The sequence below is a fragment of the Oreochromis aureus genome, linkage group 3 (genome assembly GCF_013358895.1).
Source record: "Oreochromis aureus strain Israel breed Guangdong linkage group 3, ZZ_aureus, whole genome shotgun sequence".
Taxonomy (NCBI): domain Eukaryota; kingdom Metazoa; phylum Chordata; class Actinopteri; order Cichliformes; family Cichlidae; genus Oreochromis; species Oreochromis aureus.
The window spans coordinates 53,903,405-54,032,151 of record NC_052944.1 but is presented as its reverse complement, the minus strand read 5'-3'; the positions used below and the strand labels follow the sequence as shown (position 1 = coordinate 54,032,151).

General features: G+C 37.8%; 9 protein-coding genes, 2 long non-coding RNA genes and 1 pseudogene across 13 annotated transcripts; all 12 read right to left on the bottom strand.

Annotated features, from left to right (window-relative positions):
* Positions 1-13,860: 13,860 nt before the first annotated feature.
* Positions 13,861-17,456, bottom strand: LOC120436265 (low affinity immunoglobulin gamma Fc region receptor II-like). Its single transcript, XM_039606975.1, has 6 exons — positions 17,337-17,456; positions 16,186-16,340; positions 15,919-15,963; positions 15,492-15,752; positions 15,174-15,419; positions 13,861-14,565 (listed from the first exon to the last, which is right to left on the bottom strand). The coding sequence occupies exons 2-6, from the start codon at positions 16,214-16,216 to the stop codon at positions 14,405-14,407; spliced, it is 744 nt and encodes a 247-aa protein (XP_039462909.1). The 5' UTR covers positions 16,217-16,340; positions 17,337-17,456; the 3' UTR covers positions 13,861-14,404.
* Positions 17,457-21,614: 4,158 nt separating this feature from the next.
* LOC120436266 (low affinity immunoglobulin gamma Fc region receptor II-b-like) lies at positions 21,615-23,046 on the bottom strand. Its single transcript, XM_039606981.1, has 3 exons — positions 22,840-23,046; positions 22,510-22,755; positions 21,615-21,896 (listed from the first exon to the last, which is right to left on the bottom strand). Exons 1-3 carry the CDS (start codon positions 23,003-23,005, stop codon positions 21,703-21,705), a joined length of 606 nt encoding a protein of 201 aa, XP_039462915.1. The 5' UTR covers positions 23,006-23,046; the 3' UTR covers positions 21,615-21,702.
* A 1,695-nt stretch (positions 23,047-24,741) lies between these two features.
* LOC120436267 lies at positions 24,742-28,927 on the bottom strand. The gene is made up of 6 exons (XR_005610287.1): positions 28,528-28,927; positions 28,320-28,417; positions 27,838-27,992; positions 25,575-25,640; positions 25,371-25,406; positions 24,742-25,257 (listed from the first exon to the last, which is right to left on the bottom strand). It is a non-coding gene; the product is annotated as an uncharacterized LOC120436267 (long non-coding RNA).
* Positions 28,928-31,743: 2,816 nt separating this feature from the next.
* On the bottom strand, positions 31,744-35,658 carry LOC120436264 (low affinity immunoglobulin gamma Fc region receptor III-like). The gene is made up of 6 exons (XM_039606969.1): positions 35,522-35,658; positions 35,060-35,320; positions 34,736-34,981; positions 34,342-34,500; positions 33,148-33,213; positions 31,744-32,755 (listed from the first exon to the last, which is right to left on the bottom strand). The coding sequence occupies exons 1-6, from the start codon at positions 35,562-35,564 to the stop codon at positions 32,733-32,735; spliced, it is 798 nt and encodes a 265-aa protein (XP_039462903.1). The 5' UTR covers positions 35,565-35,658; the 3' UTR covers positions 31,744-32,732.
* A 4,024-nt stretch (positions 35,659-39,682) lies between these two features.
* LOC120436256 (low affinity immunoglobulin gamma Fc region receptor III-like) lies at positions 39,683-43,655 on the bottom strand. The gene is made up of 10 exons (XM_039606951.1): positions 43,471-43,655; positions 43,318-43,362; positions 42,864-43,124; positions 42,531-42,776; positions 42,113-42,265; positions 41,844-41,900; positions 41,579-41,653; positions 40,956-41,024; positions 40,416-40,504; positions 39,683-40,044 (listed from the first exon to the last, which is right to left on the bottom strand). The coding sequence occupies exons 1-10, from the start codon at positions 43,499-43,501 to the stop codon at positions 40,024-40,026; spliced, it is 1,047 nt and encodes a 348-aa protein (XP_039462885.1). The 5' UTR covers positions 43,502-43,655; the 3' UTR covers positions 39,683-40,023.
* Positions 43,656-53,197: 9,542 nt separating this feature from the next.
* LOC120436258 (low affinity immunoglobulin gamma Fc region receptor II-like) lies at positions 53,198-56,432 on the bottom strand. Of its 2 annotated transcripts, none has more exons than XM_039606961.1 (5): positions 55,728-56,432; positions 55,479-55,523; positions 54,935-55,189; positions 54,591-54,851; positions 53,198-54,050 (listed from the first exon to the last, which is right to left on the bottom strand). In XM_039606961.1, the coding sequence occupies exons 1-5, from the start codon at positions 55,801-55,803 to the stop codon at positions 53,971-53,973; spliced, it is 717 nt and encodes a 238-aa protein (XP_039462895.1). In that variant the 5' UTR covers positions 55,804-56,432; the 3' UTR covers positions 53,198-53,970. The 2 variants fall into 2 exon arrangements, with proteins under 2 accessions (XP_039462895.1, XP_039462891.1); XM_039606957.1 differs by having other exon boundaries at positions 53,198-54,007.
* Positions 56,433-60,295: 3,863 nt separating this feature from the next.
* On the bottom strand, positions 60,296-61,920 carry LOC120437692. The gene is made up of 3 exons (XR_005611346.1): positions 61,567-61,920; positions 60,792-60,946; positions 60,296-60,347 (listed from the first exon to the last, which is right to left on the bottom strand). It is a non-coding gene; the product is annotated as an uncharacterized LOC120437692 (long non-coding RNA).
* A 4,853-nt stretch (positions 61,921-66,773) lies between these two features.
* Positions 66,774-71,094, bottom strand: LOC120439294. Of its 2 annotated transcripts, none has more exons than XM_039610128.1 (10): positions 71,039-71,094; positions 70,878-70,910; positions 70,352-70,609; positions 70,020-70,265; positions 69,491-69,610; positions 69,144-69,200; positions 68,889-68,981; positions 68,660-68,710; positions 67,724-67,806; positions 66,774-67,216 (listed from the first exon to the last, which is right to left on the bottom strand). In XM_039610128.1, exons 1-9 carry the CDS (start codon positions 71,067-71,069, stop codon positions 67,724-67,726), a joined length of 972 nt encoding a protein of 323 aa, XP_039466062.1. In that variant the 5' UTR covers positions 71,070-71,094; the 3' UTR covers positions 66,774-67,216. The 2 variants fall into 2 exon arrangements, with proteins under 2 accessions (XP_039466062.1, XP_039466063.1); XM_039610129.1 differs by having other exon boundaries at positions 67,724-67,809; positions 68,889-68,954.
* Positions 71,095-74,813: 3,719 nt separating this feature from the next.
* On the bottom strand, positions 74,814-75,974 carry LOC120433937 (annotated as a pseudogene).
* A 12,896-nt stretch (positions 75,975-88,870) lies between these two features.
* Positions 88,871-94,627, bottom strand: LOC120434501 (low affinity immunoglobulin gamma Fc region receptor II-like). Its single transcript, XM_039602675.1, has 8 exons — positions 94,511-94,627; positions 94,247-94,291; positions 93,774-94,043; positions 93,429-93,689; positions 93,088-93,186; positions 92,917-92,964; positions 91,581-91,646; positions 88,871-90,311 (listed from the first exon to the last, which is right to left on the bottom strand). The coding sequence occupies exons 1-8, from the start codon at positions 94,554-94,556 to the stop codon at positions 90,205-90,207; spliced, it is 942 nt and encodes a 313-aa protein (XP_039458609.1). The 5' UTR covers positions 94,557-94,627; the 3' UTR covers positions 88,871-90,204.
* A 15,827-nt stretch (positions 94,628-110,454) lies between these two features.
* LOC120434510 (L-amino-acid oxidase-like) lies at positions 110,455-111,036 on the bottom strand. Its single transcript, XM_039602697.1, has one exon. The coding sequence runs from the start codon at positions 111,033-111,035 to the stop codon at positions 110,478-110,480; it is 558 nt and encodes a 185-aa protein (XP_039458631.1). The 5' UTR covers position 111,036; the 3' UTR covers positions 110,455-110,477.
* LOC116333564 (L-amino-acid oxidase-like) lies at positions 110,478-114,592 on the bottom strand. The gene is made up of 8 exons (XM_039602690.1): positions 114,546-114,592; positions 114,381-114,429; positions 113,878-114,098; positions 113,488-113,600; positions 113,158-113,362; positions 112,272-112,337; positions 112,053-112,189; positions 110,478-111,273 (listed from the first exon to the last, which is right to left on the bottom strand). The coding sequence occupies exons 2-8, from the start codon at positions 114,403-114,405 to the stop codon at positions 111,147-111,149; spliced, it is 894 nt and encodes a 297-aa protein (XP_039458624.1). The 5' UTR covers positions 114,406-114,429; positions 114,546-114,592; the 3' UTR covers positions 110,478-111,146.
* Positions 114,593-128,747: the final 14,155 nt, after the last annotated feature.

Sequence of the window (128,747 nt, the reverse complement as noted above, 5' to 3'; positions counted from 1 at the left end):
ACTTAAGAAGAAAACAGCAAATAGAAAAACTGTGCAAAACCACACAAAAGAAACACAAAAAAAGACAACGGAAATGGAAAAAAAATGTTACAAAAATAATAAACAAACAAACAAAAACTACTGAACATAGAATTCGCAAAATAAAACTCAAGTGTTTCCGGGGAAACAAAGACTTGACGTAACAGCGGCTTAACTGGCAAGCTAACGTTAAACAACTAATAGCAAACATTGATGTACATGTGTTATACACGTATAACATGTATAATATGAATCATGTGATTAAAACACACATTACCTTCCTCCTCACAAAACTAATGAATCCCCTGCTTCTTCTAAACTTGTCTCAGTGCAGTCCTTTCTATGTTTGGAAGATTGTAGAACATGATGGGTAAAATTTCAGAGTAATTGCTCTTTTCATACCCCTCCAACCCACTGCAATCTCAAGTATTAAATATTTAGATATGAATGTTTCTCCTAAGCTTTCAGATTTAACAAAATCAAACCATATTCCACCTTTTAAAAAAGTGCAAAATTTTCTGGCCCATATCAGTCATGGGATGGGTTGCTTCAAGAAAAATGATGGTCTTGCCAAGAATGAACTATTTATTTTCAATTATCCCAAGTAAACCATCACCAGACTGGTTTAGGTCTCTGGAATCATCAATTTCTGAATTACTTTGGAAAGATGAACCCAAATTAAATCAACAAATTTAATCTATATTAAAAAAGAAATTGAAACTTACTAAAGTCAATTTTCAAAGACCACCAAGGGTTGTACAATTCCGTCCTCCAGCTGCATGCAGCAGGGCTGTGTGGTCTGACTGTGCCAGCAGACATAGTTGTAGCTGCAACCTGGTAGCTGCGCTGCTCCTGGGTGGGTCTGGATTGGGCTTGGGGACTTGAGGTTCTTGACGGTTTGGGTCTGGTTGGTGTGCCCTGGCACGAGGCCTTTGGTGCATAAGTGGAACTGGGTGAAGCTTTAACTGGCAGGGAGGTTGTTACCATGTTACCATGTCATCTCTGCTCTTGAGGAGTCCACTCTACAAGTGGGTGGGTGCGGGGGTGGGGGGATCTAGCAAGGGTGCAGGATGAACTCAACCTGGATGTCTGGTGTCTTATGTAGTCTGGGAATTGACTGAATGTTGGAGTGGTTGCAGTTTTCCTTTGTGGTGGGGTCAGGCTGCCCTGAGCTCTGTGGGGTGTTGTAGTGCTGCTGCTGTGGACCCCAGTCTGGAGGGGCCTTGGTGGATTTCAGGGAAACGGAGAAGCCCATACCTAAATGCTTTCCTCCTCCCACTCCATCACACCACCCCACATGTAGGCCGTTGAGGTGCAGATGCTTCACTGAGGTGCAGGAGAGATATTCCTTTGTTTGACATTGTGTGCCACACTTTTATTCTGCAACTTATATACTCACATTACTTACACATACATATAGGGCCTTGGGGTTGGGCACACTGAACGGAGTCCAGACAGTCTGTTTATTTAGCCTCACCTGTAGTTCTGGTGCCCACCTCTCCATTTTACCATGTTGAAGGCTTTGCCCCTGCTGTTATCCTCCTGGTCTGGCAGGCCTCTGGATTTCTGGGGCCGGGGTCTCCTCCATGCCTACTTCATGTCCTGGGGGGCAGGACTGTGGCTCCCCACACCTACTATTAGATACTTAAAAGGAGAAACCTTATGAACACAAGCACGCTTAACACTCACATGTTCACACAGGTGTACAAACTGACATGCACAGAAACACTCTTGGACTTGATCTTGGTCGGCTGCTGAATCTAAACATATCATGTATTAATAATACTGTATTCTGCTCAATAACATTTAATATTTATTATTTACTGTTACTTATACATATGTTGGTTGTTTCTGTGGATTTCCTGCTGTGTTGCTTTTTTCGCACATTTTTTTTTTCAGCTGGAGGTCAAGCAAACAGTTTTTTTCTCTATCCCTCTCCTTCTGTTAACTTTCTCCCTGATTCTCTCTTCCTTCTCCCCATCTTGTGTGATTTTAATAACTCAAAAAAAAAAATCAAATTCAGTTCTAATAAAATATGGATAGTGGACAAGTATAGCAACAGCCAAAATTATCCACCTGTGAAATAAATCTGTTGGGCATTTCTTTGGCCTTCAGACAACAATTCTGATTGCTACACTGCTGGACAGGACTGGGAAAAAAGAAAACAACAAAGAAAATAAGAGGCAGAAATCTTAATTGCATCTTATTATTACTTTTAGTGAGATTTTCTTTTATTGGTTTGTGATGTATCTGAGGTGGAGCGACCATGTGTCATGCTTACCCAACAGTAATTTTAAGATGAGCTAGTAAACAAAAGTGAACTAATGTCCTTCATGAGAATAGAGACACATTTTGGTAATATAATCTAAATATAATATTTCCAACATTAAATTTATTTTATCATCCCAACTCTCTACAATATAGGCAACAGAGAATAAGATAATACAAGATAACTTTTATTGGTCCCAGGTGTGGGGAATTTGTTTTGTTACAGCTGAGGACAATGCAAAGTTGCCTAGAAAAATTACAGAAAAACACTGGAATAAGATATCAATATGATACTGTACACAACAGAATAGAATAGAATAAAATAAAATACTAGATACAATTGAGTATAAGACAATAATGCCAGAAAAGAGTAATGCACTTAGTGTTATTGCTATTGCACATGTGTGGATGTGTGTGGTTGATCAGTTGAAGTCTTTGTTGTGGAGTCTGACAGCAGTGGGGAGGAAAGACCTGCAAAAGCTCTCCATCCCAAATTGTGTGTGCCGCACTTTGCCACTGAAGGAGCTGCTTAGTGCTGTCAGAGCTATTTGTAAGTATTGCCCTATAGTAGCCGCCCAACTCTGCCATCTGCTGGTTGTCATGAAATATTGCAAGATATATTTTCAGTTACAAAAAGGTTCCAAGTTTAACAGCGTTTATATGTACCTGATACCATGTTTAAAACCATTAAAATGTCAGTGTATTGTGATTTCTGTCAATGTTTAAACTAATAATGCTTAGGAATTATTGTTTGGTATTTATTGGGCATTATTAAAGTCACTTATTTAACACTTGTTAAGTTGCTTGATAGAAGAGGAAACATTTAAATTAGTGTAAATGACACAGTATTGAACTAATTTGCAACAAATATGATCTGTGTGATCACATAGCGCAAGAGAGAGAAGACAGGAGGTATCATTAGAGTGAATTTTGTCTGATACCAATATTTTCTTAGATCATTGCTGTATTGCAGTGTATGAGCATGAGGGAGTGTGTGTTTATGTATGTTTCAGATTATATACAATCATTAATGGAGATTGAGTAAACATACAGTTACATTGGATGTCAGAACTCCAGAGTTGAGTGTGTGCCGGTGGTAAAGACAGAAGGCAAGGAAAATAAAATTTTGTCAAGCATCCCATATATAACTATTGTAACTCACAACCTTCAGCTAGAGTAGATCTCTAAAAGAGAAGCAGTTTGTATCTTTTGTGTTTAATATACACGTGAACATAAAATGAACTATTATCAAAATAAAACGGGAGGTTTAGGATAAAAGTTGAAAAATGTAGAATACCAATAAAATGATCAACACAAAACCAAAACACAAAGCCTTGAATATTTTTTTCCCAGATATTTTTATTTAATTTTCTGCATCCATTTTTACAAAAGACAAATTGAACAATATGCCATTTTCTTTTTGAAGAACATAAAACAATATGAAACATACACTCCCACCTCATACTTATAGGAGTACCAGTGGGTATACAAAAGGAGAAAAAGAAAAGGATCCAATCTAATAATCCAAATAGTAAACCCTGGAGTTGGCAGTTAGATAGCAGTTCCTGAATGTACAAGAGAGATGTGGAGAGTTTCAGAACCCACACCCCCACACCGACACAAAAAAGCAAAACAAACAAACCAAAAAAACACAAGCACAAACATAATGAGTGATCAGCTTAGTTTTAGAGATAAGTCAAATCCGTAAGAGAAAAGAAATATGTATACAGTAGATAAATAAATGCCATCATAAAGCGCAGGCACAATAGAGTCTGTATTTTAAGGCAAAATAAAATAGAATAAAGTCTGAGCTGGCTAATTGGGAGCGTTGCGGGACCGCAAAGTCTGAACATGGTCAAAAAAGGGTTGCCAGATCTTAAGAAATTTGGCCGTAGACCCACGCAGGGTAAATTTAATCTTTTCGAGTTTGCTAAAATGCAAAATATCTCTGATCCAGATTTCCCAGGATGGGGGAGAAGGGGATTTCCAACACAACAATATTCTGCGTCTTGCCAACAAGGTGAGAAATGCTACCAAATCCGCTTGGGGCGTCGGCAAGGCAACTGTATCAGGAAGAACCCCAAACAAAGCAGTTAAGGGCACAGGTTGGAGGGTTAGCTGGATGATCTTTGAAAAAGTCAGAAAAATATTAACTCAGTATTGTTTGAGGGATGGACATGACCAAAACATATGTATTAGAGAGGCAGGTGTTTGATGAAAGTAGTCGCAATCAGGGCTAACGCTGGGGTATATTTGAGCTAGTCTGGCTTTAGTCCAGTGTACGCAGTGCAAAATCTTACATTGAATCAACCCGTGTTTGGCACACAATGAGGAGCCATGGACCCGGTGAAGAATTTTATCCCAAAAGTCTTCCTGAATCACACATCCCAAGTCCTGCTCCCATGCCTTTTTAATAGCTGAAGTTGAAGAGTTGCCAAAGGAACATATTCTCCCTTACAGACAAGAGATCAGGCCCTGTGATGGAGGGGGAGGTGACAGAAGGTTGTCAAAGTCATGACAAGGAGGTCTAGATGGGAACTGGGAAGATTTCTCCTTAACAAAACTCCGGATTTGTAAGTAGCAAAAAAAGTGACTTTTTGGAAGGCCAAATATAAATGAGAGCTGTTCAAAGGAGGCAAATGTATTTTGAATATAACGGTCAGAAAAAGACTTTATACCCAAGGAGGCCTACAAATAAAAAGCACCATCAACTAACGAAGGCTGAAAAGAGGGATTTTTCAAAAAAAAAGGGTCAACTTAAAATAACAACGAAATTGATACCATATTTTCAAGGTAACTTTGACAATAGAGTTATTATAAAAGCCTGCACTCGGAGGCTCCTTTTGGGCATAAATCAGGGCTGGTAAAGAGGATAAGGCACAGGAAGAAATCTCCAAGCTCAGCCATGCCGGGGCATTATTCATGCCCCTGTAGCCAGTACCTGAGAATACGAATACTACATGCCCAATAGTAGAACATAAGGTTTGGTAAATATCTGAATAATGAGGATCCAAGCGGGACACAGAGGCTGCTGGTTTTAACACGCCAGAATGCAAATATTAATAAAAGCCTGACTATCCTGAGAGCCTAGCCGCAGTGAAACACCTTTCTTTCACACGGATTCCTGGATGTGCATTGGAGCCGACTTTGCTACCCACACAGAGCGTTTCTGACCTACGGGCGCTGCTTACACAATAGAGAAAAGCAACAATACAGCGTGTTTCTCTGCTCCAAGAAATCCGCGGTCCTTTCACACGGTAAGCATGTCTGTTATACCCAGCGCATAAATGTCTGTATGTTAGCGCTGATTATTCAAACCCTGTTTAAAATGTGACACATTTGCTATCCAAAAACAAATCCTCTAAATTTGCAAAGTTACTGATTTAAAAATGATATTTTTGAATTTTTAATTGCATGACAAACATACGATAGACTCTTGAGCATATTTACATAGCTAATTTCACAATGGTATAACCGTGCTAAATAATGCCACTATATGATGAACTGCAGATGATGAATTCCTCTTTATTGTAGAAACTGTCCCTAAGCTATTGTTGCTCATACTTACAGTTTTATACAGACGCTAGGACACATTTTGCAATACTTAGGTCACTTTTGCAAAACTCCTCACACAATGAGCACAACAGAAGTCTATGTGGGCTAAACTGAGGATCAGTTATCATTGTTTTGGCACAAAATGCATTCAATGACTACATCTCTCAAATTTCATGAATTATTTTCTCACTCAGACACAACAACTGCCAAAAATCTTTGTACATACAGGACATTTTGCATGTACTTACATACTGTTTTCAAAACTGTTAAACTTATGGTCAAAACAATAACATAATGCAAAACTGAATAAGACAGCAAAATTCAACAGCTATATTTTATTGAAACATATTTTAAATCTAAAAATTCAGTTTAACCAGCCACAGCTGATTCTCATTGTAGATGAACATCTACACAGGTGTTACTCCTTCAATTTCATTACAAAAGGAGACAACTGCTGAATAGGTTTGTTTTGTGATGTAAACATGGACCCAGCCAGAAATGGAGAAGTGGCTGAAAGAGGAAGAAGAGTGGCTGGGAGGGGGCGAGGAATACGTATGCGTGGTGGAAGAAGAAGAAGAGGAAGATCAAGAGCTGTAGTCTCAGATGAGATCAGAGCTACTGTAATTGATCATGTAGTAAATCATGGTCACTCAATGAGAGAGGCTGGTCAGAGAGTGCAGCCAAATCTGCAACGCTCTACAGTGGCCTCTATTGTTAGAGTTTTCCGGGAAACCAACAGGTAACTTGTATTCTGCAAGGGCATTTGCACATTTCAGAAGTAAATAAGCTTTTGTGTAATTATTGTTGTATTTCTGCTTAGGACTCAACGGTTACCTCTCACAGGAGGGAGAGGACGGATGTTCACTGATGTGCAGGAAACTGCCATTGTTGATATGGTCATCAGAAACAATGGGATAAAACTCACTGAAATTAGACACAGAGTCTTGGCAGACAACGTTACTTTCACAAATATTCACAGTGTAAGCATAACAACAATTTCTAGAGTCCTGAAAAAACATCAGGTCAGGATGAAACAGTTGTACACTGTGCCTTTTGAGAGGAACTCTGAACATGTCGAGCAACTCAGGAACCAGTATGTCCAGGTAAGATCACAATAAAATACAGATCTGTTTTTGAACAAAACCAAACACACCAAAGACAATTTTTACAGATTTACTGCTGTAACAGCTTATGTTGCCTTGTGGATTTATGTTAGAGAGTCATGGAGATTGAAGGCAGGCAAACACACCACATTTTCATCTTTGTGGATGAGGCAGGTTTCAACTTGGCCAAAGCACGGCGACGAGGGAGGAATGTGATTGGGAAGAGAGCCACAGTGAATGTCCCGGGCCAGAGAGGTGCCAACATCACAATGTGCGCAGCAATATCCACTGATGGACTGCTGTTACACAGACCACTAATTGGGCCATACAACACTGAACGGCTCCTTGCGTTCCTGCATGATCTCTATGGAAGAGTTGTGCTAGGTGAGGAAAGGGATGCGGAAAGAAGGAATCAGCCAACATTTATAATTGTATGGGACAATGTGGCATTTCATCACTCCCGTGCAGTCACCGAGTGGTTTGCAGCCCATCCCAGAATGGAGTCTCTTTTCCTCCCACCTTACTCTCCATTCCTCAACCCCATAGAGGAATTCTTTTCCTCATGGCGGTGGAAGGTTTACGACCATCATCCACATGATCAAATGTCCCTCCTGGATGCAATGAATGCTGGATGCCTGGAGATATCAGCAGAAGATTGCCAGGGATGGATCAGGCATGTCAGAAGATTCTTTCCTAGGTGTATTGCCCTAGATGACATAAGATGTGATGTGGATGAGAACCTGTGGCCAAATGGAGAAGACCGAGTAGATTAGCATTACTATTGTATGTGTATCAGTGGATGGTGTGTATACAAATTCTTGTATTTTGGGATTACTTGGTGCAAAAAAATAAAAATGCATAAACAAATATTAATGAATTCTGCATGATGCCTGATTCATTCCAGTAACATATATTGAAATTATGAACAGAGATGTGTCCTTGTTTTACACAAGAAAACACTGTGTAATGCTACATGTTGTTAGTGTTTTTTAGGTCATTGTTTTGTGGGTGACAAAGTTTGTTTGTCGGCTGTCAACCTTTGCTAGTGTTCTGGAAGGATGAGTTTATTTGAGACCTGAATGAAGTGTTTTGGTAGTTGTAGTGCATTTTGAATGTGAAATGAACTGCTTTGCCAAGCTGAGGGTCAGTTAGGAGAATTGTGTGAAGAGTTTTGCAAAAGTCACCTAAGTATTGCAAAATGTGTCCTAGCGTCTGTAAAAAACTGTAATGAGTTCCCTAGCTACATCCTTACTATGTCAGTAAACATTTTTGAAAAGGAAGGTGTTTTAGATTTAAAGAAACATCTTAATTGAAGCAAAGGCAAAAAATTGGAGTGAATTTTATGTGACTGTTCATATTAAAGCCAACAAGTGAAAATCCAAAAACCGGCACCAATCCTTTGTATTAATGATCCCCCCCCCTCTCTGTGTGTGCGTGTGTGCGTGTCCTCCTAATGTGACAAATCTTTTGTGGCCCTATTAATGATCAATGGTAATTGAAAAGGAAGCTTGAACCCTGGCTCTGGACATTTTCATGACAAGTGACAGCGCAGACATCTACTCATGAGAGAACATGTTTTATCATCATACCCAAAAATTTTATAAATCTACTGTGTGTGAGGCTGTGTAAGTAAAGCTTGCCCTTCACACCCGCGTGTAACAAACCATTTGTTGGGGGTTGTGGATTTGACACCTCAGCATTGTGAAAGTGGGGAAACACGCTTCTAGCTGAGCATAAGATTTCTGCTTACAACTTAGAATCTCACTTCTAAATGAAATTCAGATGTTTTTATGGGTTTTTTTTTAAAGTGGGGCTAATGTATTATTTAACTTCTAAGGTGTACACACACACACACACACACACACACACACACACACACTTCATGAACACAATGAAACATTTTATAGTCCACAGAGCAAAGTAGCATACATGATAAATAGATGCACATAACACGGACAGTGAGAAGTAAAACTCATCGTCTTACCACATGTTATATTCTGTAAGCTTAAAATAAACCACAGAAATTAGAGTTTAGTGTTTTAAAGTCATCTATTAAAACATGAGTCAACATTACTGAAGTGACACTTTAACGATGCTTCATATCACCGTGTTTATGATGATAAAACATGTTCTCTCATTAGTAGATGTCTGAGCTGTCACTTGTCATGAAAATGTCCTGAGCCAAGGTTCAAGCTTCCTCTTCAATTACCATTGATCATTAATAGGGCTGCAAAAGATTTGTCACATTATCCCCATAAACAACATGTTTTTATAGAAATCATTGTGACACAAATATTTCGATTCTTGTTTCACAATTTGCATGGACTCAAAATCTTTAGAGTTTCATTTTTATAAAGTATTGCAAAGAATACATTTATACCATCGTATGAGTTACACTTCTTGTAAAAAATAAACTGATTGGTAATGCGTTTGAGAAAAGCTCCTGCTTTGACCTTCCTTCTTTGAGGGCACACACACTCACACTCACACACGCACACACACACACACACACACACACACACACACAGAGGGGGGGGATCATTAATACAAAGGATTGGTGCCGGTTTTTGGATTTTCACTTGTTGTGCGGGTAGCAAAGTCGGCTCCAACGCACATCCAGGAATCTGTGTGAAAGAAAGGTGTCGCTGCAGCTAGGCTCTCAGGATAGTCAGACTTTTATTAATATTTGCGTTCTGGCGTGTTAAAACCAGCAGCCTCTGTGTCCCGCTTGGATCATCATTCCGAAAATTCAGATATTTAAATAAAATGGTGAATTGGCTAGTGATGAGGAGCCACTTAGATCCGTAAAATGAGGTTTGATTAAATTAAACTCTTATGAACAGCGATGAATTCTACCTCTCCGCTGATGTGTTCCAAACAAACAATGTTTTCTACATGTCCATACTGTGTGCTAACTACCTCGCACCGCTGTGTCTGGGATCCGAAAAAATAAAAAGTTAAAACGCTATACCTTGCGGCAGTTGTGAAGTGCTGAGGAAAATACTGTGTGTCTGATGGGGTGTTTTTATATAGGTGGACTTAGTTTCAGTTGGCCTCTGACATGATAAGATAAGATAAGATAAAGGAAACTGTTTGTGATGAAAAAGGTTGAAAAACTATGGAACTACAGTTGGGATGCTCTTGATAAGGATGGCTCTTTTTTTATAACTTCTTCTGCTGACTGTTGGGGGTCTAACTGTAACCCCCTCTGTCTAACTGTTGCAGAGTTAAGAATATGTAGTTTTAGAAGTATCCCTGTTTATTTCTAAAGGAATACCTGCTCTTTGCTAAAGCTATAGCTATATTACTACTGACATATCAGCCTAATGGGCTAAGACACTTATGTGTCCTGAGAGGCAGGGTCCCCCAGGATCTTATTGGCAAAGTCCGTGGCAGCCGCAGGATCAGTAAACTTACGTACAAATCCATCTGGAAGTGTCACCCTCAGTTCCGCAGGATAGAACAGGCCGAACTTAATCCCAGGACAAGAGTGTAGAAGGCGCTTGACACCAGTAAACTGTCAACGTTTTTTAGCCACGGCTGGTGTGAAATCCGGAAGGATGGAGATCCTTCTGCCCTGGTAAAGTAGAGGAGAGTTTGCCCCTGCAAGACGTAGCAGCTGCTCCTTGACATGGAAGTAGTGGACTCTAATGAGCAGTGGGCGAAGTGGCGCGCCATCTCTGGGCTTTGGTCCAAGGGATCTGTGAACCCGATCCAACAGAGGTGCTTCATTCAGTTTCAGAAGATCTTGCAGGAGATGGGAAATAAACTCTCTAGGGTTGGAAGTCTCCAAACCCTCGGGGATGCCAATAAGGTGGATATTATTGCGCCTTGACCTTCCTTCTAGATCCTCACATTTAGCTTGCAGTTGTCCGACCTCCTCCGTTAGAACACTTACAGCAGATTGAAGAGAAGTCAGGTTGTCACTGCAGGTTGTAGCTGAAAGCTCCAAATCTTTAATGGTGGTCCCATGAGCATTAACGGTGGCCTGTATGGTGGTTATTGCAGCTTTAAACTTAGCCTTCACAGATGATATTTCTGACCGCAGTGTATGGGTAACTTTATCAATCTTGCAGTCAAGCTTGTCGCAGATGTCCCGTTTCAGGCCCTCCAATGATCTGGTAAATGTGACTTCGCCGAGCGGTACGCCCGCACCCCGCTCGTATCTGCTCTCCGTGATAGCCGCGTCACATTGAGAGTCGTGACCCAGCTCCGGGCTCTGTGAACCACCCGCATCGGCCTGACCCCGTTTTTGCTGTTGCTCGCTCTTATCTGTTATTATGCAAAGAAAGAAGAAAGGACAAATGGTGGGACTTTTAGTGAAAGAACTTGATTGTCTGGACGCAACCGCTATGGTCACAGGGCTGCCCACAGGGCTGATATAGAAAGTGCGGCTGCATCTCAAAACAATATTTTTGTCACTGCTTTGTGGAGCCCCGGGAAACACGTCTTCACACCATCGAACAGCGCCCCCAAGCCTTGAATATTTAGCACGTACACAAACAAAGATGCAGGAAATACCAACAAGACAACAATTTTTTGTCAATTAGATCATATTTTGGTTTTTAGTAAAGAATAAAAAAAATATTAATCACCTTGAGGCAACTGTCATTAGGATTTGATGCTATATAAAGAAAACTACATTTAATTAAACCAAATGCTTCTACTTATAGAAATAATCTGTTTGTGCTACTATTCATCGTTTGCTGCACAGTTTCCAATATCATGAAAGTTACATTTACATGAGAATGAACATGAGGTAAATATAACAAGTGGGCTCTGAACATGGGTCTGCCTCACTCTGTGCGTTGAGTCTCCAAGTGACTGGGATAACAGAAATTAAGTAAAAATCAAGGGGTGAAAATTCCCAGAAACTGCATTTCCTCATGTATGTCCTGCATGTCCCGCCTAAGGACCCCAAAGCGCTTTACATACCCAGTCACCCACCCATTCACACACACATTCACACACTGGTGGAGGCAAGCTACAGTTGTAGCCACAGCTGCCCTGGGGCAGACTGACAGAAGCGAGGCTGCCATATCGCACCATCGGGCCTTCTGGCCAACACCAGTAGGCGGTAGGTGAAGTGTCTTGCCCAAGAACACAACGACCGAGACTGGGCTCGAACCAGCAACCTTCCGATTACAAGGCGAACTCCAAACTCTTGAGCCACGATATAACACTGATGAGTTCATCATTCATCTGTTTTCCATATTTAAAAACTCCATCCACCTTTTGTGATGAAGCTTTTGTTGATCCTAGTAAACACACCAGTTTTGAACTGAAGCTGGAAACAGTAGTGAAGAGACTTACGTATCTGTTTGTGGCCATGTTTTTTCTAAAATAGAAAATGGTTTTTATTCTCTAATATAGTAAATGAAAATAATATTTGATAGTGTAGAAACACATTTCAGTGCAAAGTAAGTCACAGGTCACTTATGTCCACAAACCAGCCACAAAAAGTATTGACAGACATCTAGCAGTATGTGGCTACTTTGCATGTGTTTATCAGGGTTATGCCCGCAGTGCTAAGTGGAAGTGGGAAAAACTGACTCAGCTTATGACTTCTGCTTTCACTCAGTTTTATCAAACTAATGACAATTTGTGTGAATTAGGACCGAAAGCTCAGTAAGCCACCTCTTCGAAAGCCAAACCCATCTGTTCTCTGATTGATTTGGTAAATTTGTGATTGACATGACATTGACCAATCAAATGAAAGGAAGAAAAAAATGGGTCAAAATTTGTACTTGTAAGTTGAAACTCACACACAGCCAGGGAACTTGAGCAGTTTTACACATAGTTTTTTGCTTTGTATTTGTAATGAGACCTTAAAAAACATTTGCAACTTGTGGGTTTTTTTTTTTCAAACACAAATCTTTTTTTACACACACACAAATTCTCATCTATAGATGCACAAACATAAAATGTTCAGGTATTTTGGTTTAAAAGATTACAAAATATTTATGTCCACAGTTTAAACCCATGCCTGTCATCAGGTTTGAGATGGCGGTAAACGGTCTTAATTTCCAGCTGTATGGGTTAAAAACAATGAGTAAATGGACTAATTCTTATATAGTGCTTTTCTACTCTCCTGGAGTACTCAACATGCCTCATTCACACATTCACACCCACTCATACAAGCACTTCCTTCTGTACTTAAGTGCAATTTCCATATTCACACACATTCACAATCCGATGGACGCATCGAAGAGCAACTTGGGGTTAGTATCTTGCCCAAGGATACTTGGCATGCAGACTGGGGAAGCCAAGGATCGAACCACCAATCTTCAAGTCAGTAGCTGACCTCCTCTAGCACCTGAGCCACAGCAACCCCGTGCGTGGTGTGTGTTGTATTAGAGCTGTATAGAGTTGTAATAGAATTTTCCATATTTGCTAATAGTAAATCATTGTTATTTTCCAGCTTGGCATTTTTTTTGTCTGCAAGAATGCAGAGAGATAAGAATTGTGTCGACAACACATACACATGATCCTGAATCAGAGAAATAGCATTAAATATTGTGACTGTTGATAGAATCATAGTGTATATGTGGTTGTAGTACTGGTTAATTATACTCAATTGCTTAATACTGATCAGAATATAACAAGGTATATTAATTTTAAATATGCTTAAGTTAACCAGTATATTGCATAAGAAAATTTACAACATAATAATGAATCTGAAGACAGGACTCAAATAAATCACCTTGAGGCAACTGTTACTGTGATTTGGCGCAATATAAAGAAAACCAAATTGAATTAAACCTAAGAGGTTGACTTTGGTGTGTGTGTGTGTGTGTGTGTGTGTGTGTGTGTGTGTGTGTGTGTGTGTGTGTGTGTGTGAGTGAGTGTGTGAGTGTGTATGTGTGAGTCGTGCAAGACAGGAGGGAGTGAGAGCAACACAGAGGAGCCGCTGATCTCTGAATACCAAATATATAATTTAATAGAGTTTAACAGAGAACAAGTAAAAGAAAATATTTCTATATAACTGGATTAAAAGGGATTACGCTAAAATCCCTTTTGCTAGAATCTAAAGGTCAGTGTAAAACTTTGCAGATTTATTTCACTGCTGACCACAAAAAGACCACAATTAACGGTCAAGCTTCAGCAGCTTTTTTCTTGTGACAGCATTCATACACTTACAAAAAGTCAAAGCACACAGAACAAGTTCATTTAAGTTAAAATTTTACATAACATACAATTGCTTTTGTTAGGATCTGAATCCACTGCCACGTGGGTCTGTCAGGTTTATCTACCTGAATACGCGCATGTTTATAACAATTAATAGACATGCAAATAATGCAAATGGACACATCTAGTTCAATTACAAAACAATACATGGCATATTTGGATTGTTTAATTTATCAGTCAATGAAGAATGGAGGACAGCTTTCTATTGCCTATTTCTGTTAATCATAACAACCATTGCCTGCGCTGTTACATGTATCATAACAGTTGCAATTTCATGGGATTGAGCTTAAATTAGGGTTTGTGGCTCCGATTTTTCCAGAGTGAAGAAGTCCCACAAGCAGCAACAGCAGAGCCACCATTATGATGGTGAACACAGTCCGTAAGACGAGGTAAATATGACAGCTGGGCTGTGAGGAGGGGTCTGTCTTGGTCTCTGTGTGATTGATTGCAGAGATAAAAACAATTCATTAATTATTTCAGTGTTCACCTTGGTTATTTACTTAATATCTACATGTAACACTGACAAAATCAAGAGCTGAAAAACTGGCAGAAATGCAGTTCCTCTATTGTCCATTTAAGTTGTAAATTTAATCCCATAGACTACAAAACTCTTAAAAAGCCCAGCAAATGAACAATTAAAAAATATGGTATAAAATTATATGTAAATTATATCTGCACATTTCCCCTCCATATGTAGTCCAAAAGTTGTTATCCCGTTTGTTGTTTATTATCCATGACATAATTATAATTTTTTTCACAGTGGTATATAACGTTTGATCTGAAGAGAAAATTGTGAAAATGATTTTTAAAAATTACTGAATTATTTTATAATAAAAGAGTCTTTTTAATCACACAAAGCAGGAGACTGAAGTGAGCAGTTAGCGATCATCAGCTGACTCATGTGTCAGTCACAAACCCACTTCTTTGTTTTCGCTTCTGTCAGACAAAATCACCATAAATTCTAGTATAATGATAAGTGATACAGTTGTACTACTACTGGCATTTAAGAGGGAAAAAAAAAAGACTTCTTCATTGTCTCACCTGTGACACTGAGCCAGCTCTCTGGTGATTCTCCAACTCCTAAAATGCTGCATTTGTAATATCCTTCATCAGACTTGGAAACTTTGTGGATGGTCATGTTTCCTGTTGAGGTGTTGCTGATGTGGACTCCATATTTATAGAAATCAGCCATGAAGTCTGAGGGAGTTAACTTGTTTCTGCAGCTCAGAGTCACAGCTTCTCCTTCCATCACAGGAATAGCAGGACTCTCCAGGATCACAGAACCAGCTGAATAACAGGAGTTTTATATTTAAATTTGATTAAAATGAATCGCAAAATATTGTCTCACTGCAAACATACCAGTGACAGAGATGTTGATACTGTTGCTTCTGATCCCTCCTTCAGTCTCATACCAGTACTCCCCACTGTCATCTAGATAAACATTTGTGATGGTGCAGGATGATCCTGTCGGTGTTCTCTTCTTAGTATTGGGACATGTTTTTATTTTCCCTTTGACTTTATGCACAACTTCACAATAATCAACCCCGTCACAGTAAAATGTCACTGCTTCATATTCAAAGAACTGTAATCTGTTTGGAAGGATATGAAGAGAAGCTGCATCTAGATGAAGAAAAGGAGAGATTTACTTTTTCTAGTTTTATTTTTGAATAACAAATTTGTGGGACAATGATATAACAAGCCACAAAGTTTTCTTTTTAAATCACAAATTAGAGTTCCAAACATAAGTCAGTAAATGTTCATGTCAGTTTACTTTTCTAGTACTTACCAATTTTCTGATCATGTGCACATAGCAGGATGATCACACTCATCACTGAAAAGACAAAAAAAACGGGCTACACTTTAAAAAATAATTTAAATAAAAGAAGAACCGTCATACGTAATACTTAAATGCAAAACTGCTGACAAAGCTATTTGTTATTTAGCATTTTTTTAAGGTTCCTCTACATGAAAACCACATAGTAGTTTAAAACCATTATTAACGTATAGATTTATTACACTTTAGTTTTAATGTGGAAGTGGAGAAAGTACTCACCGAGTTTGACGCAGAGAGCTCTAAAATCCATGATGTCGTCCAGATTGTTAACAACATTCTGTTTCTGTTTGGCCTATTCGTGCTGCTGATGCAACACTTGGCATTTAAAAGAAGAAGCAAAAATGCTGCCCTAGTAACACTGCAGTTTCAGTTCACTGGAGTGAAATCAGAGACAAAAGCTGCCTTTAATACAACTTGTAATAATTTAATGTTTCTCACATTCACTTTACTATGATACAGTAACATGTGAAAACGTGTGTATTAGTATAAAATCCAGAGTGGTATCATTGTTTAAATAAAAAATGCACAGCTAATGGGTTTATTTCGGTACACAACATTTTTCTTGTTGTTAAAATTGTGAACATACACTTGTGGTGAAGCTGCTTGCACTTATCAGTGGGAATACCTGATTGTTTATGGACATATGAGTACATCAGACAGAGGCACAAATACAAATACTTAAGAGTAGGAAGCAGACATTTAATTTGCAATGATAATTTTCACACAGCGTGTCTTTTACATTCATGCATGACTCCTGAATCAGCCCATCTGCCTCAGGTTGATGTCACACTTTGCCTCTCCTAAGCATGAAATGCTTAGTTAATATATTTAAAGACATATCATCTGTTGATGGTACTGCAATTTACTTACAAAGCCTAACAGACACATGGTGGGCCAGTGTGTCTATTACATGCTTTTCCGTGATATCGTTCATGTAGCAGATCTGTGATGTGGAAACAGGAAGGTAAGTGGGCAAGGCACGTTCAGCATACCCAGGGTATCTTAGGATCAGGTTAAGCAGCAACACCAAGATCGTGAACTCAGTTTCTTGCACGTTCACATAAAACAGGTTGTGTTTGCAGCATCTGATCAATCACAAAGACAGTGCTCTTCCACAGAAGAAATGCCAGAGACATCATCAAGTGGCAATTAAAAAAATATTAAGAATATAAAAATGTATCATTACAATGCAACACTGTTTTTAAAACGTGGTGCTATAAAGGTCATTAATCTGGTGATCCTGGTGATAATAGAATGAATGCTGAATCCAGGGCAAACTATGCTTAATTAGCGTTTTTACCTAACAACTACAATAAGCATAAAAGTTACTGTACGGCTGTTCTTATACATGTAATACATTTATTACCAACCTGAGAGTTTATCCGCTGGTCACTGGACATTCTTCTGAAGTCTTAATCCAGGTCCAGCTCAAGATGCTGTAGATTCCCCTCATTAACACTTTGGGTCCACTGGTAAAATGTAGTTCTATTAATCTGTGCTGGATTACTCTGTGGCTTTCTCAAAGGACCTAGATGTAAATCCCCAAATAATGAATTTAAGAACTGAAATTGAATTTTAGAACTGAAACTGAATGGTGAGAAGTGAAACGGAAATTACTGGAAAGCAAATTAAAAAAAAAAAAGATGAAATACAGTTTGAAAGCAAATTAATTCATTTTCAAAATATAACATTCAATTTCAATTTAGTGATGATTATTTTCAAACCAATACATTGGATTTCAAATTAGGCTAACTCAAATTCAGTTTTAAAAATCATTTAGTCAAGTTACAATTCAGATTCAATCTGAGAAATGCAAATTTGAATTAAACTTATTCAAATTCAGTTTCTGATGGCACAAAGTTCTGCCCAAAATTTATCATGTAGAAAAACTGATATGTGCTTTTGAAATTGAAGTTCTTTATCTTATATTAACATATTGCTGGAATTAAATGTGCACTTAAATAAACTTTATATTCAGAGAAAGTGGAGTTTCAGTCATTCAACCTCGAAGAAAAATGAGTTTGACATACCCGTGTTACAACTACCATGATTTCTCTTTAGCTATTATTTATTCAGCACAACATCAGTCACTTTTTTTCACCCCAAATTATTTTCTATTATTCATTCTACATATTAGTATTAACACATAGAGTCCACAGGGAGGCAGTCAATGCAAACTGTTATCCTAACATAGGATAAAATTAACATGGGAAAAAATAAACCGTCTGGTACATTTCTAGCTGGATATTTGAATGTGAATGTTTTTGCAATAATGGTTTCAGTGGTACTACTCTGCCCCTTGCCGTGCAACATGAAACACTGCAAGATCTTCTCCCACGGAGATAAAAGAGGAATCCCCACATACTTTGTGTCAAACGAGTGAATTACGGCCGTGTCAAATTATTTGTTGCAAAGGAAGTAATAAACGTTTATGACATGTCATAGAAATATTATATTTCACAACTCACAATTTTCACAATAAATAATAATCATATGATCAAACATTGTGATGATAATAATATAATAATAATAACATATGTATAGAAATTATAATTATGTATGGGACAATAATCATGTTAGTGTGTTCTCATTTTAGTGTTTGGCCTCACGTCTCTTGCAGTGCTCATTATTCTTTGTACTCACCTTAGTTTTCTTGTGTTCCCAGTTGTTTCCTGACTCACGATACAAACTTGCAATCATTATATTTCACAGTTTCTATTTTTATCATCTTGTACCTTCATTTCGTTGTAAATAACACCCTTGTTTGCTTCAAAGTTCTGTTTCTCGGCTTGAATCTGTTTTTGGGTCCACTCCATGTTTTGGCTTCCAGTCCGTATAGGAGCTGGAGGCTGCATGCCCTGCTGGGGGGTGTCAAGTTTTCACTCAAATTCAAGTCATATTTTGATATAGATTTTGTGTGTGTTTACTGTTTTTTAAAAAATTGAATCGATTGACTTGTTAAAAAACTTGATAAACACTACAAACAGATTTTCACAGATGAAGTAATTAGCGTAGACGACATCGCATTCCCCTGTGTATAAGATCAAAGACTATGAAGGTGAACTAACTGCCAGTAGTTTTTATGAACAAGAGTTGTATAAAGTGAAGGTGATGAATGGCCATCTTTATTGTATAGACAAAATTCTGGTAAAGTGTAAAACAGAGGGGGAAGACATATTTCCTTGTGACTAGCCAGCTAATAGCTGAATTGAAACCAGAAAGCTTAAAAAGAACCTAAAATAAAGAACTGTGGCACGAATAAGGCACGGCGAGTCCACGGGTCACAGTTTTGAGCCATCTTTATTGACTTGCATCACAACACAACACACAACAACCCCTGAGTCCCCGTGTTTTAACACGGCGGGGGTTATTGCGGATGCCGTGCAGGTGCGTCCGCACAGCACTGCAAACCACGCCCCACCACATACTCCCATCGCCCAATTGAGGCCGGGGAGACATCTGGCCGAACCTACTCCCCCACCGCGAGCAAGAGAGGGAATCAGCCCGGACCGTTGGCGGCCCCGAGCCCGGGGCAAGCGACGGGGAGGTATACACATTTGACCCTTTCTCTGCATGCAGCTGCATTTAACTGGACTGCAGCCCTTTACATGGCTGTACAACAGAAGCATGCAGCTGTTTGGATGGCTGTAAAGCAAGGGCCTGCAGCCTTTTCTGGGGCTGTAAGGTAAAAGCATACAGCCCTTTGAACGACTGTAAAGCAAAAGCAGGCGGCCCTTTAAAGGGCTGTGAAGCAAAACATGTACAGCCCTCTCAATGTCTCTATAGCAAATAAACCTGGCCTTTGCAGGGCATGTACCTGGGATTATGGTTCTCACCTCAAACACCAGAAGGCGAAGAATAAACGCTTACTCAGCATAGATAGCAGTTTATGTCTGCCCTCCGCACCCAACAAAATTATTGAAGTGATTAACTGTTAGCTGCCTTTCTGCAGACTTTCAGACTCACTTTGGCCATAAAACTGACAAAGGGACCCAATGCAATGATGGATAAAAGACTGGTTTACGAAAAGTTATGGTGTAGGGTCACATGTATTATAAGTGGAAGATGAAAAGAAAGAACAAAGGACGAAAGGGTACCCAATGGCAGGAGGGGGGATCACTGTCCCTTTATAAGATGAGTTCGATATGCATCGGGTAGCTTTTTGTCTGCTCCTTCTTTCTGAGAGCTGAGACGTCCTGAGGGCAGAGCTGGCATGACTGTGAACTGTGATGTTTGACGTGTGTTTGCTTTCCTGCTTGCAGTAATAAAGAGTATGATCACAGCTTTTTCCTTGTTGCAGACTTTATTTACACAATTCCACGACACTCTGTTCTAAGAATTGTACTCTACTTTCCAGAGAATCTTTTTCAGTGATTTGATTTTAATTGGATCTGAAAAGCTGGACATCCACAGTATTCGTGGGATATGGCTACCATATTGGCTTCAAAATTTGCAACCCGACAATTGTTCTTAAACTTAAGGCTTAATACATTCAAAAGCGTATTAAAAGTGCTATAAAACCCTGTGATCTAACAGATGAGAAGATTCACAGAGGCATGAAAAAAACAAATGAGTAGCTAGATGTACCTTGATGTAACATAAGAACAGCAGCAAACTGGCATCTGTTTTGATCAGCTCGGAATCGGACGTGGTTATTGTGGAAAGGTTATCAGACAAAGACCAGGTGACCTTCCAAATTCAGCCTCTGCCTGATTCTAAACCTCTAACCCCTCGTCAGAAGGCTGTAATCTATGCTGTGTTCCTAACTGGCTGTGTTAAAACTGTCCCCGGCTATCTTACCGGTAATGGTTAGGAGTAGGACCACCTCAGGGAGGAGCCCCAGCTTGGTAGCTCAACTGTCAGCCAAGAGTCTTGGGCATTAGCTAAAATCCAGGCAGATGAGAGGTTCTGGTCTCTCACCGATCACTGGCTTCAAGAGAGGAGGGGGAGGTAGACAGCTGTCGGGACGGTGGGGGGGCATAACACCTCAAACAGCTGTGTTACACTGATCAGGTTAAACCTGGCCTCCCCTGGTCTCTCACTGGTCAAAGTGAGAACCTGCCCCGTTGAAATTGGTTTATTATTCACAAGTTTTCTGATTGGTAAAGGGTAGGACCACCTCTATTTTTTAGTTTAATGATGGCTTGGGGAGGAGTCTTATCCTAGGGTTCGAACCATCAGTCTAAACTGTCTTGTCAGTCCAGACTGGTTGCTGTTTGAAGATGCACCTGACACTCTCGGAAAGTCTTGCTGTGGTATGGCCGCCTCAAGTGAAATTGTGTTGCACTTTGTGATGTTCCCTTTTCAGATTAAACAAATGCAAATAAAATGAATTAAAGTCTTCCAGCGGTCCATGCAGCCTTCAGCGCTCCTCATCTTCACTGCCCTCTTTTGTCACAAAAGCTTTGTCAAAAAAAGCAGTTTAATTAAGAATAACCATAAAAGCATGCTATAACACGTGTTAGCACACTTGCACACTCACACACAGACACGCACGACTGCTGTCAAAAAAGTAACGTTTTTCACTTAAAATCACAACACACCATTATGAATTATTTTTCCATATAAAACATCTATACATATCTTATTATTGCATATTTTTATTTATTATTATCATTAATCACTTTTATGGCACAAAGTATGTGGGGATCTTTGCTTCTAGAAACCTAACCAACCAAAATAAAAGTCTCAAATTAATTAATTAATGAAGCATGTAAAGGTCTTTTTCTATTTGTACTACTCATTATCATTGTCTGCACTGTTTCCTGTATCATGACAATTATAGTTACATGTGGGTGAATACAAGTTAGTTGTTGTAACTGTCCCACCAGTTGTTCCACAGTGAACAAGTCCCACCAGCAGCAGCAGTAGAGCCATCAACATGATGGTTAACAAAGTCCGTAAGATGAGGTAAATCTCCAAGTGACTGGCTGCAGAGATAATAGAAATTAATTAATTAGTTTTGCTCACCTTGGTTTCAAACTTATTATCTACATCTAATTCTGGGAAATTCAAGGGCTGAGAAATTGACAGAACCTGCAAAACCTTTAATGTCCACTCAAGCTGTTCTTCAAAAGTGAATCCATCCCCGTAGACTACCATGTTAAAATACACAACTAATGAACTAAACTAAATAAACACGTTTATAGGATGGTACAAAACAAACTTTTGCTCTGATTCCAGAAAGTGTTGTAATCATGAGTATATTTAAAAATAAATTATAAAGTAAATCAAATACTGATTATTAAAGGGAGGATTAATGGAATAATTATTTAACATTTAAATGTGATTTAGAACAGTTGTACAATAAATCTGCAAACACTTTTTTTCTCCAAATGTACTGCCATAGTACATTAACAGTAAATTGGACAAAGCAGGTGACTTTGAATCAACCTTTTGGGACTTACCTACCTTACCTAGACTGGTAGCATGCATCAAGACTCTTGAAATTAAAAATACTACTTTTGAAATTTAAAAAAAAAAGGAAAACCAAAATAAACAACAACAACAACAACAACAAAAATAAATACTTCAGTGTCTCACCCGTCACAGGCAGCCAGCTCTCTGGTGATTCTCCAACTCCTAAAATGCTGCATTTATAAAGTCCTTCATCAGATTTTGAAACTTTGTGGATGGTCATGCTTCCTGTTGAGTTGTTCCTGATGTGGACTCCATATTTATAGAAATCAGCCATGAACTCTGAGGGAGTCATCTTGTTTCTGCAGCTTAAAGTCACAGCTTCTCCCTCCATCACAGGAGCAGCAGGACTCTCCAGGACCACAGAACCAGCTGAACGACAAATGACTTAAATTTTTAAAATGTTGAACTTGTGTTTGTTTGTGATAAAATGTTACTGGTGTCATTCAATCATACCAGTGACAGTGATGTTGATTTTGTTGCTTCTCTTCCCTCCTGCTGTCCCACACCAGTATTCTCCACTGTCACTTACATAAAGAGGATTAATTGTACATTTTGAGTCCGTTGTTGTTGCAGCTGTTTTCTCACTAGTTTTCTTGCAATACTCTACTTCCCCTCTCATATTAAATACTACATGTCCATAGAAACTTTCCTCACAGTAAAAACTAGCTGACTCATATTCAAAAAACTGGGATTTGTTTGGAACAATACGAAGAGAAACTGCATCTGAGAAGAAGAAAGAGAAAGATTCAGTTTATTGTTGAATGAACAAACTGCTGGATGTCATTCAACAACGCCATAAGAAAACATGATGTAATTTGGTGCTATGTAAATTAAACTAATTTGAACTGAATGCAACTGTCTGCTGGTCCCAACAAAAAATCATAAATAAAGTTTATATAAAAAAGCAAACTTATGATATTCACCAACTTTCGGATCATGTGCACACCGCTGGATGATGACGGTCATCACTGATGAGAGAAAAAAGAATAAAATAAAAACTGTGTAATTTTAATACTTTTAAAACTTGTTGAATCTTTTAGTGAAAAATTGTATTTATCATCACATCTCTAAGTTCTCACCAAAATGTTCCTCTACATGAATAACCATTTTAACAACATTGTTCACTTTATCAAACTCTTACACTAAACTACAGTTTTGTTTTAATGTATAATGTATAAATACTCACGCAGTCTGATGCAGAGCTCTCTGACCTCCATGATGTCTTGCTGCAGACTGAGTAATAGACTCCTGTGTAGCATATTTGAAACAACTCTCAATCATTTTCAGAGAAGCAGAGCTGCTATTGTGGTAGGTCACCTGATACAAAGACAGCCTACAGCTGCTTTCAATACTGTTTGTAGCAAATTAACATTCACCTTCTTATTCTTGCTTTACAGCACTGATGAGTTAATCATTCTTATACTTTCATTCTTTAATCAGACAGTTCATCCACATGTTGAGATCAAGTTTTTTGGAAATCCCGGTAAACATGCCAGTTTTAAACTCCAGCTGGAAACAGCGACAGAGAGCCCTACATGAGAGTTCTTTGAAAATCAAATCTGGCTTTTATGTGTTTTCCTAACATTGAAAATAAAAGCAAAAGAAAAACAATACAATGCTTCATAGAAGAGACAGATATTTCAGTGTAAACTAAGTCAGAGGTCACATATGTACACAAACCAGCCACAGAGCGTTTTATTAGACAAGTACAGTACTGCAGGTACTTTGCACATGTTCATCAGAGATATGCTGAGTGTGATCAGTTATATGACATGAATTTGATATTTATTTGATATTAAATACATCTAAAATGTATCTCAGAGTATTGTTTTCTTTCTGCAGATGTACTAGTGACAATGAAACTGATAATGTTGCTTCTCGTCCCTTCTTCATTGTCACACTCCACCATTGTCTGTAAGCATTTGTAATGGTGCAATTGTTAGTTTTGCTATATAATCCTACTTTTCCTTTGAATTTATTTACAGTTTCATTGTAAACAAGCCCCTTACTCTAATATTTTGCATGCTCATATGGAATAGTTGGACTTTAAAAACATGTTTTTAAGGACAGATTAGCGTTATTTTGGAATACGTGAAAAAAAAAACCTTTTATAGCTGATTTTATAATAAAACTGTTCTTTAAATATACAAATATATAAAAAAGCTGTATTTTAATTTATTGACCCATAAAATAAAAAAAGTTCAGTATTTTAATTAAAATGTACACATTTTTATTTTATTTGTTTACTATAGTATAGTTTATTATATAGTTTACTATGATTAATTACAACGGAATCAACGAGGAGCTGAGCTGCTCTCACGCACTCAGTTTTTACGCAGTCTGACCAAACAAAAGTAGAAAGCAACTTCATTTTCTTTGACTATATTGAACAAATATTGCTGCAGCATGAAACAAGACACCAGATATTCTTTCTGGGTACTAGACCACAGTTCAGTTAGTGACATACTCAGTATCAAACTTTGCACGTGTCTTTCACAGCTGACTATAAACTTGTGACATTTTCAGATTAGTGGTTGACCACTTTGAGCTTTTTTCATGTAATGGTATTTATACAACTTTTAAAAGACAAAGCAGATGGAACAAGTTGGTTTAAATTCAACTTCTAAATAACAGACGGTTGCTCTTCTTACCATTTGAACTTTTTATGTACTTACAGCCATGTAGGTCTGCCTGACTGCTGTATTTAACTGAATACAGGCAACTCATAAAATTTATAGACATGCATATAATCCAAATCACATGAGAATGTACAGCTTGTTCGGTTACAAAAACAATGCATGATAAATTGGGTTTGTATTCACTCTCACAGACAGATGTGATTCATTCATCAGTGAGCTCTCTGGAAGATGCCTAAGAAATACAGAAAAGGATAAATAATCACTTTAAAGGTCAGTTCCAAAAGAAAAAAAAACAAGAAGAGAAGATGGGATAGGAGGGATCCTCTACTATGGGTTGGTTTATACCTGCTGAGGACATCTTTGTGCTGGTTCCTGCTTCTCCTTTAAATAGATTGAATTACATCAGTTGATAGCCAGAATTTACACATAAAAAAACAATACTTATCTTGATTTTTGCAAATTTCAATGTAATGTTGCTTAATGTGAAAAACCACCATTAAAATGTTTTGTTTTTTTGTTTGTTTGTTTGTTTGTTTTAGCTAAACGCACCTTGTGGTGGAGTGTCACTGAGGCCAAAGCTGTAGAGAATGGGACTAGAGGACAGTCAATCTTCATCTGATGGATAAAAGCAGTAGGTGTGGGAGGACAGAAACAACAGCAATGTTAGTTGTTCAATGCTGTTCAATACTTTGCATGTATGAGAGAAATTATGGTTGTTTTTATGTAACACCCAACAAAGGAAATAAAACCATCCTACACATTGAAAATTCTTACTAAAATCTCCACATTTATAAACATTACATATAGAAACAAAGATGCAGGCAGTACCAAAAAGAAAAAAGTTTTATAAAATACATTTCTTCTTCCTGTTTTTTTTTTTCTTACAACAGCATACATTTCTCTGCCTGGATTCACAATAGTTGCGGATGCTGGAAAATAATAAACGTCAGGCACATGAAAACATGAAAATCTTACTTAGCTTAATAAATAGTCTGTGTCTCATAGGCTACGTTCACACTGCAGGCGAAAGCGCATCAAATCGGATTTTTTTGACCCTAAGCGACCCATATCCGATCATGGTATGACAGTGTGAACGGCACAAATCCGATATTTTCAAATACGATCTGGGTCACTTTCATATGTGGTACTGAATCCGATACGTATCCGATGTTTTAGAAAGCGACTGCTGTTTGAACGGTCATGTCGCATTAAATCCGTCTTTTACGTCACTGACACAAGACAGACGCCAATTATCAGCGCCGGAGAAGACATTGCGAACGCTTCCTGGCCATCCAGTGTAGATGTCAGTGAAACTGTTGGGAAGACAACGTTGGAGAAATGTGAACATTTTATTTGTACTGTATAATCTGCAGATTCTGACAGAAATCTCCAACTATCCTTTGAAGCACCGCTCCTCTAAAACAGCAATAAGGATAATTATTAGGTTATTTACATTATTATGTAAATAACAAAAAACTTAAAGCAAAAATTGCGAAACGTAAAGTCCGAAGTCTTTATATTAAGGGCCATCAGTCAAACAATATTGTTTGGTCTGGGTCTAAACAGAGCGAGTTGTGTGTGACATCTTCTTTTGCGCATGCGGGCCGCGTTGAGCGTTCACATTAGAGCGCGTTTGCTGTCGCATTTTATTTGTAGTGTGAACAAGCAGACAAAAAAATCGGATTTGATCAAAAAATTGGAATTGAGCATTAAGACCTGCAGTGTGAACGTAGCCTTAGCCTAACACCCCCCCCCCCCACAAAAAAATAACAATAAGAAAAAAATCAAATATAACCTATTGAAAACATAACTTATATGTTATATCCAACAATCAAAAACATAATTTCTATTTGAAATGATACATCTTTCACTGTATAATAACAATACTGCCACAGTGTTTGTGCTCTGACCTGTTTGGTCCTCGGCTAAGCCCGAACCATCGACTGTTGTTGATGGATAAAACAAATTTGCACAAGATGAAAAATAATAATAAAATAAAATGTATGAACATAACCAGCAAAAAGGAAATCAACATTTTCAAATGTAAACCACATATTAAACTTAATCCATAAAACAACAGTTAAGTAAATACAATTGAAATAAGCAGTAATTCCAGGGTTTTACAGGTAATTCAAATTACATTTAATTTAACACGACTTGTTTAATTGTGTCAGAAAAGCAAAGTTTTCTTCACCCCTCTCCCAGCAACATTTGCTACAGTGATACAATCCCACCAACAACAACAGAGCACTGAATACAGTAGTGGCAATGAGCCATGGTATGTTACCAGAGGAGCAAAGTCTCGTCTCTTTGTAAATGTCTGGATTAGTTGCTGAATGTGTAAAAGATAACAATTTTAATGGGAAGATAAAATATCTAAATGTTAATTCAAGCTTCTTTATATAAAGACAATATTTAAAATGTTACACATCTAGCATTATGAGCTAGTAAAAACACAGGGGGACATTTTGTGCACCTGCTTCATTTGCTTATATCAGACAATATAAAAGCAGCATAACACCTGTGACACTGAGCAAGCTCTCAGGTGATTCTCTAGCTCGTGAAATGCTACGCTTGTAAAGTCCTTGGAAACACTGTGGATGAGCATTTCTCAGTGTATCTCCAATGAATGTGATGTCCATATTGATTGAAATCAGTTGTGAAGGTGGAAGAAGCCATCTTCTTTTTGCAGCACAGAGTCATATCTCCTTTCATTATAAGAATGACAGGATCACAGAACAAACTGTATAACACAAGTCTGTGGTTCAAGTGATATTAAAATCATTTAAAATGTAGCACAAAATATCGTTACCTCGTTACCAATGACAGAGATGTTGATACTGTTGCTTCTGTTCCCATCAGCCTGACACCAGTACTCCCCACTGTCATCTGGATAAACATTGTTGATGGTGCATGTGCTGGTGTTGGTGTTCTCATGTTAGTTTTGCTATGTGAGTCTATGTTCCCCTTGAATGCAAAAAAAAAAAAAAAAATCATATCATATCAATGATTAGTTCTTTTTATACTTATCAACATTATGATCATGTGCACAAAGAAGGATCATAAGAGTCGTCACTGAAGAGACAACAAGAGAGCTCCATTACATAAAAATGTTGATTTCTACAGCTGCTGGCACAGAAATTTACATCTAGTAACAGCCGGGCAAAAAAACAATACTTTTCTCAGAATTAAAACAAACAAACACATTTAATTTCAAACTTCATGATATTTATAACATTTGTTATACTTATTTGTAATTGACAAATGTAATTTAGAAATGGAAAAAGTACTTACATCATCTGATGCACAGAGTTGTCACCTCCAAGTTGTCTTCCTGCAGATTGAAGGCTGAAGTGCAAAGGCAGTGAGCAGGGGTGTTTCCTGTGTGGCTTCTATCAGCAGATAAAGTGATGCAAAACATTTAAAAATAGCTTTCAAGGAAATTGCTTTGTATTTGCATTATACACAGTGTTTACCGGAGTTTTTTCCCCCGAATCACTACCTTATCATGGTGTCCCAGGAATCCCAGTGGCTACGTTGTTTGAGGCCTTTTTCCCCCTGGCAGGGTCTCCAATGATAAATTGATCCTGGGTGAGAGACCAGGCAAGGCCAAGAGACCAGCCCTTTGTCCTTGGTGAGAGGCAGAGGGCACAGGTGGGCGTTGTCAACAAAGAAGCCTAATGTTTAAAAAAGTATAGAGCGTGTCTGTCTCCCAAAACTGGTTCCACAGAAGAGGTGACTGAAAGCTGAAGTCAGTCTCCATAGACAGCTATAATAAATGCTATATATTACATAACAGCAGAAATAAACTGATACAGAAACTGATACAAAATTCTGTTTTAGTAGATTTAGTTTGTTTTGGGGTTTTTTTTTTCTTTCTTTTTTTTTGTGCGCACCATTAAGTCCCCATCCAAATATAAAGTACTGTGCAAAGGTCTGGAGCCACACTTATTTTCTTCATATTCTTCTTTCAAAATTCCAGATTTTCTTGTATTTTTCAAAAATGGTCTTGACCAATAGTTCTCCAGGTCTTTCACAGTTTCTCTTTAAACATTGGCTGCTTTCCACTCATTTTCAGCATGCACTTTAATGTGACATTCTTCTTCTTTTCATTCTATTTCTTCTTCTTCTTCTCATTTTTATTAAAAGTATACTTGGAATTTTCCCAAGTGTGATTTACATTTACTTTTAAATCCACTGCAACGGCTCCATTCATCAGTATAACCCTGCTCTGATATTTTGAGAATTTATTATGTTTCTTATTTTACAGAAAACAGAATCATGGCATAGGATACAACATACTGTAACTTACTGAGGCCAAGCCCAGAAGAGCTGAGCAGCACAACCCAATAACTAAATGCAATTATCTTTTTGTTACTAAAGAAGCATCACTTGCACTCACTCAGCTCCTGACTTCAGGGCCGTGCAGAGACGTTTATAGGGGCGGGTGCTCAAAGCTAAAAAGGGGCACACTGAACCAGGCTGAATAACAACAACACACATTCATCAAGAATCTAATATGGGATCGCATCATACTATATGACTGTTGTGAGGCAAAGCAAACGTAGCCTATGTTTTACCTGATGGGTACAATGTTGCTGTTGAGGGGTTGCTGCTGCTCCTGCTGCTGATAGTGCTGGAGGGCAGGGCTGTGTTGATCTGAGACTGTAGACATTAAAAAGTCCATAGGAGAGATGGGAGCTGATTAAACAAGTGTCATGAGATAATAACAAAATGCAAAGATTGGTGACAGCGCTTGGAACCATAAGGCAACAAAAAACTGAGAAATAAACTAGACCCTGCCTGTGAATCACTCTTTGCCTCTCTTCCTCCTTCATTCCCTCATTTCATCTGTCACTCTCCACTTGCTGTCCATCTGAGAACAAGGCACAACTTGCTATTGCAATAAACTATTATTTAATTATCCACACTTAACAACTCTTACACTTAATCTATAATAAAATGATGACAGAAAAATGTTATAGAAGCAAAACATTTCAGTTGTGCTTATTATTATTTTTATACTGGAATACCTCTCCAACAACTGGTACATGTGTTAATGTTACCTGTGCTCTTTGTAATCCAGCTGCTGAGGGATCCACTGCCTTTAGTATCCTCACACAGCTCCTACTGTTTCCTCCTCATGTCCTTACCAGCCATGTCTGGACAATGTTATATTATGAGTAATAATTCAAAAATCCATATACATAAAACACACACATGCACACACAGTGACATTTTAGACCTTCAGAATACTGTATATACTGTGGACACAAGTTTGCATCATGGTGCTGATCCAGAATCCTTCCCTTATTATTTATTACTAGAGCTACAATAATAAAGCAATGAGAAAAAAAGTAATAAATATGAAATAATGTATTTATGATGATTCCATTTGTTTCACTATCCACTCTGTGCAGGCAGAAAGCTTATTACATTTTTAAACTGTAGAGATAAAATAATTTTGCTGCTGTAAAATCAGCATTTTGTCTTATTTAAAATATAAATCGAATATAATCTGTTTCTCAATGTATGTTCTTTAAAATACAGCGTGTGTTTTTTAAATATTATAATTATAATCATCCATAATTATGTGGACATGCATATTACATCGTTTTAAGTGAAATATAATCCCCCCAGAAAGGCAGGAAAAGCCCTGTAACTTACTTTAAAACTAAATATGTTCCCTAAAACGGTGGACAGAGCTACAGACCCATGACAGCCTTACCCAGTGAGCCAGCAGCTATGACCAGCATTACTTGTGCAGTTAATAAAAGGACAGGTAATGTTTGTCGCGCTGTTGCACACACAGCACACTCATTTGTTTCAGTTCGTCAGTTGCCACAAGACAACTTACCAACGTGTACGTAATAAGCTAATACTCCTGTGTGCTTTAGACTACAGTGTGCGCTGTACACCTACTTACTGGTTTTGTCGCATCAGTCTGTGTCTCTGAGGTAATTTGTGTTTCTCCTACAGCTCCGGACCGCAAAAAATGCGCGTGCTCTTTGTGAGCTCGTTCCCGGCTCGTAACCAGCGCGTTCTGCCGTCAAGGGCGATCATTGGTTAATGGTGATCATGTGACTGATGCAAGCCAGATCCTTTTATTTAGCAAAAATGTGATTAATAGTTAAATATTATTGTTGAGGGGCACAGACAGGACTCTGCACGCACACACACATTTAAAAAAAAAATTAAAATTAAAAATTAAAAAAAAATTGCCTCAACAAAAGGGCACTTTGGGCACCCATCAGGAAAGGGACGGGTGCTCAAGCCCCTTCCGCCCCCCCCCTCTGCACGTGTCTGCCTGACTTCTACTTTCACACAGTTTAATCAAACCAAAGTAGAAGGTCAGATCATTATCTTTGGCTTTAGAGCAGCTGCTGCTGCAGCACGAAACAGGACACCACTTATTTGTCCTGGGTACTAGACCACATTTCAGTTAAAGACAAGCTCAGTATCAAACTTCGCAGGTTTGTTTCACTGCTGACCACAAACTTGGGGCAATTGATTTGGAAACAAAAGAGCAGGGCCTTTCAGAATAGCATGACCACAGTGAGCATGTGCATTCATGCACATGGAAAAGAGACAGGGCTGATGGAACAAGGTGGTTTGAGTTTAATGTCTAAATAACAGACAGAAGCATTTGTTAGTATTTGAAACATACATGTACATATAGCCATGTTTTCCTGGCAACCAGGTATGTCTTAAAATGCACTAGATATAACAATTTGTAGATATGCACACAAAACTAAATTCAGTAATCACATTGCAATTACAATTATGTTGTCATTTGCACACTGGGCAGACAGCCAGAAAGACAAAAAAAAACACCAAATAAAATTTACTTTTTCTTCTTGTGGACTTCTGCTACAGTCAGCTCATTTCAGTTTATCTTTGGGAGAAGGAAAATGGTGGAGCAGTCTATAGTAGTAATATGGATATTGCTTTCGTTTTTATTGTACAAAATTTGAAGAGTGTGATGGTCCAAGACATAAACAACTGCATTATACTGCTAACAGAACTGGGGCTTAGAACTTAAAGCAATGCTAGCCAAGAACCCAGAGTGATTATATAGCTGAGTGACTGCCAACCCAAGACTCTGAACTTCAACAGGTAACAAAAGTAATGATGAGTACTCAGTCTTGCAGCCCATGTTTCTACCTGTTCATGTGGGATTGTAGCTTATAGGTATATATTGTTAACTGGTAATTATAAGCCTTTCAGGTAATATTATAGAGTAACAAGAACATTAGAAATTTGTTACACTACTTGTTTACATGTCTCCAGAGAGTAATTAAATTACATACAGAAACGAAAAGTAATGAAGAAAAGGGGTAACGCGGCGCGGGGATTAGCAAAGCCTCATGGCAAGAAGGTTTCCGTGTGGAGTTTGCATGTTCTCCCCATGTACTCCGGCTTCCTCTTACAATCCAACGACATACAGTTAGTGGGGTTAATGTCAGTGTGAATCATTGTCTGACTCTATGTGTTAGCCCCGTGACAGACTGTCGAATGTCCAGGATGCATCCTGCCTCTTGCCCTATAGTAGCTGGGATAGCCTCCAGCCCCTCCGCGACCCTGACAAGGATAAAGGGAAGACAAATGATGGATGGATGGAATGAAGAAAAATAATTAAGAAAACTCCAACACTGCTGACAAATTTGGGATATTTCATTGTTTTCTCTGTCAAATGTGATTATGTCTTCAGTCAGTTCTCTTTCTGCAACCTGTAAGATAAGCAAGAAAAAAAATTAATACATGATGGAAATCATTTGCTTTGGTGGACATTACACACCAATAATAACTTCTTAGGGCAGCTCCAGAAAAACTATGAACATTGTAGGTTAAAACGTCTTGATGCATTCTCAATCATCCAGGAAAGTAAATCTCCAAAAGTTGAATCTGTTCATCTGGACGTAGCTTTTGTGGACTTCTTGGATGAGTGACGAAACATTTCTCCCACAAAACGCTACGTCCAGATGAACAGCTTCAACTTTTGGAGATATGAACATTGTAGTTATCAAACATTAGCTCTCCTATCATGTCTTTCATATTTAACACCCATCACATATTATCAGAATGCAGCACCTAAGCCATCAATAGTTATATTTAGTCTCACCTTTGGGTTGTGTTTCACCCAGGCCTAGCATGTAGTAATTGGCTGTAGAATATAAAATATCATCATCTGATGGAGAAATGCAATGGAAGTGAGAGGTCAGATACACACAGTGCCTACTGTCATATATCAGCATATCATTCAAGTGGTCAAAAGGCGACTTTTGTTGTGATTTGGCGCTATATAAATAAAATTGAATTGAATTGAATTAATAATAGGGTAACGAGGTGAAAACAAGAATGTAACAATGTAGTAATTTCTAAGTTATTAAAATTCAAATACCAATGTAATAACCAGTTAATATCCAAATAATATTATCATTTCAACAGTGGTTACAGATAAATAATATTTCACTTAAATTTATGTAATTGGATAGTAAGGGTGCAAACACTGGGGGTAATAATGTGGACATAAATCCAAAGACATGAGGTAAAACCAATTAGTAAAACTAGGGTAATACTGTGGTAACAATATGATAATCTGCTAGCAATAACAAGGTCATGTCATTACTTTAGTATTTTGCTAAGCTAAGATATTATTTCCCAGCTTTTACTTAATACTCTACAGTTTTGAGAGACTGAAAATCTCAGATTGTCTTTTGTTGACCTCTACCTAATATTTCTCTGTCTTGTAAATGTCATAAATATTGGTTGTTCCAAGTTGTTTTCCTTTTTTATTGCCAAAGAATATATTGTGAAACAATTAGTATCGCAAAATAATGCCAACATTGTTCAAAAATGAAAGTAATTAAGTTTATATAGTGTTTACAGCTAATTTTGAAACGGAATGCATGTCTAAAGTGCTACTTCGTGACACATGTAACCATTTTGAGATGCATGAGATAGAGTGTATGTCTAAAAGTGGAGCTTTAGACTTGTATTCTATGTGGCTTTCATTTCAGGCTCAACATTTGAAAGCTCAAATTGTCAGTCACATCTTCAAATAGCATGTACCTGTCCAAGAAAGCATGCACGCATGCACACATTTCACCACACAAATGGTGAAATGAAAATCTTTTTCTTCACAGAAGTAATTTTGTGCTTATAATGTTGAATAAAAACAATGTCTTAGTTCCAGCCATTTAGCAAACAACATTGACGTTTGAAATTAGCGATGCTAGTTTCAAAATAAAACAAAATTAAACAAAAATAACTCAAAGTTATGCATGAAAGATAATACTGATTTTATTTTCTTTACCTCTGTCCCAGTAACCTCTGCCAAAGCAAGACAGTCCCACTGCTACCATCAACAGAGCAATAAATAAAATGGTGGCCGTGATCCAAGGTATGGCAGCAGAGGATTTGCTCATCTCTTTGTGACTGTCTGCATTAGTTGTCGAATTCACATTTTGAGCAACTAAATAATGGTTTGAAAAAAAAGAGAAGTTGAAGAAAGAAAAGAAAGCTAAACCATCCAAATGTTCACGTTAGCTTCCAAAAAAAAGTTATTTCATGTGTTTAAATCTGTCAGTGTTTCAAAAATATTGCCTACTGTACAAACATATTTAAGAACTTTGCTTAAAAATAGTATCAGCAGTCAATCCAATTATATTTATGTTGAAACGGTATTTTAAACCATCTCAGTGTCTCACCTGTGACTTTCAGCCAGCTCTCTGGTGATTCTCCAGCTCCTGAGATACTACACTTGTAAAGTCCTTCATCTGACTTTGAAAATCTGTAGATGTTCATGTTCCTTTTGGAGCTTTGATAGATCAGATGTCCATCTTTATAGAAATCAGCAGTGAAGTTGGAGGAAGCATATTTGATACTGCAGCTCAGAGTCACAGTTTCTTCCATCGATACAGGAACAGCAGGACTTTCCAGGATCACAGCACCAGCTAAAATAGCAAGCATTTGATATGTATTTACAAATATATTAAATTTTAAAAAAAAATTAATATTTAAATATTAAGTACCAGTGACAGAGAGGCTTATAATATTGCTTCTTTTCCCTCCTTCAGTCTCATACCAGTACTCTCCACTGTCATCCGTAAAAACAATTTTAATGGAGCAGGATGATCCTGTTGGTGTTCTTTCATTCGTTTTGTTACATGATTCTACTTTCCCTTTGAATTTATGCATAACTTCACAATTAATGACTGCTTCACAGTAAAATGTTACTTCTTCATATTCAAAGAACTGCAATCTGTTTAGAACAACACGAAGAGAAACTGCATCTGAAACAAAGGAACAAAATCAGTTTTACTACTAAAACTGGCATACTGCACTTAAACAGTGAACAAATAAAACGGTAAATAAAACAATTAAAAGAGATCACAAGAAAACTTGTTTCTGTTTCCTACTTTGCCTCCCTAATTTGCTCTCTTCTCCTAATGTTAAATAATGTTGATAAAAACGAGCAAACATCTGGTACTCACCAACTTTCTGATCCTGTACACCCAGCAGAATCACAATGGTCATCACTGAAGGACGATAAAAGAGCTACAGATTTACTAAGATACTTGCTGACTTTTACAGCTACGAGTAAACTTACTTTCACATCATATAACTCAACCACACAAATGAATTATTGTGGAACTAGAGAAAGTACTCACATAGTTTGATACAGAGTGCTTTGACCTCCATGTCATCTTGCTGTCGAGGAGGGGTGTCAAACTCATTTTACATTGCAGGCCACATACAGCCTGCTTTGATCTTAAGTGGGCTGGACTATGAAACTCCCCTTTTTTTCTGGTGTAAATAAATGCTCATATTTAATTTTTTTTTCTTTTTTTGTGACAAAGAAAGAAATCAATCAGCACAACTCCTTGGACTTAATTGTAAGAAATAAATGTGTAAAATTACAGAAAACATTCTCGTAGTTCATTGCCCATACGGTCTAGTTTGTTTTGGGTTTTTTTTTTTAAGTGTAGTTGTAAAAGAAACAGAAATTTATATTACAAGATGTTGAAAACAGAAACTTTTTTGTTTTTCACAAAGTTACAGAGGTTTTATTACCCTGCTTCCGGGTCCAAAATACTCTGTGTTTATTAAGGCTGCTATGTTTTAATGCTTTTTATCTTGTTCTATTTAATCTGAACAAGCCCCTAAAAAAGTCAGTGATCACTGTGGATTTTTATTGCCAATTTTCATTCTTAATGGTAAGTTTTTAAACCTTATGATGTAACTACAGCCCAGCCCATGCAGCAGTATGTTAATGACTAACCTGGTATTGTGGATGGATTATCTCAGTTGTTCTCCTGACTGATGTTTGGTCCATTTACAGCATCCTGCCATGTGATTACATTTGTCCCTAACCATTGGGAACCCTCACATTACCTTTTATTGAGTGGAAAAAAGCTTTACTGTGTTTAAGTTATGCTAACCTTAACTGTGTAGCTAGCCACCACGTCAGTGGCGTGTCTAGAAAATTTTTGTTGGGGGGGCCAGGTAGCGGCACAGATTTGGAGAAGGGTGGCAGATGTAATTGGCAGATAATGTTAAAAAAAATTCTACCAACCGTTAACCATCATTCATGTAAACCTAATAACTGAATTTGCTTTTGACTCTTATTAGAATGAGGTTTTAACCACTACGGTGCAAAGTTTTTAGATACTGCGCTGATAATGTACAAGAGATACAATCAGTGCTTTGTCAGTGTTTATTCAGCATTCAAGGACAACAATATTTGCATAGTATTTTTACTGACATATAGTGCACATATGTTTTGGGCAAAAACATTTTTGAATATTAAAATATGAACATTTTTAACATACAATTGCCAAATTAGCCAATGCAAAACTTTATCTGCCTATTAAAAAAAGAAGATAATCTTCTTACAAACTGGTGTTTGATTTTGAAACAGGAAAAAAGTGGGGAAACAAATGAAAAGACTAACATTTGAATGAAACCTGAAAGCAAGTAAATACTTTCTATGCTGCCTTATGGTAAACTTTGGTAATATTGATGTATAAAGAACAACACTGGCTGATGATGAAATACAGTCAGCTGGCATGGTGACACTGCCGGTATTAACCTGCAGGGCTGGACTGGGACAAAAAATTGGGCATTTTGACCAGAGACCGGCCCACCAGGTATTAAAGCCATAAAGCCTTTGAATGAAAACAAACGCTGTTGTGACAGTGATGTACACGGTCTTGTTGGTATATGTATGATTTCTATCAATTTTACGTCAGATAAAAACTTTGTTCGCAAGATTCAGATAATTATTTAATAAAAGCTAGATATTTTAAATGAGAATAAGTAAGAAAAGTATTTCTTTGTGCCCCCCTTTCCTTGTTAATGCCCTACCTGGCCCCCTGGCATAACTTTGCTAGGTCCGCCCCTGCACAGTTACCAGCTGTCAGCTACATAGAAAAGGATCCTGGTGTTATTTGTCTCTCAGAAACAGTTCATAACTTCCCTTCAACTCATCCATGTCACCTAAAAGGTAAACCTGTTTCTCCATCACCTGTTCAGCTCTGATGATTCAGTAAGGACATCTCCTGGTTTCATCTGCATGTTTCCCTCTCACCACATATCCAAACCGACATCATGCCAGCAGCTTTTACAGCTGTGGCTCCAGCAAACATCAGCTGATACTAGAAATTAATATTAAATAAATTCTAACAACAGCTGATCAAGCTTAAACGTGCTGCTGTTGTTTAGCGCGACATCCGCTGGTTTCCTCTTTCTGGTGCAAAGTGGGCGATAAATAAACAAGAGAAAAGCCGATCAGCTGATCATTGATCAGTTTCATGATTGAAGTAGCAACAGGAGAGAGAGGGGGAGAGAATGAGAGAAGAAGAGGCAGCTGTGCAGCAAAGACACAGAATAACTCCAGCTTTGTGTATTTTTTTCATTCTAGCTTAAGTTCGGGACAAACTGTGTCTCTTCTCAGCTCAATACGAAACGCGTAATATTGTCTCTGAATGAGGGACCATTCCATTTTTAAGGAGCCGTTGGCAACTCTACAAACTAACCTTATGAATAAAATAAAGTTCACCATCAGTAACATCACAGCACCCGCCCAGCTGTATAGAAACTCCATCATGCTAGCTAGTACACAGTACGTGTTATTGTAACTGACTGTAAAAAGTCAGCACAACGAAAATAAACTCCACCTAAACTTGGTTTATATCTGACCCGGATAGACTGCAGGTCATAACTTCTTACCTGAAGTTCAGTTCACCTGGCCTTTCGGACTGGCGGCTGCCTCGGTCTCTCCTCCTCCTGCCTACCCTTCCCTCATCCACCTGCTAGCCGCCGTGGAAGCTCCGCCATGCTCGATGGCCAGTCCAGCTATGTTAAACTGTTAATCTTTCGCCAAAAACCTTTTTTCTGTGATGCTGTCTTTCATGCTTGGCTCTCCTACCTTTGCTAACATGATGCTCAGAGCGCAGAAGCCGATGCTGCATTCACTTACACTCGGATATCTGAGCTTCACTGTGAAAACATAATCGTACATTTGATATTTCATTGGATTTTATTGTTTTGGCTTCGGGGTGGCACCTGGGGTGGCCAGTCTGGTTGGGGGGGTGGCCTGTGCCCCCCCAGGCCACCCCGCTGGACACGCCACAGCACCACGTAACACATCATTATATACCACCTAGTCCAACTTCTGTAGGAATTCCCGCATACCACTAGAGGGAGCGCAAGTACCACCAATGAAAGTAGGCTTTCGCTAAGGTTGTTTTTTAAAAAACAAAACAAAACAAACTAAAAAAAAAAAACCAAAACAATCTGCAGCAGACAAAAGTGCTCACAACGGTAGACTGGTCCATAATAAGCAAATGAATACAGCACAAAAGAGAGATTTTTAATGGAAAACTAGTCCCAAAGCGGGACGTGTTCTCCACTGTTGTCTGTGCAGGAAGCATGCTTTTAGTCCCACCCCCATCTGCATGGATTCTTAGCAGGATGTGAGAATCCTCATGCTTAACAATTTAATTCAGACATATTCAAAAAATGTCAGGGAGAACATCTTTGCATGTGTGATGATTGCCAAAGCTGTTTAACATTTGTCACTCTTATGGCTACAAATATTACATACATGAGTTTAACCAAACCTTTGGAGATTTAGTTATTTTTTTCCTGAAAAGCAAATTCTGCCTGTTGCTGTAAGATCACTTCAAGATGCTGCTATATAATAGGAGAGTCAGATGCCTCTATCTCACATATAGAGGGTTAAAGAGACAAAAAGATGTTGCTCTCTCTCTTTAACCTTGGTTTGATGTTGTTACAAATACGAGTAACGTTTCTAGCATAAAATCAGGGGGAGAATGGGTTCTTAATGCCACCCACTCATCAAAAACCTATTGGAAAGACAGGGATGACTTTGTCAAATGTTCTGAAACACTGGGAATTAGGGGTGGAAATTATGCAAAAAATTAGCATTTATTGGCATTATGTAGTCTGTCAAAATTCAACTAACTGTGCCTCACTGAAGCCAAGCACAGAGGAGCTGAGCACCACATCAGAGCAACTAAATAATATCCTGTTTTTTACTATCATAATGTCACCAGAGCTCACTCAGCTTCTGACTTTTGCTTTTGGACCACATTCCAGTCAGAGACATGCTCAGTTTACAACTTTGCGGTTTTATTTCACTGCTGACCACAAACATGGTTCATCTGTTTTGGAAAACAAGTAACAGAGTAGCGGTTGACCACACCGAGTCAATTTTAAAGCTGCAGGAGCTTTTTTCTTGTAGCAACATTCATGTATGTGTAAAAAGGCAAAGCAAGTGCAACTAAAAGCAGATGATTAAATACACATAAACTACAACAAAATATACATGAGCACATCAAATCCAGTTGAACATGCACAGACTTTTTTTTCATTGGTACATGTAATGTACATGTGTATAGTGCCAATTAAGACATTTAATAAATCTTGGTCACATCATTACTTTCACTCTATCTCAGATGTGTTTATGTTTTCAGTCAGCTCTGTCAGCAACCTGTAAGACATTAAAAGTACAGTATAAAAAAAACATTATTTTAAATAAACAATATTTTAAAACAAGAAAACGGCGTGTTTTACTACACATTGAGCTTCAGGTGGCCTTTTTGACGCAAGCTATTAGTTTTTCTTAGTTTATGTAATAAAATCAAGGTTTACTACTACACGTTATATCAGCATTTTATATCAGCATTATCTAACACAAACTTGGGAGTGAGTATAGCTCATGAGATGAGAAACTCTAGATAATCCACTGACATGTAATAACATGGGAGCATCTATATTATCAAACCCAAATTCATCAGTCTTAATCACACATTGCTTATTGTCTGAATGCAGCGCATCAGGCATCACAGCCCACAGTCTTACCATCTGTATCATAGAATAGGATGGATCCTCTGCTATAGGCTGGTAGATTCCTGCTGAAGACATCTTTGTGTTGGTTCCTGCTTCTGATTCTTTAACAGGTGAAATTAGATATGTCATTAACCCAAGCTTTTAATTACTTTACTTAAATAACATGAATAAACAGTTATAAGTAGTCTCAAACAAATAGCCAGCGGGCCACATTGGCCCGGCAGAAGAATCCAATGTCACAGTCTGGACAGCTTTGGAAAATGGAAAAGTGATCTACCAGAAATTTTTCTGTAATTTTACATATTTATTATGTAAAATAGATGTGCTGTTGAAATTGGGCTTTTTTATATTATATTAAGATATCTCAGGGATTAAAAATCTTCAATTTACCAGAAAGTTTCACTCATCTGGCCCACTTGAAATCGAAGTTAGCTGTATGTGGCCCTCAGTGCAAAATGAGTTTGAGATCCGTGACTAAGACAAATTACTGGGTGATGTTTCTAATATCTCAGTCCACTGATGAAAATAGCTTTGAATTAGAATCAGTCTCACCTTGTGGTTGAGTGTCCCTTATGGCGTAGTTGTAGTGAACAGGTCTAGAGGGCAATACACCTTCATCTTCTGATGGTGAGAGACAGTGGAAGTGAAGGGATGGATAACTAAAGTAAAATCAGTGATGATGATTCATACACATTCCACTGCATTCATTGGTTTTGATTTGAAATTTTAAAGCATTGCTAAAAGGACAATGGACTAACAGGTTTTTGGCTTTATGCTGTTTTGTGCAAAGGTAGCGCTAGAATTATTTCATACTATATTACTTTCTTCATGAATAAATAAAAGAGCATGCACTTTGTCACGCAGTAAAACAAATACAAAGTTCTTGAGTGTAGTTTGAAACTGACTGCATGTGGGAAATTATACTTCATGCACATGTAACCATTTTGGGATGCATGAGTAAATTCGCAGCTATCACCTTAGACAGAGCCCATCTCTAAAAGAGGAAATTTAGTCTTATAGTCTTTGTGGTTTTCATTTGAAACAGAACTTTTGCAAATATCATGTGGAAAATCTGAAAATAACACGTGCCCGTCAAACAAAGATACAACAACTACCACACAAGAAATCTAAAGCAATCTTTTCTTCATAGTAACTATTGCTGCTCAGTGACATACCTTTCCTCTTCCTGTTTTTTCTTACTACGGCATACGTTGCTCTGTCTGCATCCACTGTGCTGGCCTCTATGTAGACTGAAACAACAGATTAAAAAAATAAACAATTTCTTAGTTCAAGCCATTTAGTTTACAACCTTCACTTTCTGTAAAAACCTATCAACATATCTGTCTGACAGAATCACCAGGCACAAATAATAATAATAATAATAATAATAATAATAATAATAATAATAATAACTGATGTGTAAGATGTTCATGTTCTGACCTGTTCCATCCACAGCTGAGTCTGCACAGTCTACCCTTGTAGACTGACAACACAATGCTGCAGTAAAAAATATTTAATACGTTATATGCAAAATGTAATTAATTAGAACGTTTTTTCAATTTAACAGTACTTAAGGTGCAGTGACTCCAGATTACTGGTGCTTAGAAAACATCCAGTTTTGGCTTAACACTACATATTGTGAGTTTGCAGCACAAAAAAAACAACTCAAAGTTATGAATGAAATATATTGTTGATGTTATTTTCTTAACCTTTGTCCCAGTAAGAACCTTTTCCAAAGTGATACAGTCCCACTGCCACCAACAGAGCAGTAAATAAAATGATGCAAATGATCCAGGGTGTGGCAGCAGAGGAGGAATGGCTCATGTCTTGGTGACCATCTGGAGTAGTTATGTAATTTACATCTTGAGAGTGTAAACAATGGTTAGAAAACACAGAGAAGTTGAAATGAGAAAAGAAAGATTAACCATCCAAATATTCATTTCAGCTTCTCGATACAGATGCATTTAAAATCTTGTTACTCAAATTAAAAACAGTCGTTTAAATTGGTCAGTTTTTCAAGGAACATACTGTACAAACAAATTTAACAGCTTTACTTAGAAAGTACATCAGCAATCATTATATCAGATGTATGTATACACCTTGTTTTAAAACAGCTCACAATCTCACCTGTGACGTTCAGCCAGCTCTCTGGTGATTCTCCAGCTCCTATAATGTTGCACTTATAAAGTCCTTCATCTGACTCTGAAACTCTCTGTAGGGTCATGTTTCCTGTGGAGCCTCTATGGATGAGATATCCATTTTTGTAGAAATCAGCTGTGAAGCTGGAGGATGCAGTTTTGTTTCTGCAGCTCAGAGTCACAGTTTCTTCCATTAACACAGGAACAGCAGGACTCTCCAGGATCACAGCACCATCTGAAACAACAAACATTTGATATTTATTTTATATTAACTGAATTAAAATGAATCGTTAAATATTAAATATTCTTTCTGTAAAAGTACCAGTGATGGAGATGTTGATACTGTTGCTTCTCATCCCTCCTTCAGTCGTATACCAGTACTCTCCACTGTCGTCTGTATAAGCAGTTTTAATCTTGCAGGATGATCCTGTTGGTGTCCTCACGTTAGTTCTGTTACATGATTTTACTTTCCCTTTGAATTTATGCACAACTTCACAATAATCGACTCCTTCACAGTAAAATGTTACTGCTTCATATTCAAAGAACTGCAATCTGTTTGGATAAATATGAAGAGAAACTGCATCTGAAGAAGAAAGAAAGATTGAGTTTAGTTTTACTACTAAAACTGATGTGCTAGACTTGAACAATGAAAGAAAAAAAAGCTCAAAAGCTAAATAAAATAACAAATTTTATTGCTTCCTACTTTTCTTCTGAATTGCTCTCTCCTCTAAATATTAAATAATGTTCATATAGACAAGCAAACAGCTGATACTCACCAACCTCCTTATCCTGTACACCCAGCAAAATCATGATGATCATCACTGAAAAGAGATAAAAGAACTAAAGATTTACTAAGATGCTTTTTGACTCTTACAGCTATGAGTAAATTTGTTTTTAACTTAGCTTGTGGAAACAGATAAAATACTCACAGAGTATGATGCAGAGAGATCTGGACTCCATGTTTTGATGCAGACTGGAGACAGCAGTTAGCAAAGAGCATTTACTAAAATAATTTTAATATTAAATAAACATTTTGGTGATATAATGCAATAATCTAGTTTTATATAATTAGTTTCCAAAGAAGCTGAACTGCTTTTGTGTCAGTCAAGCCTCACTGTTTCAGTTCACTGTCAGTGGGCAGAATAAGGAACCAGTCCAGACTTAGTCATGTTTTTATGCAATTTATAGGCTGGTTCATGTTTCCCATGATCACATCCTCAGTGTGATGAACTTTTCTGTCATAGGCAACAAAGGTGAACAAGCCCCTGCTGGTGATCCTCAGGGCACTCAGCGAATCACCAAAGACACTGAATCTATTTTCAGTCACAGCAAAGTTAATTTAAACATTACTGCCATGTAGTGTGACCACATTTTTAAACATTTAGTTATTTGTTCTTGAACAGTGAATTCAGCATATGCTGCAATGCAATGAGAGGGTTTCTGGCTCACGTACACAGATCGAAAGGGAAAGCGAGAGATAGCTTCTGTATTCGGAATTATAAAAAATGCTGAATGACTTGATGTCATGATGAGAATACAGACAGACATGCATATGTAGCAAAAGCAAGCGTGAAGATCGTGTGTCACAATTATACGATCTGAACTAATAAAATTCTTCTCCAAATAAATAAATAAATAAAACAGCTTTCTGCTTTTTAATCTTTAAGAATGATGACTTTTGCTAAAAAGTGAGCAGGTTGCTCACTGAGACACATTCAGTTAAAGATTCTTCAAGGAATCAACAATTCCAATACAGTATGATGACCAGTTAAATTTTAATTAGAGATGTTTCACAATCAAAACAGTTTGAATGCTTTTGATGTGTTTTAGGAGCATGATTTTAAAATGTTATTTGTCTATCAACACAACTTTTGAAAAAAAAAATGCAGTCCTTTCAGATGAAGATGCTTTCAGTTCCCAAACAAAGCAGCAGTTTTAAACTGAAAGTAAGAACAGAGACAGTTATGTAACTGTTTGTGGGCACATGAGGACACCTGACTTCAGTTGGATGAGGAAGTAGTCCCACAAATGCAAACAGGGTCATCAGAACAGGAAGAAATGTGGACTTCTGACTATCAGGGAGCATTTTGATAAATATTCAACTCAAGTTTTGGACTTTTGACCATAAATACTGATGTACAACATTACAGCAGACTATAAATCACACAAAAACAAATGCACTCTCCCTCAAAAGAAAACAATTTGCAGATTGGTTGAATTTTTTGTCACTATTTCCAAATGATACAAATAACATAATCAAACTCACACTTCATGGATCACAAACAACCCAAGATGATCTCAAGTGGGTTTCACAACTGAAAACAACAATAATAATATTACATTACTTTTGGAGCAATGCAGCTCTTTTGCATCCCACAAAATTAACATCTGTTTCAAGAAAGATTTAAAGTTAAATAGTCTGCAGAGCAACATAGTGTGTATGTGGCCACTATGAGCATTGTAGTGCCATACAAAATATGCAAGTACAATCAGAAAAAAATGAAAGATTTAAGTTTGTAAAAAGTCACAGGTCACGTGGCCACAAACACCACACAGAATCCATTAATAGAGAAGCAGCAACACTGTGGTTACTTTGAAGTTGACCAGAGTTACAGCAGGTGTTTTAAAAATTGCAAACGTGACTTAATATTAATCTAATGACTTCATTTCTGAAAACAGTGACACCACATGATGCACCTGCTTCTGGAACCTTAAAAATACAGCACTAAAGTGAATGATGGGGTATTCACTAATAAGCATTCATTCTTCTATTCTATTTCTATCATATCATGATATTCCCACATTGCTCTACTACAAAACATCTTAATAAGTTAACTTTTAGTTACAGCAAAGGCTTGTTTTGGACAAACGTGTTGGACTGTTATTGACAACAATCGGGCTGTGTTGGTATCACAGCTTAAAGTTGAACTGAAACGACTAAGGAGTAAAACAGATTATACATCTGCACTGTAAAATATAACTTGTTGTTTCAACTTAAAAATATGAGGTAAAGGGCTGCCTTAAAATTTTAAGTTAAGTCAAGAAATAGAGTTTGTTCTTATAACACAACCAATTGTTATCTTAATGAAAAATCACATGTTGTCTAAACTTTCATCTTAGTTTAGTTGACTGAGATTTATTAGTCAGTTCAACTCCTTTAATTGTCATCTTTACTTGGGAAAACCCTTTCAGCTAAATTAAAATAATCTATTGTTTAAACTCTTGTCCTAGTTCAGTTGACTTGGGTTTTTAGTTAATTCAAATACTTTAGTAGTTCTTTTAACTTAGGAATCTATTTTAGCTTAACTAACATAATCTGTTAGCTAAGTTGATTTAAGTTTATTAATTAACTGAGCTCCTTAAGGTAGCTGAGTGAACTTGTAAATCAGTTTCATTTTAATTATCAGAGTTGATTGACTGGATGTAAAGAAAAATGTGTATTAAACATCTTAAGTTTTGTTTTGTTTTTTTTGGCTTTCTAACATCCATTTCAGCAAAACTACCTGTTAGGTTTATCTTAGATCTCAGGTTTAAATATCTACATTCCTTTAAATTAATTTTCTGTTGTTTACAGAAAAAAATAAAACCCCACAGATTCCATTAAAGTCTATCTGATCATTTCATACAGAAAGTTTGTTTTAAGAACATGACAAGACAATTACTCATGAGCACCCAACATTCACCATTTATTGTGCCATCTTAGTCATCTGAGAAACAGAAAAATCAGTGACGTAGCTCATCAGGCTCACAATCCATCAAAACTCAAAGGCTGCTCCCTGTGAAACAATAAATTTGAACTTGGTCTTGAGCCCAGTTTGGGTGAAGATGAAATTCTGACCAATACTCTAGGAGCAGTAGTGATTCTTGTGAAGTAACAACATAAAGTCTGCATTAATGTAATGTATCAACGGGACACTTGCTATTTTAGAAAAGTTATTCTTTACATTTACAAAATTTTTAAACTTCATTGTGCTCAGTCACACCTGTTAGCATAAAACTTGAAATATTAAAATAGTACAAAACCTTTGATAAGTGACAGTAAAGATCAGTTTATAATAACTAAGACATCAAACTCTTGTATTTGTCTTCATTTACAATTGCAACAAATTCCACAGAACCAATATCTCTGAAAATGACTGCATGCTTCTGAAACATTTGATAATATGGATATTTCAGAAACATTAGTTTGAGTCTGCTCAATTGCAAAACAAAGGAAAAACTACTGACTTGCATGAGATAAGCATCTGCAAAGTCCAGCATTATATTGTTGTTCACATAAGTTTCTTAAACCATGAACAAATGAGTAATTGTCTAATCTGGAATGTAAAGTGTAGTCATTTAGTGACATACAAAAGTGAGAATGAGAACTTGCAAGAATAAAAAAAACAAACAGTAAAATAAAAACTGTCCTTAACACTAAGGATCATACAATTACAGTTCTGCATGGCTTTCTGCAAGAGTCTGTTTCTTAGACCATGCACTAGTGAGATGCACTGCCTTCCACCAATGTTCATTAGGATGTTCTGAATGACTTCAAAGATGTCCTTAAGTTCCTTTGGATAGTCTATGTTGAGGGCAAAAAGAAGGCCCATCAGCATGGAAATGGCACTTGAGACATCCCTCAGATTAGACAGGATTACTGCCGCCTCAAGGACAACCAACACATCGATGATGTCTTCTTCTTTCACCATCGCAATGCCAACTTTCATCCTCCTAGAAAACGCGTCTTCAATACCTGTCGGCTATAAAAGGGTTCAAAGACAAAAAATAAAATAAAATTACACAATTACAATTACACAATATCCCTTGTGCTTAACAATTCATGTCTTTCCAAAGAAGAGCCATACTGATGCTTTGGATGATGGTGATTGGCTTTGGGTAACACTTATTAGTTGTTAAAGTTTTCAGAATGAGATATGCACCCCCATGTTACAAATCCATTTCTTGCTTTAAACAAAGACCATGTTCATAAATAACTGAGCATGTCTTCAATTGCAGAATTCAAACAAAATTTTCAATTTAAATGGTAAATGGCCTGTATTTGTATAGTGCTTTACTAGTCCCCTAAGGACTCCAAAGTGCTTTACACATTCAGTCATTCACACACATGGGTGGATGACTGAATCGTGACTCAAGAGTTGACAGTTCGTCTTATAATTGGAAGGTTGCGGTTCGAGCCCTGGCTCCGACAGTTTCAGTCGTTGTGTCCTTGGGCAAGACACTTCACCTGTTGCCTACTGGTGGTGGTCAGAGGGCCGGTGGTGCCAGTGTCCGGCAGCCTCGCCTCTGTCAGTGCGCCCCAGGGTGGCTGTGGCTACAATGTAGCTTGCCATCACCAGTGTGTGAATTTAAATCTACTTATGCTAAATATTGGCTGTGCTCTAAACCAAATCTGGCTGAGAATACATGAAATGTGCAAACTGCAGCTACACTACAGGATCAGATTATGGCTCCATAGACAATGCTTCTTTAATCAGTTTATTGATTAAAGTTTATTTTTCCCCTATATTAACAGCATGAAAAAGAGCATATAGACATGGCTGAACAGGTTGCATAATTGGCACTGAATATCAACATCCACCTTTACCCAGCTGCCCAATGACTCTCGGCCAGTAACCTTTAATTGCTTACCCAGTCTACACAGTCTCTTTTCCAGGGTCCAGGACATTTCACCAAAGTATTGCCCCCACAGCTGTAGCAGCCACTGCAGCCCCTTAAATATCCTCATATCTCTGCCATTACAATATACAATGTGAGAAATCAAGCGTAAAGCTGAAGTGAACAGTACAGCAGCGAAATGTCAAAGACCCTGGTGAAGACATGAATAAACACAAGACACTAATAATATCAATGCTAGCTTGCCAGTTAGTTTCTCTGAAACCCAGACCAAATCCAGTGTCAAAGATCTTGTAATAATACATTTGGTGAGGAAAAAGTACACATGTTATCATGTGGCATCTATTGTTTCATAGATGCCACATGTTTCATTAAAATCCACTGTGGTGCTGTCATTATTAAATTTACTAAAAGAAACAATGCTAACCTTCACAGTCTTGAAAGTGTGTGAGGATCTTCCTTTAGAAAATGAGGTCCTCTGTCCTCTTCCTTTGTGTAGGGCTCTGGTCAAAGAAGTCAAAAGAAAACAAAAACACTTTTTAAACAGTGTTTATAAAGCATGTAGACAGCTCCAAATTCACAGCTTTTTGATGCATAATTCCATCAATATATGATTATCATTGGAGATTTTGAATCAGGCTTATCAGGACATTCAAGTAGAATATGATATCCAACCTACCACCAATATACAGATTCTGTAAAAGTTACCACACTAAATGTCCAGTTGTGAAATATGATGACAGACTTTACTTATCAGCTTTCTTTCAATGAGTTCATCAGTTGAACTGGATAACCTAAAACTTAAACAAAGGATTAGATTTCGCAGTTGAACACTTACATCATCTCCGAAGCATCTTATGAGCCTAGTTAGCCTTTCTATGCCGCTCTTGATTTTGTACAGCTCCACGAACCTCTCCATAATGGTCAAGCACAGCAAAAAGGAACCCTTTCAGGTCAACAGATGTAAGGCGGGCAAATTCTGCTTCAACCTGAGCAATAGAAGAAGAGGGTGGAGAGTACAGGCAGAATGAAAAAAAGATTCTTTGAGACCCAAATTTAAGCAAATGGTCATCTGAGGCCCATTAGAGAAAACACAAACACACAAAAGCAAACAAACAAAAAGATGCACTTTACCTGCCGTTCAGCGAACAAGGAAGTTCAGAGAACAATAAGCTCTGTCTTGAAATCTTTTAAAGTAGAATGATTGTGAAAATGACTTATGTGATGTAAAACTTTAGTAAGCGTGCGATTAAAAGAACACTGAGTAAAAGGACAAGTAACAATTTCCTTATTCCTCAGATGTTTACCTTGATGAGCAATACTGTTTTAGTCCAACTGCCTCATTAAAGTTACACAACAGGCTTTTTACATTAAAGCCAGCAAGTCCATTACATACTCCCTTTTAGATCTGAAATACTGTGCAGATTCTGTGTATATGTAGTGGACAGCAATTTACCCAAAAAAGCATAAAGTTTGCAAGTCCACCTCATTTAAATGACAAAGTCAAATGTGATCATCTAGACCTGTGAAAATAAATTAATGACAAACTTGCAGTTATGGATGTTATTACAACCACAAGAACCTAAACAGTCTGCTCCATTGCTTTTGTTAATGAATCATTTGTTGGTAACACGTCTGAATATTTAGTTTATGCCACCTGCATGTGATCATCAATAGTGCCATATTACTTCTTAAGAAGTACCCTGACACTACAATCTTTATATCATTTGTTCTACAGAGCTATTAAATTACAATATAATCTGAGGTGTTTCCAGTATGACAAAATGCACAAATTGTAACTTACCATTTGACTCCACTGACAAAAATAAATCCCCAGCATCAAGTTTGGCTTCACAGACCTAAAATAAGTAAAATAAAAATATATGTTATAATTATATTGTTTTCACCATTTATTCATGTTTGCTAATTTTCTGACATATAAACAATGTTAGTTTTGTTACAATACAGAGAATGCAGTTTAATTAAAAGGTAAATTATGCAAAAAAAAAACAAACTTCTGCAGTATACCATGCCAAAAATCAGTGTCTCTGATGCCAATTATTTTATCACTACAGCTCGTTTAGTATGGAAACTCACACAATCTAGTCATACTGATCACAAGAGTTCAAAAATAAGTCAAAATAGTGAGCTGTTGTTAAGCATAAAGCATTTCAGGGTAACAAATAACTGCACAATATAATTAAAGCAAAAAATAAGCACACTGGAGGACTATCTGATAAAAACTAATATAATGCTGGTTTGTAGACCATATTTTGTCTCAGTCCTCAGTGCACTCTTGCAGCTTAGCATGCAGCAGTTAATAACAACTTAAGTGATTACATAGGGATTGTTATGGGTTCGAAATTGAGGATGAGAGTAAAACAATGATGGTCCAGAAGAGGTCAATCAAACAATTGATTTTTAATGAATGCACGCCGCGTGGAGAGGTGCAAACTGCAAAACAGTTGTACATCTCTACCCAAAATACACTCTAGATTGCTTTTATAACATCAGGGTATTGTAACGCCCCTTCTTGCGTTTACAAGCACATAATTTGCATGTACAGAACATTCATGTATTTTAAGAATTAACTGCAACATAGAGGTTCCTCCTTGTGGCATACTCTTAAGAATATAGTGATGATCTAAGGCCTTTGAGGTCACCATGGACTGGACATCCTTCCGTCACCTGTAACTAAGCAAACTCAAATACCACAAGAAGCTGAATACATTCAGGCCTTTGCTCAGCTACTTTTTTTTTTACTGTAACAATATACTCAGCATATGAGTTATGATATATATATATATGTTTAACTCAATCATTTTAAAGTAGTTATAACTGCACCTGTAATAAACATGTTAATATTTGATTATGATAACCCCTATAATATAAATTATAACATAATGCCAGCAACTTCAATAAATGCTTGGATGAAATGATAATTAATGCAATGACAAAGATGATGGTTATATAAAATAATCCCTATAATTCTACAGGATAAACAGATGACAACAAGCATCCGAGTCCTGCCAAAAAGTTCTTTTTGAACCCAGCCAGTTATTGGAAATATTGCCAAAATGAACTTCCACCAAAATACAACAGCCTGTGAACTTGAAAGAAATTTACAAGTACAGAGACAATATGAAATAAGCTTTATTAATTAGCTGAGTTAGCTTGCTAATATCGCAACAGGGTGAGTGCACAACCTTAAAGCTAGCGGCACAATACTTGTGATTTGCTCAGCGCCACATTAAACCCATAAAAAAGGCCATGTGTCAGTTTATTAGGTCAAGTTTGGTCATGACACACAAGCTGGACCTTGTCGGCTAAAGTTACATTAGCTAAAGCAAACATTTCGGTAAAAGAGAAAAACACACATCATGCCATAAATTCAAAACATGTTCCAACTTTTGTAGCTCTCTTTCCTTATAGTTATAACCAATGTTACTCACCTTGAAAGCATATTCCAAAGAAGACGATTAGAAAACGTCCAAGTAAAGTGAGCATGTCGTTAACCGCCAATTCCCCATGATGCACCTCGGTAGCAGTCACGTGAGGCAGTTTTGAATCCTGCTGTGCTCAACTTACCCGCATTGTCAAGTTCACATAAGTTTCTGATTTAGCTGGACATGAGTTTTCAAGTTAGCTTTTTTGGTGTAATTGGGACGTTTTAACTTGTAATTCTATGTTATAACAACAACTTCAGTCATCTATCGTCAAACTGATATAGAATAATATGTTGAAATAACAAACAGCTAGAATTACATTTTACAGTGTGTGTGTGATGAAGCAGTTTTAAGTTACTCGTGTGTCTGGTGGGACTGTTGATTGGGGACATAGAAGATTTATACCTATTTGGAACCATGATAACAGGGTTCTTGCTGATCTGAGCTGGCTCAGCCTTGGCTTATCAAAGATTAGAGAAAGTGGTTACAGCTCTTCAGAACCCTACAAGGCTAGCTGCTATGATTGAAGTGACAGAGAAAGCTGTGAGTATTGAGACTGTGCTTATTGAACGCAACATGTATAATATCTTGGAGAAGCTCACAGCTCTTCAACAGGAAATTGACAGACCTGGTGACCAGTGACGGACATTAGATCTGCTGTGAAATTGGATGCAGCCCAAACAAACATCGTTTCTCTCATGTGGCTACCCACATCGCGGCTGAATGCTGGCTGAAAACAACAAATTCTTGTCCCTGATAACGGGACTGTGTTTAGTACTCTCTGTGCTAAACCCTTCAAGGCCACCTGGGTTGGCTGGATGACTGTTTACTTTCGCTTAACCAGGTGCAAGGACACTCTCTCAGTTGAACTCAGGATACACATAAACATGCACACACACTATTTTTCTTTAAGCTACCTGTTCTGACCTGTCTTCCCAATGTGATGTTTGTGTAATGTGTCTATGGTCAGAAGAGGGTCCTGTTTCGCTGCAGGCGACTGCAAGTGACAAATAAAGCTCATTATCATCATCATCTTCATTATCTGCTATACAGAAGTGTTGCACTAAACCATGTCCTGACTGCCACAGACAGTAAGCCTTCATCGCTGTGCAGCAATACTCTCATGTGTCCTGTGAAGACTTGCAGACTACTTTTTGTTCTGAGCGTGGCAGCAACAGCTCTGAAAATTCTTACTAATATTCACAGGATATCACACACATTACCTTCAGAAACTTTGCTTCAGTTAAAATGATCATCTAAAATCACCTGAGTTTCATCTGTATCATCAGAGTCCAGCTGGCTTCCTGTTCACCTCTTGCTGCTGTTTTAAGTTTATTCGGTATCTGTAAGTAACATAAAGTCTCATGTGCTCTGTGACAGTTTGTTAATGTTTTCACCTACAACACAGAATATTCAGAAACAAGCAGTGAAAACCGAACAGTGTTAAGAGTTTCTATGCACAATAAAAGTGTTAATCTGCATCCAAAGATGAAACAGTCATACATGAATGTGAAATGAACCATTTATTTTCTGTGTTTGATGACAAAGGGTAATGTTTTGTGATTTACAAATGAAGATGAGGATCAAAGCAGCAAACAAATGTAAATTTAAAAATGTAAATTGTGCCCTGAGAAGCTGTGACATGTGAGAGGCTGCTTATGTGACTGGCAAGTTTCCCAGCACATCTGTGTTTCATGACTGTTTTTACTGTGTTTTTGTTTTCACATTTGGACTTCTCTAACACAGGTCAAAAACCTACCTGTAGATGGTGTTAAACTTTTTTCTGTCATAGTGTGTGGAAATAGACCCAGATGTAAACCCAGAAGACTGAACCTGACTGAAACTGACCTTTATTTCAATTGTGGCAAAACATCCATAACACAGTTGGAAAACTGAAGACAGCGCACAGGGAACGAAGACTAGCAAAATAAAACAGGAAGTAACAAAACACAGAATAACAGCAGTATACAACAGTACCTTTACACTAAACACGACACTGTTTAAATTCAGTCTGACTCTTCCCCCAGAAACACATATTTTTTTTCCATACAATTTGCCACCGAGAGCATATAAATCAGGAAAACCATAAAATTATATAATGTAATAAATGTTTTCTGGCTTTATCATTTTAATCATAGCATTTAAAAATTTTAAAGAATACAAACATCAACATGGAACACAAAAAGTACTTTTATCCTTTCATTGCTCTATTTGTCATAATTACAGTTACATTTACATCTGGGTGAACTGTTAGCTGTTCTAGCTCTGACTTTCCCACAGTGAAGAAGTCCCACCACCACCAGCAGCAGCGCCACCATCGCCACAGTGAACACAGTCCGTGAGACGAGGTAAATATGGCAGCCCTGGTTAGACGAGTGGTCTCTCTGAGACCCTGTGTGATCGGCTGCACAGATGGTCACATGTGTGAGACACAGCCGAGTTTAAGTCTGTTTAACACATTTAAAAAAAAAAAAATATCTAATTTGGTGATTAAAATATTATCACATGCTAAATTACTGTTGAACAGCTTAAATGGACTGGCCTTCATCACCTTGGCTAATTCTTGATTATGTGATTATTCACCTTCATATCTGTATTTATCACCAAAGTTAACTTCTCATCTCATGCTGAGTGTCTAAGAAAGCATCTGTTTCTCAGCTCACGTGAACTGAAAATAGGACAACGACCGATATTTATTTTGTCGCTTATTGATTTAAAGGTCTGAACGAATAACTGGGAAACTTTTGTCACTTTACTATCACCTCTGTTACTGTTACTGCCTTTATGATTGAGATATAACTCCTCAGTGTGACAGTGACTGACCAGTGGTTTTAGTAACTTAAATTAGCAACTTTGTGGAAATACTCCAGAATAGTTCAAAAATGGTACTAACAAATAAACTCAGCAGCTTTTCCTAAAGTGTGGGAAAAGTAATCATTTATATCACACGTGTACTAATCTTACTTTGAAACGTTGCTGTTTCTCACCTGTGACACATGGCAGAGAGACAGACAGCCAGCTCTCTGGTGATTCTCCACCTCCTGAGATCTTGCACTTGTAAAGTCCTTCATCAGACTTGTAAACTCTGTGGATGGTCATGTTTGCTGTTGAGCTGTTCCCTATGTGATGCCCATATTTATAGAAATCAGCTGCAATATTGGAGGAAATCATCTTGTTTCTGCAGCGCAGCGTCACATCTTCTCCCTCCATCACAGGAACAGCAGGACTCTCCAGGATCACAGAACCAGCTGAATGACATGAGATGAGCTTTATTTGCTATGCAAGTCATTTAAAACAATCATAAAATAAATTTGTCTTTATTCAAACTTACCAGTGACAGAGATGTTGACACTGTTGCTTCTCCTCCCTCCTTCAATCTCACACCAGTGCTGTCCACCATCATTCAAATAAAGACTTGTCATAATGCACAACGACCCTTGTGCTGTTTTGTTACCACCGTTGTTACACTGGGATGTTCTCCCGTTTACCTTGTGTACTATGTTTCCATGAAATACTCCCTCGCAGTAAAAACTGACAGTTTCATATTCAAAAAACTGCAGTTTGTTTGGAACAACACGAAGAGAAACTGCATTTAGGAAAAACAGGAGAAAAAAAGAAATTTTCAGTTCATCATTGAAGATTATCGTTATCATTGAAAACTGCTCTTTACTTGAACAACAACATGGTAAATAAAAATAAAGTTAATATTTAGATACACAACGAAAACATATGTATCATAACTTACTCACCGAAAAAGATTCATAAAATTACAAAATAAGTCCAAAATATAGCAACTTGACTTTTTCTAAATTATTTTCTCTTTCAAATGAAAATACATTAACATTCAAATCAGTGAGAAAATTAGTGATACTCACAAACTTTCTGAGCATGTGCACGCAGCATGATTATGATGGTTATCACTGAAGAGACAAAAACAAGAGACACAAATAAAAAATACAATTATGTGACTTCACACCTTTTTGACTCTTACATCTAAAATCTTTCTACATCTCCAAGGTGTCATCAAATGTTTCCCCTACATGAAACATTCAAATCACAACATTGCTGACTCTGACAAAGTCTTTATAGTTCAACTTTAATGTAGAGATAAAGACAATGCTCACACAGTCTGATGCAGAGGGCTCTGATCTCCATGATGTCTTCCTGCAGACTGACCAACAGACTCTTCCTTTGTGGCATATTTGAAACCGCTCTAAATAGTTTTCAGCAGAGCTGCTGTTGTGGTAAGTCACCTGACAGAAAGACAGTCTGATGGTGTTTTAAATACTATCTGTATATAATTAACATTCACCATCTTATTCTTCCTTAAAACACTGATGATTCACATTATTCACACTAATCCTAACATCAGTATACTGAGTTATTTGATTCACACAACAACTAAATGGTTGGTCCATATTAGCATAGTAGCATAGTTAAAAATTAAAAATTGAACACTAAAATTTCCCAACTCTCACTGTAGAGCAGTTATGACTTTCCTACAATAATCAAACAGTTCATTCCCAATTTTTGATGTGGGAATTCTTTATTTTCTCTGCCAGGGCTGCCCTTTGTCAGCGATTCTGTTCGTTTTTTTGGACAGAATTTCTAGACGTAGCCAAGTGGTGGAAGGCTTTCACTTGGGTGGTCTCAGAATCTCATCTCTGCTTTTCCTGGACAATGTGGTTCTTTTGGCTTCATAGAGGTGGTGGCCTCAAGCTCGCACTGGAACGGTTTGCAGCCGAGTGTGAACCGGTGAGAATCAGAAACAACATGTTCAAATCTGATGTCTCCTGGCCGCCTCCTTGGTGAGGTGTTCTGGGCATGTCCCACCGCGAGGAGGCCCCGGGGCAGACCTAGGACAGGCCGGAGAGATTATGGGCGTTTCTCAATATGTGTACTTTTTGTCTTGCGTTCTCGTGTACTCGTGATACGTCATCAGTCGGAGACCAAGTACTGTTCCAATTCGAAGTACGCATCAAGCCGAGAACGCGAAAAAGTCCCGGATGTGTTCTCGCTCCGCCCGTTTTATCAAGCATGCATCGGTGTGGACTTGGTACAGCTAAATATCCCAGAATGCATTTCGTCCAAAACTCAACAGTGGACTCCCGGCACATCGTTTTCAACCCCCCGCCCCTCCCGCTTGCGGTCTTCTCACTACTCAGGTTAAAGAAACCCCAGCAGCTGTCTATAGTATTGAGTGTCCACTAGAATAGAAATAAAAGCGTTCTAACATCTCACCTGCTTGTTTTTATTAAGGTATGTACACGTATGTACATGTACACTATTTTTATTAATAGAGGTTTCACTACTGAGGTTAAAAATGATATATAAGTCACTTAGATCACTTCTAAATGTTAATGTTTGGTTTATTTCAGTGTTTTATTTGTTCCTGAGTAAACCGGTTTGGCTGTGATTACAGTTAAGCTTCATAACATGTTACTCACAGTTAAATTAAGAGGGACGGCAGTAAAACTCCGGACCTGTGACATCATCACGCACGCAGGTGTTCCAATTGTACATATCGCGAGTCCGTGCTCGCGTTCTCGTGATGCGTACGTGCGCCGAGAACGCGAGTAATGCGTTTCTGCGCATTTGAGAATTTGAAGCGGCCTATATCTCTCGGCTCGACCTTGGCGTTCCCCCGGACAAGCTGGAGGAGGCAGCTGGGGAGAGGGAGGTCTGGGCTTTTCTGTTTAGGATGCTGCTACCATGCAGCCTGGCCCTGGATAAGCAGAAGAAGATGGATGAAAAAAAACATAAAAAGATTATCAAAACCCTAATGCGCGATAGTGAAGACACATATTTCAGTACAAGATAAGTCACACATGTTTACAAACCTCCCACAGAGTCTGTTGATAGAGAAGCAGCAGTACTGAGGGTACTTTGCAGATGTTTATAAAGGTTATGCTTACAGTGCATCTTCTATTAAATTAACAAAGGAACAACAGAACTCACCAAGAACACAGAACAAGCTGAGCGAGTTATATTTGTGTTTCAAGTGAGACTTGTGTCAGTGAGAAACACTTGCCCAGAAAGACAGAAAAGAAAATTTAAAAAGTAGACAAATAAATATATATGGAGATTTACATAATTTCCATTCAAGTGAAATGCGTTCAGTCCTTGATTTCAGAAATGTATTCAGGTTTTTTTTATTAATATTTAGTATTTTTGTTCCAATGTTTTTAGAAGGAAATAAGATCAGCAGTTGAAATTACAAGTTACAGCACTGGACCTCCCTGTGAGTGCAGCCATCTGTCATCACAGAGTGGATGACCTCAGTTTTATACTGCGACAATAACAGTTCACTATTATGTCTGTCTTCTTCCAGAACCCATCCTGATGTCTCCATATGAATCCTCTTTATCCATATCCGACCTCACCTTGTGTCTGCTCCCTCCTGGAATCAGAAAGACAGACACAAAAACATCTCCCAGCTGAGATCCTTCGGGGTGAACAGGACACTCCTAAGGACGTTTTACGACACCGTGGTGGCATCTGCTATCTTTTATGCTGTGGTCTGCTGGAATGGTGGAATGGCAGAGAGGGGCAGGGGGAAACTCAACAAACTGGTCAGGAGGGCCAGCTCTGTCCTGGACTGCCCACTGAAGTCCATCCAGCAGGATGGGGAGGAGAGGATGTTGTCTAAGCTAACATCCATCATGGACAACACCTCCCACCCCCTGCATGAGACTGTACGAGCACTGAGCAGATTGTTCAGCAGTAGACTTTTATACCCACAGTGTACACTCTAAAAAATGTTTTGTTGGCTTAACGTAAAAAAATTAAGGTAACAATTTGCATGGATCTTTTTAAGTTACTTCAGCTTAGCCACTATAGCGTAAATGCCACAAGAGTTCTCTAGTTAGGCAAACTCTATTCCTTACGTACAAACAACATGATTTGCTTTGTCCTCTACAAGCTTAATTAAGTTGAACCAACTTATTTTTAATTGTTTAAAAATTACTCCATTTAGTTATTAAAACTTATTTTTTTACTTTTATTCTACTCAGAAATATCCATGCAAATTGTTACCTTAATTTTTTTGAGTACTAATAACTTACAATAACTTATAACTTACAATTATACAATAAATTACACATTGAAATTCCAGTTTTATGATCAAACTGTTTATTAGAACACCAGTCCACCATTCCAGAGTCATTGACATTTCAATAGCAGACAAAATTGTTGCCTCCATAAAATAAATGACATAAAACACCCCTGTAAATCTGTCTCAAAAAGACTGAACATTTTGACAGTCATGCTCTGATTCAAGTTTGTTTGTGTTAAAGTGATAGTTTAGGTTTTTTTAAGTATGAAGTACATTGTGAGTGTATTACACACAGTAGACAGCAGTCAGCACATTCCTGCCACCGACACGCACGATAGGCTCAGTTTGTTTGTGTGACTTTGGTAAATCTGAACTAACCCGAACTAACACCAAAGTCACCAAATAACACAATTACACTTACTGATCAAGGCAGCAGGAGACCAGCAACTCCTGTGTGCTGTCAGGTAAAATTGCTGTTTTTGTCCATGGACGCTGGTGGGCCAGAGCGATTGAAACAACAAGCAGTAGAACTTCTCTTTCCTCACAGAAAAGGCTGTCTGATAGCAAAATAAAGCAGTAAACATATTCTTGATATAATGTACATTTAAACTGACATCAGTTTTATTAGGATGGAGGCTCATCTTGCGTGCGGTGGCCCCGTCTGCTTCTCCGTGGGTGGAGCTTACTGACTGCCATCTACTGTGTGTAATACACTCACTATACATATGTACCTCATACAGCCTCACTTCAAAAGACCCGAGCTATCCTTTTAAAGTGCATTATTTTGAACTAGGTGTACTTAATGCTCAACGCTCAACTTTACACCTACTGCCTACTGTACAGTATGTAACACAACACATTGCAAACAACAGTGGAACATTTCCCGTTTAATTTGAGGATAGCCTCACTCTTCACATTTTTTAGTACAACAGTTTACTTTTTAGTGACATTACCTTAGGACTGGCTTTCAGATCATCCAGCTCGAGGAATATCTTTTGAAACACTTCAAAAGTGTTTTCAGTTCTTTTGGGTAGCTGAGGTTGAGTGCATATATCAGCCCCATTAGCAAGGCACAGGCTCTGCGTACATCCAGGTCTGCTAGGACTTCTGTTCCTTCAAGTATGATCCTTGCGCTGGCTGGATCAGGCGTTGTGGCACCTCTGGTTACAATCTTCATCACTTCATTGGTAATATCCCGCCACCATCCTGGTAGGTCAGAATCAATATAAATGTTTTAAGTAATCATACTTATACATGAGAGTAACACAAAATAGGGCTGCAACTAACAATTTTCTCGATTATCTGATTAGTTGTTTGGTCCAGAAAATGTCAGAAAATGGTGAAAAATGTCAATGTTTCTCAGAGCCCAATATGATGACCTCAAATGTCAAACATATTCAGTTTGCTGTCATAGAGGAGTAAAGAAACCAGAAACCATTCACATTTATGAAGCTGAAACCAGAGAATTTGGACTTCTTTTTCTAAAATAATTACTCAAACCGATCAATCAATTATCAAAATAGTTGCCGATTAATTTAGAAATCAATTAATAATAGATTAGATCGTAGCTCTAATACAAAGTATAGTCATGTCTGATTTACCTGCTCTTTGAAGAGATCCTCCTCCTTTTCCTGAGATACACCACTAAGCCACGGATAGCGACCTCTCGCCTTCTCTCCACAGAATCGTCCTGTGAATAAGAAAAAGAATGTCGAACTGCTCTTCGAGGAGGATGGGTTTTGATAATTACAAAAAAAAAAAAAAAAAAGGATTGACTTTATATGGCCTGAACTGTACCAATTATAGATTTCCAGTGATAATCAAAATAATGAATTGATCATTTCAAAGAGCCATTTCTCTGAAATGATCAATTCATGAACTTGAAAAATCCAGGTAACAAATAGAAAAACTGCAAAATCTTGCAAATTACTCTGCCAATCATGATCCACATCACCTATAATTTGTTTTATTATTAAGTATTTATAGTTTTAATTGATATTTGTGCCTCAAGCTCTAAACAATAATTTGACATAGTTGAGTTGTAAACAGCTACCTTTTAAGACTCAATATCACCTATTGGAAAAAAAAAGTGGATTATCCTATTTGAAATAAACTACATTTCATTCATTCATACCTCTAGCAGCATGTTCTGGATGCGCCGAATGCGCATTTTGCAGCCCCTCCTCTTGAGGACAGCAAGGACATTATTTTCTGAGAGTACTGGTCCAGCTTTGCCATGAATGTTGTCTCCAGGTTAACAGTGGTGATCCTTCTGAATTCTTGGTTTATCTGTATAAAAAAAAGGCACAAATAGGCACAACATGTTAATGTATACAATTTACTTTAAGATCTTTCCTGTGGCGTTTCTACAACATGGCGTTCGCTTCCTCGCCCGCGTTTTTGACTGAACTTTGACACAGGCTGTTCTTCAGCTAGGGCTCAATTAACAAACTTCAATCTCACATAAAAATAACTCTAGGACTTAAACATCAAAATGCATCGATGTTAAACCGAATGTATACTCAGTAACCTACATTTGTTTAGTCATGAATGTAAACGGCCCAGCCTTTTGCTGGTCAAACCTTCATCAACGCTGCAACGATTTCAAAGTAGAAAGAAGAAAAACGTGTATTACCCTGTCTTTGCAGAGTTAAAACTACTGCTATAGAAGCTCAGTGTCAATTAACACCATTTGGCTGCCACCGTAAAACAAAACTTAACAAAGACTAATGTTACGGTCGAATTACTTCACAAGTTAGCCAGAAGTGTAACGTTACTAGCTTATCACCACCACTCGCCGAGGAAGAGTTTAGTGTTGTGTAAAAGCATTTCTTGCAGTGCGTGTTGATAGAGTTAAAGTTAGAGTTATTAGCTGCTGTGAATAAAACAAGGCAAAAAATTGTACTCACCACAAAGCTTTAACGTTTGATAACGTTCCGTACAAAATGGCGCTTCTCCGCTTTCTCTCTTTGCCTCCGTTTCTTTCGATCAGTGGTCTGAGAGCACAACATGTCCGGGCAAGTCAGCCTTGTACTCAGCTTTTAAAGGACGCTTACGAGATTTTTAAGTTGTATTAACTGAATACACTTTCATGTTAAGTTAACACAGAAATGTCTGTTCAAAATCGATATATTACTGAGCTAAGACTGTTTTCTTTATTTTCATTTCGACCAACTCATTAAATTAAGTTATCAACTGATTACAATGTGTACATGCAACAAACTTAATTTTTTATGCAGAAAAAGCTATTGATTTTAAGCTTTACTTACTAACCCCATGAATCATTTTTTAGAGTGTAGGAAGGAGCGCTACGGCAGGTCATTGTTACCAGCAGCTGTCAGACTCTATAATGCAGCTTAACAATCTTTAGGTCATCTTACTCACCAGCTTGTTTGTTCATTTTACATTTTATACACAGCCCTGCACATTTTCTAGATATCTCCATGCAATTTTTCTATACATATTTCTGTATGTTGTTACCTGTATATATGAACTTTAGTTGCTTATGTATACAGGACCACTTTGTGTCTTCCTTTTAGACTTTATATTCCCTTTGCTATAAGAACTGTGTAACACCAAACTTTCTCATCCATGGGATAATAAAGGTTTATTCTATTCTATTTTATTCCATTTTATTCTACTGAGTCTAAAATCTAGGTGAGGACATCATGTTTGGACTTCCTTTGGCCCAGAGAATATCCTTATAACTATTATCAAATGTGATGTGTATGCATGCTCCAAATCCCTCTGCACTACTACAGCTACCCTTCATTATTTCAGCCCAGTTATAGTGCTGGACAAAGCTTTTGACCCTCAAACACAGAGCACATATTTCCGTGTGGGTTGTGAGGTACAAAAAGTTTTGTCATTACTTACAGCAACAAAGGGGTAAGGTAACAAAGTCTTTTGGGGTTTTTTTTCAAGTGCACATTTTGGGTCACGCGTTTGGTTCAATTGCATATTTATTGTCACTTTGTAACTTCATCTCACAAAATACGTTTGACTAATAAAATATTTTACAGTGTTGTGCTTAACTCCCTAAATTCCCTGCCGAGGCTTCACTCATTCATTGTTATGACCCCACTTTGACCTTTGAAAAAAAGGTTTCTAATTTTGCATATGACGGACATGAGGTGGTTGTGGCATTAATAGAAAACTTTAACAGACCTTTTTAACATGTTAAGTAGAAGTTTACTTTAAGAAGTGAAATAGAAGTAATCAAGGAAGGTAAGCCCAGAAGAGCTAAGTATTACCACCGAGTATGTGAACCACATTCTTAACTTCATGATACTTTCACCAATTCACTCAACCTGCAAATCTTAATTTCAGACACAGTCTAATAACAAACACACAAATGTAGAAAACTGACTTCCCTTTGACTTTATTGAACAGTTGAAACTTTCGCATTACTGTTGAATTAAAGACACTCTTACTTTGTATGTGTACTAAACCTTACTTTAATCAGGGATATGCTCAGGCTATGCAGGTATACTTCACTGTTGACCACAAAGTTGATGTTTCTGATGAGTGGACAACCTCAGTGAGTCCTTTTTAAAACTATTTTCTTGTAACAGCATTCATACACTTGTAGGACAAAGCATGTGGAACAACCTGTTTTAAGTTCAGCCTATAAACAGACAGATGGCTGCTTTTGTTAACAATCAAATTTTATATGTGTCCACAATGATGTGGGTCTGGCATCCAGCTGTACCTAATGGAACATACACAAGCTATCTCAACTTATAGAGATGCACACCAAAGCTGAAAATACACAGCTTGTTCAGTTACAAAAACAATATGTAAAATCTGGGTTATCTGGGTCACTCTCTCAGATGTGACTGTCTTCAGTCTCTTTGTAACCTGTAAAGTCGCAGGAATTGGAGAATAAAAATTTTAAAAGATTAGAAACCATTCTTTATGATGCATATTACATACTACTATTCACTTCATAGAGCAGTTTCAATTTTTGTCATGATGCATGTTCATTCAGGTGAGTAAATCCCAAAAGGCTAATTCTGGTCATGGTGATCATACCAAGGCCCTCTAGACTTTTATGAGTAATCCTCTTTTGTGTCAGGGGTTGCTGTGTGGATGTGGAGAAGAGGGGACCCAAACGCAGGAGTAGTGGTGAGGATTAAGGGTGTTTAAGAAAAGAAAAGAAAAGAAAACAAAAGAAAAGACAAGAAAAGAAAAGAAAAGAAAAGAAAAGAAAAGACTCACAACCAATGTTCCCTCTAAGCTGCGCGCGTGCGCAATTGCGCACTGCTGGCACGGTCTCTGCGCAGAAAAAATCTGAGTTGCGCACAAAAAAAATTCTAGCCTGAATTGAAATTAAAGTAAGTACCTTAACAATTCTGTTTTGCAGTGTTAGTCAGTAAGTGACTGGCTGCTCCAGTATAGGATTAGAACGATGCCACCTTATCCCATAGTCCAGCCAATAATGCGATTCACATTCGTATATATGCAGCCAATCAACATCGTTGACAGGCTATGACAGCGTCCTTATGTGCCGACACCGGTGTTTTAGCTAGCAAAGCGGCATGGCTGATGTGGAGTGAAGCCACGTTAATGACAACGTGTAAACCATTGGAGGTGTGAGCAGGACAGACGAACAATTGACGGAAAAAGTGTGGACTTTATACCAGTTTTAAATTGTGTTGATAGGCCACGTAAAACCAGAGTTATGATAAAAATATCTGCAATGTTTGGTTTTCTTCCTGAATACTATCATTGTTTATATTTACTGCGGGAAGAAACGGTAAAAACTGCGTTTTATAAGGAAAACGCTGGAAAGCACTCTCTGCCTGTGAGCAAAGACAAAACCAAAAAAAACCCCCAACCCTTTCCTATTGGTGGAAAAATGTACCATGTCGACCAATCAAAAAATGGCATCTAGTTGTTAAGAAACGGGGGGAAGTTTTAGGAGTGACGGCGGTGTTTTGAGATGTAAAAGTTTTGCGATCTTTAGTGCAAATCTTGTGTAGTTAGTGTGTAGTTAGTGTGTAGTGTAGTCAATAGGTTTGTTGTGTGTGTCAGAACAATGAGGCGACTGCTGAATGTTACAGGAGTGATACATCTCCTGTTGTCAGGCCTGCAGGTATCAGGCTGTTCTTCTTTATCTCATAGTGGACAGAAATTATTTTTTGGAGTGGCAAAAATAATTTGTGTGGCATCAGATTTGATGCAGAACAGCTGATTGTTCTGTAAATAGTTTGAAATGTTCATTTAAAAAAACGCCTTGGCTGCATTTTCAGGTAAACAGCTGCAAAAAACTTTGTTTGCAAAACTCAGTAACTTATTTGAAGTAGTAACTATATAATTAATTGCCCAACATTGGTCATACTGTATTTCGCAGACAGAGAGTTACAGGACTCTCTCCCAGACCACAGACTCAGACTCATAATACAAGTCAGAGCTTTATTTAAAAATAAAAAAAAAGAAGTTGTGTTTTCAAAATTGTAGTTCAAGTTATTTTTACTTCCATAGTGTTAACATACTACACAGGTCATGAACAAGATTTTTTTAATTTTCATTGTAAGTGGGCTAAAGCAGTTAATTAAAAGTAGTCTAACATAAATGTAAATGCTGTAATTTGACTATTTTAATAAGCCATGTAACTTGGATGGATTGCATGCTGGTGTGACCACAGTGCACACGTCTGCTGTCGCTCACAGTGGTCCAAGGGATCGCTCAGGGAGTTTGTGCGTTCACTCATACACATGAAAAATTAGAGGGAACATTGATGACAACCTTAGCTAACCATATAGATAAAAGCCAGGGGAACAAACTCTCTCTCTAATGAACCATCCAAGGTGTACTCTTAGTGGCAGGGGAACAATATGAGAACAGAACCAACCCACCTGAGTAGGATCCAGTAACCGTCACAGTGGAAGCTGTCAGAGAAAGAGTCATAGGTAACTCCCTTCCAGGCTGTTAAATTGACATGGTAGTTGTTTCCAGTAATGCGAACTGTACTAGTGCAAACCCTGATATGGTAGTGTTAGTGAGGGCCAAGGGTTGTACCCACTTTTTGAAACAATGTGGCATTTAGAGGTGGCGATCGTGGCTCAAGAGTTGGGAGTTTGCCTTGTAATCGGAAGGTTGCCAGGTCGAGCCCCGGCTTGGACAGTCTCGGTCGTTGTGTCCTTGGGCAAGACACTTCACCCGTTGCCTACTGGTGGTGGTCAGAGGGCCCGGTGGCGCCAGTGTCCGGCAGCCTCGCCTCTGTCAGTGCGCCCCAGGGCAGCTGTGGCTACAATGTAGGTTGCCATCACCAGTGTGTGAATGGGTGAATGACTAAATGTGTAAAGCGCTTTGGGGATGACTTGCTTCAAATTGCACTGGTCACTATTTTCTGGAAGTTGACTGTGGTCATGAGAAAATGGTGGTAACAGTACATCCATCTTTCTTGGCTGTCAAACGATTGGTGACTTTGCTCCACCATTTGACAGCCAGAAGAGGCAAACCCAGAGTCTAAATGATGGTTTGAATAAAAAGAAAAAAAAATGATATGAGAGAAGAAACATAAACCACCCACATGTTCAGTTTAACCTCTTAATGCTGATATTTTTCAAATATAATCCAGTCTAATTTAAATTAAAAAAAGATTCTAGATTTTAAACCAAACCACAGCTATTCCAGTTTGCACAGGACAAATTTCTTCTGCTACTACTTTAAAGAAATGCAACTCTGTAATGTCACTTTGTGTTCTGTTAACTCCCCTACAGCATTAATATGTCAAAAATAAGCTTTTTCATTATGACCCCACTCTGGTCTTTTGAGAGCTATTTCCTCTTTTTCGTGTGAAAATCAATCATGAAGTGTGGGTGGAAAATTCTGATGTAATAATTAAGAGATTGTCAAATGTTTACTGTAATTACTTAAGATCAGGCTCCGAAGAACTGAGCACCACCTTCCACCATCAAAATCATATTCTTTTCTTGGCTTTTCATGGTTTCATCAGCTCTCTTTCAGCTTCTAAATTTTGTTATCAGACACAGTCTAACACTGGCCATGCAGATAGTCTCACCTTTGACTTCATTGAACAGCTGAGGTTATTACAGTTCTGGAAGACAAAACAAGCTACAACTTATTCTGTCTGTGTACTAAACCACATTTTACTTAAAGATATGCTTTATATCAAACCACAAAGTCATATTTTACTCCTGACCACACAGCTGTTTCAGAAAAGGCAATGCAACACTCAGATTAGCAGTTCACCACAGTGAGTGCCTGTGAACTGCAACCAGTCTTTTCTTGTAACAGTGTTCATACATATGTGAAAAGACAAAGCAGAAGCCACAAGTTAGTTTTAATTAGATGTAAACGTAGAGAAAAGCAGAACACTGTCTGCCTTGGTAACTGAACTTTCTACGTACTTTGAACCACATGGGTCTATTTAACTGAATGCACACAAGCTATAACAGTTTACAGACATGCAAACCAAACTCAATGTACAATGTGTACAGCTTCTTCAGTTACAAAAAAATTAGTACAATTCTGGGTTGTTTTCACTCTCTCTTAGTTGAAATTATGTCTTTATTCAGCTCTCTCTGCAACCTGTAGGACACACAGAAATTACAAAAAAGAATATTTTATACATTTATTTTCTTTATTTATTTTTAATGATGGAAAGAGATTGCTTTGTGGCATATTAAACATCAGTGTTTAACTTTAGGGTTAAAAACAGAATGAATATATTTGACCTGAAACATTAGCGTTCTTATCGTCTCTGGTGGGTCAAGAATTAATTCTGCATTTGTATTATGATAGAATCATCTTACACATGACTTCTGAAAGGAAGAAACCTCACAAAGATATACAGTGGAACCCCGACTTACGAATTTCCCATTTATCGAAAAATTCAAGTTACGAAGCCACTTAACAGCAATATTTCTGCCCATTACAGAAATATTCGACTTAGGAAAGACCCTCGGGAATGATTTAATTTCGTAAGTCGGGGTTCCACTGTGTATATATATATATATATATATGTTTTTTAGTATTTACTCACCATTGCGCATTATCTGAATGTGACAAATCAGGAACTATTATTGCCAATCTTACCTATGATATTACAGAATAGAAGGGATCTGCTGATACAGGTTGGCTGGTACATGCTGAGGGCATCCTTGTGATGGGTCCCGGTTCTGCTTCAGCAACAGATGGAATTAAATTAGTTGCTAGCCAAAATGTTTATTTCATAAAACATTTATTTCGCTATATGTAAGGTGCTGCTAACAGGGCCCTCTGCTAACAAAAAAGGTGAATCTCTAATGGTGTTTCTGCTTTCTATTTGCCTGGCAGTTCCACTTTGGTGAGAAGAAAAGTCACTAAAATTCATTAGCCCAAATGGCACGCCACCTGTAGGAGATGTCGTATGGATCGGGTGTAATTTATGTTGGGAGGCAGTAAAGGGCAGTGCCCCTGGTGGTCCCTGGCTAAGGGGCCATGGAATTTCAACTCTCTGGTTGTGAAAGAGCCTGAACTAGTGTGTCAATGCACAGTTTGGAGTTTGTAACCAGTCTCCTAAAAGATGGGCTTGGCTCTGTTCCACTATGGAGTTGTCTTCAGTGAAAGGCAGTGTGGAGGACTGAGTGTTGTTTATTCTTCTGCCTTACTGATTATCAGAGGGTTTCTTGTTGTTTTAACTGTCATTCCGTGTGTATGTGCAGAGTACCATGCCTTCTTGAAGTTGCTTCTCCACCTGGCAATTCTATTGTCCTACTGAGAGACATCAGTTCTCGTGTGGGCAGTGAGATCTGGAGAGGCATGACTGTGACTCACTCTGAACCAGAGTGGTGTTTTGTTCATGAACTTCTGTGCTAATAAAAAAACACCATGCTCTAGCATAATGGATTTCATAATTTGCAGATCCAGGTCGAGACCCATGATCAATTTTTGATCAATCTGCCTGCTGTAGTGGTAATCCCTGAATTGGTTTCAATGAGTATTTTTTTTATTTCTTTACACAATAATACTAAAAACATTGTGTGTTCTGACCTGTTTGATCCTCGATCAAACTATCTTCCTTTGCTGACTGACAGAGCGATGCTGAAACAGAAGAAGCAAGTAAACAAAATGTATCATTATATAGTCATAAAAATGATATTGTCCATTATAAATTACTAAATAAATTAGGTCCAGACATTACCACACAAGAAAATAAATATTAAGAGAGAAAACACAAGCATAGAAAAGAAAAGAAACAAAAAGATACAGCATAAATTACCTTTGCTTTTTCTTACAACAGCATATGTTTCTTTCACTACATTCACTGTACTGACTTCTGTTGAAACTGGGGGAAAAAAAGAACATGCAACGACTATTTCTAAATCATTTAGGTTGCGCCATTTGAATTTAGCTTAAGTCACTTTAATTCCTTAAAACAGACTTCTAATAGGAAATTTCAGTTCTATTCTAGAAATTAAACCAGTGTGTTACTATTACTATTACAATAATATTGAAATAGTGTTTGTTTTCTTACCTGTTTGATCCTCGAATGAGCGAGAGACATCTACCTTTGTTGACTGACAGAGTGACACTGCAGTGGGAGGGGGAAAAAACAAAAAAATAAACAACAAAAACCCAACAATCCCCGTGCCCCCAAATTCATCAGTACAGGGCTTTTCTCTTTTTTTTAATAAACTTTAAATTAGCACATTTTCTATGTAACAATTGTTACACTGCAGTGATTCCGCCTTTCCAGTGCTTAAAATGATATACTTCTGAATGAACAGAACTGCATTGCTTGTAGCAAACCAAAAGCCATGAACACAAAATTATGTGAAATGGTTTTTTTTGTTGTTTTTTGTTTGTGTTTTTTTTTTTTACCTCTGCCCTGGCGACATTTACCAAGGTGATGCAGTCCCACCAACAACAACAGCGCACTCAATGAAATAGTGGCAGTTTTCCAAGATGTGACACATGCTGACGGAATCTCGTTGGAACTTTCTGAATGAGTTGTGTTACAAATGTTAAAGAGTTAAAATTGTAAGGGGAACATAAACATCCCATATCTGCATTCAAAACTCAAAAAAACCCCAATAACTTCACTTCACATTTGATAATATCAGAAGGTATATTCTGCACATATCATAATATTTATTTTTTATATTTCATAATATTTCTAAAACACGAATAGATTCAACGGCTTTGCTTAAAAATCAATGATTGAAAATGTGTCTACATTTCAATTACATCACACGTCTGCACCAACCTTATATTAAAATGTAACACAAAAGATACCATACACGGTTCCTCCTGGCACATGACTTAGCTCAGAATTACAAAGTGATGCAGTTGTAACAGTACTGCCATTAAAAAGAAATACAAAAAAGATATGACCTCTTCAGTGTCTTACCTGTGACACTGAGCCAGCTCTCCGGTGACTGTCCCCCTCCTGAGATGTTGCACGTGTAAAGTCCCTCATCTGACTTTGAAACTTTTTGGATGGTCATGTCTTCTGTGGCGCTGCTGTGAACATGAGCTCCATCTTTATAAAAATTAGAGGTAAAGTTGGAGGAAGCAGTTTTGTTTCTGCAGCGAAGAGTCACAGCTTCACCCTCCATCACAGGAACAGGAGGACTCTCCAGGATCACAGAACCAGCTGAATGACAAGAATCTGAGATTTATTTGCTGTGAAATTTATTTAAACTAATTTTGACAAAAAATATTGTCTCGGTGCAAACTTACCAGTAACAGTAATGTTGATGCTGTCGCTTCTGTTTGCTCCTTTAGTCTCACACCAGCGCTCTCCACTGTCGTCTGGATACACACTTTTTATTATGCACAATGATCCTGCTTTTCCCTGGTTGGTGTGACTGCATGAGTTTATTTTCCCTTTGGAATTATACACAACTTCCCAATAAACAGCATCCTCACAGTAAAATATCACTGATTCATATTCAAAGAACTGCAATCTGTTTGGAGCGATACGAAGAGAAACTGCATCTGAGAAAAAGAAAAAAAAGAAGAAAGGTACAGTTTAGACTTGAACTAAAACTGCTGTGGTTAAACAATGAAATGAAATAACACTTAAGTAAATGAAAGCAAATTAACTGAAGAAGTGACTCATGACCAAATTACATGTACCAAATGAGCCCGTTCACTAGAAACACCACAGATCATTTATTTTCCATACTTTTCATACATTGTTTGCTCCCCCAAGCAGAAAAGAGTAAACATTGTTCATATTAACAAGCAAATGTATGATACACACCAACTTCCTGGTAATGTGTACACAGCAGGATCACTGAAGAGACAAAAAAATAGAGATTACAAAAAACTCTTCTTGGTTCCCACAGCTGCTGGCGAGGGTATCATAACATCTTGTAACTACTGTAGTTTTGTTTTTTATGTGGAAATAGACGTGGTACTTACATAATTTGATGCACATAGCTCTGACCTCCATGATGCCGTGCTGCTGACTGTGTCGGCACGTGACAAATGTAAAAAGCAATAAGCAGGGGTGCTTTCCTGTGTGGCTTCTTTCTGCAGCTAAAGCAATGCTAAACTTTAAAAATAACTTTCAAAGAAGTTGTTGCCTTCAAAGTACCAGCAGTGTTTCACTTCACTATGAAAGAGGCAACAAAAGCAGAATAATGCTGCATTCAATACTTTTAATCATTTAATATTTATTTATTTATTAGTGATGTTTACATTATACTTTTATGTATTAGCATGCAAACATACATTTTTTGTACTAAAACTAATAAGCAACTTAAGATTGTTGAAATAGTAGAAATGCCATCACCAAAACTGAAGTAATAATAATAATAATAATAATACTACTACTACTACTAATAATAATAATAATAATAATAATAATTAGATTTACTTACCCTAACATCTGTAATAATGAGAAGCAGTGACATGAAGTTGGTTACCAACTTGCAAGGTTAACTTGGAAAGCTAATAACCAGACAGGTTCACATGAAAAAGTGTCCCAGCAGCACTGTTGGTGAATTTACAAAGGAAGATAAAACCACAATGTTACAAAAAAGCTGAAGAGGTTAAACACATAATAAAAACCAAAAGTAAAACAGCCGCTGCAGATAAAGCAGTTGTGTGAGTGTGTGTTCTGTAAGAGCAAAGGTTAAGTTCAGTTTAGTTTACTTTAGTTCAGTCTTAAATATACTATATAAATGTACATGCACTTTAAAAGTTTTGGTCAGTAAGACTGGGAAAGAGTTGCTTATGAGTATGTTTTGCCTATTTGAAAATGGGAAGAAAATCTGCCATAGAAGCCAGCTGTCCACTGTAAGTTAACAAATGTACCAAAACAAGAAGTGTATCATAAAGGCCTGGGAGAACCTGAGAGATTATAATCAATTACTTTATTAAATAAAAGTTTAAAAGATGGTTTTATTCTTAATTCTTTCAGCTGCAGCACTGGTTGTGTTTAATGGTCTGAGAGTAAAACAATAAAAACAAATAGAAAATACAAACATAGGCTATTCTGTTCTTTGATGATGTAATAGTGTTTATAAAACAATAAGATTTAGGAATCTGCATAGTTATTATTGATGCTCATTGGTAACAAAGTCTTCAGATGTTATTATAAAATTCAGTCCCTCGTACTATCGGTGTACAGAGCTATGCTGTTTTCCAGAGAAATGATTGGTCAGTAGGTGGTAAGTGGATATCTGTTGATCGCTAATGGCAAACATAACCTGCTCCAAAGTAGTTTTGGAGGACTGGGATAGAATTGCAGGATAAGTTAACATAAGGATATACCCCTGGTAAGAAGTGGACCACCTTTGAAGTAAAGAAAACCCAGAGATAACCCTGAGGTTACCATGATAAGACACAAGCCTGTTTTGTAATACAATAATGGAGGTGTGTTGATATCACTGTTTCTAAAAGCCCATAACAACTCAGAATTTCCAGTTCTGAATAAAACAGCATTTATATATGTGGGATGAAGCTATTTGAAAAATGTGCCTTTTTTATACCCAGGACCTGTATGATTGCAGAAATAAATCCACAAAAGATGATATCAGCATAGCCCTGGTATAGCACTTTTGATCATACACAAACATATGTGAGAATCCTTTGCACTGATTACAGCTCTGCGTGCAACACATTTGTCCTCAGTCAGCAAACATTTCATCTTGGGTTTTGGTTACCGTCTCTGATCAGATTGCCCACAAACAGCCAACGCCATTATGGTTTTTTTTTTTTATTTTGAAAGAAAAACATCAGCTGTATTACCTACATACCAGTCTCACTTCAGATCTGCGCAAGGCCCTTGAGGCATGACAGCATAGTACCTGCACAGAAGTCAAAAGGAAGAGTCTTTAGAGCGCCCCCTCCCTCTAAAGTGCATTCACTACGTGCACAAATAATCTCTGCTTACCTTTCTATAAAGGTTGCCACATGCCTCTGGTTTAAAATTGAATAGATTTATAGTAATGGCAGCACATTTCACAACAGTCCTAATCTGCTTCCTACTCTGTGTCATAAAACACTACACTGTTTTATTTTGTTTCTTTTTCTTTTTATATTTTGTTTGTTTGTTTTTTCTTCTTTCTGGCTATAAAATAAAGTTAGATACAGTTTACACTGAGAACATATCCTAAAGGATGTAGCAGGACTGGAAATTGAGATAGATTGACAAATACTTCATGAACTGCTGTGAGACCAGTTTGGGCAATGGTATTGCGGACAAAAGTATCTTGTATTTTGATAGTTCCATATCTATTCTGAGGCATACAGTTATATTAATTTATAGAATCCCATACAGTTGTGTAGATATATGTACATATCAAAACAAGATTTCCCCCTTGTGGGACTAATAAAGGTATATCAATAATCAATAATCAATAATCAAGACATTTCTTGTTCCAGAATTATTCTGTAAAAATGATTGTCACAGTGTTTAGGGTAATGCTGTCACGGTTGATGATGGCCAACCGTGGGGAAGTGAGGAAGGAAGGACCCAGGCACGGAGCTCTGAACATCAGCAGTGCATTCATTTACAGTGAATGGAAAATAACAATAAATGCCCGTGCTCTCCCCTGACTCCTGTGTCGTGTCTTCCCTGACAAGTTCGTGTCTTTGTGCTCTCCGCTCCCATGTCTCAGCACTCCCCATGCTGGCTGCTATCTGGCACTCCACACCTCCCTTGGGGACACAATAGAAGCAGCCATCAGGACACATACAACCAAGGGCATACACACACTAACTAAGCTCAACCGGAAGACTACAGTGGAGTCGCCAGAGGAAGCTCCATCGCTCTCCTAAATAGCTCCCCCGACAAGCCCAGATCAGCAGCAGGTGTGTGGCAAGGCCAGTCCCCTAGCAGGGCCACACCCACCAGGTCTGAAGGTGCCTGTAACTTGGCCACAGAAAACAGCTACAGACACATGCACACACCAACTAATAACAATAACAACAACAATGATAATAGTCCACACTCAGCTCTGGAGGACCCCGAGTCCTCCAGAGCTGGGTCCGTGACAAATGCAGCCTCTCAAGACCACATAGTGGCTAATTTAGACTTTAATTTAAAGACTTTGAGTACATATTTGAGTACAAAAATATACAATATATATGAAATATAGAAGAACAATATAGAAGAATGTAATTATACATTTACAGGTGAAATTCATTCTAAATATTTATTTACAATTTACATATCTCTAGGGTGCAAAAACTGCAAGGACAACACATGTTTCTACCTTATATTTTATTTCCCATTTTATTTTACAACACAAAAAATCCAAAAATAATAGTCAGTCAGAACAAAGTGATCAATGAGATGCAAGCATGAGACATTTGATGTGAAAAAATATGTAGGAATACATAATATATAAGTAATAGGTAAATTATGACTTTGTAATACATGAAAAAACTAAAAAAAAAAACATTCTAAGAGGCTGTGACTGAAGTCCAAGAAACAAAAAAAGGTTAAATTTCATTTCTTAGTAATTATCACCAACTTTAACTAAACCCATGAAACCAGATGTCTAATAATGCTAATGATTAAAATAATGTTAACAAGCAGTACAAGTAAAGCTACTGTTTATTAACTTTACAGAAGTTGTAATAAAACTACAAACAAGCACCAATGGGGGGAAAAAACACCATGAAGTAAATAAAGAGTGTACCTGCAATGTTCTTTTATATAAAAAGAGGTGTAAGAAAGAAAATTCCTTATTGCATCTGCAGAGAAGAAGATTGGTAGAGACAGTTCAGCATCGTCAGCTAATCACACATATCTTTGTGGGAGCTGACTGATCATCTGGTTCAAATCATCTATACAGTGGTTCCATTAGAGTTCCTCTCGTGTTGCACTTCTGACTGACTCTTTGTTTGCAGCTTTGTTAATGTTGATAGCCGCCCTGATTGCTGATTTCATTGATGTCTCGATCCAAGCATGAGGGAAGGCTGTGTGCTCACCAGCAAAGTGCACCTTGCCCTCACTTTGAAAGAGCTCTGCAGCATATTCTAAGTGTTGGTAGGGTGTAAATAAAGCAAATGCACCCAAACTAAAAGGATCTGAGCTCCACTTCTTCACTTTCACCCCTGTGCAGAGATCCCTGACCTTCCTGCCATGAATCTTTTCCAAATCTCTCAAAGCCAGCTCTTTAAGGTGGTCATCGTTTGGACCTAGGAATAGTAGTGAGTTATCAGACCAGGTGTAGGAAGCCAAAAGGACCCCAATGGTCCTCAATTTTTTGGGAAACTGTGGCTGGGGTAGTAAATGAAGCGAGATGGTCCATCTGTGATGCTCTTCCCCACTTGGATGCCGTCATCCTCCCAGAACCTGTTTTTGAAGGTGAGCAGGACTTTAGTGGAGCTGTCATAATGGACAGACCTCAGGGCGTCCATCTTTTTAATGGAGAGAGGGGGATCGAAATCTATGAAAAGAGCCGCTTTGGCTGTTGTTGTTACCAGGACAAAGTCAGCTTTAAGATCAGTAAAGTTAGACTGTTGGCCTCGTTATGATACAGTAACTTCATCTGAATGGCTAATATGACTTGACTGTAGAATTAAGAAGAATGGTGGCATTAAGGTCTTTCCTTTAAAGCGTTGGGGAGATGGTCTGACCCACCAGTCACTTCATAGTACCTTTTAAAAAAACCCAGATATACATTTTAGCATGGATTCTGTAGTAATCAGAGTAGTAAATATTGTTACATTTAAGTGTCTATTTCACTGATTTAAACAATAAAACGTAAAATGTACAAGCGCAAAGAAAACTCTGTATTTACCGTATTTTTCAGACCATAAGGTGCACACGATTATAAGACTCACTGTCAATGAGCATATCTGTTTTCATGCATAAGGTGCGTCTCTTAACAGGTGCCATTTTGGGGTCCTTATACACACATAATGAACATTATTTACAGGACGTTTTACTACGCGAGGCTCCTGACTACAGTAGCCATAATGCTCCGACAGTCCATGAAGTGGTGCGGCTTTGTAGCTTGCCAAAGTCATACTAAAAACTTTTTTAACAGATTTGAGCGCCGTGTACCATATAGAATCGTTTTGAGGTCGGTAAGCACAACCAAAATTCATACATAAGGCGCACTGTCAATTTTTGAGAAAAAGTAAATATTTTCAGTGTGCCTTATAGACCGAAAAATACGGTACTGTTGACTCCTGCTGACAGCAATACAGCCTAAAGTCAAATTTAGTTATTTTTTTAACAGAAATGACACAGACTACAAAAGCTAAAACGACATGTGAGCAAAATCCTCAAAAAGTACTGGTTGGTGTGCTTGTCCTGTTTTCGAAACAGGTATAGTCAGTTCATTTTAATATCAAGCACATTATTTGCATTAAATATCAGTGCAATTTTTACTAAATTGCATGTGGCAGTTGTTAGTAAATAATTTGCATTTTGGATTTAACTTCCTTGTACTGTTGTAGGTTAAAGTGACCCATTTTGTTTTGTTTTATTATGAAACTTCAAGTGCAAGTGTAATAAAATGAAAATGTTTTATTTCATATATTTTCTATAATAACTATGGAGATTCCTAAATCTTATTGTTTTATAAACATTATTACATCATTACAGACCATAATAGTCTATGTTTGTAGTTTTTTCACATCAAGTCAGCTTTCGACCTGGTCATGTCCAACTCAGTACACAAAATCATTCTCAAAAAGACTCGTTTAAAAAGACATTGTACATATTTTGGGAGAAGAATGGAACGAGCTGAATAAAATCTGTCTCCATGGATTTAGATGGCTTTTGGGGTCCTCATCCTGGCCGGGGTCTGGAAGTCATTTTAACCCACTTTGGCAAGGACTGACGAAATATTGTAAAGAGATGAGCACTATCAGATGGGAGAGAGACAACCTAGATGCTATTATTATGCTTCACAGGAAATGCACCTGAGAAATGAACATAACAGGAGGTTTAAATATTCTCCTCCCTGTATTTTGAGCCTGGAGAAAGGAACTCCCCAAATACATTTGCAACAAGACTCAAGACTTTTCCTTTTACATCCATAGTTATACAAGGACAACACACAGTGAAATGTGTCAAAAATGTAATGACATCATTCCTGGTTGGGCTCAAACCACCATCCTTTTTGTTAACAGCCAAACACACTAAACGATAACCCTAACCCTAAAGACAATATACAGGAGGTTAAAACTGAGCACCTTTGAATCAACTCTCCATGAACCAGCATTGCAGATTTTCTTAAATACATATTGCAAGTTAAATATATTTGGAATCACAGGTCACACATGTGTCCACAAACACACCACAGAGTATATTAACAGGCATTTGAAAACGGTCCTAAAACAAACACACACAAAAGAAAAAAAAAAAAAAGAAAAAAAAAACCCAACCAGGCCAAAATCATCCTAAAAGGAAAATTTAAATGAAAACAAAAAGTAAAAGTAAAGTGTAGCTGTAACAGAGTTTCTGTAGATAAAAAAGGTTTTCTTAAATATTTGAATAAATTGTACTTAATATACTATCCGACAATACGTAACTGGACAATTATCAGCTGACATTAGGATTCTCATTACTGGGATGGATTCATCATCCATTGTTTTGTTGTTTGTGACATTGCAGCAGCCTCAGTAGGAGTATCATAACTGGTGGTTGTAGCTCGGGTTAGTGAGATCCCTGGCTGTTCCAGTCTGCATGCCAAATATTCTGACAAGATACTAATTAATACTAATAATTTGAGTATTAATGTCTTTGAATGTTGGATAGTAAGCACTTAAGCATTAAAAAAAAGTCCTGGTGTACATCGGTAAATGAGGTGTGCTGTATAGAATAGAATACAATGCATTGTATTGTCACTATACACATGTACAATGAGCTACAGAGCATCTCCTAATCAGTGAAGAAATGTGGGGAAATAAATGGCATGAGGTGCACAGTTCTACAAAAAGTACTCAAAAAATAGCAGATGTACAAATATCCAATCAGGTTATATATTTAAAGCCTGGGTTATTGCACATAAATTAAATATTGCACAGTGGTGATCAGAGATGGGCAGTAATGCGTTACTTGTAACGCGTTACTGTAATCCGATTACTTTTTTCAAGTAACGAGTAATGTAAGGGATTACCATTGCAAAAACGGTAATTAGATTACCGTTACTTTCCTGTAGGAACTCTGCGTTACTGCGTTACTAAAACCGTGAGTTTTTTGCCAGAATGTCTCATGATAGTGACGTAAGCGAGTGCGACGTTCCTGACAACAGCTGTCTGCAGATCAACAATGGATAATATATCGAGTGTGGGAGAGAGTATGAGCGTGCAGCGTTTAAAGCGTGGAAGTACTGACCTTACTTTGAGTTTGATTCCATAAAAAGTGACAAAAACATTAGTGTCCGTTGTGCGTGGGAAGAAAACTTCTTTTTACAGCGAAAAAAACCCCTTAACTTCCAAGCAAGCGCCGAGTGCGCTACGACTGTAATGGGAAATTCACAGAGAAACTCGCGGAGTCTTCAACTGACCGCTGCGGCACACCTGCACCAGGGTAAACCTCCGCCTACCCCAGTCCTGCTTTACAGGTGAAAATAGAGCAACTAGCCTTTGACTTTATTTATTTTCTGCTGTGTTTTACTTGCATCTATTTGAAAGAGTGAGTGTAAACACAAAAACAGATTTTATTTTATGTGCTGGAATGTGCAGAAAATAGGTTTAAATGTTAAACAAATTTCTTCCAGTCAGAGAATGTTGCATATAACTTAATTTTTGCTTGATGCATAAAGTTAAAAGATTAAAACTAATAAAACAAGTTTTAAGAAGAGACTTTTCCATTTGATTACATTTTGTATGATGGATTACGCAGAAAAAGTAGAATTGGGCTGAAAGATCTATCGCTTTATCACCTATTCAGGTTGTAAATTGTGTTTTTAAAAAGTAACTAAGTAACTAAGTAATTAATTACTTTTGAAAATAAGTAATCAGTAAGTAACGGGATTACTTTTTTGGGGAAGTAATCAGTTGTGAAAAGATTTTGCTTATTATTCACCCTGATATGCTTTGCTTGTGATTGTGTAAACTCTGAATGATGATTCACCCTGATAAACATGAAGCCTTGTCTATGCTTATCAAATGCCTGTGAAGATAAGTTCCTGTGTAAAGAGGAACGGAAAGTTCCACTTAAGCAGATGTTTAGTATTGTATGAACAGAACATTTTAGCAAGATATGCATTTGTCTGTTAAGCAATCTATATTCTTTAGCAAGATATGCATTTGCAATCTATATTCTGAAAACAGGCGGAGACTGCCTCCGCCCTGTAACCTACATGCCTATATAACCTGCAATAAAGAAGAGTACTGTGTGACTCTCATTAGAGACGTTCACCCATGTACATGTGATTGATTATATTGTCTCACTGTGTCTCTGTTTTACTTTGGCAGCCTTCTATTTGGGAGATTTCCCCCAACATTTCTTGGTCCTTCGAAGCCGGATGAGACAGCCTATTTAAAGCAGCTCTCACAGAAAGCGCCTCACCAGGTCCCGTCGGTGCGAGAAGCCCACGTTGAAGTCTGCCGGCAGCTCACGCACTAGGTGTGTGATAAAACCCAAGAGCGTGAATTCGGGTCTTGGTCAACGTTTTACAAGCGGTCCGCACCGTCAGGGGCTGATCAGGTGCATCTGAAGAAACCAGCGCCAAGGTAAGACAGACTACTTTGAGATAATAAAGGTTTGCGCAAAAACGAAAACGAAACTAAAAGAAAATAGACTCGTCCAAGAGAGACTGGAAGCATTAAGCTCGTCTTGAGGACTGGTAGTCAGCTCGCCCTAAGAGGTTTGGAAGCAGTAAAATAAATATTGAGCTCGTCTAAGAATGATTGGTAGCTCCCCGAAAGGGTAAAAATAGGCCTATAAGCTCGCCTAAGAAAGGCTGGAAGCACTACGCTCGCTTTAAGGAAGCTGGTAGCGTGAACGCGCGTTGAAACTGTCTGTCTTTTATTGTCTTTTTTTGTGGTGGAATAAGTTGATTTCTACAGCACAATAAGGAGGCTGAACTATTCCACTGATTTGTTTACTGTTGGTCGCTGAAGTACTGGTGAGCTGAGAGGAAGGTCGTGTTTTATCACGTAAAGGTGACACCGCTTTCAAGAATAGCTTGAAAGTAGAAGGGCGTGTCAGCCACCTCTCTCTGTTCTCGTGCCAGTGAAAGCGCCGCAGGTGTGTGTGTGTATTACTAAGCGCTAAATACATAAAGAAATAAATAAAATAAGTAGAAATAAACATATAAAACAAATAAGAAAATGGGAAATAAAGCAACAAAACTCACTGCTGACGAGCAGTGGTCAGAAAAGAAATGTCCAGGCGCCGGACAAATTAGTGCATATAGATGGAGAAATCCAAAGAAAACTAAATGCCCCACGTGGGAGGGAAAAATGCATTAACTAAATTATAAGAAACCCTCCAAGCAGAAATAAATACTGAAAAGGAAGCTAAAAAGAAATCAAAACATACACAAGAGTTGTAATATTTTAAAGCATGGAAAGAGGAATGAAGTGGAATAAACAAAAGGTTAAATTAAGGTTAACTTAAATTAAAGCAATGAAATAAAATTGGGAAGACAACCAAGCTGAATGAATAGAATGCGTGAAACCAGATAATTCACACAAAATATATCAAATAAAAAGAGATGCATAAGGCATATTAAGGCTGTGTCATTGTTCAGCCAAGGAAAATGTCTCCAGCTTGGGAAGGTGTGAAGCTGCAGGTTCACACAGACCCGTGATGGATACATAATAAAATATAAACTAATAAACTATTGTATATTAGTAGTAAAGTAGTGTATTGTGATATACTATTGCTGTTATAAAAAAGGAAAAACAATACAATGATAACATTAATAATGACACACTATTAATAGGAAGAGACACCTCAGTCAGTTATGATGCGAGGTGGAAGATTGTTAAAAGTAGTCTGATTCAAGCTTAAGGTTTGCTCAAACTCAGTACAATGATATAGGAGATGAAGAAAATAAGGAAATAACTACACTAATCAGGTGCATAGAGACACTTGACCTGCTTGTAAACCTGTCATCTTAGATGAGACTTTGTTAAGATGAAGAGCAAACCTATACTAACAACTAATAAGCCAAACCCTGTATACAACAGCTAAAGCTACACGTTTGAGAAGCTGAATAAAATGAATTAAATATGTGGACACTACCAAGCTGATGAGCAAGTTACACATTTTTTTTATTTTTATTTGTTTTTTAGAGCAGAAGCTGCATATTAAAGGTCACACATGCAGCTGTCTGTGAGCTCAGTTTTTTCCTCACACTTCTGCTTTGTTTCTGGCAGCAGCTTTTTCTTTTTTCTTTTTGTGTCCTTGATGATGATAAGTCCAGAGCTAGCTGAGAGCTGGGTTATCTGTTTTGTTTTATGTGACAAGGCTGAGAAATTAAAACTTAGTTTCTTGTTTTGAAAAAAAAAGAAAAAAAAAGAGAGGCTCCTACTCTCTGAATACAATATTCTCTTCATAACTCGGCAGTATGAAATGTCATGAAACAGTGTAACTCACTCACAGTAAATCAGCAGTATAGGATAATACAAACCTATCTAATAAATCTAATGATTTTCAAATTCTTTTAACTAAGAAGTGTGATGCAAACTAAAACTACATACTGATTACACAAGAAGTATGATGTGGCCTACAGCAGTATCATGATTCACTCATTTTGATTACAGGTATAATGTAATATATGACAGCATAATAATCTCACAACTGCTACAAGCACATTTGCCTTTCTTAACACACGCGAGTGAAAGGCAACTGTTAAGAAAATGCCCTTTTGGGTGAGACAGGCCCAGAGGCCCTGCATGCAAGCGTACTAACACACATACATGCAATGAAGAGCAGCTTACAGTAGAGCACACACTATATGTGCACCAAAAACTTACACCTTTTGAAATCATTCATGGCAGACCATTTCCACTGCCAATCACAAGTGAACCTTTAGATAAATCAATCAGAGAAACTACACTAGCAGAATGGATGTCGAAGCTACTAGAAAACAAAGATTTTGTTTTGAACAATAAACTGCCTTCTGAATCTTCTCCAGTATCTTGCAGGTTGAAGCCAGGTGATTGGGTCCTGATTCGAGTTCTCCAGAGAAAGAATTGGAGCTCGCCCCGCTGGGAAGGCCCATACCAAGTGCTTATCACCACACCAACTGCCTGCAAGATAGCAGAGAGACCATCTTGGATTCACCAAAGCCACTGCAAAAAAGTGAGTGACAGCCCAGACTCATAGACGCCGGCACCCCTACCCTCAGGTGATCTGGCTGGTGAAGGGAGGGCTGATCGGGTATATCCCGCCCTCTGCTTCTTGCCAGTAGTCTACTCACCTGAGGACCTAGGTGTGTTTGGTCGCCATGAAGACGCTTGTTGTCCTCGTGGCTGTCCTCCTACTCTCAGCAGAACTCCTCATGTTTCTAAAGGATGGTACAGAAGACGAACAGCACCATCTACGGACGAGATGGACGCATGACAATTCACACCTCCGTGACATGACACAAGACCACATCCACCCATGGATGAATAACGCATGGTACCGCTACGTACATGACAGAACTAAGGGAGAGCCTAATAACACTGCATGTTACGTCTGCTCCCACATGCCATGCACCTCGACACATCCCACCTTTTATGGAAACTACATGAATAAAACACAAGCCAAGTGCGCTGCCAGCTTCGCGGGCATTGGCTATCAACATAAGAAAATAATCATTGATGAGACAAGCTCTATCATCTATTCGCTTAACCTTTTTAGTATCTTCCAGGGACCACCCCAATACGAGTGTTCTTGGACCAAACCCCGACAAGACAACGGTAACAGACCCCTAGGCAACACCACCAACTGTAACCAAACCGCAGCCAACGGAGAGGGCGCACCTGTAAACACGTCCGCGCCCAGCAACGGCACCTACTGGGTGCAGGGAATGGCCTGGCTGTGTGGACAACGTGCCTACTTCATACTGCCACCCGGATGGACGGGCACCTGTACCCCAATCTTCATTTCAGACCACACCTTCAGGATGTCAGCTGTAAATAGCTCTCAGACCACAAGACGACGACGAGACGTCTCCGCAGTGCAACCACATGACCCCATCTATGGCAGTGATGTGCCAGAGGAATTTAAGCTTTGGACCATCGGACAAAAGGTCCTCCACTCACTGTTTCCATGGGTGGGTACCGGAAAGAACATGTTAAGGATTGAAACTTTGGATTACCGCTTTGGACTGTTCCTGAATGCCTCGTGCAAAATCAACAATCAACAAAATGAAGAGATTGATGCCCTGCGCGATAACTGTGATGCAACACCGAGTCGCACTGGACATGATTCTGGCTGAAAAGGAGGACTCTGTATACTCTTTAACAACACATGCTGTACGTACATTCCAGATAATGTTCACTCTTCCAACATGACCGACGCCTTACGCACGCTGAAACAACTCAGGGACGGCAGCAACAACAGGACTATGTCACGAACACTGAAGATTGGCTTACCTGGCTGTTGAGTGGTTCCTGGAAATCTCTTTAATAAAAGGACTGGTTTTTGTAGGAGTTCTTCTACTCCTACTCTGTTGTTTTACTTCTTGTATTTTGCCATGTGTACAATCAATGATTAATAAAGTTGTTGCAGTTCATGTGCAGGCATACCTGACACTGCCCATGGACGAAGATGATGATAAATCCCCCTGACACTGAAATACTGTGATACACCAATGTATGACGTGCTGATTAAAAATGCGCTGCAAGAAATTATGCACAGATAATAAACCAATGGTGTTTTAACTAGTGTGAAAGTTAAACAACAGGAGGGAAATGTGAAAAGATTTTGCTTATTATTCAAATATGCTTTGCTTGTGATTGTGTAAACTCTGAATGACGATTCACCCTGATAAACATGAAGCCTCGTCTATGCTTATCAAATGCCTGTGAAGACAAGTTCCTGTGCAAAGAGGAACGGAAAGTTCCACTTAAGCAGATGTTTAGTCTAAGTATGAACAGAACGTTTTAGCAAGATATGCATTTGTCTGTTAAGCAATCTATATTCTTTAGCAAGATATGCATTTGCAATCTATATTCTGAGAACAGGCGGAGACTGCCTCCGCCCTGTTGAGTAACCTACGTGCCTATATAACCTGCAATAAAGAAGAGTACTGTGTGACTCTCATTAGAGACGTTCACCCATGTACATATGATTGATTATATTGTCTCACTGTGTCTCTGTTTTACTTTGGCAGCCTTCTATTTGGGAGATTTCCCCCAACATCAGTAATTAGTTACTGATTACTTTTTTCAAGTAACTTGACTTGACACTGGTGGTGATAGTAGTTGTGTATTCTGTGTATAGAGGAAAGTCCTTGGATAGCAGGAAATCAATTGTGGAACTGTGTTGTTGGTGCATGTGTGAGTTCAGGGAAGAATCTAGTTGTCAGTCTGTGGGTCTTTTTGCTGATGCACCTGCACCACTGCCCTGAGGGAAGCAGGTTGAACAGGTCAAAACCAGGGTGGGAGCTGTCTTTGATGATGTTTGCTGCTCTGCTGAGGCAACGGGAGGAATAAATGTCCATCAGGGAGAGGAGAGGGCAGCCAAAGATCTTCTGTGCTGCCTTGACTACACTCTGAAGCCTTGCTCTTTCTGCCTTAGTGCAGCTGCCACACCATACTGTGATGCAGTATGTTAACAACTCTCGATGGAAAAGGTGCTTTGAAAGCTCACATAGAGTAAGTCCTGTAACCAATCAATTTACGAAGACAGGTGAAACCAAAGATCTCAAATTCGGACTCGCTAGACAAAGCACAGATTTCCACTCGTGTAATTGTGTTTGTTGGCCACAAAAATTTATTCTGCTTGTTGCTTTTCCTTAGTAGTGATTTTTTTTAGCAGCAATTTGACCATAAAGGTCTAACTGACACGGTCTGTATCTGCTACTGGAACTCTGTGTGGCATTTATCTGGGCTCTAATCTCAGGTGCTTTTAACTTGTGCTTGCTGAGGCTGGTGACTCAGATGAATTTATTCTCAGCAGCAAAGATGACTCTTGGTCTTCCTTTCCTGGGGCGGTCCTTGTGTGAGCCAGTATCGTTATGATGCTTGATGGTTTCCGCGACTCCACTTGTGGAGATATTAAAAATAGCAATTTTTCAGACTGACTTACCTTCAGTTCTTAAAGTAATGATAAACTGTCCTTTCTCTCTTCTTAGTTAATTGGTTCTTGTCATAATATGAATTCATTTGTCAAATAGGGCTGTCAGCTGTGTGTGCCAACCTGGCTTCTGCACAACCAGAGCGTTCTCACTCCCGGGGCGTAGCATGGCGACGTTTTGTCACGTCCCGCGGCGTTCGTGAGGAACGCGAAAGGTGACCTTCTGCGTTCTGATGGTACGCCCTGGGTTATGGCTGAATTCCAGTGGTATGACGGTTCCGTGGTAATATACGTTCCAGCCATGTATTCCAGCCCTAAACCTAACCTTATCCGTAACCCTAACCATAACCCTATTCCTAACCTTAGCCAGCACAGAAATGGCATGAAATAGTGTTTTGTAAAGCGATTTGAAGAAAATGAACGAACATGTGTAGATAGAGTCCCAACGGTTCTCATGTTTTCTCATTTTTCCGATCTCGTCATGTAGGAACGTGTTGGGTACCCGAAAGCGTAAAATGTTGACGATTTGTCACATAGCGTAAAATATTACGCTTAGGGAGTGAGAACGCGTTGGCACAACACAAGTGATGGTCCCAGGCCATTAAGAAGGCGAGAAATTCCACACATGATCCCTGAAAAGGGACACCTGTGAAGCAGGAAACTATATCATGAAGCTCATTGAGAGAAGGCCAAGGGTTTTCAATGCAGTCAACAAAGCAAACAGTGACTACTTTGAGGAATCTATATTATAAGACATATTTACAGTTATGTAATTTTTTTCTTTGCTACATAATTACATATAGCTAGCTAAACATATTAGGTTTGTATCTAATGTTGAAAGTATTAAATAAAGAAAAAAACAGTAAATGATAAAGTGTGATTGACTTTTAGTGTAAATAGTGTTTTCATGAATTAGTAAAATGAGTAACATGCATTACTCATTTAAAAATAGAAACAGTCCCAGAGCATCCAGTATGATATGACCTCTGCCCTGTTACCAAATCTGAAAATGGGACAGTGCACATTGTTTGTTCTTTTTCCTTTCATTCCTCAAGTCCTATCTTTTCTGTAGAGGACAGTTTGAGCTGGAAAATTAAAGTGTCAATAGATAAAACTTTGCCACACACCCACAGACACACACTCACAGTTTCATAGTTTTGTATGCAGATTTAATAAGACTGTAGATGCCGTGCCGTTTTATAACTTTTCTGGTCACCTTGCATAGCAATACCAACAATAACCATTAGATGGGAGCAGAGCAAAGGTTTTTTCTCAACTACTGATCTCTGATCGTTAACAGATTACCCGTCACCACTAAACCATTCAAAAAAAAAAAAACCCTTTAGCATTGCGAAGCTCTGTGTGGTGTCCAGATGTTGTTGCTATTTCTGAGAGACTAAGTGTAGTGGTAGAGAGTCATCCGAATGCTGACTGTTAGGTCTGTGCTTCGCAGGCCCCGCTGGTTTAGACTTATTCCCATGAACAAAGCAAGACAGAGCTCCATCCATTTTAACTTGCAAGGGGAGCTGATAGGACCAGGGGCTTGGAGCTCTAAGCTCCTCTCCTGATCCCAGACAACTCCCGAGAGCCAGCCTCCCCTACAGCCTTTTATTAACTCTGTGGTCACACAAACATCTCATTAATCATGCAACAGATAAAACACTCACATGTGTCATGTGTGTCTGCAACAGAGAACATCTGACGTGTGTGTCTCTATGAGCATGTGATGTGATCAGTGATATGTGTACGTGTGTCTGTGTAGGAAACAGAAGTCAGCTTTCATCCTAAAGATTTAATCACTCTGCTTCAAATCAGATTTTATATTCTGCACAAAAAAATAACCACCATTTGTGCACCACCTCACTTGTCTTCTGTATTATAACATCACTAACACCCACTCAGCTCCTGTCTTCTGTTTTCATACAGTCTGACCAAACAAATACAGAAAGGCTTCTTATTTTATTTGGCTTTGTTGAATAGATGTAGCCGCAGCATTAAACAACACACCACTTTTTCACTTCAACCACATTTCAGTTACAGACATGTACAGAGTCGTGCTTCACAGGTGTATTTGACTGCTGACCACAAACTTGGTGTGTCTGTTTCGGGAAAAAAAAACACCTTAAGATCAGGGGTTAACCACAGTGAGTGCCTTTGAGAGCTAATGCAGCTCTTTTCTTGTAACAGCAATTATACACTTGTAAAAAACAAAGCAGGTGGAACAAGTTCCATCACGTTAAGTTCAACATCTAAATAACAAACGTGCTTTTGTTAGTATGCAAACTTTATATATACTAAGAACCACATGGGTCTGGCTTGCAGCTGTAGCTAACTGAACACACACAAGCTATATCAATTTATAGACATGCGCACTAAATCTGATCTGAAAACGTACTGTACAGCTTGTTCAAGTACACGCTGGATAAATCTGGATGACTTCATTGTTTTCACTCTTGCTTATGTCATCAGTCAGTTCTCTCTCTGCTCACTCTGAGGCATAAAGGAAGGGCAAAGAAAAAAAAGTAACTAAACTAATTGTTTTTCAGCATGTCACACAGCAACGTGTTCTTGATTTTAAACATTAGCTTTCAGAGCATCTGTTGTGCATCAGTCAGTGATTTTTTACTATGGCTTGGGCATAGTAGAAAACACACAAGCTGTGGGCAATTCTGCGATGGTTCCTGGTTCTGCTATCAAAACAGGTGGAATTAAATCAGTTTACCTGATACTTTATTTTTACTTAATAAAACATGTATTTGCCTTAGATTGTTGCAAAGTACTTGGGAAAGTTTCTAATATTGCTTAATATCAATGACACTGTTATAAGGTTTTAATCACAGTTTAGTGTCACACAGGCCTAAAGTCTATTTATGGGTCTAGAGGACAGTCCACATTCATCTTGTGTTAAAAAGACACAGAGACAGGTAACCACAATAACATCAGTGATGATGTTTGCTGTTCACTATAGTTATGACTAAGTCACAATTTCAGCGGTTGGATTTCTTGCATTCATTTTTTGAACTAAGCTAAAAAATTATAATTTTTTGGATGAAATAAATAGATGTAAACAATCAGATCATCCACTTCTACACTGTATCTGAAATATTCACAGATACTGAATATAGTCAAGACTAACTGACTCTACATTAATGCTGCTCTTAAACCAGCGGTATCTGGCACCCTCAGTGAGCAAAGTCACGTTGAACATCAGTAGTTCAGTACATCGAGTCTGCATTTGGTATTTAATTAATATTAACTTTTATTAGGGTTAATCATAAAATAATGTTCTTTCTGCAAAGGTCCAAGTGGCAGAGATGTTGATAATGTTGCTTCTTTTTCCTCCTTCAGTCTCAGTACTCTCCACTGTCATCTGTAATATGTTTAAAGAAGCAGGATGATCCTGCTGGTGTTGACCTATTAATTTTGCTGCAGCAGTCTATTTTCCATTTTATGCACAATAAAGGACCCCTTCACAATAAAATACTACTGTTACTGTATTCAAAGAACTGTAATCTGTTTGGAAGGATATAAAAAGAAACTGTATCTGAAACAAAGAAGATCCTGTTTATTTTTCAATTCCTTTATTTGATGATTAAACTAAACTAAAATAAAACACTACATGTCCATGGATAACATCTATGTTGAACAAGTAAAGAAATAATAATAATGATGAGAAGAAAGAACATTACAAGATCATAAGGTTACAGTGTAACCTTGGTTCTCTTAGTGAGAGACTATCTCTCCACCGTGAGGCCGCTCGGAGACGCGTTCCAATCAAACTATCACCAGTTTCACGTCCGCACAGCTGTTTTATACGTAAGCTGTGGGGTGTAGCCGGGCGTGCCGCAGTGTCTTAAAGAAATATCCACACGCCACGACCAAGGGGGGTCGTACCCCGTACATATGGAATATGTATCGGTGGAGAGATAGTCTCAATATGCTAGAGAACTCAAAGTTTAGCTTGAATCAAAGACTAAAGAATAAACAGTTAAAAGTACTGTAGAATCAGTTTGGGCAGTTCTAACATGAAGTGGTGATGCATTCTAGACATTAGGGGCAACAACTGGAAGAGCTCGGCCACCTCAGTTTTTAACCTCAGTTTTTTCTAAGTCTAGATCTTGGATTATTTAGGATCATTTCATTGGATGACCTAATAAGAGTGTGACCATGAATATCGTCAGACTGATGCAGCGGTGTCAGCCCATTCAGAATCAGGATCATAAAATTAATTAATTAAATCTTTAAAAGTGTATCCTAAAATTGACAGAAAGTCAATGAAGGGAGCCTTGAACCTCAAAAATGACTTCAAAATTATGAGGATGGAGGGTTTTGTCTTGTGAAGACCAAATGCTATGTCCTCATGAAGTACACAGACACACACACCTACACACACAGTACTTGGATGCAGGGGGCACAAAAATCCACACAGAATAAAATCAAAGCACTTCATTCATTATATTAAGTTATAATGATATTAATAGCTGATTTGTGAAATATATCATTAGCAATAAATGAATTATTTTATCCACAACCATGTTTATAGTTTGACCATGCGAACAAGGTTGGAAACATGATGATTTCTCTTTGTTTTTCTGTCTCTTTTTTATACCTTTACTCCACTGGGCCTCATTTGTAACTGAGAAAGAAAGCTCAAAAAAGTAACCTCCAGATGAGCTATTATCTAATGTGATCACCTGTAACATTTGAAACTCAATTTAATTCAGTTTCATTTGTGAATTGACACCAAATCTGAAGTAAATTTGTTTTCACATTTCTAATCATTGTGAATTCTTTACGTATCATTATACAGAGACCTGTAATACAGTAAGCACTTACAAATACACAATACACAGATTTTAACTGACTGCAAAATGATACATGATAAACAATACAGGATATTTCTAAGTCACTTCCTTGTTTTCAGTCTCACTCAGTGATCCGCATGTTTTTTAATTGTAGAATAGAAAGGTTCCTCTGCCACAGGTTGGTAGATATCTTGTGAAGGTTTGTATGCAACAGCAGATTTCATTGTTTCTGCTTTGAAGAGAGATAGAATTGAATATTTTGGTTATCAAAATTGTATGTAATTCAAACAGTTATCTGCAACACTTTTCATCATATCTCTGAAATAACATTGTTCAAATTGTGATAATAGATGCAATAAACAGGAAGAACAATGTAATTACAACATAAATAATTATAACATTATTAAGGGAATTCAAAATAACAGTTTTGGACTTTAGCTGAATAATGTCAGACTGAAATGTATATGATGTGGTAATCAACAGAGGCAAGACATGTAACAATACCTATGTAGCAAAACCAGAAACAATGTGATACTATTTATAGACTAGAATAGAATAAACCTTTATTATCCAACGAATGAGAAATGTGGGTGTTACACAGCTCTTACAGTGAAAGGAATAAAGAAAAAATAGAAAAAAAGACACAAGGTAGTCCTATATACAAAAGCAACTGAAATACGAACAAATAAAATATGTACAGGGTTATGTACATGAGTGTGTGTGTGTTATAGAGTCTGACAGCTGCTGGTAAGAATGGCCTGCGGTAGCGCTCCTTCCTACACTGTGGGTGTAAAAAGTTTACTGCTGAACAATCTGCTCAGTGCTCGTACAGTCTCATGCAGGGGGTGGGAGGTGTTGTCCATGATGGATGTTAGCTTAGGCAACATCCTTTACTCCCCAACCTGCTGAATGGACTTCAGCGGACAGTCCAGGACAGAGCTGGCCCTCCTGACCAGTTTGTTGAGTTTCCCCATGTCCCTCTCTGCCATTCCACCACTCCAGCCCACCACAGCACAAAAGATAGCAGATGCCACCACAGTGTGGTAGAAATACTATGCTAGCAACAAAATAGTAATTTATTTGCAGTGTTTGGAAGTAAACGTTTTTGTTAGAAGGATGGTTTTGTGAAATTATGAAAATGGCTGTGCTGAAACCTGTTCTGTTAGGGTCAAGAAAGTGTTTGGTGGACAGACAAAAGAAGACGATGAGACTTAATGGCGGAATGAATAAGTGTAGGCAAGCATTCAATGGAAGGGGTTAGCAAATGAGAGAGCATGAGGGGGGCATCGAGGAGAGTTAGTGAATCAGCAAGTACAGCGCATTAGTAAGGAAGAAATGAAAGCAGCTATGAAGATAATGAAGGGTTGAAAGATGAGTGGTACTGATGACTTAGGTTTTTCCAGGGGGAGACAGCAGATTTTACTAAATGTTATGACTTATTGCTTTTCTATCACATTATTACCAAAACAGAAATATATGATAATATCACAATGAATCTTACCAAGAGGTTGAGTGCCACCCTGGCCCAAAGAATGATAAACTGGATTAGGACACAATTCAGCTTCATCTGATGGAGACAAACAGTGGGAGTGAGGGAGGAGATAACCATAGTAAAATTCGTGATGACCCATGTATGCTTTTTCTTGTATTTAACAGAACTAATGTGATGTTTTCTGATATTCCAAATTAGGAAACATAACCATCACTGCTAACAGGAAAAGCACAAGCTAGCTGTAAGCTATGTACAATTCCTAAACACACGACTAAACACTCATTACTAAATACTACACACCGTACTTGATTTAGAGATTCACAAAAAAAGTGAAATTGAATCATTTAATTGTTGAGTTTCTGGTGTATTACTTTAGGTCTTTACATTACAAATATAAAGTGCCTCAGGTGACTATTGCTGTGATTTGGTAAAACCAAATGGAATTGAAAAGGGTGTATTTCTCCTTCACAGTTATTAAAATAAGTAAATAAATAAAAACCTTAGTCCATTTATGCAAAATGAAATAAAATACGTTCATGTTTTTGTGTTTTTGTTTTGTTTGTTTTTTTAACTTGTGGGCTTTTTAAGTAATAATTTTCAAGTATGTATAAAATATAAAAAAATATTTCTAATTTACATTAGTTGTAATGGAAGCTGAAGGCATGCCTTGGGTTATAAAACAAGCACAAGCATTCTGACTTGTATGAGCAAACTCATGACCTTCATATTAGATACTTTATCTGAGGTGTGAGTCCAGGAAGTGAACATTCAAACATGCCTTGTTAAAATGTGACACCTAAGTGTCACATCAAATTCCGCAGTTTTTCTTAAAAAGGGTAAAACAACAACAGCAACAACAAAAAACAACCCAAAACTTAGTCTGCCTTGTGTTTTAAAAGCTTTTTATGTGATTTAAGGAGCTTGGACATCTGGACTTCTTTAAGGTGCTTGAAGATGTTCAAGCAACTTAAACCCTATCACATGATAGGGTGGGGCCAGGTTTCACAATGAGCTCACCTGAAACCCTGGCTGATTGTGACCTACACCCATGTTCACACCTTGGCTCATGTGATTAGGTAGAGGATCATTAGAGGGTCCTTTGTCCATCTCGGGGGGAAACTTCCACTGGGTTTAAATCTGGGACTCTCCACCATTTGACCCTAGAACTGAAGAATCTTCTTGGATAAGAGGTGAAACGTCTTCAAGCAACTTAAAGAAGTGCAGATGCTTTTCTTTTCAAGCTTCTTAGACTACGATGACCTGGATGACTGAGAACCTTCACAGACTTTCATGTGATCCTAATAAATGGAGGCTGGCTAGTGCCCCCTAATAGTAGATTTCTTACTGTTTGTGTTCTGTCCTGTTGGATCTTCTTTTGGGCCTGAACCATATGCTATTGACCAGTAGACCAATGCCGTAATAAATAAAAAAAAGAAAAGAAAAAGGAAAAATTACTGCAACAACAGAATTTAAAGTAACTCACATATATATATATAGATGTGTTCCTTTTCTTTACCTCTGTACAAATCTTTGCGGAAGAGATAGAGTCCCATCACCACGATAATCACAATTAGAGTGGTCAGTAAAATAGTAGCAATTATCCAGGGTGTGGAAGCTGTACAGTGAAATGGTAATTAACTTCTTCACATTTGCACAGTGTTTAAAATGTTACAAATCTTGCAGTCAATTTCTCTAAAACATTCAAATAGCCTTCTTAAATAATTGATTAATTAACCCCACGAAGCATAAAAACAGACTTAACAGCTTTACTTAAAATCTTTTTCAGAAAAAAAGAGCATCTTAAAATATTTGTTTCACACATATGTATAAATATTTTGAAAAATTGCTGTTTCTCACCTGTGAGACATGGCAGAGAAACAGACAGCCAGCTCTCTGATGATTCTTCACCTCCTGAGATCTTGCACTTGTAAAGTCCTTCATCAGACTTGGAAACTCTGTGGATGGTCATGTTTCCTGTGACGCTGCTCCCTATGTGACGCCCATATTTATAGAAATCAGCTGCGATGCTGGAGGAAAGCATCTTGTTTCTGCAGCGCAGACTCACATCTTCTCCCTCCATCACAGGAACAGCAGGAATCTCCAGGATCACAGAACCATCTGAACAACAAGTGACTTAGAATTTTAAAATGTTGAACTTGTGTTTGTTTGTGACAAAATATTACTGCCTTCATTCACTCGTACCAGTGACAGTGATGTAGATATTGTTGCTTCTCTTCCCTCCTGCTGTCCCACACCAGTATTCTCCATTGTCATATCTATAAATACAATCAATGGTGCACTGTGAACCTGTTGTTGAAGCTGTTGGTTTCCTACTGGTTTTGTTGCATTGCTTTACTTCCTCGTTCTTCTTATATAACACATATCCATGAGAGCTCTCCTCACAGTAAAAACTAACTGACTCATGTTCAAAAAACTGGGATTTGTTTGGAACAACACGAAGAGAAACTGCATCTGTCAAAAAAAAAAAAAAAAAGATTCAGTTTATTGCTAAATTATCAGATTGCCGGGTTTTAGTTTTACAATAAATGAAAGCTATGATAGCCAATAAAATGTGACTAAAACCAGTAGAGGTGGTGATTGACCTTTTTGGTGTTTAAATAAATCATATTTTTTTCTTATAGCAAAATGATAACAAGTAAACAGATATTACTCACCAACTTTCTGAGCATGTGCACACAGCAGGATCAGCACAGTTATCACTGAAAATACAAAAAAATAGTTACTAAAAGATGACCCTACATCTTCAAACTTGCCAACTCTTAGAGTTAACAGTGCTATTCCTTGTTACATTTCTGAGGTGTCAATAAAGGTTTCTGCCTCGTGAAAGCTTTAAATCATCACAGCATTTTAACAACACTGTTAACCTTAACAAATACTTTATATTTTGATTTTAATGTATAAACTGAGACAGTACTTACACAGTCTGATGCACAGAGCTCTGACCTCCATGATGTCTTGCCACATACCAACCAATAGACGCTTCCTGTATGACCTTTGTGAAACAACTATGTAAAGATTGTAAATAGAGAAGCAGAGCTGTTGCTGTGGTAGGCGAAAGAGAACACAGACTGATGCTTTCAAATCTATTTGTAGCTTTTTAAGGTTCACCTTTGTTATACTTACATTATACCAGTGATGGCTTAGTCAGTCACAGTAATACTAACAGCTTATAACTAAATTTTCATGTAGCACTATAAGAAAGCTCAAGTTGCTTTAAGTCATTGGAAATCACTCACCAATAAGAAAGCACTGACTAAATGAATATTTTGCACCGTGTAGTTGTATAGATATTAAACTGGTGGGACACCAGAGTCAACAACAAAGCTGTGTTCTCACAGTCTCAGTGATGTTTTGCATCAGACACAAAAACAGACTTGAAACAACTCTAAATAGTTTTCAAACAACCAGAGCTGCTGTTATATAGGTTAAACCTCAGTAATTCCATTTATAACCAGAAAGTCACACTAGTGCTCCCTTCAGTACAACATGTAGTCATTTCACATTCACTTTTTTATTCAGGATTCATACCACTAAACTACATCAGTTGTGATTTACAGTGTTGCCAGAGATACCAGAGTTATATTTACATGTGCATACAGGTTTATGCCTCCGACATTCTCCTAAAGAGTGGGTGTTAATATTCAGAGCAAAGCACTAATATTAGCCCATTGAAAATATCCTAACATTAGCAGAGCCACTTTAATGATGCAATGATGTTATCATCAGTTTTAAAAGGTAAATATGACTGGACTGCTTTAAGGATTTCTGTGAGAGATGATAAGGGTTTTGTACATGAGACACAGTGATCTGGATGGTGCCTTTATGAGGGTTATGTTGCCAGTATTTTAAAAGAAAGATGAATATGACATGAGCTTGTTTACAGCTTGACTGCAGAACTTGATCTGCAGCACTTGCATCTAAGGTGGTTTCCATTTCTACTTAGCGCCATGCGCCACCTAGTGACATCTTTGAGTAATGTTAAAGGAATCAGTAAATAAAGACAGAATAAAAATATTATTTGACTCACTTGAATTTTGAATCCCCACTTCTGTTATTTCTCTCTCTCTCTCTCTCTCTCTCTCTCTCTCAATCAATAGCATCATTCTAGCTTTTCATCAGCACCATGGGGAAGCTCATAAGGCGAGTCACTTTATTATCAAGACTAAAGCTGAAAAGAAAATCAAATATCAAGTACATAAGCTTGAAACAAACAAGAAAAACACATCAACCACTGCACCTGACTTATTTCTTTGAACCAGCTTCTAGATATATCACACACCCATTAGAGTATAAGCACATATTTTCAACATGTAGGTCATAACAGTGTTCAAATACCTTCAGAAAATCACAAATTACTTGACATGACTTCATCTTCTGGGCCTTGTGTTCAGCATAATAAACAACAATCAAAGACAACAGTGCTTAAACTGAAGGTCCTGGCAGTCCTAAATATTCTGTTCTCTTTTCTTCTTCCTCATTTGAGCCCCTCTTTTTTAGCTTAATTTTAAAAAGTATAAAATAACAACAAAATAATTAAAAAGGCCATTGCCTCACTGAGTGACTGTCAACTGATTTGGGGTCATCTTGCACAAATGATTTGGGAGGCTCATTTCTGTTGAGTTGCCTTCCTGGTATCCCCGTTTCCCGCACCTTCAACTAATAATTCATCACCTAAATATTTAAGGAATAGTGGTTGATGTGATTCTCTGCAAGACCATGGTGGTATCTACTAGAAATGGAATGATCCAATATACAGTATTGCTATCAGTCTGATCCTGACCTAAGTTACTGGATCGGATATCAGGGAGAAATAAAAATGTGATCTGATCGATTAAATATCACAAAACCACCTCACAAAACTTGTGACATGACATAACGCAGGTAGTGACCTCAGCACATCAGAGCAGTATGCTTCACATCATAGAGCTCGCTACGTGCTTCCCAACCGGCATGTCATCTCTGAGCAAGCTATACCAGAGAATTAAAGCAAGTGTGCAAGTTTATCTCTGAATGTTTGTAAAGCATTCCCACGTTAAGCTTAACAACCAACACTCGGACTACATCGTGAAGCTCATTGAGAGAAGGCCAAGGGTTTGCAGTGCAGTCAACAAAGCAAACAGTGGCTACTTTGAGGAGTCTATGTTATAAGGCATATTTAGAATTATGTATTTTTTTTCTTTGCTACATAATTCCATATATCTAGCTTAGCATATTTTGTGTCTTTAGTTTGTAGTTTGTTACAATGTTGAAAGTACTAAAAATAATTTAAAAAATCATTAAATGAGAAAGTTTCTCCAAATGATTGATTTGTTGTGTAAATAGTGTTTTCATATATTAGTAAAATGGGTAACATGCATTACTCATGTAAAAAAAACAAAAAAAAAAAACCACTCACAGAGCATCCAGTATGATATGACCTCTGCCCTGTTACCAGATCTTAAAGGGGGACAGTGCACATGGTTTTGTTTTTTTCTAATGATACCTCTAGTCCTATCTTTACTGTAGAGGACAGTCGAGGCTGGAAAATGAAATCATCAATAAAATAAAATTTGCCACACACCCACAGACACACACTCACAGTTTCATAGTTTTGTATGCAGATTTAGTAAGTCTCTAGATGCCATACCATTTTTAATTTTTCTGGTCACCTTGCATAGGTATACCAACAATAACCATTAGATGGGAGCAGAGCAAAGGTTTTTTTCTCAACTATTGATCAGTGATCGTTAACAGATTAGTGGTCAACACCAAACCAACTAAAGAAAAAATCTTTAGCATTGCAGAGCTCTGTGTGGTGTTCATGTTGTTGTTACTCAGACAGAGTTTGCAGTATATATCAATACCATATTGTGACGGGACGTGGTCTGTGATGCTGCTGCAGGTGAGATGGATAACTGCAAAGTGGGGTGTGCGTAATTATTCAGCCCCCTGAGTCAATACTTTGTAGAACCACCTTTTGCTGCAATTGCAACTGCCAGTCTTTTAGGGTAAAGATGGAGCAGCCATGTCCAGATGCCTTCCTGATGGCTCCACTCAGACTATGCACCTTTTTAGTTGTTTACTTATTTGTTGCTTTGTTATACATTCCAAAATCTTCCAGTTTTATGGTTTACGACAGCACATCACTTCTCAATATTGGTAACGAGTTTGAACTCATAACCTTGGACACTTTTAAACCCAACCTGTCCTGGCCGACGGAGATACTATGTGGCACAGACAACAACAATAGACAGGAAGCTCACCCGAGGCGAAGAACAAAGAAGCGCCGAGGTAAACGTGCTGGCATTCAGAACAGACTGAGGCAACAGGTGCACTGTGCACCACTGCCCAGCATCCTGCTAGCTTACGTATAATTGTTGGAGAACAAACTAGACGATCTGAGGGCAACCTTTCAACGAGACATGAGGGACTGCAACATTCCGTGCTTCACTGAGACATGGCTGACTGGGCCGTAATTGCATCGGTGTCAATCTCTGTGCTCCGTGCGGACAGAATGGCTGAGTCGAACAAAGCCAAAGGTGGAGGAGTGTGTTTCATGGTAAACAGAAAGTGGTGCGACACCAGGAGCATCTCTACTCTCTCCAGCGGTTGCTCGCCATGTCTTGAATACCTGAGCATTAAGTATGACCCTTAGTACCCGCCCCACGAGTTCAGTAACCGCCAAAGTGGTCTACATCCCAACCCAAGTGGGCGCAGGTATGGCTCTGATTGAACTACATGATGTGCTGAGTGTGTTTCAAGACAAGGACACAGCCTGAGCCCTCATTGTAGCAAGAGATTTTAATAAAGCAAACCTTGCACAAGTCATGCCGAACTTTTATCAACTTGTCACATGTCTGACGAGGGGAGATAGAATCTTGGACCATTATTACATGCCATACAAGCAGGAATACAAAGTTGTTTCACACCCAGCTTTTGGAAAGTCCGACCAAAACACAATCTTGCTCATTATTCTGTATGAACAACGCATACGGAGGGAAGAAGTAACCTTGAGGGAGGTAAAACGCTAGCAGAGGTGGGACGAGTATCCAGAAATTGTACCCAAGTAAGAGTAGCATTACTTTACAATTTTATTACTCTTTGCAACTGAAAATAGTTGGAAATCAAGTGCAATCAATTTTGACAGGTCTTTATCAATTGATTTCTGTCTTGGTGGGGTCACAGACTTCCTTTAGTTGCAGACTCTACATTCTGCCTATGTATTGTGAATAAAATTGAAATGGTTACAGATTTTTTTTTCTTGGTGTCACTCATTTTCATTGCTATAACTCTCTAATGTGACGGTGTTGTCTCTTGTTGTTGCCCCTGCCCCCCCACCCCGCTCAGCGCAAAAACAAGGCTCATGTGTTCATGTGCTGTATCCTCCGGATTCCAGCCAGAGTGGATTCTGGAGTCTTCCACGCTCCTGTCAGTGATCCTCCATCTGGATGGATGAGAACAACCTTCTGAACAACCTAGCAGGTGGAGATTGCCCATATCTATGGGACTGATTTCTGCTAATAACGCCCATTGTATGGACTGATAACAGTACCCAGCATACACCTCTCCCTCCATCAATGCAATAAACAATACAAAAGTAATAGCCTATAATTATTTTTTTCTGCTGTATCTGCTGCTTCTCAGGTAGTTGTTTACATTATATAATTTATTGTGTTCTGTATACGTCACTATAATGTGATTTCGGAATCACATTATATATATAAATATACGGACAACAGGCTCTTCCGCGGCAATCTCTTGTCGTCAATAAACAACGTTTAGGGAGCTCTATAGTATTCAATAAGAGGACCCTGCACGTTAATTTTCGACGCGAGGGGGGTACCCTGCGCATCGATAGGTGAAGCAGAGGGAGCCTGACCATGCGTCACACATTTGATGAGTTGGGAGTGAGAACGTGTTGGACTGTCGTGTCTGATAATTTGAAAATTCTCTTGATAGTTTGGGCAGAATCCTGTTGCTGGAAACCCATGGTTATTCATGTCCCATGTTATTGCAGGTATGTGTATTTTGAAACAAGTATTTGGTTGAGCTGCAGGCTAATTCTGTTTAAGAAATACTGCTTATTAAGTTTTGCCCAGTACATGGCAGCCTTTTTCAAAGTACTATTGCACATGAAAGGAAATTTTGGCTTTGGTCTGTAAGTTTATTTATTTTCACATGAATGTGCATTTAAGTGAATTCATTTGTCTTTTTTACCTAAACCACAATGCAGTAATATTTTTATTTTATTTTCCGTAATAAGTTTTTTTGCCATTTTATTTTTCAATCAATTTTTGCTTTTTATTTATTTTGAGAAAACTAAGAGTTCCACTATACGATCATTTGTTTATCCCGTGAGTAGCAATGAAGCTTTTGCTGTGTTTGGGTGGAATCCTGTTGCTGGAAACCCATGGTTATTCATGTCCCATGTTATTGCAGAGACCCACAAACAGGAAAAATAAACCACACCCGAGCTCTACCCATCTCGAGTCCAGAGAGTTTTACTCATACAACACCAGACACTAAGAGGGGTTACACACAGGAAGGTGAGGAAACACAAACAACACATTAATGCACCGCTAACGCCGTAACACGGTAATGTCTACAACAGTCTGCTAGAGGTATGATAGAAATTTTTTTTTTGCCTTCACCAGTGACTATCCAAACATTGTTTTGGGTAGCAGCCTATTGCAACAAGTCAGGGCATCCTGGCTATGCTAACTGCCCATATAATCTGCAAAGACTGTGTCTGACAGTATCTCATCTACATTGAAATTACATCGGATCCTTGTCATTTTTTACATACATTCTTTGTTGTTTGAGGTGAGAACCAATGAAGAAGATGTTGAAAAATGTTTTACTTGTGCTCTGCAATGTATTGAGGTGCTGCAAAATGAAAATTCGGACAATATCAGACAAGAGCGGCTTTATTGAGAGCTAGATGATCATACACGAACTCTATCAGATTTTCTTGCTGCTGTATCTCGATATGATCCTAATAATAGGGTTGCCACCAACCTACTAGGATCCTTATATAGATGCTTTTGCAGCTTGCTACATGAATATGATGCTAGACAGAGATCTTCATATGTGACCCACAGATTGTTACCCCCAACAACCTTGAGTGGTCATCCAGGTCGGCCACGATACACTATATCTGCTGAACAGATTTCTTTGTTTCCATTGGTATGACATGGAAGACAATTATGGGGCGACCGTGGCGCTGGGGGTTGGGAAGCGCATCTGTAACCGGAAGGTCGCAGGTTCGAGGACCAGGGCTCTCTGCCCTGGTCCTTGGGCAAGACACTTTACCCTACTTGTGTTGGCCAGAGGGGCCGATGGCACGGTATGGCAGCCTTGCTTCTGTCAGTCTGCCCCAGGGCAGCTGTGGCTACAACTGTAGCTTGCCTCCACCAGTGTGTGAATGAATAATGGAATTGTAAAGCGCTTTGGGTGCCTTGAAAAGCGCTATATAAATCCAATCCATTATTATTAATTGCATCATGCTTTGGAATAAGTCAAAGAACCCTGTACAGACACAGACAAACTTTGGGAGTTGAGCCATTAAGCTATGTGGATATGTCAAATCAAGAACTGAATGGCCTCCTACAGAGCACTACAAATGCAGGGGGAAGTATATATTCTTGGAAGTCTGAGTTCTCGTGGCTTAAGAGTTCAACGTTGGATCCTATTGGACATGCATTTAGACACCATCATGCAATACGGCAAAGGATCTATAGTGTTCAGGCCTTGTGTTTAAAAGTATTAACACATTGTGTCAAAATTAAAGGTCCTTCATCCAAAACATTACTGAAGTTAATCTATATGATCAGCATAAGGTAATAATAATAAAAAATAACCAAAAAAACAGAAATTGCCTTAAGTATGTTAAATATTTTGAGGGATTCATAGTACATCAATTTCGATGTTGTCTAATGTGTATACTGCTGAATTCATCGATTGTGTCAGGTAAACGTAGTGTGAAAAAAAAAAAAAAATTATGCCACTGAGGTCTGGTGTTGTTGAAGTAAATGTACAAAATGGTACCTCTACTTTATTTTAAGCACAGGGTCAGGAAATTCACTACTAAATAATATGAACAAACATGTGGAACTGTAGTGATGCTTTCTGATCTCTCAACAGGCATGTTGACGGAAACCACAAGTTGATCAGATAGCGCTTGGTCCTTCATGGCTGTGTTGATGGCTTCAGCCGAACTATTATATACTTACGTTCCTTATCCAATAACAGAGCCTCAAGTGTCTTATCATTATTTTTGGAAGGAATATAAAACTTTGGTTTGCCCTTAAGGGTCAGGTGGGATCATGGTATGGAAAAAATACAAGTTGCTTGTTTTATGTTACAGAGAAGAGGAATAGGCAGTGTTATTACAGGTGTTTCAGTACATAACCAAAAAATTGAAAGACTGTGGGCAGAACTCAACAGAGTTGTATCAAGACACTTTATAAATACCTTTAACTTCATGGAAGGACAGGGTGTGTTGTATTCACTGAATGAGCTACATCTTTTTTGTCTGCATTCTGTTTGTTTATCAAGGATTGAAAGAGCATTAACATAATTTGTCAATCAGTGGAACAACCATGGAATCCAGTTGTTTATAAATGACATTTTTCATGTTGATAACAATTATGGCGTTGATGAAGAAGGGCCATTACCAGAACTTCGAACAAACAATAATGTCATAATTCCAGTTATTGACATCAACATATATGAGACTGCAATGAACATTATTCAACAAGTGAATCCAATAGAAAATTATGGAAATCATGGAATAGATGTGTTTTCTTCACCTTTACACCTTCTACATTGGATCAAATATTTTGCAAAACATAGAAATGAAAAAAAATATAAAAACAATTTCAGAAAAGTTATCTGATCGAAACTAACAAGATATTGAAAACCATTTTCTTTAAAATTATAAAATAACAGCTCTGTTGTCAAACAGAAACTAAAACAGGCAAAAAAATAAACAGACACAAAGACAACCATATCAAAAACAGATGCACATACATATGAAAAGAGTAAAGTGAGACAATATTTTATATATATTCAAACTCAACAATCTAAATAAACTTCTGAAGTGCTGTTAAACAATTGGTATCTACCTGTATGAATCCTGAAGAACAATTACTTCTTGTCAAATTGATGTCTCAAAACATCAATTCGACTGAGGTAGGTAAATTTGGAAATATTAAAACCTTAACAAGTTAATATTCACTTTGAATCAGTAGAGAGACCAATACAAAAGAGAAACACGCAAACTCCTCCAGTATAATGTGTTCATATCCTGCCAAAGCCGTGTTACCTAATGCAAAATCAAACTTCTCCTTGAAGTTTGATGCAGTTAACACATGTGTTGGCAAGAGGGAAAATTGTTGTAGAAGAGAAGTCATCGTCTCCTCTGTGAATAAACTCAATCGAGGGTGCTGGGGAAAAGCCAATAGGTGGCACCGCAGTTGCTCCAGTTCCAAAGGCCAATATCTTCTGTAATTTGGAAGGTCCTTCTTCTTCTGCATAAAACAGAGAAGGAAAAAGTGTTATAAGGTTATTTCATTTGGCCAACATAAATTGTCAGGGAGTATTCATCTAAAGCAAGAATCTTAATGACTGTTATTGCAATGACTATAGAGCATGCTTTTCATCTTTCAATAGTCTCAGAAAACTATATAAAAATGTTACTACAACCAAGAGGGTAATGTGGTGTTATTATTATAACATTATGTTATTTAAAATAAAGATTTCAGAAATGCTAAACTATAAATCTATTACATCTATTTATTGTGCACTAAAGTGACAATTACCTGCATCTTGGAGATAGTCTCTTCAGAAGGTAACAACCATCTCCTCAGCAGCTCTTCTTTTGCTTCCTTCTGGAGATAGATAAATGTTGAAAAGATCATCCACCTGGTCAGCAGTCAGCATATGTGGCTCATAGCAGAACAGAGGGCGAAAGCTGTCTGGATGCCTTCTCATTTTCTCGAGAACCCCAAGAGTTTTTAGACCTTCACAAAATCTGGATAAACAGCACAAATATATTTTATTCAACAATTCTGCAATTTCATGCTTCTAAGTTAATTGTATATTATAAATTTGGCACAATCAATTATACTAGGTTATTAACTGATGGGTCTGTCTAATACAAACCCACCGCTGGAACGAGACAATTCTACTACACAGCAAAGCAAGACAGAAGTAGGTAAAGTTCTTTGTGTTACTCGCGCACGAGGGACAGAACCGGACGAGCGCCAATCCTTCGACTGACCCCAGTTGCTCTCATCCGCTCCCTCTTAAAACTGTTCTTTTAATGAGGTTATATGAATATGCATAGGTCCATTAACATATGACATCTTACATAGGCGAACATGTGAACAAAGGGTACCAGTCTGTGTGTGTGTGTGTGTGTGTGTGTATGCCTGTGTGAGTGTGTGTGTATGTTGACTTCCCCAAACCTGCTGGAAGTCCGGCAGTTCATCTAAACAAAAGGCATTTAGACTAAAACAGACATACGTGTGTTTGCTATACCATATATCACCAAGAGAAGATACGAACTCTCTCATGACCCTAGGGTGTGAGTGTGTATGCCAGAACACTCTGGAATGCACACAAAGTCTTTGCAGACTACTAAGGATCAGACCCCTATCAATATGCCATCGATTATAAACTCTAAGCACATATGAGTAAATATTTCTAATCATAAATGACAATCAACACTATACACCTGACATTAACTGACCATTTTGATTAATAGGTAAGATTTTTATCACCATTTTAATGAATCTGAAAAACACAGAATACCCAAATACCTTTGCAATGGACCTTGAACCCTGTGGATGACCTGAAACATGACAATATCATGTACCAGCAGATGCCTGCCTCTTAGTGAACGCATAGGCCTCTGGCATCCTGCATTGGCCAAGTAATCAAGCAGAGGTTCTTTTGACTTCTCAAGGTCCTCAAGGGTTGTGCTTTGAGATATCTAGCATCACAAAGAGCGGAGGAAGGGGTTGTTATGGAAGTTACTTCGTAGTTTTATAACCTATTAGAAGGAACCCAGCCACTAGAGGTCTACACAATCACAATATGCCCAAGTGTACATTGGAAGTCAAATGACTGCACATATTTTTTAAATATGTTTCCAATGTGCTTAAAAAAAATAAGAAAATATACTCTTTCGTCTACCCTTATCTGCTGAGTCTTAGTTGAATACAGCAGCAACATATAAAAACTTGGCATTCAGCAATGGCCAGACTGATCCGGATAAACATTCTTTGCAAAAGAAAACTGGAATACAAACTATTTCCAATTCACTATAAGATTTATAAAGTACACATATAGTGACCTCTTTGACTTTTTCAAAGAGTTCCAAGTCAGCTATTTCTTCCAGGGATGGATTTGCTGAATTTCCAACCAGAAGAGAAAATACCGTTGGTGACAGAAAGCTAGGTGGTGGACCACCATGTACCAAGCTCACTGCAATGGCTCGGCCAGAGATGTAGTACCAGTCCCCTCTGAGAGCTACAACGAAACAGAATAAAAGGAAAAGCAAAATTGTCAGTAATGTTGCCTGTAAAAATAAATATCAGTTAAACAGTTCCTACTGTCAATCTTAGAAAAATAGGTAATTACCAGCACTGTCAAGAGCCAAGTTTTTGCAGTTTTCTTTCCCCTCAAACATGGCTGACCTGGCAATGGTGTCCATCAATAGTCTCAAGAATCCCCTCCTTGGCCCGCCTAAATCAACCCCTTCCTCATTTTCCCCCATATCATCTGAGAATTTCACACAGATCATCAAGTTGGGATCATAAGATAGCCTTTGAAAACCACGCAAGGCTCCGTCCCACACAGAAGAGTGATTTATATTAAATTTGCACTGCTGTTTTGTGCTAATTTTGCTTGATAGTTCCAGCAGTATCTCTTGAACAGGGACTTTTTCTGCACTAAAAAAAGAAAATAAAACACAATCTAAAATATATCAGTCACGTTGTCATGTTACAGAATTTGAGAATATGTGTCACACTGATCATAGAGATTTAAAGCTTAAAAGTTTTATATTGATTTGACAATTCTGGAAATATATAATCATGATATAATATATAATATAATCATGTCTCAAACTCAAATTCTGTACGTTTGTTACTCACATCTGATTCTCCAAGCTCACAATTATAGCTTGATTTAAATCCTCATCATCTGAAGAATCGCCAAAAAGCAATGTCAGGAGAGTTAAATATGAAGAATAATCTTCATCATTCATCATTAACACTCATGGCAGGGATGTCTTCACTTCTTGCCTTAAATTCTCTGCTGTGACTGCTTGTGCTAGGTTTCTCATCACTTTTTTGCCACGTAGCCTTCATCACACTCCCATCACTTCCTTGCTTTGCTCATTGCCTTTTACCAACACTCCTTCCAATACAGTTGGTCCCAATCTTCTTCATCACTGCTAGTGCCAGGGTTACCACCTTTACCATGACTTCTTAACCTTGTAGTGACGTGGCTGCTCATGTCTTGTTGGATTTTTGAACTATCAACTTTAAAACAATCATCATTACTGGCTCCCAAATGCTTGTTTTAAATAAATATATTCTATTTTGTTAGAAGCCCAATTGTTGACCGTTTTTTTACCAAACAATGATTCTTTTTCATTCTTCTAGGAGCTTACTAAAAGTGTCGTTAATGGCCCTACATAGAGGGCTTTGGTTTTTAAAACCTTTGGGATCAGCATCCCATTCAGCTCCTGACCATCTTGGAGCTTTGGAGACTGTTTTAATAATGATGAATAATATTTTAAACTTCTTTACTTTGGTATATTATCTTTAAGTAAAAATCATTACATGAATACACACAGTAACAATAAATAATAGTATTGTACCTGACATGCTCTACAATGCATTCACCAAAGTTTTCCTCGATGTGTTTCACGACAGTTTGGTTGTCCCAGGTCTTCTGGAATTCAAAAGCACTGAGGATTTGCCCATGTTTGTGTAACCATAATTTTAAAACCTTGTTTGCACACTCACTACTAATACACACACTACTCCCCATGATGGAGTTGGAAGTAGAATGACATCTTTGTTGAAATGGTCATGGTCAATATAACTATTAGATACCATGAACAACAGCAAGTGATATCTAACAATACTGAGATGCAGACAGCAGAACACTATCCAAACCCCTACACAGAATGCTTTCATAGACAAAATTGTTGTAGTTAGGCAAACATAAGGGTTAATTTCATATACTGTATTGTATTGTATTCTATATAATTATAGTATCTGCCTTGGTAGGGTGATAATGATTGGCAGTCTGTCATCAAATTAAATTAATAAATTAATATTAATTAAGTAAATCAAATTAAATTAAAATATTGGAAACGTTGTCATTATAGGAATATGATACACTAAGATATTGCAGTACATAGGTGCCAGACTTACAAATGCTTTGCGACAGCGCGTAAAAAAAATAATGAAATAAAACATTTTTGGTATTTTAAAAGACAACGCAGTGACAATGTTGCATGCAAGACACGGTAACTTTTGTGGGAAATTTTGAAACTGACCCTGTGACATATGCATTTCTGGGAGTTTGTACAAAATATGGAATGGGTAGATGGTGTAACGCAAGTCTGCAAACCGATTTACTAAAGCTTGATACAAAATGAACTCAGTGGTTTAGAAAATTGTGCACCCGTAAAGCTAACTACACCTATGAGCTGTGCTATTTTTCCCCATTTAGTAAATCTGGCCCTCAGTATAGTCTTAAATATCAGACTATTACATATCGCCCCCATTTCAGCCAAGTTCATTAAACTTTGTAACTACCCTTTTCTTCAGGTGCTTGATGTCCAGCTGCCGAAGCAATGCCGAGTTTGATAACGTGGTGCAGGTTCTCTCTTGACTGTAGATGTTGCTGGCATGGGCAAGCTGCTATGCTGACGTGAGGGAAAGAGGGATGTTAAGTGACTATCCAGTCCGTCCACACTGGTACTTGCAACAGGTTGCTGCCCCACAACTGTCGCATTTGACAGAGTTCTGATGGTCTATGCTGAGGCTAATATACTGTTGAGTAATGCGGCTGCTTCACTTAGGCTACTAGCAGGTTGCTCAGTAGACATCTGTGTAGTGGTTCGAAATGTATCACTTTTTCCTTCACTTTCCTGATCAGGACACAACTTCCTGTTCATCTGAAACACCTTCTGTTCTACTGAAATGTCTTGTTGTGTGTGTGAGAGCGTTTCGGTAGTGTGTGTGAGAGATAAAATTTCAGTAGGGTGTGAGAGAGCGTTACAGTAATAATGTCCCTTACGGGACCTCATGGATTCTGTGTTTCTGGTGCTTAAAACAATATACTTCTGAATGAGCAGAACTGTATTGCTTGTAGCAAAGCAAAAGCCATGAACACAAAATGATGTGCAAAATGTTTTTTTGTTTTTTTTTGCTCCAGCAATATTTACCAAAGTGATGGAGTCCCACCAACAACAACAGATCACTCAATGAAATAGTGGCAATGATCCAAGATGTGGCACCAGGTGATGGAAGGTTCATGTCTTTGCAACTTTCTGAATGAGTTGTTGAATATTCAAGAGTTAAAATTGTAAGTGGAACATAAACATGCCTAAACTTTCATTCGGACTTCTTTATATTGCAACACTGTTTACAATTTGACATATCTGCACTCAAAACTAGAAATTAAATAAATAAACAAAACAAAAAAACTCTTATGTTTCATTTGCTCTTGCACATTTCATTATATTGCTAAAAACACGAATAGATTCAACTGCTTTGCTTAAAAATCAATGATTGAAAACGTGTCCACATTTGAATAACGTCACATATCTGCGTCAACCCTGAAGTTACCATGATAAGACACAAACCTGTTTTATAATACAACAATGGAGGTGTGTTGATATCACTGTTTATAAAAACCCATAACAACTAAGAATGTCTAAATCTGACTAAAACAGCATATTTATATACGTGGGATGAAGCTGTATGAAAAATATTTCTATTTTTATACCCAGGATCTGTATGATTGCAGAAATAATTCCACAAAAGATGATATCAACATGGCCCTCATATAGCACTGAAACATGTTGATCATATAGGAACATATGTGAGAATCCTTTTCACTGATTACAGCTCTGCATGCAACACATTATTCCTATGTTAGCAAACATTCCAACTTAGATTTTGGTTACAATCTCTGATCAAATTGCCCACAAACAGCCAACTCCATTATGTTTTTTTTTTTTACATTTTAAAAGCAAAACATCAGCTGTATTACCTACATACCAGTCTCGCTTCAGATCTGCTCGAGTCATCACAGCATAGTACACTACCTGCACAGAAGTCAAAAGGAAGAGTCTCTAAAGTGCATTCACTACATGCACAAATAATCTCTGCTTTCCTTTCTATAAAAGTTGCCGAATAAAAGTTTAAAATTGAATGCATTTGTAGTACATTTCACCACAGTCCAACTCTGCTTTCTACTTTGTGTCATAAAACATTACGCTGTATTTTTATTTGTTTGTTTATTTTCATTTTTTATGTTTTTTGTTTGTTTTTTCATCTTTTTGGCTACAAGTAAAGTTAAAGACAGTTTTCACTGAGTACAGATGCCTGATATTTTATTGGCACTAAAAGCAATACGCTTATGCAATCCAACTTTTGTGGCTTTATTCTTTGAAATATAAATAAATCGTATAAATGAATCATCCATGCAATGTATCATATAACATATGTACATTGTACAATATATTATACAATGTAGCAGGATGTAGTAGGACTGGAAATAGAGATGGACTGGTAACTATTTCATGAACTGCTGTGAGACCAGATTGGGCAATGGTATTGCGGACAAAAAGTCCTGTTGTACTTTGATAGTTCCATATTTATTTTGAGGCATACAGTTGTATCAAATGATAGAATCCCAGTCATGTTACACTGTACAGTTGTGTAGATATGTGTACATATCAAAAAAGGACATTTCTTGTTCCAGAGTAAATCTGTAAAAAATATTACCAGAGTGTTTAGGTTAATGCAGCCTTTCAAGACCACAAAGAGATAACATATAACTTTGAGTACAAAAAATCTATAATATAGAAGAACAATTCTACATTTTCATGTGAAATTCCTTCTAAATATTTTTTTAACCAATTTACATCAGTCATTTATGGTACATAAACTGCAAGGTAAAACAGCCAGTGTTTCTACCTTATATTTTATTACCCTTTTCATTCACAACAGACAAAACAGCCATTAAATGTTAAAATGAAGTTCAAGAAAATGGCTGATAAATTTGCATCATACAAAATAATAAATCAGAAACAGTAGTCTGCCAGTACAAAGTGATCAATTACATGCAAGCTTGAGACGCTCAATGTAAAATACATGGAATAATATGTAATATATAAGTAATAGGTAAATTATGACTTTGTAATACATAAAGAAACTAAGAAAACATTGTACGAGGCTGTGACTGAAGGCATAGAGACAAAAAAGATTATAGCTCAGTAATGTTCATTTCTTAGTAATTAGTTATCACCCAATTTAACTCAACCCATGAAACCAGATGTCGTATAATGCTAATGATTAAAATAAAGTTAACAAGCAGTACCAGTAAAGCTAATGTTCCTTAACTATACAGAAGTTGTAATCATATTACAATCAAGCACCAATGGAAAATTAAAAAATAAACACCATGAAGTAAATAAAGAGTGTACCTGCAATGTTCTTTTATATAAAAAGAGGTTTAAGAAAGAAAATTCCTTATTGCATCTGCAGAGAAGAAGATTGGTAGAGACAGTTCAGCATCGCCAGCTAATCACACATATCTTTGTCTGAGCTGACTGATCATCTGGTTCAAATCATCTATACAGTCGTTCCATTAGAGTTCCTCTCGTGTTGCACTTCTGACCGACTCTTTGTTTGCAGCTTTGTTAATGTTGATAGCCGCCCTGATTGCTGATTTCATTGATGTCTCGATCCAAGCATGAGGGAAGGCTGTGTGCTCACCAGCAAAGTGCACCTTGCCCTCACTTTTAAAGAGCTCTGCAGCATATTCTAAGTGTTGGTAGGGTGTAAATAAAGCAAATGCACCCAAACTATAAGGATCCGAGCTCCACTTCTTCACTTTCACCCCTGTGCAGAGATCCCTGACCTTCCTGCCATGAATCTTTTCCAAATTTCTCAAAGCCAGCTCTTTAAGGTGGTCATCGTTTAGACCTAGGAATAGTAGTGAGTTATCAGACCAGGTGTAGGAAGCCAAAAGGACCCCAATGGTCTTATTTTTTGGGAAACTGTGGCTGGGGTAGTAAATGAAACGAGATGGCCCATCTGTGATGCTCTTCCCCCCTTGGATGCCGTCATCCTCCCAGAACCTGTTTTTGAAGGTGAGCAGGACTTTAGTGGAGCTGTCGTAATGGACAGACCTCAGGGCGTCCATCTTTTTAATGGAGAGAGGGGGATCGAAATCTATGAAAAGAGCCGCTTTGGCTGTTGTTGTTACCAGGACAAAGTCAGCTTTAAGATCAGTAAAGTTAGACTGTTGGCCTCGTTATGATACAGTAACTTCATCTGAATGGCTAATATGCTTGACTGTAGAATTAAGAAGAATGGTGGCATTAAGGTCTTTCCGAAAAGCATTGGGGAGATGGTCTGACCCACCAGTCACTTCATAGTACCTTTAAAAAAAACATACATACATTTTAGCATGAATTCTGTAGTAATCAGTGTCTAGTAAATGTTTTAATATTTATTTTAATAGGCTAAAATTGTTTCGAGATCAGTAATCACAACCAGAATTTGGCACATATAAGCACATAAGGTGCACTGTCGATTTTTGAGAAAATGTAAATATTTTCAGTGTGCCTTATAGGCAGAAATATACGGTACTGTTGACTCCTGCTGAAAGCAATACAGCCTAAAGTCAAATTTTCATTTTTTTTCAGACAGAAATGATGACACATCACGTCAGGAAAACATGCTATCAGGTTAAAGCAGGGTTTGGCAACTCCAGGCCTCAAGGGCCGGTGTCCTGCAGGTTTTAGATATCACCCTGGGTCAAACACCTGAATGAATGATTAGTTCATTTCCAGGCCTCTGGAGAACTTGATGGCATGTTGAGGAGGTAATTTAGCCGTTTAAATCAGCTGTGTTGGATCAAGGACACATCTAAAACCTGCAGTACCCCGGCCCTTGAGGCCTGGAGTTCCCCCACCCCTGGTTAAAGCAATGAATTGTTATATCCTCTACTTCAAATGATTAAAACATACAGCTCATCTAAAATTGTAAATGAACAGTTGAAGCACTGATAAAAAGTTTATTTTTAATTTAATTAAGGAAATAAGAATTTCTGTTCCATTACGGAACATTTCATGATTTGATTTACTGATTTATTTCACTTATGTTTGTGAACTCTTCAATGAAAGAAGTTATATTTAGTTTAGTTAGAAGGTCTTACGTGACGCTGTCAGAAACATCAGTTTGGTCATAGATCATTTCGGTGAGTGCAGTGTACATAAGGCCCTGCTCGTTAAGTAGGTCTCCAATCATCCTAATGGCTTCAGAACTCAGACCACCTTCTTCTTTCAGGTAATCCTATCAGGAAAACAAAGTTTCTGGTTGTGAAATCAAAGTGGGTCAGAGAGAAAAATTAAAGTTTAGCTATCATGAAATCTACCTTCACAGAATAGCGGTCAAATTTTTCCAGTGCAGCACAACCATGTTGTGTGACTTCATTTTTCACCTAGAGAAGTAAAAACCATTGAGACAATATCACTTATAAACATCTAGCTGCATATCAACACAGTCTCTTATATGGCAAGCAGATATAATACCTGAATGAACTACCTTCAGCCTAGTATTAATATCTGTGAACTATCTTACAGCAGTCTACCCTGATGTTAGAGTTGTGTTAACCTTTTAGAATCCAAGTGTTTACCGTCAACTAATCTAGGATTTATTATTTATTTTTATTTTATTTTAATGACAAGAACTGTGGGCCAAACTCCATCCCTAAACTTAGCAGTGACTGCAAACACATGTACAATAAGCAGTTAACGAAGTGCACTCATCAGAATTCAGAAGGAGATCACACTAATTTAACATTCGTGGGAGGCATAATAGAAAAATCATTGGTTTCAAAAAATGACATAAAAACAAAACTACCGTGAAGAAACAGACAGAGAGCATGGAGTAATTAGGCCTGGGCAGATATGCCTGTTTGACCAAATTAAACTGTTTTCAAATGTGTTGTGTTCAAGTACACAATCTTCATTTTTGGCACTGTATAAAATAAGAACAAATGTTCCGAAATACTAAAAAGTTTCCATGTGATGCACTTCTTTGTTCACATGACTATATATTTTTACAGAATTCTGGTTTAACAGCTTTTTTAAAATGGAAATCTTTCAAATAAGTGTTTGTATAAAAATCCATATTCACACAACTGTTCAGCTTGAAAATAGGTCTGTTAGATTTAGACCAAACAAAATCAACTCAGTTTTGGTGTTTATGTTGAAACATTTAACGCCAACTGGAAAAACTAACCTAACCCCTCCACATACCTTTTCTAATGCTTGCTGTAGGAGAGCGTCAGCCGATTTATGCATCTCATTTCCTGTTAGATTGTATTTCAGGATCTCAGGGTTTTTCTTCACTTCCGATGTCCTTTGTGGCTGTATTCCATTCACCAGATAGAAAGTATTGTCGTCATCCATGATGAAATTATTCAGCTCAACTCCCAGATCCTTTGCAAACTGAAGGACAATACTGTTGAAAACCAGTCAGGTTGTGAGTTTCCCCAAGGTTCAACAGATAAATCAGGAGCAGAAGTAGACTCTATCACCACTGTGGTATTAAAAATAGCCAGCTTTTAAATAACTGATTTTACTCACTAATGAAAACTTGGGATCCTCATAGCCCCAAGTTCAGCATACCAGCCCTCTTTGTCATTCCTGTAGGTCTCCACACGTCCACCAACCCGTCCACTAGCCTCTAATATGGTGACCTTATTTAAATATTACCAAACACAAGTACATATTATTTAATATGTATGAAATATTGCTTGCTTTGTTTATGTACACACACTAATCTCGTTGAAAAGGAAAGTGTTATAATTAAAAATGTAAAACCTCCAACTCTTTTCACTACACCAGGACTGCTAATAGGACTTCGAGTAACTCTAATAATTATATATTAAGGCTTGAAGAAAAACAAAGGTTCGTCTGTCACAGATAATAGAACAAAATTTTAAATAACCAGAATAAAAACATCTCATGTCAGACCTTATATCCTGCGTTGTTAAGTAGCCTGGCAGCTGTCAATCCAGCCATGCCAGCTCCAACAATGACAACATGACGAGATGTGTTTGTTTGTGGAAGACCGTTCTTGGCTATCTGTAGAAGCTGCTCATAGTCATTGTCATTCAAACAATGAGCTAGAACATCCTTCAGCCTGTTGGTAGTGTGACTTTGACACAGAGTGACCCATAAAGCACTGACAGCAACTGCAGACAAAAAAAGGACATGTTGTACATCAGCATGTAACAAAGCCTTCCAATAAATTTGAATCACCAATTTTTATGTTTAAAACTAAGTAATTATGTAGAGAGAATTTAAGGAAACTACTTTGAATTTCAAAAACAGATTTTCATAAAAATGTATTTTGTAGTATTTGTAACATATCAGTATTAAATTAGCATTTTGGTTTCTTTTCAACTAGTTTTTAAACAGTTTACATCTGGAAGCTGACACTACTTCAGTAACAGTGCAAAATACCACATACTCACATAATTTCACTACAGTTGGATCCATTGTTCAGGTTTGTCTGCTTTTCTTCTGAGGTGACATGAGAAGGAATACATAAAATGAAAATAAATAAATGAACAAAATGCAACTGTTTGTAGTTTTAGCTGTTTCATCCTTTTGTGACATAGCACAGCATATAAACTTACTCTGTTCTGGTTAAGAAATCCTAACACTGGGATCTTCAGTCTTTGTTATTTGGGACAGTAGTGAGAGATATAATTAAACATAATTAATAATTAATATTTTGTGCTTTACTTAGGAAAACGCCCTACTTTCTAATTTATAATGCTAAACATTGCAAAACTATTTAATTAACTAACTGTTGTCTGCCATATACACACACACACACACACACACACACATATATATATATCTATAGATATAGATATATATAGATAGATAGATAGATATAGATATATATTAGTTTTACATCACTCAAAAAAACAAGCTTGGAAGTTTTCATTTACAACTGGCTTTTAAAAGAATATGAGTAGTAATATACCTATAGATTTTTTTGCCCCCCACCCGCATCCCCTCCGCGTCCATGTGTGTGAACGGACCTTGCGGCGTGCATGTGTGGCGTGAACGGACTTGCGAGTTCAGAGATCATATGTTTACATGTGTTTAATAGCGTTTTATTTAATGAAACCATTATGTGTTTTAATTAAACTCTTTTTAAAGGATTGTATAGGTCTCAGAGTTCTGTTATTTAGACATAGATGATTTAATTTAACTAGTTTAGGGTATTTTTCTTTAGGGCTCTGAAACACACACAGAGGCTAATAGTTTTTAAACAGAAAGTTTTTTCCACCTTCTAAAAACACATATTCACACACAGCATTTAATTTAACTAGTTTAGGGGTATTTTTCTTTAGGGCTCTGAAACACACAGAGGCTAATAGTTTTTAAACAGAAAGTTTTTCCACCTTCTAAAAACACATATTCACACACAGAGGCTAATAGTTTCAAACAGAATACCACAAACAGCAGGCATTCCTTTAGAAATAAACAGGGATTCTTAATTCTGCAACATTTAGACAGAGGGGGGTTACAGTTAGACCCCTACAGTCAGCAGAAGAGGCCATCCTTATCAAGAGCATCTCAATTGTACTGCCATAGTTTTCAATACAAACAGTCTCCTTTATCTTATGGCAGAGGTCCGGCTGTGCTAGGTCCATCGGAGCCACTATAGCTTTTATCATGCCATTACACTTTGTACTGACCATCCTCCAAACAGGCATCACCTTTGTTTACACCTTTATCTCTACATCTCAGAGGCCAGCTGAAACCAAGCCCCACACCTATATATAAAACGCGCCTAATCAAACACCCTGTATTTTTCCTCACTACTTCACATCGGTCCTTGAGAGCATAACACTTTCGTTCATCAGCACGAGCATTTTACTTTTAATTTAACTAGTTTAGGGGTATTTTGCTTTTTTCTTTAGGGCTCTGAAACACACAGAGGCTATTAGTTTTCAAACAGTGTCACAAATAACATGTATTCCTTTAGAAATAAACTGTGATACTTCTAAAACAAACAAACACATATTCTTTCCTCATGACTAGCCAATTCGCCATTTTATTTAAATATCTGAATTTTGAATGATGATCCAAGCGGGACACAGAGGCTGCTAGTTTAATGCACCAGAATGCAAATATAAATAAAAGCATGACTATCCTGAGAGCCTAGCTGCAGCGACACCTTTCTTTCAGGCGGATGCCTGGATGTGCGTTGGAGCCGACTGTGCTACCGCACACAGCGTTTCTGACCTACGGCGCTGCTTACACAACAGAGAAAAGCAACAATACAGCGTGTTTCTCTGCTCCAAGACATCGGTGGGCCTTTCACACGGTAAGCATGTCTGTTATACCCAGCACATAAATGTCTGTATGTCAGTGCTGATTATACAAACCCTGTTTAAAATGTGACACATATGTTGTCCGAAAACAAATCCTCTAAATTTGCAAAGTTACTGATTTAAAATATATTTTGAATTTTTAGTTGCATGTCAAACACACGATAGACTCTTGAGCGTATTTATTTATATAGCTACATTCACAACGGTACAACCATGCTAAATAAAAGATACCCAAGCACCAAAGCACTCTAATGCAAGCCTCTAAACTACATGTTGATAAGTGCATGAAGTTAACCTCTACAGTTGAAAACAGTTTGTATCCGCACTCTGAGGGTCTGCTGAATTGTTTTTAATATTGTGCTTTTTTTCACGAACTGCAGATGATGAATTCCTCTTTATTGGACATAGTGTCCTTAAGCTATTGTTGCTCATACTTACAGAGTTCCCTAGCTACTTCTTTACTATGTCAGTAAACTTTTTGAAAAGGAAGCTGTTGTAGATTTAAAGAAACATCCTAATTGAAGCAAAGGCAAAAAATTGGAATGAATTTTATGTGACTGTTCATATTAAAGCCATCAACAAGTGAAAATCCAAAACCGACTCCAATGCTTTGTATTAATGATCTCCCCCTCTCTCTCTCTCTCTCTCTCTCTCTCTCTCTCTGTGTGTGTGTGTGTGAGTGTGAGTGTGCGTGTGTGTGCCCTCACAGAAGGAAGGTCACAGCAGGAGCTTTTTCAAACGTGTTTCCAATCATCTTTACAAGAAGTGTAGCTCATACAATGGTATTATTGTATTATTTGCGATACTTTATAAATATGAAACTCTAAAGATTTGGAGTTCATGCAAATTGTGAAACAAGAATCTAAATATTTGTGTCACAATGATTTCTATAAAAGCATGTTGTTTATGGGGATAATGTAACAAATCTTTTGTGGCCCTATTAATGATCACTGGTAATTGAAGAGGAAGCTGAACCCTGGCTCTGGACATTTTCATGACAAGTGACAGTGCAGACATCTGCTAATGAGAGAACATGTTTTATCATCATAAACACTGTGATATGAAGCATCGTTAAAGTGTCACTTCAGTAATGTTTTTAATAGATGACTTTAAAACACTAAACTCTAATTTCTGTGGTTTATTTTAAGCTTACAGAATATAACATGTGGTAAGACGATGAGTTTTACTTCTCACTGTCCGTGTTATGTGTATCTATTTATCATGTATGCTACTTTGCTCTGTGGACTGTAAAATGTTTCATTGTGTTCATGAAATAAACCAGACTTTCACCGTCTGAATCTTTTACTGTTTTTCTGCTTTTGTTCACTACAAGTTTGACAAACCCACAGACATCCAGAGTTAACTTGCTAACAATGTGGAGCAGTCTCAGTGTATTTAGCTGCTTTTTCCTAAACACAACCAACTGAGAGAAACGCTTGCAGGCCTCACTTTGGTCATTTTGAACGTTGAAGGAGATTTGCTCCATAGACACCTTATACTAGTGTTCTATTTAAATTCAGATTCCTTTTATAGTTTGCAGTTTCTTTACTAACACATTTGTAGATAAGTTTATTGCTGAACCACACAGCTAGCAGTCTCACTCACTCTCAAGGTTTTGAAGTTTTGTGTGTGTGTGTGTGTGTGTGTGTGTAATGGTTTAGTCTATCAAACCTTACCCTTTTTCTCCCCAGTATCACAACAGTATGACTCCCAAAGTACGGATCAGTAAACAACCAATGATTCTAAAGCCAGAACAGAAAGATACAGTTGGAAGATGCATGATTGCATTTTTATGACGCATAGTAAAACTACCCCCTCTTCTTCTTCTCTGTGTTGTTGTTGTTGTTCTTGTGTGTGTGTGTGCCTTAGAAGTCAAATAATACATTAGCCACACTTAAAAATACAAAAAACATCTGAATTTCATTTAGAACTGAGATTCTAAGTTGTAAGCAGAAATCTTATCCTCAGCCACAAACATGTTTCCCCACTTTCACAATGCTGAGGTGTCAAATCCACAACCCCCAACAAATGGTTTGTTACACGCGGGTGTGAAGGGCATGCTTTACTTACACAGCCTCACACACAGTAGATTTTTAAAGTTTTTGGGGACAATGGTTTAGCCACAGATGTAACTACTACTTTTGATAAAACCACTCCACCTGTTTATTTCTTAAGAAATTAAGCTCTTATTTATACATGTCTACACAATAATAGACACCGTGTGCTCTGTGACATTATAGTCTTCTACTTCAGCGTTCATTGGTTTGCATTTTAATCTCTCAACCTTTCAGGTTGTTATGAACGACTTATATTTCTAACATTTTGTGATATAAAAGTGAACCATGTGGGTTTTTTTTTAATTTTCTGTGTGATGGAATGACTTAAGACACGAGTTATTTAAACAATTCTAAATGACAGTGTGATGGCCATAGTACTTTATGCTGGGCCAAATATGTTAAGGATAATGTTTATCAACGTAAAATTGCAAAGAACCTTTGAATAGATTATAACATTTTGTAAACAGTTACCTCAGAACCTGTACTGTCAGCCCTATGTATGTATGTAAGGTGAAACTTTCCACAGTACTTACACTTAAGTAACTAAACACATAAAGTCACCCTTTACCAATAATCCACTGCTCCTTGAAAAAGTAGCACAAACAGACAACTGACTCAGCAATGATGAGTAGAGCTACCCTGAGGCCGAGACTCAAGCAGAAGAAAATTAAAAGTTTTGGTTTCTGCGGCTCGAAAAATTAAAGAAAGTATGTTTAATAATTCAACAAGACCTACACTTTCAACACACGTACATTCAAATTTTGGATCAGACTAACATCGATGTTGTTCAATAGTTTTTATCCGTTCAAAAAAGCCATTTTACGGCTTTAATGTTTCCAGCTGATAAGGAGAATGAGTGCATTTCATCAAATGGGCGTCCAAAGGCTTTAAACATCCGCTTTGTCTGTAAAGACAGTATCAAACTACAGAGCATTGTTTTTACTAAAATTCAACATTTTCAGATGAAAATTTGGCTGCTTTTTTCACTGTAACACCCCCTCAATGCCATTTTAGGATATTCTCGGTGATCCCATTTTTATCATATTTATGCTTTTGGGACTGAGGGTATCTAATACGTCGTCGTCGTCACAGTGTATTGTACTACCAACTGTGAGGGCTCTGCTTTTGCTTTGAGCAGACTGTTTTTATTTTGTCTCCTGAGTGTGTGTTTTCAAACGAGATCCTCCTCCTCAGTTTGATTTTGTTACCACAAACTTTGTGTAAAGTTCACAACAGAGGTAAAGAGATTTAAACATCCCAGTTTAAGGAGGCAGGGGTTGGACCAGCTGCGCAGGGCAGGTGAAACAGAGAGTGTCAGGGGAGATGTGCAACAGAAGCAGAGGGAACATTTTACAAGATGATAAATGACACATTTAGGTGATTAAGGATTTGTTGACAAGATTAAAAGACACGGCCGTCAGAGTTCAACAACATTACAGTTTGATTAAATAAAAAGTTTTAAACTACACAAGGTTCATTTTCTCCTCTGATAGTAATCATATTAAACATGTCAAGAAAGAAAGAGTACAAAGAAAAATAGTAAATGTGTGTCTAATTCAACTCTTCCTGTGAACCTTATATGGTGTTGGCCAGAGGGGCCGATGGCGCGATATGGCAGCCTAGCCTCTGTCAGCCTGCCCCAGGGCAGCTGTGGCTACAACAGTAGCTTGCCGCCACCTGTGTGTGAATGTGAGAGTGAATGAATAGTGGCATTGTAAAGCAATTTGGGTGCCTTGAAAAGCGCTATATGAAATCCAATCCATTATTATTATTGTTATTATTATTATATCATCCCTTAATATGTTCGGTGTTACAAACTTGAAGAAGCACAGAAAAGATCATCAGACATTAATCTAATCAGTTTTCAGCCTTCATTCATTCATATTGAAAAGTTGGAAATCTTCCCAGCTAGACCAAAGTGCAGCGTTTAACACCGCTGACCATAACATTTTATTACAGCTATTATTAAATGGAGAGTCCTCTTCACACACTGAGGTTAATTATGAAGCTCCACGGGCTTCTGTGCAAAGACCAGTTCTGTTTACATTATACATGCTTTAGAAGACATAGCGTACATTTTCACTGCTATGCATATGATACCCACTTTTATTGGTTAAACTGCCGGGATGTCTTAGACACATAATGAGCTTTAATTTTCTGCTTCTAAGTTCAGATAAAACTGAGGTTATCGTAACGGGTCGTAAAAATCTTAGAAACACTGGCTAACAAAATCCTTACTCTGGACGGCATTGCCTCGAGTAGTCTGTTGTAGTCATTTGGCACATTATAAGTAAAATTGAAACATACAATCCCATAGCACAACATCAACATTTATTTATATACAAAAATAAAAATGCTTTTTTACAGAAAAGAATTGTAACTTCATATTTTATCAACGATTACGTGGGTACATAGGGTAAGTCCTCATCATTATCCCATAGCGGTTCCGGTAATGTCTCAGGACCTTGGAAGGGTGGCCATGCCCAGTCTACCTCATCAATGTCTGGAGAGTCGCCGAAATACAAAAAATCTTCCTCGTTGTCAGTGTCCATAGTCCACAGTTATGGTGCTGAAGGGGGGTGGGCTCCACTCTGATACTGGTGAATACGGTGCGTCTTCACTCCAATCTTCAAATGCAGGGCTCTCAGATGGCTCTTCAGAGAGTAAAGATTGCCCAGCATCCCTGATAGTACCAAGTACCAAGTATGTACCAGGTTCAGCCACTTTGATGGTTGATTGAGCAGAAGGGCTGGAAGATGCCATTTTCATGGAGAATTTCAAGCCCAACAGATGAAAATTAGCGCTCTTTTCCAAAGTTGCAACTGCTAGAGAGACAAGGTGGCCAACTCTACGGTTTTTGAAAATTGTTGCCACTCCTACCCACACCCTTTAAGATCAACCCACTTCCAGATCACGCCCCCTCCTGTTATTTTAAAAAGAACACCGCCGTCTCATTCCTTCAAACCTTTCTAGCTCAAAAACCAGAAGTATGGCCTCTACAGCCCTGCGCCACACTGAGGAGGAGGAAAGTTCTGCGGCCGAGGGCACAATAGTACCCGACACGCCCGGTTACTATCGCCCCTTGGAGAAGCAGCAGCAGCAAGCCGATGAGCTTGACGGTTGGGCATCTTCTTTTTTCATCGATACCGTGAAAACCGCGGTGTATCATCTAGTCAACCTAGTAATCAACAGGTACCTCACTGACGAATGCAACGGCTGTAAGTCCGATCACCCCCGCCAGAGACAGCACGAGTGTCTGCAAGTCTTGGAGGATGACTTTTACGCTGAAAATTATCACAGCATCAGAAAAAGACTCCTCACCCCTCGTTTCATTCCATCTATTCAACGGCTTCTGAGTGCTCGCAACATCAAAATGGACGACGTCAAAGTCCGCATGGTGGCGGAAACTCTCTTGCACGAACTGAAATCGGAAAGGAAAGTCTTTGACGCCATAGCCGAGGCATACACCAATCTGGTAGGGTTGGACATGGTGAAAATCAGACAGCTACGGCTGGTCGCAGAGTGTTACAAAGGAGGCTGCTAATGTTTTCTCTGAAAGACTGATTTTTCTTTCTTAAAACGTGTAACCTGCATTTTACCAAACAATGTATCCAACATTTAGTGCATTTTTAAAACATGTACCCGCGTAATCGTTGATAAAATATGAAGTTACAATTCTTTTCTGTAAAAAGCATTTTTATTTTTGTATATAAATAAATGTTGATGTTGTGCTATGGGATTGTATGTTTCAATTTTACTTATAATGCGCCAAATCACTACAACAGACTACTCGAGGCAATACCGTCCAGAGTAAGGATCTTGTTAGCCACACTGTTTCTAAGATTTTTACGACCCGTTACGATAACCTCAGTTTTATCTGAACTTAGAAGCAGAAAATTAAAGCTCATTATGTGTCTAAGACATCCCGGCAGTTTAACCAATAAAAGTGGGTATCATATGCATAGCAGTGAAAATGTACGCTATGTCTTCTAAAGCATGTATAATGTAAACAGAACTGGTCTTTGCACAGAAGCCCGTGGAGCTTCATAATTAACCTCAGTGTGTGAAGAGGACTCTCCATTTAATAATAGCTGTAATAAAATGTTATGGTCAGCGGTGTTAAACGCTGCACTTTGGTCTAGCTGGGAAGATTTCCAACTTTTCAATATGAATGAATGAAGGCTGAAAACTGATTAGATTAATGTCTGATGATCTTTTCTGTGCTTCTTCAAGTTTGTAACACCGAACATATTAAGGGATGATATAATAATAATAACAATAATAATAATGGATTGGATTTCATATAGCGCTTTTCAAGGCACCCAAATTGCTTTACAATGCCACTATTCATTCACTCTCACATTCACACACAGGTGGCGGCAAGCTACTGTTGTAGCCACAGCTGCCCTGGGGCAGGCTGACAGAGGCTAGGCTGCCATATCGCGCCATCGGCCCCTCTGGCCAACACCATATAAGGTTCACAGGAAGAGTTGAATTAGACACACATTTACTATTTTTCTTTGTACTCTTTCTTTCTTGACATGTTTAATATGATTACTATCAGAGGAGAAAATGAACCTTGTGTAGTTTAAAACTTTTTATTTAATCAAACTGTAATGTTGTTGAACTCTGACGGCCGTGTCTTTTAATCTTGTCAACAAATCCTTAATCACCTAAATGTGTCATTTATCATCTTGTAAAATGTTCCTCTGCTTCTGTTGCACATCTCCCCTGACACTCTCTGTTTCACCTGCCCCTGCGCAGCTGGTCCAACCCTGCCTCCTTAAACTGGGATGTTTAAATCTCTTTACCTCTGTTGTGAACTTTACACAAAGTTTGTGGTAACAAAATCAAACTGAGGAGGAGGATCTCATTTGAAAACACACACTCAGGAGACAAAATAAAAACAGTCTGCTCAAAGCAAAAGCAGAGCCCTCACAGTTGGTAGTACAATACACTGTGACGACGACGTATTAGATACCCTCAGTCCCAAAAGCATAAATATGATAAAATGGGATCACCGAGAATATCCTAAAAATGGCATTGAGGGGGTGTTACAGTGAAAAAGCAGCCAAATTTTCATCTGAAAATGTTGAATTTTAGTAAAAACAATGCTCTGTAGTTTGATACTGTCTTTACAGACAAAGCGGATGTTTAAAGCCTTTGGACGCACATTTGAAATGCACTCATTCTCCTTATCAGCTGGAAACATTAAAGCCAGAAATGGCTTTTTTTGAACGGATAAAAACTATTGAACAACATCGATGTTAGTCTGATCCAAAATTTGAATGTACGTGTGTTGAAAGTGTAGGTCTTGTTGAATTATTAAACATACTTTCTTTAATTTTTCGAGCCGCAGAAACCAAAACTTTTAATTTTCTTCTGCTTGAGTCTCGCCTCGGGGTAGCTCTACTCATCATTGCTGAGTCAGTTGTCTGTTTGTGCTACTTTTTCAAGGAGCAGTGGATTATTGGTAAAGGGTGACTTTATGTGTTTAGTTACTTAAGTGTAAGTACTGTGGAAAGTTTCACCTTACATACATACATAGGGCTGACAGTACAGGTTCTGAGGTAACTGTTTACAAAATGTTATAATCTATTCAAAGGTTCTTTGCAATTTTACGTTGATAAACATTATCCTTAACATATTTGGCCCAGCATAAAGTACTATGGCCATCACACTGTCATTTAGAATTGTTTAAATAACTCGTGTCTTAAGTCATTCCATCACACAGAAAATTAAAAAAAACCCACATGGTTCACTTTTATATCACAAAATGTTAGAAATATAAGTCGTTCATAACAACCTGAAAGGTTGAGAGATTAAAATGCAAACCAATGAACGCTGAAGTAGAAGACTATAATGTCACAGAGCACACGGTGTCTATTATTGTGTAGACATGTATAAATAAGAGCTTAATTTCTTAAGAAATAAACAGGTGGAGTGGTTTTTATCAAAAGTAGAAGTTACATCTGTGGCTAAACCATTGTCCCCAAAAACTTTAAAAATCTACTGTGTGTGAGGCTGTGTAAGTAAAGCATGCCCTTCACACCGCGTGTAACAAACCATTTGTTGGGGTTGTGGATTTGACACCTCAGCATTGTGAAAGTGGGGAAACATGTTTGTGGCTGAGGATAAGATTTCTGCTTACAACTTAGAATCTCAGTTCTAAATGAAATTCAGATGTTTTTTTGTATTTTTAAGTGTGGCTAATGTATTATTTGACTTCTAAGGCACACACACACACAAGAACAACAACAACAACACAGAGAAGAAGAAGAGGGGTAGTTTTACTATGCGTCATAAAAATGCAATCATGCATCTTCCAACTGTATCTTTCTGTTCTGGCTTTAGAATCATTGGTTGTTTACTGATCCGTACTTTGGGAGTCATACTGTTGTGATACTGGGGAGAAAAAGGGTAAGGTTTGATAGACTAAACCACACACACACACACACACACACACACACACAAAACTTCAAAACCTTGAGAGTGAGTGAGACTGCTAGCTGTGTGGTTCAGCAATAAACTTATCTACAAATGTGTTAGTAAAGAAACTGCAAACTATAAAAGGAATCTGAATTTAAATAGAACACTAGTATAAGGTGTCTATGGAGCAAATCTCCTTCAACGTTCAAAATGACCAAAGTGAGGCCTGCATGCGTTTCTCTCAGTTGGTTGTGTTTAGGGAAAAAGCAGCTAAATACACTGAGACTGCTCCACATTGTTAGCAAGTTAACTCTGGATGTCTGTGGGTTTGTCAAACTTGTAGTGAACAAAAGCAGAAAAAACAGTAAAAGATTCAGACGGTGAAAGTCTGGTTTATTTCATGAACACAATGAAACATTTTACAGTCCACAGAGCAAAGTAGCATACATGATAAATAGATACACATAACACGGACAGTGAGAAGTAAAACTCATCGTCTTACCACATGTTATATTCTGTAAGCTTAAAATAAACCACAGAAATTAGAGTTTAGTGTTTTAAAGTCATCTATTAAAAACATTACTGAAGTGACACTTTAACGATGCTTCATATCACAGTGTTTATGATGATAAAACATGTTCTCTCATTAGCAGATGTCTGCACTGTCGCTTGTCATGAAAATGTCCAGAGCCAGGGTTCAGCTTCCTCTTCAATTACCAGTGATCATTAATAGGGCCACAAAAGATTTGTTACATTATCCCCATAAACAACATGCTTTTATAGAAATCATTGTGACACAAATATTTAGATTCTTGTTTCACAATTTGCATGAACTCCAAATCTTTAGAGTTTCATATTTATAAAGTATCGCAAATAATACAATAATACCATTGTATGAGCTACACTTCTTGTAAAGATGATTGGAAACACGTTTGAAAAAGCTCCTGCTGTGACCTTCCTTCTGTGAGGGCACACACACGCACACTCACACTCACACACACACACACAGAGAGAGAGAGAGAGAGAGAGAGAGAGAGGGAGATCATTAATACAAAGCATTGGAGTCGGTTTGGATTTTCACTTGTTGATGGCTTTAATATGAACAGTCACATAAAATTCATTCCAATTTTTGCCTTTGCTTCAATTAGGATGTTTCTTTAAATCTACAACAGCTTCCTTTTCAAAAAGTTTACTGACATAGTAAAGAAGTAGCTAGGGAACTCTGTAAGTATGAGCAACAATAGCTTAAGGACACTATGTCCAATAAAGAGGAATTCATCATCTGCAGTTCGTGAAAAAAAGCACAATATTAAAAACAATTCAGCAGACCCTCAGAGTGCGGATACAAACTGTTTTCAACTGTAGAGGTTAACTTCATGCACTTATCAACATGTAGTTTAGAGGCTTGCATTAGAGTGCTTTGGTGCTTGGGTATCTTTTATTTAGCATGGTTGTACCGTTGTGAATGTAGCTATATAAATAAATACGCTCAAGAGTCTATCGTGTGTTTGACATGCAACTAAAAATTCGAAAATATATTTTTAAATCAGTAACTTTGCAAATTTAGAGGATTTGTTTTCGGACAACATATGTGTCACATTTTAAACAGGGTTTGTATAATCAGCACTGACATACAGACATTTATGTGCTGGGTATAACAGACATGCTTACCGTGTGAAAGGCCCACCGATGTCTTGGAGCAGAGAAACACGCTGTATTGTTGCTTTTCTCTGTTGTATAAGCAGCGCCCGTAGGTCAGAAACGCTGTGTGCGGGTAGCACAGTCGGCTCCAACGCACATCCAGGCATCCGTCTGAAAGAAAGGTGTCGCTGCAGCTAGGCTCTCAGGATAGTCATGCTTTTATTTATATTTGCATTCTGGTGCATTAAACTAGCAGCCTCTGTGTCCCGCTTGGATCATCATTCCGAAAATTCAGATATTTAAATAAAATGGCGAATTGGCTAGTCATGAGGAAAGAATATGTGTTTGTTTGTTTTTAGAAGTATCACAGTTTATTTCTAAAGGAATACATGTTATTTGTGACACTGTTTGAAAACTAATAGCCTCTGTGTGTTTCAGAGCCCTAAAGAAAAAGCAAAATACCCTAAACTAGTTAAATTAAAAGTAAAATGCTCGTGCTGATGAACGAAAGTGTTATGCTCTCAAGGACTGATGTGAAGTAGTGAGGAAAAATACAGGGTGTTTGATTAGGGCGTTTTTTTATATAGGTGTGGGGCTTGGTTTCAGCTGGCCTCTGAGATGTAGAGATAAAGGTGTAAACAAAGGTGATGCCTGTTTGGAGGATGGTCAGTACAAAGTGTAATGGCATGATAAAAGCTATAGTGGCTCCGATGGACCTAGCACAGCCGGACCTCTGCCATAAGATAAAGGAGACTGTTTGTATTGAAAACTATGGCAGTACAATTGAGATGCTCTTGATAAGGATGGCCTCTTCTGCTGACTGTAGGGGGTCTAACTGTAACCCCCCCTCTGTCTAAATGTTGCAGAATTAAGAATCCCTGTTTATTTCTAAAGGAATGCCTGCTGTTTGTGGTATTCTGTTTGAAACTATTAGCCTCTGTGTGTGAATATGTGTTTTTAGAAGGTGGAAAAACTTTCTGTTTAAAAACTATTAGCCTCTGTGTGTTTCAGAGCCCTAAAAGAAAATACCCTAAACTAGTTAAATTAAATGCTGTGTGTGAATGTGTTTTTAGAAGGTGGAAAAAACTTTCTGTTTAAAAACTGTTAGCCTCTGTGTGTGTTTCAGAGCCCTAAAGAAAAATACCCCTAAACTAGTTAAATTAAATGCTGTGTGTGAATATGTGTTTTTAGAAGGTGGAAAAAACTTTCTGTTTAAAAACTGTTAGCCTCTGTGTGTGTTTCAGAGCCCTAAAGAAAAATACCCTAAACTAGTTAAATTAAATCATCTATGTCTAAATAACAGAACTCTGAGACCTATACAATCCTTTAAAAAGAGTTTAATTAAAACACATAATGGTTTCATTAAATAAAACGCTATTAAACACATGTAAACATATGATCTCTGAACTCGCAAGTCCGTTCACACGCACATGCACGCGCAAGGTCCGTTCGCGCGCACACATGGACGCGGAGGGGGATGCGGGTGGGGGTGTGTGTGGGGGGGCAAAAAAGCTATAGGTATATTACTACTAATGTGCTAATCAGTTATAATAATCATATTACTACATGCATTCATGCTTTTTTTTAACTTTTTGTAGATCTTGGCTATATTTCTTCGATTTAAATCAAGTAGTAATTCTTACCACGTGAAGCTCTGTCAGAAATGAGACAGAAACTATCATGAACAAGGGCGTAGATTTGGTTTTGGCATTGGTGGGGACGGATGATTCAACCACCGAACCCTGCCATTTCTTTTTTTTTTTTCCTTTTTGTCTTTGCTTCTTGATAAAAAAGGAGAAATATACTTGCCTATATATGCTATTCTACATGCTTTTAAACCATTTAAAATTACAATTCATAGTTTTATATGTGAATTATATAATGTTAAATTACTATTAAACAAATGACTGATTTTAGACTTTAGTTTACTTCAGCCATATTCCATATGAATCAGGTATCATACAAAAATAAAAAAAGTTTCAAATACAGTCATGACAATAAAAGAATATGACTTTAAGGACTTAACAACATTACTTCAGTTATAGTACACCAACATCTCTTACACATTAGCACTAAGGGAACACTGAATGACCTGGTGGTTTTTGTCCATAAAACTACTCATCTAAGATGACCACAAAGTAAAAGATCTCTCAGCAAAATTATGCAACATTTTAGGCACTATTGCCCCGATCAAATCAGTGAGCTGGGACTTTTTATTCTAAACATGAACTACTGTTACAGCAACACACATGAACTACTGGTGCCCCACACAACAACTCAATGTCCACTATGTGAATGAGTCTATACTATACTGTCCTGGTGGACATGTCAACACTTTTTTCATGGTTACATACAGTTT

Coding starts and splice junctions, on each gene's coding strand:
- LOC120436258 (XM_039606957.1), bottom strand. CDS start 55,803: ATGCCACAAAGGAAGAGTCTGTTGGTCAGTCTGCAGGAAGACATCATG. Junction 55,524..55,727: donor AGCCCTCTGCATCAGACTGT/GTGAGCATTGTC, acceptor TTGTCTCTTCAG/TGATAACCATCATAATCATG. Junction 55,190..55,478: donor TGCACATGCTCAGAAAGTTT/GTGAGTATCACT, acceptor TCCTAAATGCAG/TTTCTCTTCGTGTTGTTCCA.
- LOC116333564 (XM_039602690.1), bottom strand. CDS start 114,405: ATGGATCCAACTGTAGTGAAATTAT. Junction 114,099..114,380: donor TCCAACTGTAGTGAAATTAT/GTGAGTATGTGG, acceptor TTTTGTCTGCAG/TTGCTGTCAGTGCTTTATGG. Junction 112,190..112,271: donor TTGACCGCTATTCTGTGAAG/GTAGATTTCATG, acceptor TTTTCCTGATAG/GATTACCTGAAAGAAGAAGG.
- LOC120436264 (XM_039606969.1), bottom strand. CDS start 35,564: ATGACCATTGTGATTCTGCTGGGTGTACAGGATCAGAAAGTTG. Junction 35,321..35,521: donor TGTACAGGATCAGAAAGTTG/GTGAGTACCAGA, acceptor CCTTTGTTTCAG/ATGCAGTTTCTCTTCGTGTT. Junction 34,982..35,059: donor TATAAGCCTCTCTGTCACTG/GTACTTAATATT, acceptor TTGCTATTTTAG/CTGGTGCTGTGATCCTGGAA.
- LOC120436265 (XM_039606975.1), bottom strand. CDS start 16,216: ATGGATTTTAGAGCTCTCTGCGTCAAACTCG. Junction 15,964..16,185: donor AGCTCTCTGCGTCAAACTCG/GTGAGTACTTTC, acceptor TTGTCTTTTCAG/TGATGAGTGTGATCATCCTG. Junction 15,420..15,491: donor TATCAACATCTCTGTCACTG/GTATGTTTGCAG, acceptor CCTGTTATTCAG/CTGGTTCTGTGATCCTGGAG.
- LOC120436256 (XM_039606951.1), bottom strand. CDS start 43,501: ATGGAGTCCAGATCTCTCTGCATCATACTCT. Junction 43,363..43,470: donor ATCTCTCTGCATCATACTCT/GTGAGTATTTTA, acceptor ATCTCTTTTCAG/TGATGATCATCATGATTTTG. Junction 43,125..43,317: donor TGTACAGGATAAGGAGGTTG/GTGAGTATCAGC, acceptor TTTCTTCTTCAG/ATGCAGTTTCTCTTCATATT.
- LOC120436266 (XM_039606981.1), bottom strand. CDS start 23,005: ATGAGAGGGGAAGTAGAGTATTGCAAGAAAACTAGTGAGAAAACAGCT. Junction 22,756..22,839: donor AATCAACATCACTGTCACTG/GTATGATTGAAT, acceptor TTTGTCGTTCAG/CTGGTTCTGTGGTCCTGGAG. Junction 21,897..22,509: donor GAGCTGGCTGCCTGTGACGG/GTGAGACACTGA, acceptor TTATCTCTGCAG/CCAGTCACTTGGAGATTTAC.
- LOC120434501 (XM_039602675.1), bottom strand. CDS start 94,556: ATGTGGCAAGACATCATGGAGGTCAGAGCTCTGTGCATCAGACTGT. Junction 94,292..94,510: donor AGCTCTGTGCATCAGACTGT/GTAAGTACTGTC, acceptor TTGTATTTTCAG/TGATAACTGTGCTGATCCTG. Junction 92,965..93,087: donor CCGCAAAGATTTGTACAGAG/GTAAAGAAAAGG, acceptor ACTGGTCAATAG/CATATGGTTCAGGCCCAAAA.
- LOC120439294 (XM_039610128.1), bottom strand. CDS start 71,069: ATGGAGGTCAGAGCTATGTGCATCAAATTAT. Junction 70,266..70,351: donor CATCAACATTACTGTTACTG/GTAAGTTTGCAC, acceptor CTTGTCATTCAG/CTGGTTCTGTGATCCTGGAG. Junction 69,201..69,490: donor TAAATGTCGCCAGGGCAGAG/GTAAAAAAAAAA, acceptor CTCCCACTGCAG/TGTCACTCTGTCAGTCAACA.
- LOC120434510 (XM_039602697.1), bottom strand. CDS start 111,035: ATGGACGCCCTGAGGTCTGTCCATTACGACAGCTCCACTAAAGTCCTG.